Source organism: Ammospiza caudacuta, chromosome 34 (assembly GCF_027887145.1).
Source record: "Ammospiza caudacuta isolate bAmmCau1 chromosome 34, bAmmCau1.pri, whole genome shotgun sequence".
In the NCBI taxonomy this organism is placed as follows: Eukaryota; Metazoa; Chordata; class Aves; order Passeriformes; family Passerellidae; genus Ammospiza; species Ammospiza caudacuta.
Genome location: NC_080626.1, coordinates 868,955 through 1,011,734, shown reverse-complemented (window position 1 = coordinate 1,011,734; position 142,780 = coordinate 868,955). Strand labels below are relative to the sequence as shown.

At 50.9% G+C, this 142,780-nt stretch overlaps 3 protein-coding genes across 3 annotated transcripts; 2 read left to right on the top strand and 1 right to left on the bottom strand.

Moving 5' to 3' along the window:
* Positions 1-30,286: 30,286 nt before the first annotated feature.
* LOC131570437 (serine/threonine-protein kinase pim-1-like) lies at positions 30,287-32,521 on the top strand (the record flags this gene model as incomplete). The annotated part of the gene is made up of 5 exons (XM_058822799.1): positions 30,287-30,874; positions 30,985-31,035; positions 31,270-31,636; positions 31,996-32,172; positions 32,415-32,521. Coding segments are annotated over 5 exons (1,290 nt in total), but the record flags the coding sequence as incomplete, so codon positions are not given.
* Positions 32,522-57,349: 24,828 nt separating this feature from the next.
* Positions 57,350-119,992, top strand: LOC131570323 (zinc finger protein 665-like). The gene is given in 4 exon segments (XM_058822676.1): positions 57,350-57,379; positions 59,756-60,299; positions 119,345-119,499; positions 119,501-119,992. Coding segments are annotated over 4 exon segments (1,221 nt in total).
* A 14,367-nt stretch (positions 119,993-134,359) lies between these two features.
* On the bottom strand, positions 134,360-135,316 carry LOC131570440 (olfactory receptor 14J1-like). The gene has a single exon (XM_058822802.1). It carries the CDS (start codon positions 135,290-135,292, stop codon positions 134,360-134,362), a length of 933 nt encoding a protein of 310 aa, XP_058678785.1. The 5' UTR covers positions 135,293-135,316.
* Between the last annotated feature and the right edge of the window lie 7,464 nt (positions 135,317-142,780).

Genomic DNA, 142,780 nt, shown 5'->3' with positions numbered 1-142,780 from the left:
AGTGAACAAGAGAATCCAGCATATGGGCCCGTACAAATTTTGCTGCCCATGAACTCAATGATACCAAGAGGACAAACCTGTGCAGTGCTCGACATCAAAGACTGCCTCTTTTCTATTCCCCTGCACGAAGACAACAAGGAGCGGTCTGCCTTTTCCATCGTCTTTCCGAACAGCCAGCGGCCCAACCTACGCTTCCAGTGAAAAATGTTACCCCAAGGAATGATCAACTCCCCTACCATCTGCCAGATCACAGTGGACCGAGCGCTAGCACCAGTCCGGCAGAGCAATCCGACTGTGACCATCATGCAGTACATGGACGACATCCTGATCGCCGCACCATCAACAAGACAAGTAGACCAGATGGTATCAACCATCTCCGAGACCTTAAAGACAAATGGCTTCGAGATAGCAAGTGCGAAAATAAAAAAGGGACCATGCGTTACCTTCCTAGGAGTGGGAATCACAAGCTCCTACATAACTCCTCCCCAGATGAAAATCCGCCGGGACATCAAGACGCTCCACGACATGCAGCAGCTGGTAGGGTCCTCACAGTGGCTCTGCAACATCGTCCTGATTCCTCCCGAGGTCATGGACCCTCTAAATGACCTCTTGAAAGGAAAGTACCCATGGGAGCAGAAAACCCTGACACCGGAAGTGATAAGCTCACTCAACTTCATGGAATGCCAGATGTCAGTGAGCATGCTCACCAGATGGGATTCAAGTGCACCAGTTGATCTGTATGTCCACTTTACAAAAAAGGGGGGAGTGGGAGCCTTACCCCAAGGACCCCCCGCCAAAGCCCAACCGATACTATGGGTGGTCTTGGGGCAACCGTCACGTGCCTTTTCCCTGGGAGTCGAGTGCCTCAGCAGCCTCATCATGAAAGGCAGGAAACTCACCCTAAGACATCTGAGCATCGAACCTTCCAAGATATACTTGCCCTTCCGCAAACTGCTCTCGGCGCAGTCAACAACAATATCTGAATATCCAGCCATGGCCCTTGCAGGCTTTGGAGGAGAGATTCACTATGCGGCAAAATCCCCTTGGACTCGGCTGCTCACGGTCATCAACATCAACCTCCCACCAAAGATAATCGACCGACCGCAGGCAGGACCAACCATCTTCACAGAAGCATCATCGCTGACCTCCACCGCAGCAGCAGTATGGCAGTCAGGAGAACAGTGGCAATGTGTCAAGACAACCGACCCCACGCTTTCAGTCCAACAGCTTGAAGCAACAGCCGTAGTGCTAGCGTGCGGACTGTTCCCAGAAGAACACCTTAACATTGTGACTGACTCCTTATTTGTGGCCAAGCTCTGCCTAGCCATGTCCGGACCAGGTGTGTCAGTGTCCACAGTGGCAACGATGCTGGAGGAAGCACTCTATTCACGGAAAGGCACCATATCAGTCATCCACGTCAACAGCCCTGACCCGATCAAAGGATTCTACCAAATTGGCAACGACAAGACTGACACCGCCGCAAAAGGCATATGGACACTGAAAGAAGCTTGTCAGTTGCACTAATCCCTTCACATCGGAGCTAAAGCGCTTGGGAAAGAGTGCAGGATTTCTACCGCGGACGCAAAACACGTTGTCACCACATGCCCCCACTGCCAGAAGTCACTGCTGTTGTCAAGTGGCATCAACCCCAGAGGCCTCAAAGCCTCAGAAATATGGCAAACAGACTTTACACAACGCCAGCTGTTTAAACCCCGAGCGTGGCTTGGAGTTACCGTAGATACGTACAGCGGTATGATTGTGGCCACACAGGATCCCAAGACCGATTCCAAAGCGACCATCCAACATTGGCTAACAGCCATGGCATGACTTGGAGTTCCAAAACAAATCAAAACAGACAACGGCACAAACTTCATCTCAAAGATGGTCCAAGCATTCGTCCTGAAATAGAACATGCATGGCATCCCATACAACAGCACCGGACAAGCCATCGTCGAAAGAGCAAACCAGACTCTGAAAACTAAACTGGAAGTACTAGCAAAGACAGAAGGCTTCACCAATACCATTCCCCCGAGTGACCAGGCGTGAGTACTAGCAACTGCGCTGCTAGCATTAAATCAATTCCCTAGGGGGAATGAAACAAACAGTCCTGCCCAGAGACACTGGGCCACTCGAGCACTAGAGAAAGGCCCACGGGTTGTGATCAAAAATGAACTAGGGGAGTGGGAACAAGGTTGGAGACTAGTGCTCATGGGGCGTGGGTATGCGGCCGTTAAAAAAGATGGGGACAATAAATGGTGTCCACTCAAATCTATTAAACCAGACCTTCAGAGTGAAACTCATGAGAATTGTGAGACTTTGTTTGCAGGACTGGATCATCGGACGCCCCCGCAACCCATACGCCCCACTACCAGGAAAGAGAGAGAGACTACCGAGCAACCCAACATCACCTGAGAAGCTCGCACCATCAAAATGAAAGCAGCAACGGTATCTCTGTGTAATCTTGTTCCTACGGTTAGCAGGCGGAGGACCGGCAGACACAAACCATTACCCTCACCAGCCATTCAGGTGGGTTCTACACCATCTCTCAGGTGAGGGGTTCATCAACGAAACTGTTACAGCTGACACCCTATCTTTCGAGTTCAGGCTAAAAGACATTTTTCCCTCGCATACAGGGCACCCCAAATTTGAGGACACGATATTATTTCAGACCTACTGGTGCCCTGCTTCCAACCCAGGAAAAAGTTACTGTAATTACCCAGGGTATGGATATTGTGGATATTGGGGGTGTGAAACTATTGTGACAAGCAATAGATGGAAACCACAACTGCCTGATAAGTTCCTGCAAATTAAGTATACACCCGACGGCTCTCTCGAACCAAAATTTTATATGGATGGGTACGTGATTTTGCCCCAAAGCAGGAAACAGCACACCTGCACAGGCTATATAATGACAATCCTGCAGCTGACCCATGATGGCTGGGCCACGGGCAAAGTGTGGACAGCGTTTGTTTATCTCTCTCACCGCATCTGGGTGAACATACAAATTATCAGATTCCAACCTCCAATATCCCAATCAGTGGGACCCAATCTGATTCTTGCAATGAGTAGACCCAGGAAGGGGATCACAGCTAATGGTAGTTCTAGCCACAAAACACAGATGCTAAAACTTACCTCCTCCCCATCTGATCTCTTAGCCAAACCAACCCTCTCCAATCTATTCTTAAGCGTGTTAAATGCTACCTTCTTATTGTTAAAGCAATCCAACCCGAACCTCACAGAGTCATGCTGGTTATGCTATGATGCACAACCCCCTTTTTACAAAGGTGTTGCCCTCAATCTCCCATTCATTTTCTCAAAGTCAGACAATCCACGCCAATGCAGATGGGACACCGCCCAGAGAGGCATTACCCTAAGTCAGGTTAGGGGCCAAGGCAAATGCTTTGGCAATGCAACCTTGGCAAAACAGATGGGCAATGTCTGCCGGGAATTCATCAAATTTAAGGGAGGGAAGTTCCAGTGGGTGATACCAGCTGCATTGGGAATGTGGGTCTGTCAACAATCCGGGGTAAGCCCATGTGTACTCCTTGACAAATTCGATCATTCTACTGACTTTTTTGTCCAAGTTTTAATTGTCCCCAGAGTTCTGTATCGCCAGGAAGAAGAGGTGTACCACTTGTTCGAGGAACCCGACCGGCTCCACAATGAGAAGTGATAACAGGCATCACCTTCGCAATGCTCCTCGGTTTAGGAGCTACCAGCTCTGCCACAGACATCTCAGCCCTTGCAACACAACATCAAAGACTGGCACAACTGCAGATGACTGTCGACGAGGACTTGCAGAGGATCGAGAAATCCATTTCTTTCCTAGAAAAATCCCTTTCCTCGCTCTCAGAGGTTGTCCTCCAAAACAGGCGAGGACTGGACCTTTTTTTCATGCAGCAAGGAGGCCTGTGTGCCACCTTGAAAGAGGAATGCTGCTTTTATGTGGACCACACCGGAGTCGTTAGAGACTCCATGGCCAAACTGAGAAACCAACTAAACCTAAGAAAAATGGACAGAGAAGCTCAACAGGGCTGGTTCGAGTTGTGGTTCAACTGGTCCCCACGGCTCACCACCCTGATTTCTACCCTAATAGGCCCACTCACTATAATCTTACTAACCCTAATCTTCGGGCCTTGCATATTAAACAAACTGGCGCTATTCGTTAAAAAGCAATTAGAAACGGCTAACATTATGTTTGTGGAGCGCCGACAATTACTTTAAGGAGTGCCAGTTACTAACACACAATTTTATACTAATTTTACTAACCCATGAAATTTTGTAACCTCTACATTTTATAATTTTATATGATTTTTACTAATCATGAGGGACGGGGGGAATGTGGAGAATTAGGGATATGCGTGCGGAAGAAATTGGGCTGTACTGTCAGTCAGGACATTCCCCCCCCCCCGCAGTCAGACCTTTGCTCCGTACCTGGCCGCACCCAGCCAGACGTGAGCAGAAGGAAATGACACTGACTGCCCAAGCTATAAAAACCCTTGTGACCTTGTGACCCCTCAATAAAGGCCATTTGCTGTCCACCACATTGGTGTCAGGAGCATATGGACCGAGTGACCCTGGGGTTAGGGCCAATGTGCCGGACTAAGAACCAGGTCGCCACGCCTTGAGAAGGCAACACACTCATGTCAGGATCTTCAGCACTGCTGAATATACGCTTCAGGTGACCTGTAGTGGGAAGGGAAAATGAACCAGATGCTGTCAGGAAACTGCCTGGGCCTCTGAAATCCCACAGAACAAGTCAACCCAAACAGAGATGATTTCCCATTTCACAGCTTCCCTCCAGCAGACACATTTCATTCACACAGCCAGCAAGGGTTCACGGCGATATTCTTGGCTGTGCCTACACTTCGGCCTGTGTAGCCAGTAAATGAATACAACTATGATCAAGAAAATGCAAATTGTTCTTTAACACTCAATGCTCCTGTTCTACCAAAGACATAAAACAGCTTCTGAAATCCTCTCCTTCAGGTCCTTTTTATTTTTAATCAGTTACATGCACCAATTCTCATTAACTTGCAGGAAACAGTTGCTCAGACAAGCTTCCCAAAATTCCCCTGAGCTGTGGCAGACACTCACTGCTTTTAGAGTTTGCACTTCCTTTCAAAGGGAATCACTATTTTAGCACTCAGTAAAAGGTCAAGTTAGACAGTCAAATCCTTTCATGACAAAATTTAAAAAGAAATAAGCTTTCTCTGAATTCTGGGAACAACTGCAGAGTTTTTAGAAGGCCTTCCAAGAAGCTCTGCCAGTTCTACATTTTCAAAGGTGTCTTGCCTGTCCCAGAAACCTGGGGAAATGACAGACACTGCTGCCACAGACTCTCCCGCGGAGGGAACGGAAGCCCTGCAGGTTCCCCTGCAAATGCTGCCCCTGTGGCTACAGACACCCCCTTTTAGCTGAACCTCTCGACAGGAGCTTGACCAAACCAGTGGCATCCTAATGCTCTTTCTCTTTCAAAATCAGTAACTCAGCCACCAAGAAAGAGCAAGGAGACATACAAAAGCAAGGTTAGGATACACCCTAACCTAAGTAGAATGGAAAACATTACTTACAAACAAAGTGTGTCACGTAATAGGCAGAAAAACAAACACCATAAGCAGCAAAAGCTGCCGTGGCCAGATAGTGAAGCATGGTAGCAGTGTTGTGGGAGTTCACCACAACACTAGAAAACACAAGGCTCTTGTCAGTGGGCAGCTACCCACTGACAAATTCCCCAACCAGGAGAGTTCTCCTGATGTGAGCAAGCACTAAGGCTGCTCTGACACTCAGGCCTTCCGTACACCAAGGCCACCTTCTGATGTCACTACGACAATGTGGCAACCATGCCCTGACATCACAAAGCAAACGTTCCATGTCAGTCTGTGAATTTATGCCAAGCAATAACCAACCTTCCCTACAGCAAACACGAAAGAGCCTGGGAAGTTCTTCTCTGTCACAAAGCAGCACAAATTCCCTTCATGGGCCAAACCCTGTTGTTCAGGGATCCAAGAGGAACTCCAAGAGTTTCAAGGGGGACGGGAAAGATGACTATGGGAGGATATATTACATTACCATCACTACATATTTGAACATCCACATAGCATCTACTTCTTAATTGTCAGAGCCAACCATTGCATTATTCGTCTAGAACACACAGAACCAGGAGAGAAGCCACTGTTGGCATCACAGCTGAAATGCTTCCTAACAAATCTCCCCACATATTTGCACCTTTATTGGACATGCCCAGCACTCTGGTGCGGGTACATCTCTGCCTTTCTTCCCCTTTGGCAGCAGTCGAACTGGCAGCATCTGCCCGCCAGCAGCAGCTGCTCCAAGCTGGGAACGCCACTGGTGCTGCTGATTTCCAGAGGCTTCTGTGTGCCAGGGGAAGCCAAGGCAGGAGCGGGTTGAACGGTGCTGGCGCTGCTGCTGCTCTGTGCCAGAGAGCCCCGGCTGGGCAGGGCACGGTGCCCACTGCGCTGCGGGCTCCTTCTCCTGCCACAGCTGGGCACACCTGGCAACAAGGCATGACAACCTGTGGGCAAGCCAAGGCGTTTCTGGGGCTGCACTGCTCTGCACACACCCAGCACACCTGCAGCACACAATTTTAACCCTCAAACAGGTAAACCAAAGGGAAACAGCTGGAAAAGATTTCATTTCAACGATTCTTTATGCTTCAATAGAAATGACCAAAATGAAAGTTACCGAGCAGGGCTGATCCACACTGCCAGCTCAGTGTGAGAAAAGAGGCATTACTTTATTTCAGTGCTGGGTGCAAGGGAATCCCTGCCCTGAAACATGCACACCCACGTGTTAGTATCCATGGAACTAAGACATTATTTTCATTACTTTTATTCATTACTTTGCTCAAACTCACAGGCTAAACATTCTCACAAAGTATTTGACATGTTTAAATCACTTCCCCAAAATTACTGACATTTAGAGTAGGGGTCTCTTGAGGGTCTCTGCTGGCCATGTGGTGAACATCCCATTCCTCAAATTCTCCTTCCATGGTTAAGAGACTTCTTCTCCTTGAATACATTGCAGCTACCTCCTCAGTAGGCCCACTGTCTTTATTCTCAAGGTTAAGACATCCACTTGCACACATTAACCACTGCTGTGAGGGAAGGTACGACTAACCACTGCGAGGTAAAGCTTAATAATTTCACAATTTGTTTCAGGTCAACACTTCCCCAACTTCTCTCCTTCCTTCTCTGGGAATCAAACACAAGCATTTTGTGATCACTGAGCCCAAGGCCGCCTCCAACCCTCCTGTCACCCAGCAGCCCTTCTCTCCTCACAAACAGCAGGCCCAGCAGTGCCTTCCCTCACTGGCTCAGTCACCAGCTGTGTCAGGAGTTCTCTGTCACACACTCCAGGACCATCCTGGACTGTTTGCTCTCCGCTGCACTCTGTTGCCAGCAGACATCCCCACCCTGTTCCATGCCTCGTGCAGAACCCTGCACCTGCTGTCCATGGGCACCTGGAAGGGGAGGCGCTCACGGCAGAGATGCACCAGCTGCACTGGGCAGGAACCAAAACCCTCTGGGGCACAGCTGCTGGCCTGTGTCTGGCACAGCTCTGCACACCCCACTCCTCACGGGCTCTGGGCTGGAAATGCAATTGCACTTTCTGCCTCATGGAGAAACACCAGGGCTGCACAAACAACGGCCAGCAGGCCACATCCCAAAGGCACTGCAGCATGGAGCTGAGAAGGAAGAAGACCCTTCCCCAGTTCCTAACCATACCAAAAACACCATAATAGGGACTTTTAATCTTCTGAATGTAGAGTTGATTCACAGGGTGACAAGGGAATCTTCCAATGGAGTTGAAGTTTGGTAGAGTTTTTATTCTGAGTCCTACTCAGACTGTTGATTTGAAAATTTATTTTAAAGTAGTTTTTAAAAGGCTGTGCAGTCGTATGGTTTTGTTCTAATACCAAAATGGCTAGATGAAATGTACTGGCATTTTAATTGCATCCAAACTGATTCGTCTGTAAAAGCTTTCCTGCAGAATAGCCACTAAACAAGAAATTCAAATCTGTGGACTGTTGACTTTGCAAATTTCTACTAAACTTATCAGATAATGAGGCATTTTTAGGTAGATCATAGAGAAAATTAATTCCTATGGATAACTTGATTTGGATAAACCTGTTGATTTCAAATTAAAACTGCCAGCATGTACTAAGTGGAAATCTGAATACTCACTTCTATGAGCTCTGAATTATTAGATAGTCATTGTTCACCATATTAACAAAAATTAACATTCTGGCTATTTTTTTTACTTACACTCAGGTCTTCAACATTCTTTGTAACACCACAAAGAGTTTGTAGCAGTGTGAACCATGGGTTGGTGGAGCATTGCAGAAGGCTCCTATGCCAGCACTAAACGTTCACATTTACCGTGGCATCCCTTCTTGCCTTTAATTCCAAGCTACAGCTCAGTTCCTGCAGTACAGATTCACACTTGTAGTCTGTATTTACAGCTGGTTCTTACTTCCCTGTCCAGACAAAAATAATGCTTGGATCTCAAATCAAAATAAAATGAGGAGAGAGTCAGGTTCTGGATAGGTATAGCAAGAACTAAGAGATTTTTTTGCAAATATGTTGAAAAGCAGTTTGTAGATGCTGCAAAAACAGCAGATTAAAGACTTGCACTCTAACTTGCAAGCTGAGGTTTGCCTGTTCTTTCTGGACTGATTTCTTGAGGCCAGACACTGAACCTAATCAGTAAGAAAATCAAAACCACAGGAGTATTTTGGAGAATATTGTAAATTATTCTGTCATGATGCTTTTTGCCTAAAAGTTCTGGCCATCATCCAACTGGAGTAATTAGAGGAGATCGAAGCCATCACACTGTGCCTGTGCACACAATTCCTTCCCAGGAGTAATCCATGAAGCAACGCTGACAAATCCACACCAGCAGCTGCTGCCACACAGCCATGAAGCAGAGAATCTGTATTTCTGCTACACTTGGACAGCTGAAGATGCCTCTGCTGAGCTAATTTTAGTGACTGCTCACCACAGATGAGACCTTGTGGTCAGTCTCCAACAAGTCAGGGCAGTTAATATTCTGCCTAAATGAAGTGAGTCTAGCAATACATAGACCATGGAGCCTGAGGAAAGCCAGCAGCTGTGGGAGATTTAATTTGTCTCCATATCTTTCTTTTTACTAATTTTTTGCAGTCAGTTATTTAAAGAATGGAAACTTATGGCACACCATTGGCTGGAAGGTTGGTCAATCTTCCATTCATGACTCCTCTGAAAGCATCACCCAGTGTTTTTATCAGTAGCTCTTCCATCATCATGGCTCACACAGCATTTCCTGCAGCCCTTCCTGGAGTCAGGAAAAGGCACCAGGAGAAGGGGGAGAAAGCTGTGTGCAGAGACTGTGTCAGCTGAAGAGACATTTGTTTCCTCTGATTTGACTGAATGGCTGCAGGAACCTTGCTGGCACTGCTGGCGGGGTGGCCTTTTGCAGGGCTGGGCAGAGTTTGGGGCCCAGGATCCCTGCTCTCGGTGGGACACCAGGGTGAGCAGCCCCTGTCCCAGGCAGGAGCAGAGGTTCTGTGGCTCTGCCCTGGGCACAGGGACCTGCCACTGCCACGAGCTCCTGCCACGGCTCCTCTGGGGCAGCTCCTGCTCTGCAGTGATGATGGGCGCACTGGGGGGGGCTGCAATGGAGGGTGGCTTCCAGTGGGCTCTGCTGGTCTGCCACACTGGAGCCAGCAGAGCTTCTGGAAGGAGTCTCCTCTTGTGAGCTGCTGGAGCTGGCACTGGCCACAGAGCCGCTGTGCTCATCCCTGACAGGCCCAGAGCACAGCAGCCTCTGGGCCTCCTTGCTGCACGATGGCAGTGAGGAGGCCATGGAGCAGAGGTTCAGTATGCGTGACTCAGTTTCCTGATAAACTGTGCTAAGAAAACCCTGCATCCCTCCTGCCAGATCTAAGACACTCCAAGAAATCTGTTGGCACATTGGGAACTCAGAATTGTTTGCATTTTGAACAATTGTCTTATGAGTGCTTTTGATTGTTTTTGTCATTTTGTGTTGATTCAGCTGATCCTTCAGAGAAGCTTTCCTAATAGTATAAAACACGGGGAATTGTGGAGACCCTGGGGGGGGGCATTCCCTGGTCCATGGAGACACAAGAAGCTCCCCTCAAAAAGCTGTTAGACCCCATTGGCTCCTTCCCCTGTTCCTGTGTCTGTTCCTGCATTCCTGAGCCACACCTTCCCTATTCCCTGATTGGCCCCCTTATCTTTGTACTGCCCCGAGATCAGGGTCAGCCCCCAGGCCCCCGTGGAGACAGAGTGAGACCCTCTGTGTGTGGGTGCTGGGACCTGAACATCTCCCTGCACAGCTGAATAAAACATCTGTGGAGATTATGCAAAGATCCTTTTTGCTTCTTTACCCTGGACTATGCTAGCAGCAATTCAGACTGCTCCAGAGGAGAAGCTGCAGTACTGGCACCAAGATTTTGGCAACTTGACCCTAGGCACAGAGGGTGTGCAGGATGCTGCTCTATGGATTCCTTAACCAGCCATCTCTGGTGCTGGCATATTCCCTCCAGCTTCTGCTGCAGCCAGGGCCACCTTTGGTCCAGCAGATGACATTGTTATTTGAAAAATTCAGCCCACTCCTTGGGCAGGAGGCCATGCACAGGCTCTGGTCCTGCAGCCCCCTGCTCAGCTGGGGACAGTGCTCCCTGTGGGGAAGATGGAGCAGCCATCACAGGGTCTGGGGGGCTGCTTTCAGCAAGGTGGCCAGGCTCTCTCCCTGCTGGGCTCTAGCAATTGTTTGGGGGAGCTGATGGCACATTGTATGTAGTCCTGTTCATCCTACTCAGAAAACCTGACAGCTTCTATCATTCTTCTGCAGAGTGGGCACGCTGGATTTCTCTTTGCCCACTGCAGGATGCAACCCAGGCAGAACTGGTGGTGACAGGGCAGAGAAAAATTCACATCCTTCTTAGTGACCTGGCAGATGGGGCAGCTTCATTCTGTCCCCATGGCCATGTCTGTCTGTCCCAGCAGCAGGGAAGAGATGAGGACCATGAGCTGCTCTCATTGGCAATCTTGCATGGCCAGAGCCCAAGCTCGAGCCAGAGTGGTCCAGGCTCTGTCAGTGCCCAAACATAAGCAGGAAGGGATGTTGTATCACAATCCATTCCTTGGTGAAGGAGGTCCATAGCAGCTCCAAGAGGCACCTCAGACACTCAACAGTCAAGGCAGTAACATATGGACAGGACACAGATGGCAGTTCATGGCTGGGAGAGCATTCATAGACATATCCAAGGACAAATTTCCCAGGAACTCTCCACAGCTCTGGGATCTGCCCATCAGCTCTGTCGGAAGCTTCAGCAGAACAACCAAAGTCCTAAAAAGCAGATCCCAGACACTTTTCCTACCATCCTGCCTGAGTAGCCGGATTGCTTGCTGCAAAACACTCTTCTTCTCCTCTTCCCCAATGCCCTGTGGACACTTGCAGCCAAAATAAAAAGCTCCTGGCCCTCTGTGTGATGTGATAATACAGTTTTTATATTTCCATGCTGGGATGAAAGAAAGCTGTGCTGTGGGTCAGGAGAGGCCAGGACCCACTTGGCCTTCCTGCAGGCCGAGGGGGTCCCAGCAGACATCCTGGTGCTTTTTTGGGGAATGTGTGAGGGGAAGGGAGGGGGTGACAGAAAGGCCGAGATCATAGAGTGGAAACTCAGCTCCAGAGAGCCAGTGCAGACTCTCCCTGCTGAATGCTTGCTGGGGCTGACAAAGAAGGAAAATGCCCCAATAACAGCCCGGTGCCACTGTGTCTCAGGGACAGGTACAGGGAGGTGACAACAAACAGCAGCATGGCCCGGTCTCACAGCTTCTAGGAAGCAGTGACAGAGGGGCCTCATGTGCCAGAGATTTCAGAAAGGCTGTCTTCTCAAATGGCCGCTCTGAAACCCCTCTCTTTGCTTCTTGGGTTTGTGTGTGCTTTTGACAGCCACAGCATCCTGGGGAAACACGTTCCACAATTTCATTAAGCACTCCTTGAAAAGCACCTCCCATTGTTCAACTGAGCTGCCAGCCTGGTCATTTCAGAGGGTGCTGCCTTGGTGGAGAGAAAAATCAATCTTCTGCCTTCCAGGGAGCTGAAGGAGAAGGGACTCTTCACCATCAGACACCTGGCTGGGTCCCATTCAGAGGTCCTGCTTTGTAGAGTTCTTGATGTTTGCTTGGCAGTTACCAGCGAGGTGAGAACATTGTTCTGAATTGTCCCCCATACTTCATACACGGTGTGTAGAGTAGGTATGTGCTTGTTCATCTCCATGTGTGCTCAGGGTTTGCCTTCATTTCTGGTTTTAGACCTGAGATTTCCCATGTCTGTCAGCTATCTGTAGGATCTGTGGGTGCATGCAGCTGTATTTACTGGCAGGTCAGGTATCTGACACTCATCTTTGAGTGTGGTGCCTTTATAATGAATGTGCAAATGCAGAAACTGAGACACTGATGATGTTATTTGCCAGAGTCTCAGTTTCTGCCCAAGCTGTAATTGAACACTGCAAATTATTCTGTAGACCTGAGCCTGCGTTTTCTGTTTCCTGGCTGAGTGCTTCAACTGCTGGTGTTGGTTTTTTGAACAGGAGCACCTGACTCTTTTATCTTGATGACTTGTGCCTTTATGATTTGAAAGCAGCTCTTTATTTAATCTTCTAGTAAAAGGTCCTAAAATCAAAGCTGTGGACATTTTAGAAGGGTTAAGTAGAACACTGAATGAAATGTTTATTTTAGGCCTACAAATGAGCAGGTCTCAGGCCAGAAATCGGTGCCAGAGTAAGTGCCTTTCTGTGCTTGTGCTCTCCTGCTCTTCTTGTACTTGTATGTTCCTCTGGACACAATGGGATGTGTTGTCATTTCCTGGGACTTCTGTTGAAGGCAACTGGTTTTCTTTTCAAGGTGATTCTTATGTTTCCCCTCATGGCTTCCCCAGGTGACCAACCTCCGTTCCAAGGTGTCCTGCTCTGCCATTGTCACTCTGGAAGAGCTCTCTGTGACCCTGAAGAAGGACATGGACTCTGAGGTGGATGAGGTTGCTCGGGTCCTTCTCCACATGGTGTCCAGCTCTCCAGAATTTGTTCAGAAAGCAGGCAGTCAGACCCTGGGGATCATGGTGCAGAATGTGACTCCTGCACGAGCAATGACTGCTCTCATGGACATGGGAGTCAAGTAGGTTCTTCTTCTTTTAGTAATATTCTTCACCTTCATGTGTGTGGGAGGGAGAAGGGATGAGAAAGAGAATGGGAATGGTGGGAGGGAAGGGTCCTGTATCCTGCATCTTCTGTGGACTCAGTGACTTGATTCTCCAACCAACCTCACTTCTTTCCTCTTGTCACCTATTTCTGCCCTCCTGCAGCCCATTAGTTCTCAGAATCACAGAACTGCAGAATATGGGGAGTTGGATGGGCCCATCAGGACCATGGAGTCCAGCTCCTGGCCTTGCCCAGAACAGCCCAAGGGTCACACCAAGTGCCTGAGATTGTTGTGCAAATGCTCCTTCAGCCCTGTCAGGCTTGGTGCTGTGACCACTGCCCTGGGGAGCCTGTTCCAGTGCCCAACCACCTTCTGGGTGAAAAACCCTTTCTCCTGATATCCAAACTAAAGCTCCTCTGACTCAGCTTCCTGCTGCTTCCTGGAGTTCTCCCAGTCTGTCAGATTTTCCTAGATGTGGTGACTGATGGGGAAGGAAAAGTGCCTGCAAAGGCCAAGGATAGAGCCTTGTGCTTTTGTGGGCAGAGGGACAATTGCAATGGCAGCTGTGAGCAGTGTTTGGTATTTCACAGTGCTAACCACAGAGGCCCTGGGAAAACCATGTCTCCTCATGATGCCATTAACTTGGGAAATGAGGAGGGTCCTTGCTGGGGCGTGGAGCACATGGGGGACAATCTGCTGGGTGTGGCACAGCCTGCACAGCAGGTGCAGCTCCTGCCAAAGGACTCTTGTATGACTGTCCTGGCCTTAGAGCTCTACTTTCTATTCAGACTGATGTTGCATGTTAGCCTTGAGATGATGAATCACTTTACAGGCACCTTCACAGGCTGACTGCCATGGGACAGTTGGAGCAAATGCTGCCTTAAATGTTGGTGCTGGGCCTGATAGTTCCCAAGAGACACTCTCTAGAACAGGACAGCCTGGCTAAACTGCCTGCCACCCTTTCCTCAGCTTCGCAATAGGGTAAAACATTCAGATGGATCCATTGCCAAGCCCCACAGAAGAAACAGGCTGCATTGCTGGATATTCTGCAACTTCACAGCCCACAACGTGTTTTCCCTGCATTTGTTGTTTTCCAAAGTTCTGCAGATTTGGGGATACATGGGTGAAAAGAGCCTCAATCCTGCTGCAGGTCTCTGTGGTGTGCATCTGCCCCTGTTCTCGCCATTGCCCTTCCTAGTCATGGCATGGGGGGCCTGAAGCAACTCCAGATGGAGGACAAGATGAAGGGCAGTCATGGCTCAGCCTGACACAGAGGTGAGGGGGGAGCTGGGCCAATCTCTGCTGGCAGGAAGGGTCTTGTGGCAGCCCAGAGAGGCTGTGCACATTGCCAGGGAACAGCTGTGCCCTGCACGTGCCCCTGCAATGAGCTGTGCTGCTGCCAGTGCCCCTGGAGCTGCAGGGCTGCTGAGCTGTGGGGCAGGCAGAGGAGCAGGAGGGTGCATGTGCAGCTGAGCCGTTCCTGGAGAGCACAGGGCTCTGGGCTCCCTGCTGTCCCAGGGCAGCCCAGAGGCCAGGCTGTGCCTGTGCCAGCTCTGGGCAAGTGGCTCAGGGTTTGCCCTGGCCTGCCTCAGTGTCTGCCAGCAGGAGCATGTTTCCCTGTGCAGCTGTTTGGACATTTCCAGGAAATGTGTCCCAGGAAATATGGAGCTTCAGCTGCTTTAGTTTTGCATTGTGGCCTCTGTTAAACTTTGGGTCTCCATTTGGCAGATCTGACTGGTTACAGTCTTACTGAGAAGTTTTCTCTGAACACTTCTGATGTTCCCTCACCCACAAAGTCCTCGCCTCCCGTCCAGAAGAGCTCTCAGTCCTCCAAGCTCAGGAAGAAGCTGCCGCCTGTATGAAGAGTGTTTGCAGTTTAGGATTGATGTATTAGGCTTCATAGTTACAGCTGTACATATGTTCTGATCTTTAGATGTAGTTTTGAATTAATGTGTTTTGATTCTGTCTTTAAGTTTTGATGACATATTTTTAATTGTATATATTTTATTTGGATGATGAAAAAAGTAAGTAAATAAATAAAATTTAAATAAACCAAGAGGAGAATGTGAGACCAGGACCTGCTAGCCTAGAGATTATGGGAGTGCAGCTCATTCAGTGTGCCAGTGTCTCACCACATCCTTTCCTCATTGGGCCTCTCCTCTTCCTCTTTGGCCATGTTTCCTTTGTGTCATTTGTGCTGCTGTTTTCAACTTGTCATTGTAACAGGGCCATACATTGACCTGTTTGGGGGACAATGGATCCAAAAGATCCTGTATAGTCAAAGGTTTTCTACCTAGGTGTGTTCTGTGCTCACCAAAGGCCTGAGCAAAGAAACCAAGAGAAGTGTGCCCAAATCCCAAAGCTTTGCTCCTTTGCAATCTCCCACAGATCTGGCTCACAGGTGTCTTCAATCACAATTCCATAGGTAAGACGAGGTCATGTATTTCACTGGGAAATGATGCACTGCTTTGGCAAAGTCACCTGTATGTATATTTACCCGGGACAGCACTCCAGCTGTGTTGTTCGCACCTTGTTTGCAGAAGGATGAGTGCCCTGGGAGGCCAATAACAAGTGACAAGGGTTCCTCCAATCTGCACTGCAGCCTGGGCGCCATTCAGCCCAGAGCTAGGGGATCATTTGTTCCCATGGACCAGTGATTGCCAGTGGAATGAATTCCTGCACAGCTGGAAGAAGCAATTCTGGATTCAGCTCCAGCTGTTGGTGGGCTGCATGATCATTGACAATGCTGCCCTTCCAGAAATTATTCTGCAGTTTCCTTTCATAGTCATTTGAAGCTTTTAAACTTCACATTTCAGTTTGCTTTGCCTTAGGGAAAAACACTTCTGGGCCCAGTGCAAACTGTAACCTTTGGGCAGCAAAGTCCTCATGGTTGCCAGCTTCTGATGTTACACAATGTCACCTGGCTGCCTGTGTTTGCTTAGCTCTGGGTCTAGTTCCGGCCAAGTAAAGCCCAGGCAGGGCGGCACATTGCAGGGAAAATTGGTCCATGAGCTTCTGGGGTTGCCATCAGCAGCAGAGTGAATGTGCCCTTTGGGGATTCCTCTGGAGACAAAATTACGGGCCCACTCCATGCCACAATATTCTCTTAGATCTTTCTAAAATATCCTAGAAAAGGCTGTGAAACTTCACATCTCCTTGCACACCCACTGTTGGAAGAGGGGTATTTTTGTTCCTCCTCAACGTCATTGCCCATGCACATCAGAAACAGGAACATCCACCAACAGTAATGATGCATGGTCCTGCTGCTGCTGCTGCTGCAGAGGACTGGGCAGTGCAGACCTGGGTGTTACCAATATGAACACTTAATTAGCATTTCATGCTCCTTCAAGCTCTCCAGATCTCAGGGCCTTTTGTTTCAAAGCAGCCACTGCACCATCTCTAGGGAAGAACAGGAAATGGGAAACAGCGACTGTCAGCCTTGCAGGGGTGTGGGGGACAACCTGAAGTGTCTGCATCAAAAGATGAATGGGAAGAGCGTAATTGCCAAAGCAAATGCTCTGTTAGGACGGCAGGAGCAGTTCTTTACTGCATGCTTGCATGGAGATAATGTGGGATCTCCTTTTTGTATCTCATGCAGAAAAGGAGCTCTTAATAATACCACACTACTTAAACCAGATTGGGATGCAGCTCTGTAGTGGTTCACAATGAAGCAGACTGCCTGCTGTGTCACTGCCAGCCCTGCTGAGCCTGCGAGGGACTGTAGTGTATCCATGCCTGTTTTGCTTCCAAGCAGAGCTCGGTTTTCCTTATTAGTGTGGAGTAAATATAAGAGTAATAAAATGGACAATTAGACTGGCCACTTTGGAGGATATGCTCATGCTTTCGCATGTCAGTCCTGTACCTCATGCTCCCAAGGCTTGTTACACATCAAGAAATATTTTAACAAAAAACCTCAGCTCTCATGTTACATCTGAATAAAATTGCACAAGATCATCAAGAATTCTGCTTTCAGGCACAAGACAAGAGCCTTCCAACACTCACTTGAAGCTGTCCCGGATTGCTGCAGCCCTTTGTGTAAAGCTGCTGCAGACAGAGTGTTTGGAGTTGGTTTGGGCCTTTATGAAAGATCTGTGGAGCAGTGTGCAGGGCTCTCCTGGCAGGAAACTGTTTGTCCAAGCCCAGGGACACGGTGCCAGCAGGAGTGGAGCGGCCCCGCTCCCAGCCTGAGAGTCTGTGAGCTGAGCCACGCCGGGGAGACAAGGCAGCGAGGGGCTCCAGCCCAGCTGCTTCACTGCCCTGCCCGCTCCATGGAGCTCTGCCGTGGGAGAAAGCCGAGGCCGGATGAGCCACCGAGCTTCCATCAGCTGCTGGAACTGCTCCGTGACAGCTCCTGTTCTTCCGAGAGAGACCCCGGCGCCTTCTTGGAACGCGTGTCATGGGGGCATTCTGTTTGATAATAAACTGTTGGGGGTTTTCCACTTTCATCCATTAGTAATAATTTCCTATTGCTGTAGTGGATAGGGTCGGGTGGTCGGAAAATCTCGCGATGTTACGGAAAGCAGCAGAGCTCCTCTCCCCCTAACTCCTAGTGATAAAGGATCACCCAAGAATGTTGTCCCCCCTAACATTAGTAACTTTCTGCTCCTTACTAACCAATTACAGTAAAGTAAGACCCCCTGACGTAGGGAAAAAACTTTCCCAGTATAAAACCCAATGAGGCGGGACAATAAAGGTCTTGAACCGTCCACCACACTGGTGTCTGCGTGTGTTCTTGGCCCGAGTGACCCTGGGCAGTGGGTCGCCGTGCCGTTTCCTCAGAACCAGGTCACCTCGCCTTGCATCTGAAGGCGACAAGTGGTGCCGAAACCCGGGACCTCGAACCAGTGCCCGGGGAACGGGAATCCACCTGGCCAGAGGGCGGCGGCTGCACAGCTGGCCTTGTGCAGTGGAGGGGACGTCCTGGAATCATGGAAGCGATCGCAAAGGTAGTCAGTGAAATGCATGCGCAATGGGGTATCGAGTGTAAGCTTAAAGATATGACTCTCGCATTGCCGAGATTGATTAAGCTGGGGGCTATAGAGAGCCCCGTGGAAATTTTACACCCGGAGGTGTGGGATAATTGTACGAAAACCCTGGCCGAAGACACTGTGTGTTCAGGCTCGGGGAAAGCCCTAAAATCGTGGGGCAGAGTCATCCGGGCTCTACAAAAAGCCCGAGAAGAGCAAGAAACCTGGAAAGCTGCCAGAAGCTGCTTAATAGCTACTCCGCAGCTAGGGGTGGGAGCTACCACACAGACCACCCGGGAAAGTGATCAGATTTCAGACGGGGGTGTGCGGGGGCTAGGCGCGTCCCACCTCCCCTCGAGCCCGAGCCCAAAACCCCCGGGAGACCCCCCAACCCCCCCGCGGAGCCCGCCAGACCCCAGTCCCCCCTCGGAGCCCCTCGACAAAACCGCGGCTCCTCTACCTATCCCCCCCCTGCCGATCGCGGACCCAGCGCAAGTGGCAGAGCAACGGGCGCAGTGTTTCTGGGGGGGGCTGGCGGATGAGGCGCGGGAAGCGGCGGGACGGTCAGAAACCGCGCGGATCGATAAGATCTCCCCACCGCCATACGGGCTCGAAGATGGCGGCCGACCGCATGGTCAGGGCGGAAGAGAAGAGGGAACAAAGGGCGGAAATGGAGTCAGCCCGCTTAACATCGCATGCGCGGGAGAGCGGGGCGGGGGGGCGTTCCCCGCGGTGAAGGGTGAGACCAACCAGAGCGCTCTATTCAAATTAAGCCCGTATAAGGCAAGGACCTCCCCCAGCAGGAGGCGGGGGGACCCCAGGGGGAGGGAAAGGTCCGCCCCCCACAGGAGGGGGCGGGGTCGGAGCCCGAGAAAAAGGCACAGCAGCCCGGAAGTGCTTGACCATTCCACATCCGACTCCGACTCAGACTCGAGCCGGGACGAGTCTGAGAGGGAGTCATGGAGCTCCGATTCGGATTCTAGCCTTAACAGAGGGAGAGCAACGGCATATAAGGTCTCCAGTCACAGCGCTCCCGCACGGGTAAAGGGATCATCAGAGAAAAACCAGACCCCGCTCACAGATTGGTGAAAATTAAAGATAGCCTGTGCCGAATACAACCCTTCAGCTAAGCTAGTGTTCCCTGTCCGTGTGGGGGGGGCAGGCGGAAACCAAAGGACCTATTCACCGGTCAATCCGAAAGATGTGCAGGCAATTGTTAAAGCGATTGCGGATAAGGGAATCAATTCTGCCATGGTTTGCACACTCATTGACGGCCTTTTTGGTGGGGACGATCTACTTCCTTTTGACATTAAACAGACATGTAGAATGATACTTAATGGTGCAGGGATGATCGATTTTAAACAAGAATGGGAGGATAATTGCCTCAAACAGCTAGCCTTGGTAACGGGGGCAGACCACCCACTGCACAGCTCCAGCATACAGAGGCTAATGGGCACAGACCCCACTATGATCACCCCCCAGCAACAGGCTGAGGGCTTGCGGGCCCATGAGGTCATGACAACAACCCATGCTGCCCGAGAAGCCATCCGTGATGCCTCTAAAGTGGTAGCTAAACCATCCCCGTGGTCTCTCATAAAACAGGGTGAGAGTGAGAGTTTCACTCAGTTTGTGGACAAACTTCAGGCCGCAATAGATTCCTCTACGCTACCCCCAGAGGCGAAGGGTCCCGTGCTGGCAGAGTGCCTACGCCAGCAATGCAACTCAGCCACCAAGGACATCTTAAGATCACTGCCACCTGGGGCTAACATAGCCGACATGATCAGACACGTAGCAAAGGAGGAACACCTTGTTCCCATTCAAGCAGCAGTTCACACCGCAATAACCAATGTGATGGTATGCCTTAAGTGTGGCCAGGCAGGCCACGTGGCAGTAAACTGCCCACAACCAGGGCGCCGATCAGCGGCTGCTCCCCCACACCAAGGAGAACCCAGGGGACCGTGCTGGGCATGTGGGAAGAAGGGGCATCTAGCTAAGGAATGCCGATCCAAGCTTCGGGGAAACGGCAGAGGGGGGGGGTGGTCGGGCCGCATTCAGCCCCCTCCCACCTGGAATGTGCAGCGGCCCAGCTACAGCACCCCTCAATGGGGCAGGGGACCCTCATACCCCATGCCCCCACAGGGAGCGGTCAATTCTACATCCCCACCTACAATGCAGTGCCAAAACTACACACCACCACCAGTAATGCTTTCGCACCCCCCACCGCCACAAGCCGCGCCGGTGCCACAGGACCAGCAGGGGGTGCCCCAGTGCGGGATCCCTGGGTGGCCTTGGCCATGAAAATAGGGAAGGAGCCCCTGATGGTGTGGGGAACATGCCGCCTCTATGACGGCCGGGATCCCCACGTCATAGGGCTTCAGTTCTGGGCGGACACGGGATCAGACTGCACGATTATTCCCCAAACACATTGGCCCGGACATTGGCAATTCAAAGAAGTCCCTCCAGTGAACGGAGTGGGAGGGCAGTCCCGGGTGTGGAAAAGCACCCAGCTGGTAGCTCTAACACTTCACACGAAAGAGGGACCAGAACAGACAGTAGCAATCTACCCCTACATTCTGCAAAATTCTCCGCCGCTGTTGGGGAGGGATGTTCTTTCCCTACTAGGATTCCGGATTACAAATTTATCATGAGGGCCACTGCCGTGCACCCCCCGCTGCCAATCAAATTAACTTGGAAATCACCAGACCCCGTATGGGTTGAGCAGTGGCCCCTGACAGAGCCTCGAATGGCAGCATTACTGAAACTGGTCGACCGCGAACTGCAAAAAGGTCACATAGAACCCTCCACCAGCCTATGGAACACCCCCGTATTTGTGATCCCCAAAAGATCTGGAGAAGACTATCGCCTCATCCATGACCTGAGAGAGGTGAACAAGACGATCCAACCCATGGGCCCAGTCCAGACACTGCTTCCCGCGAACTCAGCCATCCCCGAAGGGCAACCATGTGCAGTGCTGGACATCAAAGACTGCTTCTTTTCAATACCCCTGCACCCTGAGGACAGAGAACGGTTCGCCTTTTCCGTGGCGTTTCGAAACGGCGAGCGGCCCAACCTCCGCTTCCAATGGAGAGTGCTTCCAAAAGGTCTTGTTGACAGCCCTGTCATATGCCAAATCACCGTAGACAAAGCACTGATGCCGGTCCGACACTCCTATCCTGATGCAACCATCATCCAGTACATGGATGACATCTTAATCGCCGCACCATCAGCAAGCCAAGTGGATCACCTGGTGTCCGCAATCACGGAAACCCTTCAGACCAACGGCTTTGAGATCGCGAGCGCAAAGATCAAGAAAGGACCCTGCGTGACCTTCCTGGGAGTGGGGATCACAAGCTCTTACGTGACACCCCCCAAGGCGAAGATCTGTCGAGACATCGGAACACTCCACGACGTGCAACGCCTGGTGGGATCGCTGCAGTGGCTTCGCAACATCATCCTAGTTCCCCCCGAAGTCATGGACCCTCTATATGACCTCTTAAAAGGAAAGAACCCCTGGGATCCCAAGAAGCTGACACCGCAGGCAGCGAGCTCCCTCGACTTCATCGAAAACCAGATGGCTGTCGGCACACTTGCCAGGTGGAACCCAGCCATGCCCCTGGACCTGTACGTCCACTTTACACCGAAGGGGGGAGTGGGAGCACTGGCCCAAGGACCTTCTGAAAAGGCCCGACCCATTCAATGGGTGGTGCTTGGAAGACCTGCTCGTGCGTTCTCCCCAGGAATCGAATGCATCGCTAACCTCATCATGAAGGGCAGGAAACTCGCCTTGAGACACCTGGGAACAGAGCCGACAAGCATCCACCTCCCTTTCCGCAAGCAACCAACCACAGAGTCAGCCACAATATCAGAGTACCTAGCCCTTGCTCTCTCCGGCTTCGGAGGAGAAATCTCCTACTCCTCCAAGCCACCCTGGACTAAGCTGCTGACCGTAGTCGACATGGACACGCCACCAAAGGTCATGGGTCGACCGCAGCCAGGACCAACAGTCTTCACAGACGCTTCCTCCACAACTTCAACCGCAGCAGCAGTGTGGCAGACAGGAGAGCAGTGGCACTGCGTCAAAGCATGTGACCCCACACTGTCAGTGCAACAGCTGGAGGCAACAGCAGTGGTCTTGGCGTGTGGACTCTTCCGAGATGAACACCTCAACATTGTAACAGACTCTATATTCGTGGCAAAGCTCTGCCTAGCCATGGCAGGACCAGGAGTGTCGACATCAGCAGCAGCCCTAATGCTGGAAGAAGCGCTTTCCTCGCGACAGGGCACCGTGTCAGTCATCCACATCAACAGCCACGACCCAATCAAAGGTTACTTCCAAATTGGCAACGACAAAGCGGACGCCGCAGCAAAAGGCGTCTGGACATTGCAGGAAGCCCGTCAACTGCACGAGTCGCTCCACATCGGAGCCAAAGCACTGGCGAAGAGATGCGAGATCTCGACAGCGGACGCAAAACATGTGGTAGCCACATGCCCTCACTGCCAGAAGTCGCCCCTATGGACCTACGGGGTCAACCCGAGAGGTCTCAAGCCCTCAGAGATCTGGCAGTCGGACTTCACTTGGTGTGAACTGCTGAAGCCCCGAGCATGGCTTGCAGTGACAGTGGATACTTGCAGCGGAATGATCGTAGCCACACAGCACCCCAAAACAAACTCCAAGGCCACAATTCAACACTGGCTGGCAGCCATGGCCTGGCTTGGTATCCCCAAACAGATCAAAACTGACAACGGTTCCAATTTCATCTCTAAACCAGTACAAGAGTTCGCTTCGAAATGGGGCATCACATTAGTGCAAGGTATCCCATATAACAGTACTGGGCAGGCCATAGTCGAGAGAGCAAATCAGACCCTGAAAACCAAGATAGAAGTGTTGGCGAAAGCAGAGGGCTTTGCCAATGCCATTCCCCCAGGAGATCAGGCGTGTATGCTGGCAACCGCCCTGCTGACATTGAACCAATTCCCTAGGGGAGATGAAACAAACAGTCCCGTCCAAAAACACTGGGCCGCTCGAACGCTAGAAGAGGGCCCGCAGGTCGTGATCAGAAACGAGCTGGGAGAGTGGGAACGGGGCTGGAGGTTGATGCTCACGGGGCGAGGGTACGCGGCTGTCAAAAAGGACGGCAAAATCAGGTGGTGTCCACTTAAGTCAATTAAGCCGGACCTCCATAGCGAGCAGAATGAGACTGATGAGAGTTGTGAGTTTCTGTTTACAGGACATGCTCGTGGGGCGTCCTCGTGATGCGTACATCCCCCTTCCAGAGATAAACGACAGACCATCAAGCCGTCAGGCAGCACCCGAGAGACCCGCACGGGTGGAACCCAAGTGTCAACGTTGTTTCTGTGTGATTTTGCTGTTGGGGCTTGTTGCCAGAGGGCAAGCCAGCCCAGATCACTACCCCCATCAGCCATTCAGGTGGGTCATGCAACACCTTAGTAGCGACAAGGTGCTCAAAGAAATCACCACACCAAATGCCCCATCCTTCGTGCTCCGCATCACCGACCTGTTTCCGGGACAGCCAAGGGTAAACCCCTATTCCCCACACGCCACACACATGTACCTATCCTACTGGTGCCCAGCTTCAAACCCTGGGAAAAACTACTGCAATCACCCAGGGTGGGGGCATTGTGGGCACTGGGGCTGCGAAACCATTGTTACAGATGCCAGACCGTCGGGGCCTGGATGGGATCCACAAGAGCCCGACAAATTCTTACAGTTCACCTGGGCACCCACCGGTTGCAAAACACCCCTCTTCCTCCCCGGGAACTTTTACCGAAACCGCCATAAAATCCCCGAATTTCAGAAATGCACACACTACAACATGACAGTTTTGCAGCCACATCACCCCAGCTGGACAACAGGCAGAACATGGACAGTAGTCCTTCAAGGGTCAAAAGAAAAGGTGAACGTGCGAATCATTAGGCTCCAACCGTCAACACCCCGAGCGGTCGGACCCAACAAAGTGATTAAAAGTGTGCCGAAAGGGAGAAACGCGACCCGCCCCAAAGCCTTGCCCACAAGGGTCGCTGTTATCCCGACTGGCCGTGTAGAAACCTTTCAGATAGATCGTTTAGCCGGGTCGGATATAGATCCGATCCTTCGTATGTTAGAAGCTACCTTTGTATCCCTGAACAAAACTAACCCTAACCTAACCGAATCCTGCTGGCTTTGTTACGATGTCGAACCCCCCTTTTACGAAGGAGTCGCTCTAAACACTCCCTTCAGTTACTCCACAGCCGATGCACCCAGTCAATGTAGATGGGACACCCCTCGCAAAGGGATCACCCTGAGTCAAGTCACAGGCCAGGGCAGGTGCCTCGGCAATGCAACCCTAGCTAAGCGAAAAGGCAATGTCTGCACCGATGTTGTCAAACCCAACAGGAAAAACAATAAGTGGGCAGTCCCATCCTCATCCGGGATGTGGGTTTGCCAGCAATCCGGAGTGAGTCCCTGTGTGTTCCTTGCCAAATTCGATGACTCTAACGACTTTTGTGTCCAAGTTCTGATTGTTCCTAGGGTCCTGTACCACGCAGATGAAGAAGTGTATCACCTTTTTGAAGAACCCAACCAGCTCCACAAAAGAGAAATAGTAACAGGTATAACTATCGCAATGCTGCTGGGCCTAGGAACAGCAGGAACGGCCACGGGAGTCTCAGCCTTGGTGACCCAGCACCAAGGACTGTCCCAGCTGCAGGCAACGATTGACGAGGACCTGCAGAGGATCGAGAAATCCATCTCCTATCTAGAGAAGTCGGTCTCCTCACTCTCAGAAGTGGTCCTACAAAACAGGCGAGGTCTGGACCTCCTGTTCATGCAGCAAGGGGGCCTGTGTGCCGCCTTGAAAGAGGAGTGTTGTTTCTATGCAGACCACATGGGAGTCGTGAGAGACTCCATGGCAGAACTCCGAAGCAGACTGGCTCAGAGACAGAGAGACAGGGAAGCCCAACAGGGTTGGTTCGAGTCCTGGTTCAATCGATCGCCATGGCTGACCACCCTAATTTCTACCCTAATTGGTCCATTGGCAATGCTACTTTTAGCTATCACCTTCGGACCATGCCTGCTGAACAAACTAGTCTCATTCGTTCAGACCCGCCTAGAACGGGCCAACATCCTGTTCATAGGCCGACAGCAAATGCTGTGACCAGAGACAACCTCATGCCTCATCTCAGTACCTATGTGTATGACTACTTCGTTCATTTGTAAAAAAGGGGGGGGAGATGTAGTGGATAGGGTCGGGCGGTCGGAAAATCTCACGATGTTACGGAAAGCAGCAGAGCTCCTCTCCCCCTAACTCCTAGTGATAAAGGATCACCCAAGAATGTTGTCCCCCCTAACATTAGTAACTTTCTGCTCCTTACTAACCAATTACAGTAAAGTAAGACCCCCTGACGTAGGGAAAAAACTTTCCCAGTATAAAACCCAATGAGGCGGGACAATAAAGGTCTTGAACCGTCCACCACACTGGTGTCTGCGTGTGTTCTTGGCCCGAGTGACCCTGGGCAGTGGGTCACCGTGCCGTTTCCTCAGAACCAGGTCACCTCGCCTTGCATCTGAAGGCGACATATTGCTGGAAAGGGGTTGTTGGAACACTTTAGAGGAGACAACTTATTGCACAATATCCTGTTTGAAGTTGTCTCAAACTGTGTGAGACAGATGGCTTCACACAGGAGCATCCCCAAGGCTGCTGAGGGGAAGACAAACCCAGTATTTCTGAGGGAAACTCCTTGACACAAACCCAACCTGAGTTGTCAAACAGCAGACCTGATGTTTCGAGACATGGGCCAAAGGGGAAACCTTTCGGTGTCTTTGGTCCAGGCTGGGCTATGCTCGAGGCAAAAGTGTGACTGTGTTGGATAATAGACTTTTCTTGACCTAGAGATGGGGCAACTGAGAGGTGTTTTAAAAACTTTTATTCCATTTTCAGTCTCATGAGAAGGGTGAGACAATACAGATGTTATCATTCACGCCATCACCATCAGAAGCCAACTACTTCCTAAATATTTTACATTATAAGTGTTTCTTGGTCTTTCAGCCTTTTGTCATGCCATGTTGTAGATGCGTTAAAGCCAATTATTTAAAAATACCCCTTGTGGGTCCCACTACAATGCATCTTTCATAGCTCTGTTTTTCCAAAGTCTTATTTGCAAGGCCATCTTTAGAAACATTTTTCTAGCTCCATTACTCTATCAACAATATCTGTCCTATTCCACGGAAAATTTTAAGTTAGCATTCCTTGTCTCAAGATTTATATATAGATTCATACTTTGTGGGCCTTCTATTAGGCTCTAAAAACTTTCTACAAATCCATTTCCCACATCAGTGCACTTGGCTCCATCTCTCCTCATTGTGCTGGGCAAGCACAGGAGCCCAGAGCTCCTGCAGAACCCATCACAGCACTCAGTGGGAGCAAACTTGTGTCCAGTCCTCACCCGGAGCTGCGGTGCCCAGCATTCCACCACTCTGGAATGAGGAACTGTTCCTGCTCTTTCAGAAGGAGCTAAGGAGCTTTGGCCTTCAGATCAATTGTCTGCAGGCTGCTGCAGGCTCCCCGTGCTGCTCCCTTGCCAGCGGCACCCCAGGCCAGGGGGGCACATCTGGGCTGCTGTGTCTGGCTCTGGGGCTCCCTGTTCTGGGCAGTGAGGAGGAGCTGCAGAGGCTCTGCAGGACTGACAGGATGGGCTTTGGGGCTGGCAGGAAAAGCTGAGGGACCTGGGCTGCTGGAGCTCCTGAAGAGGAGGCCCAGGGCTCCTCCTGCAACTGCTCCAAGGGTGCTTTCAGAGAATCCCAGAATGAGCAAGGGTGGAACAGGCCATGGAGATCATCAAGTCCAACCTGTGCCCTGACACCGCCTTGTCTCCCCTGGGCCTCCTCTCCTCCAGGATAAACAACCCCAGCTCCCTCAACCTCTCCTCAAAGCTCTTGTGTTCCAGATCCCCCCCCACCCCCCCGCCTTGTTGCCCTTCTCTGGACACGCTCCAGCCCCTCCATGTCCTTCCTAAATTGGGGGGTCCAGAACTGCAAACAGCACTCGAGGTGCTGCCCAACCAGTGCTGAGCACAGGGGAAGAATCCCTGCCCTGCTCCTGCTGGCCACACCATTCCTGATCCAGGCCAGGAGCCACTGGCCTGCTTGGCCACCTGGGCACACTGCTGGCTCGTGTCCAGCCTGCTGTCCATCAGTCCCTGCAGGTCCCTTTCTGACTGGCTGCTCTCCAGCCCTTCTGGCGCCTTGTTGAGGGAGGGAGGCAGGCAGGGAACGGATCCAGATCCAATCCTTCCTGAAATGTGTTGTTTGCTGGCACTGCCAGTTCCCAGATTTTGATATTTCCCTATTCTGACAGAGCCCAAGTCCAGCAATTTGCTGGCAAAGAAAGCCAAAACCAAGCAAAGACCTGGTACCTACAGCAACCCGATATCGGGTTTGCTGACACCCCCAGTACCCAGATCGGGAATGTTCCAGAGGCCTGCACAGCCTAATTCCAGCAGTTTGCTGGCACAGAAAATTAGCATCTGGGAATTTCTCAGTGCCAGCAAAACCTAAATGCAGCAATTTTCTGGCAAAGAAAGCCAGAACCCAGCAGCTTCCCAGTGCTGCCACCAGCACCACCCAGGTCTGGTGTTTGCTGTGCAAGTGCCCAGATCTGGAAATTTCCCAGTCCTGGCACAGCCCAAGTCCAGCAATTTGCTGGCACAGAAAGCCAAAATCCGGCAATCTCCTGATGCCAATACAGGAACCCAGACCTGGTGTTTGCTGCCACTGCCAGTGCTCAGATCTGGATAGTTCCCTGTTCTGGCAGAGCCAAGTCAAGCAATTTTCTGTTAAAGAAAGCCACAATCTGGCAATTCCCTTCTACCGTCATTGGCAATGCCAAGATCCGCTGTTTGCTGGCACCACCAGTGCCCAGATGCGGGAATTTCCCGGTGCCAGCACAGCCCAAGTCTTGTAATTTTCTGGCAAAGAAAGCCAAAACCAAGCAAAGACCTTGTACCTACAGCAACTCAATCTTGTGTTTGCTCACACCACAAGTGCCCAGATCCAGAAGTTTTCAGGTTCCTGCACAGCATAATTCCAGCAATATGCTGGCACTGAAAGTTCACATTTGACAATTTCCTGGTGCTGGCACATTCCCCACCCAGATCTGGTGTGCGCTGGCACTGCCAGTGCCCACATCTGGCAATTTCCCTCTTCTGGCACCGCCCAGCTCCAGCAATTTGCTGGCAAAGAAAGCTAAAACCTGGCAATTTCCCCTTGCCAGCACCGCCCAATCTGGAGTTTGCTGGCAGCAGGATCCCAAGAAAGAAGGAAGGAAAGAAGGAAAGAAAAGAGGAAGGCATCCAGATCCAGTCCTTCCTGGAGCCTGGAGCCTGAAATGGGCTGTTTGCTGGCACTGCCAGTGCCCAGATCTAGAAATTTCCCAATTCTGGCACAGCCCAAGTCCAGCAATTTGCTGGCACAGAACTCCAAAACCTGTGGCAGCTTCCTGCTACTGGGTCTGGCACCGCCCCCACATCTTGTGTGTCATGTAACAACAACCAAGATTTGGAAATTTCTCAGGGCCAGCAGAGCCCAAATCTGGCAGATTTCTGTCACTGGCAATGACACCATCCAGATCTGGTGTTTGCTGGCAGCGCCAGCGCCCAGATATGAAAACTTCCTGGTGCTGGCACAGCCCAAGTCCATGGATTAGCTGGCACAGAAGGCCAAAATTTGTAAATCTGCAGGTTCTGCCTCCAGCACCATCAAGCTCTGGTGTTTGCTGGGACCGCCAGTGCCCAGATTTGGAAATTTCCCGATGCCTTCAAAGCCCAGATCTAGCAATTTGGTTTTAGCCACCTTAGGAAAGAAGTTCCTCGGACTGTGACTTTGCTTTTTCTTGGAACTGTTTACACCTGCTCTGGACTGAAAACCCAGATAAACACCGGCAGCTCACACCTGTGGCCCACCGAGTTCTGGGACGCTGCATTCCAGCTCCAGAGGGACTTAGAAGAGACCTAGTGAGCCAACTACAACCCACAAAAAGGACTTTCTGAATTTGCCATCTCTTCACTACTGTGAGAAGTTTGATTTAATATTATTAATTTTTCATGCTTGTGAATACTTCACTTGTTAAATAAACTTGGGTTTTTTCACTTTTCTCAAGGGAAGTCTTTTCCTGAACTATTAGGAGTAGGGGCTGCTTGAACTTGCTTTCTAGACGGACTCATTTTGGAGGTTTCCTCCCAAAATTTGCCCCAAACCAGCACAAACAGTCAAAATGAAAATTTCACCAGTGGCATAATTTCCTGGTGGCAAATCTTGTGACAGAAGCTTGACCTTGTTCTCCATGAGAGATTTTTGGGAAGAGCAGACAGGAGAAGATTCCTGGAAAACTGAAACAGCTTTCCAGATGTGAAATGAAAATGAAAGAAACAATCCAAGGTGTTTTCCTCTATTTATTTCTATGCTCCCCTTTTCCATGTTGCACTGCTCCATCCCAGTAATTCCAGATGCATCTCACCTCTAAGATTGGTGACTTAGTGATTTTTAGACACTCTAAAATACCATGAGCCACACACAGTTTTCCTTCCCCTGTTTTTACTGGAAAGCAACATTGGAGGTGTAAGTGCAGTGCTGGGCTCAGGTAGGAATCCTACCCCAAGGGAAGGTGGCCTGGCAGCGTTTGACCCTCAGCAAGGACAATGCACATCAGCAAGCGAGGGGATCGCTGTGCCAGGGCGCAGGAGTCAGGGCTCTGTATCTGGGCTCAAGGCTGCAAAGTTCCCGTGTTTGGGCAGACGGAGGGGCTGTCCCTAGGGCTCGTGGGGCTCGAACGTGGGGCTCGTGGGGCGAGCGGGGAATGGACACGGGGACGAATGGCCCCGGTGCTTCAGTTGCAGCGGCAGCAGCAGCAGCAGCAGCAGCAGCGGCAGCAGTAGCGGCGGCAGCACCAAAACAGATACTTCTGAACAGTCTTTCTCCTTTGCTTTCTCTTTCTCTCTTTCTTTCTGTTTCTCTCCCTTTCCCACTGTCGGGCACCCTTCTCTCGGTGTCCGTTTCCCAGCGTCCCTCTCCTCTCCCTGCCTCCCTCTCCCTTGCCGGGCCGGGCCATGCCCCTGGCCCGCCCCCGGCCCCGGGCGGGGCTGCCCCGTGCCCGGCCTCGGCCGTCCCGCCGCGGTCTCGCCTCCGCCCGGCTCTGGCCCTACTGGCGGTGGCGCTGCTGGGCGGGCATCAGTGCCTGGTGCGGGGGCGGCATCGCCGCCCTTTGCCTCCACCTGGCCCGAGCCCGGCCCCGGACCCGACGCAGGGTCCAGTCCCGACCCCGGCCCCGGCCCCGGCCCCGGCCCCGGTCCCGGCCCCGGCTCCTCCCGGGGCCCGCGGAGGACACAGGCGGCGCGGCCGATCCCGCCGCCTCCGCTGCGGCTTCCCCGGCCCGAGCTCCGCTGCTCGGCAGCGCGGCCGCCGGCCCCAAGCCACCGGGGCCTGGGGCGGGTGGGGATGCCGGGCCCGGGGCAGGTGAGGGGCGCTCGGGCGCCGTGGCTGGCCCCGGGCTGAGCGCTGACAGGCGCGTCCCGCCCGCAGGGACAGCGCAGGAGGCCCTACAGAAGCGGTACCGGCTGGGATCGCTGCTGGGGCGCGGCGGCTTCGGCAGCGTCTTTGCGGCCACGCGGCTCTCGGACGGCGCCCCGGTGAGCGGCGGGGCCGGCGGTTGGCGCAGGCAGAGGGGATGGAGGAGGAGGAGGATGGGTCTGGGCATGGCGGGCGGCGAGCTCACCCCGCTGCTCTCCCTCGCTCGCAGGTGGCCATCAAACGCGTGCCGCGGGATCGCATCCGGCACTGGGGCGAGCTGGTGAGTGAGCGGGACCAGCGGCAGCAGCCGGGCCGTGCCGGGCGGCGAGGAGCCGGGGCCCGGCAGGGTGGGAGCCGCCAGGAGCCCTGCAGGGAGAGTGGGCATGGGGCCAGCACAGGGCGCAGAGCATCCCGGCCTGGCTGAGGGCTTCCCCAGGCCTGGCACGGCCTCGGCCCGACTGACGGCATTGCGCTCCTCCCGCAGCCCGACGGCGCCAGCGCGCCCCTCCCGCAGCCCGACGGCGCCAGCGCGCCCCTGGAGATCGTGCTGCTGGCCAAGGTGTCCCATGGCTGTGGCGGTGTCATTCAGCTCCTGGAGTGGCTTGAGCTCCCCGACAGCTTCCTGCTGGTGCTGGAGCGTCCGGAGCGGTGCCAGGAGCTCTCAGGTTTCCTTGCAGAGCGGGGATTCCTGCCGGAGGAGGAGGCGCGGGGGCTGTTCCGCCAGGTGCTGGAGGCCGTGCAGCACTGCACCAGCTGCGGGATCCTACACCGGGACATCAAGCCAGAGAATGTCCTGCTCGACCTGGCCAGCGGGCAGCTGAAACTCATCGACTTTGGCTGTGGCGCCTTCCTCCAAGACACAGCCTACACGCAGTTTGCAGGTGAGCCCTCGCAGGGGGTGCTCCTGGGCATCTCGTGGCCCAGCCTGGGTGCAGCACTGGGATGGGATTGATGCTAGAGCCGAGTTGTTCTGGGTGGGAGGGAGAGTGGGTTTTCTCCACTACTGGGTGGGTTTTTCCCTTGTGTGTCATGGTTGGGCCTTCCTTGGGTTTCTTCTGCCCTATTCCAAGACCAGTGGCTTCTTTTCCATCCCCAAGTTTGTGCACAAGTCCCAGGTGCTGGCGAGAGGGCAGTGCTCACCCCGTGTGCCTCTGGGGCAGCCCCCACATGCCCAGGGATGCTGGGGCCGGGCTCTGGGAGCAGCAGCATCCCCCTGCTGAGCTGTGTCTGTGTTCCACAGGAACCCTGTCCTACAGCCCACCAGAGTGGATCCAGCACCAACGCTACCACGGCGAGGCAGCCACGATCTGGTCCCTGGGCCTCCTGCTGTGCCACCTGGTCATGGGGAAGCACCCATTCAGGAGGGGCCAGGAGATCATCTGGGGGCGGATCTTATTCCCACGATGGCTCTCTCAAGGTGGATCCTCATCTCTGGGCACGGGGGGAATACCAGTGCTGGGAGACAGCAGCGGGCTCATGGGCATCCCGCTCTGGCAGCTGCTGAGGAGGTTGCACATGACCTGCTCTCCTGCTGTCCTCCAAACAGAGCATCCATGGGGAAGTTTAGGCCCAGCTCTGGGCACAACCAGCATGACCTGGGCATGGGAACAGGAGGGCAACTTCTCCAACTGACTGGTGGTTTCTGGTTTCTCTCCCCAGCGTGCCAAGATGTCATTAAGAGATGTTTGTCCATGCAGCCTTCGGACAGGCCATCCTTAGAAGATCTTTTCTGTCATCCTTGGGTGAAGGGTGTTCCTCTGCCCTAGAAGACTGAAGAGATCCACGTGCACAGTTGGATCCAGGGGCCTGGCAGGTACCAGCTCCATGCATCTCTTGGCAATCAGTGGCAAAGCAAACCAGGCTGGTTTTGTCCTGCCTGTAGCTCTGAGCAGGGGTCAGCAGAAGGGAACACGCAGCTCTTGGGCTGGAGCTGAGCTGGAGACCTGGTGTGGCAAGCACTGGTGGCCACCATCCCCCTGGTTTTGTTTGTCCTGTTCATGGATGGCTGGGGCCCTGGGCAGAGCCCTGACAGCCTGGTCAGGCCCCAGGGAAGGAGAAGGAGCCCCTGGAGAAGCTGTTTCAGGTGGGGCTGCTGCTGGAGACACCAAGGACAACCTCAAAGATGACAATCTCTTCCCAGTCTGGCCAGCTGAAGATGATGGACTTGGATTCTGACACCTTCTTCAAAGCCAGGCTCCAGGCCCAATTTGCAGGTGAGTCCACAGGCAGGGGGATGCTCCCAGATCTGGGCATGGCACGGCCGGGCACCAAAGGTTCCCCCTTTCCTGGGGCAGATGCAATGAATTCTTCAGTCGGCTGCCCAGCTGCTTTTTGACTCTAGGCAGCTGCTGAGGGCTGGATGTGCCATGGCTGGCTGCAGGCTGGGCACATGTCCTGCCCTCCTGCTCTGCTCCCAAAGGCAGCAGCGATGGGCAGCTCTGGGCACAGCTCTGGGCACAGCCAGCATGGCCTGGGCACCGTAGGCCTTGGCACAAGGGCACAGGAGCCCTCAGCTGACGGGCAGTTTCTGCTTTCTCTCCTTGCAGCCGGGCTCTGCGGGTGCTGAGGCTGCTCTGGGCTCTGCCAAGGCTCTGCTGGGCTCAGCCCTGGGCCCAGCTGGGCTGGCTCTGCCCTCACATTGCTCTGACAGCTCTGCATCAGACGAGCCCCTTGTGAGCACAGCGCCTGAGCTTTCTGCTTTGGCAGGTGAGTGAGACCCTGCTGCAGGCCCAGAGATTGCAGCTGGGGACACACATCCAACTGGCAAGGACCAAAACTCTCCACAGTCCCAGCTGAATGCCTGGATCTGTAGAGGGTGTTTTTGTCTGTCCCATTCTTCCTTCTTTATTGGCTGGAATTGTAGAATTGCACTTTCTTCCTCCTCCAGAAGTGCCATGAGTGGGCCAAAGAGCTGGTGAGTGGGCCGTGCTCCAGAGGCAGTGCAGTGTGGAGCTGATGGATGGAGAATTGCCCTTCTGCACTTCCAAACCAGAGCAAAAAGCTGTCAGTGGGACTTTGTGTCTTTTAAAAAATCCCTGACAGTTTCAAAGGGAATGTGCAGCTCATTCCCAGGCTGAGAAGGAAGGTCATCTTCTAAAGGATTTGGGGTTTGACAGAGTTTCCATTCCCAGTCCTGCTTGGAGCTGGAAGGGCACAAAGCAATTTCCTCTTGCTTCGAGCATAATTTCAAATACCACTGTTGGAAACAAAGCCCAAAATCTTTTAAGAGACTGCTGAGGTCAGTAAGATGGATCCATGCCATCAGCACATTTACAATGGAAATGTCTGAGTTCTCTTTTTAGAAAGATCATTTACCTCTTAATGCAAAGAATGTAACTTGGCATTTATGTTTTGATTTTTTCAGTAACTGTATGTTATGTTTTTTCTCTAACACTTGGATTTTACTCTTATCTTTTACAATTTACCTATTTTTCTTTTTTCCTTTTTTTTTCCTTTCAATAGAAAACATGTCCTATAAAAGGAATGTCCTTTGTTCCTGATTCCCATGTGGAGCAGCTCCCTTCCTGCTGGCTGAGCTGCTCAGGCAGAGCCCGGCAGCTCCTGGCCCTGCAGGGCTGAGGCTTTTCCCCATTGCTGGGCACAGACTGATGGAGCAGCACTGCCGAACACGGGCACACAGAGGGACCAGCAGCAGCTGCCTTTGGCCACCTGAGGCTCCAAGGCCCAAACTCTGAGCAGCCAGGGCTGGAAGAGACTGGCAGGATCTGATCCCTGACTCTGGGCCAGGGCTGCACAAATGACCCAAAAGCAGCAGCAGCAGCAGCAGCAGCAGCAGCAGATGGAGCTGACTTTGAGCACAGCCCCTGCCCCTCTTCCCTCCCATGTGCAGCGGTGTCACAGCAGCCTGAGGCACCTGGGAGCCCCCAGTGCCAGCAGGGACTGGAGATGGCAGCCCTGGGCTCCTGGAGGCTGTGCAAGGAACGGAGCTGGGCACTCCCTGTGCATGGGGACCTTCCAGATGGAAAAGGCTGCTGTGCCCAGGCAGCTCCAAGGGCACAGAAAGGAGGCTCTGGAGCACTGGATCTGTGCCAGTGCCACAGTCCTGGGCAGCAGCCAGTGAGCCCTGGGGGAACAGAGGGCACAGCAAGAGGGACAGAAGCAGGCAAGGGCAGAGACTGGAGAGAGCCAGGCCCGGGAGCAGGAACAGCTGCTCCATTGCACTCTTGGAGAAAGCTCTTGGCTGGTTCAAAGCGCTGAAAGGCGTGAAGGGCAGAGAGGAGGCCACAGCAAACAATGCTCCTGTTTGCACAGCCTCCCCTCTCCGTGTCCCAGAAGGAATTGCATGGACTGTGTTCTTCTCTCTGAGCCATCTCGTTCAGCATGAGCAGCTCAGCACTAGGAGCTGAAGGAGCTGAAGCCTCAGGCCACAGGAGCTGGGCAAGAGGGAACTTTTGGAGCAAAGTAATGCTGCTAAAATAGCCCCAGCTGAATGCAGTGGATAGAATCATGGAATCACAGAATCCTTTCTGTTGGAAAAGCCCTCTGAGCTCACCCAGTGCAGCCGCTCACCCAGCAGTGCCAAGCCCAGCACTAAACCACGTCTGTGAAGTGCCAAGGCCTGGACACCAGCCCTGAGTGAGGCCTGGACAGCAGGCCCTGAGCCAAAGGTGGCCTCTGGATGAACCTTCCAACCAAAGGTTATCTTTGTATCTGCTCCCTGATGAAATATGCATGGTCATTAGCCCTGTAATAGATGTAGCCACTTATTAGTGAGACATGTATTGACCTTTGTGTATTTAGAAGCCAGACAAGGCCATGAAATCTGACATCTGGCCTTGTTTGTGGCTGTATGGTCAAAGTCACTTCCCTTGGTTCCTCCTTGAGCCCTGGCCAGGCTTTGGGAGGGACCCGAGAGGAGGATGAAAGCAGATGTTGCCACACCAGCAGTGCTGTCAGTTTGTTCATTCAGCACTGTCAGAGCTGGGCCCTCTCCCAGCGGGGTTGGAGCCTCACCTGGGGCTGGAGGCACCTGCAGGAATTCCCAGTGCCCAGGAGTGGCTCTGCACCCTTGGCTGTGACAGCTTCCCCAGCTGCTGTGTGGATCTGGGGTATGGTAAAGGCTGAGGGTAAATGCTGCTGGATCTTTCTTAATCACTGCAGGCAATCTTTTGTGGGGATGGTTGGGTGCATTGCTGAGCTGCTCCTTTTGTGATTCTTTGCTGCTTTGAGCTGCAGGAAATGACACTGATTCCTTCAGTTGGAGTCTGTGTCTTTGGTGCTGACCCTGCCCACCGGTAAAACAAAACTGGCACAGTCTGGCCAGATGCCAACAAAATGTCACTTGTTCAGTGTAAATGTGAGGAATCAGTCCCATCAGAAATTCCCAGCTGGGAAGCCCTTCCCTGGAGTTCCCTGGCTCTGGAGTGGGCTGAGGTCGGAGCCCCATGGGAGCAGTGGGGCAGTCAGGTAAAAGAAGCTGCACCCCTGGATGGCTTCAAATGCATCCAAAAATTGCACATGGAAAAGGAAAAGACCTTGTGGGTTTGGGCAGACAAAGATGAATTTGTTGAGAGTACATAGGAAACAGCACTTTCAGAAGGAACAATTATTGTTGGAATGCTCCCACATGGAGCAACAGAAGAAGGTTTTAATCTTAAGCTCAGATGCACTTGTGCAAGTGAAATACCAATATAATAAATAACTATATACATATTTATAGGATAATAAGACTTTCATGTTTATATTTATAGATTTTTATATATATATGTCTACATCTACATATCTACATATCTATATCTATATTTCTATATAAATATGTACATATAAAATGAGAACAATGTGAAATAGTGCTGACAATACTAATTTGGTATCTTTGGCTGCTCAGGGATGTAACACTAAATACCCTGCAGGACAGGATCGGCCAGGACCCTCATGTCAGTGGTCAACTTTGGGAGATTAAATACAATGAAAAGGGAAGGAAGGGAGGGAATTGGCTATTTTTACAGGGTGTGCTGATACTGTGATGCAGATTACTTTGTTCCTGTGAAAAATACAGTGAGTTTGCCTGCAGGGTTTTTAACGTACCAGACTATCCACAAGCTGCAGGATTGGTTGAATGGGTGAAGGGGTTGTTAAAAGAGCAGTTGGAAAAATGAGGAGATGGGAACCTTTGCCCATGGAGAACCTATCTCCCAGATGTGCTCCATGCCCTTCACAATGGCCCACTGGGGAAATGGAAACGCCCTGGCTGTGCACGGCTGCCCCCAGTTTGCAAATCCAGCCCTGGGCAGTGAGACTTGGGCTGCCTGGGAAATTGTTGTGGCTGTGATGGCCCCTGGCAGGGCCAGCCCAGAGGCTGCAGGGCTGGGCCTTCATGCATTGGAATTCATTAGGACAAATTCAAAGCCAATGAGAGCTGTCAATACTGAAACAGGAATTCAGATTCCTCCAGGACACTTTGCTTTGGTACCTGCTCCCTTTGGAGCTTGGCCTTGCAAAGTGTTCCTGTCATGGCAGGAGGAATTGTTGCAGAATATTAAGGAGAAATTACAGTAATTCTGTTAAACAATAGTGACCAGGATTGGATTATTCAACCCCATGACAGGGTAGCACAATTATTGATCTTGCAATTTTAAGAACAATTGTGAAAACAGGAGATCCACCTCCAGTCACCACCATTTGTGGAGATAAAGGGTTTGGATCCAACAGCCGTAATAATGGAGCCAGAGTGTGGGTCCAGAGGCCAAATGACCCTCCCGAGGCAGCTGAAGGAGCAGCTCCTGGGAAAGACAACTCTGAGTCCTGAAACCTGGGCAGGAACAATGGGAATGTGTCCCTGCAGCCAAGTATTGTGTGTGAGAACAAGTAGATCTGACAGGAGATTGTTTTACACATCCTGCCAGAGCAAATCTCCCTGTTTGCCCCAAGGGCCCCTGTGGAAAATGCTCTGATCCACGGGGCTCCATGTGAAGGCTGCTGTGACACTGAGGGACTTGCACAGGAATTCCATCCAGGAGCCTGGGTGCCCCTCAGGGACTGGGACCCGGCCCCTTCAAGCCAGAGGGGAAAGGGCCCCCCAAGCCTTGTTAGCCACAGACAGCATGGTAAAGCTGAACAGCAAAGGGCCTGGGGGCATTATTCTGGAATTAAAAAGGTGCCAGCTCCATGCACAACAGAGTTCTTGTTCCTAATTGGAATGAGATTGAGAAAAAAGAATGAAGAACGGTGTCACTAAAGTACTGCTGATGTCTGTAAGGTGTACCTTGAAAGTCAGCCAGAATCTTTGTCTGCCACAAACACCTCTAGTGTTTCACCAAGGGATTGGTCATCAAAATGTAATGATGGCTTATGATGGATTGCTGAGCTTCTTTTGTAATTCTTTGCTAATGATGATGTGCTTTGCTGAGCATATCCTTTTGTAAATCTCTGCAGCTGTGCATGATATAAATGACACAATTCCTTAAGCTGGTGTCTGTGTCCTTGGTAGTGACCCTGCCCACTGGTGAAACAGGGCCCCCTCTTGCCTAAGTGTTCCCTGGGAAGGCAAGAGCCCTCCCTCCAAAATTCCCCCCTTCCTCCTTGTTCCCCCTTTCATACCCTGAGCATGATGTGCTCTGGTCTGGGATACCCCGGGGTCAGGTGGGGTTCCCTGTCCTGGCTGTGTCCCTGCCCAGCTCCCCCGCAGCCCCAGCCCCTCCCCAGCGTGGCTGGACGAGGGGCAGGACAGGCCTTGGCTGTGCTGCAGCTCAGCAAGAACAAAACCATCTCTGCGTGCTCAGCGCTGTGCTCAGCACCCGGCCCAGCAGGGTCTCAGTGCCAGGGGCTGTGCCCTCAGTCCCTGCCAGGGGTTTCCATGGCAACTGCCAGGCCAGGTGACCAAGGTGTTCCCCCAGTGCCGGTTGCCATGGAAACAGTGCCCAGCCCTGCCCCTTTCTGTCTGGCTGACCTGGCCTTTGGCCCTGGCAGTGCCCCTGGCTGCTGGTTCCTGGTGCCAGAGCAGCCAGCGCGGCACAGGGCAGGTGGCCATGGCACAGCCCCCAGCAAGGGATCCCCTCTGGCTCTGGGCACTGACAGCAGCCCTGAGCACGGGCCCAGGGCAGCTTTCCATGGCCACCAACCATCACAACAGCTCCGGGCATTGGTTGCATGGCACCAAACCAAGGACCGGTCCCCGTGGCCGTTGCCATGGCACCTGGTGACACCAACGAGTGTCACTGCAATTGTACCTGGAACAGCCCTGGCAGCGCTTTGTCCTGAGGGTTGCCATGGCAGCTGAGGGCAGCAACAGCTGGTGCTCTGCAAGGGCCCTGGGGCAGACGGGAAGGAGCAGCAGAGCAGGGGCTGATCCATCCCCAGTGCGCTGCACAGCCCAGGGCAGCGTCCCAGAGCGTCCTCATGGAGCTGCCAACAACATCCCCCCTCTGCAGCCCTGGCCTCTCCCCCAGCTCACACAGGTGCCCCATCCTTGATGGCACAGACACAGCAGCACTGGCTCAGCAGCCCCTGTTTGCATTGCACAGAGCAGGGGGAGCACCCCCATGCTGTTGCTGTGGGGACATGAACCTGAGGGAGCACAAATGCCATCAGCCCTGGGGCCAGCAAGGGCTGGGGGACACCAGGGAAACCACTCAGCTTTGTCCTGGCCTCTGCAGTCAGCCAGAAAGTTTGTTCCCATCAGCTGGGAGTTTCCTGTCCCACTGCAGACGCTGTTGCTCAGAGCCAGGGCTGCCTGGCAGCCACCCCAAGACTGCCCTCAGCATTTCCTTTGCTTCGCCTTTGCTTTCTTTCCTCTTCCTAATACAAATGTCTTTCCATTGCCCACCCCTGTTCCCTCCCCTGCAAACAGCCCATCCCTGTTTGCCCTTTCCTCTCTGGCCTCACTCCCCATTGCAGTTCCTGACTTGGCACCATGGGAACGTCCCTTGGGCAGCAGGATCATCCTACAAGTGCTGCAGGAATTGTCTGCAGGCTCCTGCAGGCTCCCCGTGCTGCTCCCTTGCCAGAGGCACCCCAGGCCAGGGGGACACATCTGGGCTGCTGTCTCTGGCTCTGGGGCTCCCTGTTCTGGGCAGTGAGGAGGAGCTGCAGAGGCTCTGCAGGACTGACAGGATGGGCTTTGGGGCTGGCAGGAGAAGCTGAGGGACCTGGGCTGCTGGAGCTTCTGAAGAGGAGGCCCAGGGCTCATCCTGCAACTGCTCCAAGGGTGCTTTCAGAGAATCCCAGAATGAGCAAGGGTGGAACAGGCCATGGAGATCATCAAGTCCAACCTGTGCCCTGACACCGCCTTGTCTCCCCTGGGCCTCCTCTCCTCCAGGATAAACAACCCCAGCTCCCTCAACCTCTCCTCAAAGCTCTTGTGTTCCAGATCCCCCCCCACCCCCCCGCCTTGTTGCCCTTCTCTGGACACGCTCCAGCCCCTCCATGTCCTTCCTAAATTGGGGGGTCCAGAACTGCAAACAGCACTCGAGGTGCTGCCCAACCAGTGCTGAGCACAGGGGAAGAATCCCTGCCCTGCTCCTGCTGGCCACACCATTCCTGATCCAGGCCAGGAGCCATTGGCCTTCTTGGCCACCTGGGCACACTGCTGCCTGATTTCCAGCTTGCTGTCCATCAGTCCCTGCAGGTCCCTTTCTGCCTGGCTGCTGTCCAGCCCCTCTGTCTTCAGCCTGTAGAGCTGCAGGGGTTGTTGTGGCCACAGTCCAGGACCTGGCACTTGGACTTTTTAAACCTCACCTTGTTGGATCTGGGCCCTGGATCCAGCCTTTCCAGGGCCCTGTGCAGAGCCCTCCTACCATCCAGGAGGTCAACACTCCCAGCCAACTCGATGTCACCACGGTTCCTTGAGGCCTCACAGTGCCTTAATGTCTCTTTGGTTCCATGGGACCCCTTCATGTCACAAAGTCCTTGGATCCTTGGGCCCTGCAATGTCAGAATGGATCCTTTGTTCCCCCAAGGCCTTGCCTTGTCTCAATGGGCCCTTGGTTCCATGAGATCGGGCAGTGAAACAAATCTCTCCTTGGTTCCACAGCGTCACAATGGCCTCTTAGTCCCAAGGGCCTCCACGGTGTCAAAAATGTTTCCTTTATTCCAGGAGTCCCTGAGGAGCAGCACTGGCCCTTTGGTTCCATGGTTCCAGTGTCACAATGACCCCATCATGACACCAGGTCCTGCTCTGTCACAAAGCTCTGCATGGTTCCACAACGCCCTGCAGGGTCACAGTGGCCTCTGTGGTTCCAGGAGGCCTCAGAGTGCCACAATGGATTCCTTTGTGCTGCAGTGTCACAATGGAGCCCTGGTGACACAAGATCCTTCAGTGTCACCAGAGACCCTTGGTTCTATGGGGTACCACAGTGTCACAATTGTTCCCTCAGTTCCCAGAGTCCTTGCAATGGAGCAATGCCTTCTTAATTCCATTGTCCTCAGGCTCTTCCAAGGTCTCCTTGGTTCCGCAGTGTCACAATGGCCCCTTGGTTCCACAAGGCCCTGCAGTTTCACACTGGCCTTTGTGGTTCCACCAGGACCCAGACTGTCACCATGGACTGACTCCTTGCTTCCATTCAGCCCCACAGTGTCACAATGGCCCCTTGGCTCTGTGCTGCCATGTCATACACAGTGTCACCATGGTCCTCTTTGTGCCACCAGGCCCCACAGTGACACAATGACCCCTTGCTTTCCCAGGGCCCTGCACTGTCACAATCATCAGAGAATGAACCAGGCTGAAAAAGACCTTGGAGAGCATCAAGACCAACCTGGGACCCAACACCACCTCGTCACCCAGGCCATGGCATTGAGTGTAACATCCACTCTTTCCTTAAACACTTCCAGGGTTGGTGACTCACCCACCTCCCTGAGCAGCCCATTCCAATGCCCAGTTGTATGGAGAATATTTCCTAATGTCCAGCCTAAATGTCTCCTGCTGCAGCTGAAGGCTGTGTCCTCTTGTCCTGTCACTGTTCCCTGGGAAAAGAGCCTGACCGCCACCTGGCTGCACCCTCCTGTCAGGGAGTTGTAGAGAGGGATGAGGTCTCCCCTGAGCCTCCTCTCCTCCAGGATAAACAACCCCAGCTCCCTCAGCCATTCCTCACAGAACTTGTGCTCCCAACCCCTCCCCAACCTTGTTGCCCTTCCCTGGACATGCTCCAGCCCCTCCATGTCCTTCCTAAATTGGTGGGCCCAGAACTGGACACAGCACTCGAGGTGCTGCCCAAGCAGTGCTGAGCACAGGAGAAGAATCCCTGCCCTGCTCCTGCTGGCCACACCATTCCTGATCCATAGGAGTTTCAGGGGTTTTATGAGGGAAATTGTGGGGAGGGAGTGGGGACAGAGTGTTGTTGATTGTCAGCCATGAAGGGTCTTGATTTTTATGTGTATTCAGACTGCTTTAGAAGAGTCTGGGGGTCAATATGAATTGGACATGTCTGATATCAATCTATAAACAGGAAAAGAAAACCAAACCTGCATTGTTTTCAATATAGAAGATTCACTTTGAATACTCTTCTGAAATATGTCTAATTAACCACAGAAGAATTGAAAACATAGATTATTCCCAGTGGTTTTTCCTGTTTGGGTATTTGAACAAATGTTTATGAGCTTTGCTCACTGAGTTCCTGAACTGAGGAGCTCCAGAAAGAAGAGGCCTCTGGAGGAGTAAAATTCATCAGTACCCTCCAAGTGGCTGAGGATCCATTCCCATCAGGGCAGCAATGAACAGAAATGGGCACAGCTTTGTGGCTGGCCCCAGCTTTGGCGTGGGCCCTGGGCCTGGAGCTGGAGCAGCTTTGAGGGCCCCAAGGCCAGGGCTCTTGTGCTGCCCTGGGTAAATGGGATGGCAGCAGGGGCTGCAGAGCTCTCAGCAACTCAGGCAGAGGGGAGCAGGGCACCCAGGGAGCCTCCTTTGGCCTTGGCCAAGCACCTTCCCCCATGGCTGGGGCTGAGTCCTGTGGCAGCTGCAGCTGCTGCTGTGCCCTTGCCAGGGGCTGAGGCCGTGGGGCAGTGCCCAGAGCAGCCTGGCCTGAGCAGAGCTGTGGGGCCAGAGCCGGCTGGGCTGGGCTGGGGAGAGGCCCTTGGTGCTGCCCAGAGCTCAGGGCAGCTGGCAGAGCTTGCAGGGAGCTGGGCTGGGCTCAGAGAGCCTGGCCCAGAAACCATCAGTGTCCATCTCAGCCTGGCTGAGCATGCAGGGTCCAAGAAGAGAGCAGCCCAGAGCCCACAAGTTCTCTGTGTGGGAGCTGAGCTTGTGAGCCCTTGAGCCCTGCCAAGTGCTGGGGCTGCATCTCCATCTCCAGAGATGTGATAGATGGGAGCAGGGACAAATAATTCCTGCTGGATCGTTTCTTGTGTTTGCTTATACAGGTGACCTGGAGTCATATATAGATGAGCTGTTTTGTTTCAGATAACTCGGGTAAAGTGATAAGAATAATATTTTTAGCTGAAAATAATACTTCACACATAATACACAATAAGAAAGAAAAGACTCATAATCAGAAGAGCATTTGAGTTTTTAAGAGCATGAGACTCATTGATGTTCCAGCAGTCAAATCTGTTCAAATACTTTCCTCAGGGCTTCCTTGAGATGAGAGGTGACCACCAGAGGCCAAGACCAGCCAGAGCTCTCTGTCCTGGCAGCTTTTTTCTGGGAGAACCCTGGCATACAGGGAATTTTCGAGGGGAGTATCAGTTTTGTCTGTGGGCACCTGGAAGAACAAATGGTTCTTTCCCATAGGAAGGAAAGCATTGGGCTCAAGTTCTCCAGGGGCTGATGAGAGGCAGCCCTCAACATTCCAAGATCAGCTGGGCCTGTCAAGTGGGCCCTGGGTGGCCAAGCTAGCCAGACCTGTTCTACGTTCCCTTGGTTTCATTGTGCTCTGCTGTATCACAGTGTTCTCCTTGCTTCTGCAGTGTCACAATGTCCCCGTGCTTCCAAGAGGCCCTGCAGGGTCACAGAGGCCCTTTGGTACTGTGGTACCCCACAGTGTCACAATGGTCTCCATGATTCCATGGGGCCTTGCAATGCCACAATACTCTCCATGGATCCACGGTGCCTTGCAGGATGACAACGGCCCTTTGGCTCCACGAGGCCCTGAAATGCAGCAATGGCCTCTTGGTTCCACAAAGCCCCGCTGCTTCACACTGGCCTCTTGGGACCATGCAGCCCAACAGAGCCACAGTGATTGCCTTGGTTCCACGAGGCCCCACAGTGTCACAATGGTCCCTTGGATCCATGAGGCCCTGAAGTGTCATCATGGTTCCACAGGAAGGAAAGCATGGAGTCCCAGTCTTCCAGGAGCTGATAAACAACAGCCACTAGAGGCCAAGGCCAGCCAGATCTGTCTGTCCTGGCAGCTTTCATCTGGGAGCAACAGAATAAATATCTTGTATCTCAGATATAAATATTTTGTATCTCAGATATACGGGATTTTGGGGGAAGAATGCCAATTTCAGCCCAGGAGCACCTGGATGAGAAGGTCAGTTCTTTCCCTCAGGAAGGAAAGGAAAGAGCCCCAGTGTTTCCAGGGCAGATTAGAGGCGACCGCCAGAGGCCAAATTGAGCCATGCCTGTCTGTCCTTGCAGCTTTTGTCTGGGAGAAACCCTTGCATGTAGGGAATTTTGGAGAAGTACCAATTTTGTCCAGAGCTGTGAGCAGAGGCTGAGGGAGCTGGGCTGGTCCAGCCTGGAGCAGGGAAGGCTGAGGGTCTCCTCATCCCAGCCTGGCAGTGCCAGCGAGGAGGGGATGGAGAACACAGAACCGGGCTCTTCACAGGGAGCTGAGGGGAGACAAAAACCAATGGATGGAAGGGGAAAGAGGAGAGATCAGCCAGGACAGGAGGAGATGAAATGAGTCAGGTTGGTTTCAGCATTTCCTCACCACCAAGAGCAGCCTGACCTCCCTTCTTCATCCACCACTGACGGCTTTGCAAATCAGGAATTGTTCAAGCTGTTCTGTCCTCACTCCAGAATGAGAATCCTGATACAAGAACTTAATTGTGTTTATATCTATCACAGAACCACGTTTGTGTGAAATAAATTTTAGTATGGAAATCACTTGTGAATTGTGGACTCACCAGACACTGCTGGGACGTTGCACATAGCTCAGGGAAGGGCGTGACTGTTATTAAATTGTGTCCTGTTCAACTGTGGTCTGTTGGCCATGAAGAGAAACTTTCTGTGCCTCTGAGTCTCACCAGTTCCTGACCCCCAAAGGAGACAAACCTGATGAGTTGTGGTTCCCACCACAATTCATAGCACCTCTCTCCATACTCAGAGCAGAGCTCCCCTGTCCCAGAAAGTTCCTGGCAATGAAGGGATGAAGGAAAGAGGATAGGCTGTGGGGATCAGGGGCAGGGCAGAGCCATGGAGAGGAATGGCTTTTGCATTTGATGGAGCTGTGCCTTCCCTTGGCTTTGTTGGCTGACAAGAAATGAACGTCTCTCTGTGTCTCGGGCAGCTCTTTCTCCAAGGAAAGCAGGTGGGAGTTGGAGCCAAGGAGCTGAAAGCTGCAGGTGCAGCCTGGGCTGGAGGGAGGTCAGATTTGCACAAGGCTGCTCTGAGTACCAGGGTTTGGATGGAGGAAATGGTGGGGTGGGGGTAGGGACGGAGTCTGATTGATTGTCAGCCATGAAGGGTCTTGATTTTCATATCTATTCAAACTGCATGAGGAGGCACTGGGATTCAATGTCAATTGGAGATTGCACATATCAATAAATTAACGGGAAAGTAAAACTAAACAGGATCTAAAAAAATCTCTTCTCGCTGTCTTTTTAAATATCATGTATTCACTTTGAATACACTACTGAGATCTACCTAACCACAAAAGATTTGAACAATTAAATCAAATTATCCCCAGAGGCTTGGCTTCTCAAGTTGTTCTCAATGTTAATGAGCCCTGGGACACTGAATTCCTGCACTGAAGAGCTGAAGGCTGAACAAGCCTCTGGAGCAGGAAAATTCAGCAGCAGCCTCCAAGGTGCTGAGGATGTCAGCAGCCCCCACTGAGGCCCTCCCTGCCCAGAGACCATGGGGGAATGGGCAGACAAGGAGAGCGTCCCTGGGGCTGGGGCAGCACAACTCAGAGGCAGCAGCGGCTCCAGCTGGGAAATGGAGTGTGGAATGTGGCTGGGAAAGCCCTGCCTGGGCTGTGCCAAGCAGGACAGACAAGCCCTGACTGCCAAGCCCCAAAAAACTCTCTCAAGGAGACTTTTAGAAGGATTTATAGCTGTTTGTGTACTCTGAGTTGGATGCACTGGAGAAATACCAACAGGAGGTTCTCAGGAGCTTAATACAATAAAACAGCCTTTACTGGCAACTTTAGAAATTGAGAGAAACTTTGGCAAAAGTTCAATTGACATTCAATGAACAAAAAACACCTCCCAAAGCATTACCTTAGCCCATTAAACTTCACAATCTCTAAGCCTGTCCAATTTTAAGTTAATCAAAATTTGCAGGAAGAGGTAATTTGAAGAAGGAGAAGAAGACACAGAAAGAAAGAAAGAAAGAAATGAAAAAAGATACAGAGCAGCACACACACAGCTACCAACTCCTGGATTCCAGCATTGTTCAGATGGAAATTCCAAGAAGAGATAGGGTCAAGATGTGTGCTTGCTTTGTGGTCAGCCTTCAATACCCCTTGGTGTTGCTGGGCCCTTCCCCCAGGTGGGACTGTGGCTCATTTGGTCCCTCAGGAGCTGGGCTGGGGCTGCAGAGGTGGCTGTGGAGCATTGCCTGTGCTGTGCCAGGGACTGGCAGCCACTGCTGGGCTGGGATAGAGGCTCTGGGGGGATTGGGGTCACAGCGCAGGGCAGGGCTGGGGTTCCAGGGCAGGGCAAGGCTGGACCTGCCCCTTCCTCCCCTACACATGAACTATTTTGAGCCAACAATCTCCTCCAGTCTCTCACAGTAGGGAATTATTGGAGGTGAAATCCCAATTCTGGCCATGTGCACCTGGACTAGAAGAACAGTTCTTTTCCATAGGAAGGAAAGCACAGAGTCCCAGTGTTTGTAAGGCTGGTGAGAGCCTCACTAGGCCAAGGCCAGTCAGACTTACCAGTAATGGCAGATTTTGTCTGGGAGCAGTACTTGTACATAGGGAATTTTGGAGGTGGAAGCCCAATCTCAGCCATGGGCACCTGGAGAAGCAGGACAGTTCTTTCCCATTGAAAGGAAAGCATGGAGCTTTCACCGAAGTTTTGTGGATAGAAAAGAGGTGATCCTTGTGAAACCATTGCCAGCCAGACATGTCCTGGCAATATTCCTTTTGGAACAATCCCTGGATATAAGGAAGTTTGGAGGTGAAATCCCAATTCTGGCCATGGGTGCCTGGAGGAGAAGGAGAGTTCTTTTCCATAGAAGGGAAAGTACGGAGCCCCAGTGTTTCAATAGCAGAAGAGCCCCTCAACATGCCAAGGTCAGCTGGATCAGTCAGGTGGACCCTGGGAGGCCAAACCAGGCAGACCTGCTCCGTGTTCCCTTGGTATTGTGGGGCCTCACAGTGTCACAGTGGTGCCTTGGATCCATGATGTCCCACAATGCCATAAGGGTGACTTGTTTCTACGGGGTCCCACAGTGTCACAGTGGCCCCCAGGTTCCAGAAGGCCCTGCAGTGTCACAATGGTCCCAAAGGTTCCATGAGCCTTGCATGTCACAATGGTCTCCATGGTTCCCCAGTCCCCAGAGTGTCACATGACTCCTATATTCCATATGCCCTGCAATGTCACAATGGACTTTTAGACCCTGGGGGTTTGCAGTGTCACAATGGTCTCCTTTGGCTCCACAGTGTCACAATGGACCGTTGATGACAGGAGTCCCCTCTGTGTCACCCTGGATCTTTGGTTCCATGCAGCCCTGCAGTATCACAATGAATCCTTGGAACCATGAGGTTGTGAAGTGCCTTATTGGTCTCTCCATGGTTCCATGAGGCCTTGCAATGTCACAATGGACCTTTGGCTCCATGGGGTCTCACAGTGTCACAAAGGTCCTTTGGTTCCATGACACCCCAAAGCGTCACAATGGTTTCCATCATTCCATGAGGCCTCACGGTGTCAAAATGGACCCTTGGTTCGATGGGGCCTCTCAGTGTCACAATGATCCCTACATTCCATGGAGCCCCACAGCCTCAGTACTGTCCCCTTGGCTCAATGCGGCCCAGCAATGTCACAGTGGTCTCCATGATTCCAAGAGACCCCACAGAGTCACAATAGTCCCTTGGTGTCACAGGGCCCCACAGTGTCACAATGATCCCTTGGTCTCACAGGGCCCCACAGTGTCACAATGGTCCCTTGGTTCCATGGCCCTGTGCTGCTGCATTCCCCCCTGCCCTTCTCAGGCCACCCTGCCAGCTGAGAAATGCTCTTTGGGCCTCGGCCTTGGCCAACAGCCCCTGGGCTCAGCTCCTCTGCAGCTCATCACAAACACTGTCTGCCCAAGGCACTGCTGCTGCCCAACCAGCTCCTGGTTTCTGTAGGAGCAGCCCTGGGAACTGTTTGTGTTCCCTCAGTGGCACAACATCCCTGTTCTCACACTGCCAAAGAAAGCTGTTGATGCCAAGTGCAGCCGGGATGAGCCATTGCTGGGACTGAAGCCCCTCTCTTGGGGCCCTGCAAACAGCGCTCCAAAAGGAGCCCTTGGAGCTCTCCTGGGCCAGCGACTCCCTCTGAGTGGGGCCTCTCCCAGCTGGGAACTCTCCCGTTTGCTGCACTCGGGGATCCTGAACAATGATGGAGCCTGGGCCGATCCCCCCCCTCCTCCAGGCTCAACCCTTCACTCACTGGGGAGATGCCAAAGGATCCACAGTGAGCATTGCCTGCCCTCAGGGGAACTGCTCAAGGGTGCCTTGCACTGACTCTTTGTGTCTGTGTGCACACAGAAGTGCCTGTGCTGGGGAAATGTGGCAGAAATGCTGCTCTCTGAGGGGTTGGAGTGTCTTGGACTGAGCTGAGTCAGTCAGATATCCAGATATAAGTAATGTTAAGTCACGATGTCTAAGCTAAGTTAAATGCTGCTAGAGTATTTCTTTTGCTAAGTTGTATATTTAAGCTATTAGCTAAGTTAAATATTGTTAAGTGTTACTCTATTAAATTGCTAAGTCATGTGTTATAAGTTAGGTCAAATATTGTTAAGTGCCACTCTTTTGCTAAATTGTGAAGTTGAAGGCATCTGTTAGGGTTAAGGTATAAGTTAGGTACTGTTAAATTTGAGATCCTTTGAGCTTTAGGCCATATTCCTTTTATCCTTGCCCTCACTATCCTTGTGTCATACACACACACACAGGGACAGTTCTCAGTAAATTTCTGGTTTGATTGCCTAGATTTGGTTTGGTTTTGTCATTGCTTTGTTGCCTTGGTGTGCCTCAAGTATCCAGTCAGGAGCAGAGCGGCTCTTGCCAAGGAACGTTGTGGTGCTGTCTCTTAATACTAAATCTGATATTTGCTGATCCCTTGCTGGGGATTTTTTCAGTGCTCTCAAGGCCTCATTGGTAGCAGGGTGAAGGAGCCTTGGCCCTTGCTCTGGCCCTGGGGGACACGGGGACGCTGCCGGGGGATCCCTGTCCCCCTGTGCCACCCCCAGGGCTCCGGCCCCCCGTCCCCGTGTCAGGCTCTGGGGTCAATCTCATAGAACATCCTCTGGGGGAGGCTGTGGGGCCGGGGGCGGGGGGACCCGGGGGGACAGGGGACCCCACTGTGCACAAGCAGGGTTGGACTGCTCTGGGGGGAGCTGTGAGGGGGGCCGGGGCAGAGTGACCTCCCCAGGGACCTCACACAGCACCTGTGATGGCACACAGCCTCCTATGATGTCGCAGAGCCCCTGTGATGTCACACAGCCTCCTGTGATGTCTCAGTCCACTCTGAGATATCACAGCACACCCTTGTGATGTCCCAGAGCAAGCTCTGCAGTATCACTCAGTGATGTCATACAGCTGTGCTGTGATTTCACAGAAGACTCTGTGATGTCACAGACGATTCTGTGATGTCAAAAAGTCACCAAGTGATGTCATTGTCTGTTCTGTGGTGTCACAGCCAGCTCTGTGTTGTCACAAAATCCTGTCTGTAGTGTCCTACTGGCACTCTAATGTCACAGCACACGCTTTGACCTTACAGGTTTCTCTATGATGTCATGCAGCCACCCAGGGATGTCACAACCCACTCTCTGATGTCACAGAGACATCCTCTATGATGGCAGGATCTGCTCTGTGGCCTCACACCCTACTCTTTATTGTCACAGGCAGTTGTGTGATGTTACAACAGTCTCAGTGATGTCACAAAACCCTCTCTTCGATGTCATACTGCCATTCTGTAATGTCACAGCACACACTCTGACCTCACAGCCAGCTCTATGATATCATACAGCCATGCCATGATGTCACAACCTGCTCTGGATGTCACAGAATCCCCTCTGTGATGCTGTAGCTGCTCAGTGACCTCACACAACAAACTCTGTGATGTCATAGCCCAATCTGTGACCTCACACAGCCCACTCAATGCTGCCACACAGCCCCTTGCTGACATCCCAGCTGCTCTGTGCCTCTGTGACACAGCCACAGAGGTGCTGCTGTGACACAGCCCCCTCGGGGCCATCCCACAGCCCCTGCCAGTGCTGAGCCCCTGTGAGCTCTGTCTGTGCCCTGCTGGTGTCCCTGAGGGGCCCTGGCAGCGACCCAGCCCTGCTGGGCTGTGCACAGGAGCTGCTTCTGGCCAGAGCTGTCTCTCTGCAGCGCTGCCCTTGCCAGGAGCTGCCTCTGGGCCAGGAGCCCGGCCCAGCTCAGCAGCACAGACACAGCACAGGGACTTTAATGACCCTCTGGGGCTTTAGTGCTGTTTGCATCAGACTCAGTCCCTCCGAGTGTGCTCAAAAATTTCTGAAGAATTCAAAAAGTAATTGAAACACTGAAATTTCTCAAAATATAAATAGATTCATCTGAGGGACAGGACTGAGAAAGTGTCCCCAGGTTCCAGGAAGAGCAGAACACTCGTTGCAGTGATGGCAGCTGGGGACAAGCAAGGGAAAGGTGTCTCTGATGCTGAGCAAACCTGCACCTCTGTCCCTGCAGGCTGTCGGCATCCCCCGGCTGCCCCACCTGGCTGGCCCCTTCCTTTGCTGACAGCTCTGCCTCCTGCCTGCCTCTGCCTGCCCACACAAAGCCTTGGGCTGCTCCAGGCTCCTGCTGGGGACGTGCTGCACCACAGCCCTGCCCTGGCAGGGAAATTCCTTTCTCCTGGTGCCAGGCTGGGCCTGCCTAGCTGTCCTTGGTGCTATTATGTCTTATTCAGGCTCATTCCCACTATGAAGAAAAAGCTCCAGCCTCTCTGAAACCACCCTTCCATCCCTCCCAGGCTATTCCCGTTTAGTCCTCAGTCTCTACCCCACTGACCCCAAAGCTATCAGCCTCTCCCTGGTGCTTATCTGATGAGGCCTCCAAACCCCATCTTGGGAGATTTTTGGGTCCTCTCCAAGACCTGTGAAAATGGAAAAATAGTGATTAAAGGATTTTTCTCCTAAATCTTGCAGTGACAGAACAAGGGTCAATATCTTTAAAATGAATGAGGGTGGATTTACATTTGGTAGAAGGAGGAAATCTTTTATAGTTATGAGAAAGGCACAAAGCGGCAAGTGTATTTCCAGAGAAAGGGATGCTCCATCACAGGAACTGTCTAAGATCAGGATGTTTGTGCAGCCTGACCCAGTGAAACCCTCTCATCCTCAGGGACAGAATTCCTGTAGTGTGGGTTCTCTGATGTGCTGGGTGCCCTCACAAGGCTTCTGGCCAGAATGTCTGCTGAGGGCAGCCAGGCTGCTGCAGGGGCAGTGACCTCACAGCCATCACCATGGCAGCCCTGTCCCCTGGGCCTGGCTCTGCCCTTTCCTCTGCCCCTGCCTTGGCTCTGCTGCCATGAAGAGTTTTGTCATTAATATCTTGTCCCCAAGGTGCTGGGGCCAATGGCTTCCCAGTCAGGCTCCTGGGGCAGAAGTGGCTTTTCAGAGCCCAGCCAGGAATGAGCCCTGAGGCCGCAGCTCTGCAGTGGTGGCCACCAGGCCGGGCTGCCAAGGGAGGCTTCTGGCCATGGCCTGCAAGCAGCTGCTGCTGCCAAGGTGCCTTTGGTGCCTCAGGCTCGCCCTGGCACAGCTCCCAGCACGGCACTCTGCCCTTGTGCCCGAGCCCTTCCCTGTGCTGGGGCTGGCCTGGGGCTTTTCCTGCAGCGGGACCTGCCCTGCTCATGGCACAGGAAAGGCAGTTCCTGCTGGAGCAGGAGGCTCTGCCTGCAATGGGCTCCAACAACTCCAGCAAGGCCCTGTTGACTTCAAAATTGCTGCCTAGAGCACTATATTCTAATAATTGTTATAGCTCCTGAACTGTGGAGTAAATAACTGTGCTGGTGATCTTTCCATCTGATCATGATCAGAATAAGCCAGAGACATATTTATATAAATTAATCTGGTATTCTATCATTAATCCTGTGGGACAAATTGTGTTAAAGTTGAATTCCACCTGTTCAATGTTTTACACCTTTGACAAATTCTCGGGCTGGGATTGGATCCAGCCACTCCCAGTCTCCTCTCTTTGAAGGAATTTTAGAAGTCTAGGGGCCCTACAGGGGTTTGAGGAACCATGGTGGCTGTTGGGTGTCATTTCTCCACCTCATGATTTAGCAGGAGTTTTTCCCCAAATAAAGAAATAAAGCTTTTACCTGAAGCTCCCACTGTGCCCATGACAGGAACCCCTGTGAGTGTCTGGGACATCCTGGCTCTTTGGCAGCCTGGAGACTCCTGGGATGTCACCGTGGAGCCCCCTTGAGTGCCTGTGACAGATTGGTGCCTTTGCAGCCCACAGTCCCCCTGGGATGTCACCATGAAATTGCTGCGACTGCCTCTTACCACACGGCTCTTTACCATCCCCAGAAAGCCGTGGGAGGTCTCCATAGAGCCCCTGTCCCTGCCTGTGACATTCCAGCTCTGGAACAGCCTGGAAAGTCCCCATGGAACCCCTCTGAGGGCCTGTGACAAATCTGATCCTTAGCAGGCAACCATCCCCAGCCCCCTGTTGCTATGGTCAGTATCCATGGCAACCATTACCAGCCCCCTGTTGCTATGGTCAGTCCCTCAGCAGCTCCATGGAGACCCCATGCCAGGGGTGGTTGCCATGGACACCAGCTCAGGCCTGCAGCCAGAGCCCGTTGCCATGGCAACCATTGGCAGCCCCATCCCCAGGCTCATGGGATCCCAGAACCACAGAATTGGCTGAGCTGGGAGGGACCCATCAGGATCCTCCAGTCCAACTGCTGGCCCTGCACAGGACACCCCAACAATGCCAGCCTGGGCCTGGCAGCGCTGTCCAAACGCTGCTGCCGCTCAGAGATCCCTGGAGCTGGGACCCTTCCCTGGGGAGCCTGGGCAGGGCCCCAGCAGCCTCTGGGCAAAAACCTTTTCCTGACATCCAACCTGAGCCTGCCCCGACTCAGCTGCAGCCATTCCGTCCACTCCTCTCCCTGGGCACCAGAGGGAAGAGGTTCCCACAGCCCCAACCAGGGACCTGCTCCCAAGGCTGTTGCCATGGCCACCAGGGCTGGGACCAGCTGGGATGCTCGGTTTCCAGGGGCCAGGGTTCAGGAATGGGATTCCCGAATTTCCTGCTCCTGCTAAAACCACGCTGCCCTCCCTGCCCTCCCACCTGTTGTGGAAAGAACAAAAGGCAAAGATTCCAGGCTGGGATAAGACCAATTTATTGGGAACAGCAGCAAGATAAGGAACAAACAGGAACAAAAGAATATTGAAAACGGAAGGGATTAGAATAAGTATTTACAGTGAAAACTCCAACACAACTGCCTGGCTCTTTCCAGTACTGTATTTCCTCCTGCCTGGAAAGGACAGCTTTCTTCTCAGTGAGAGAGAGAGAGAGGGAGTGTCCCTTTTCTGCACCTGGAAATGTTCTGAGGTGGGAGTAAATGTAATGACACAGCCATTACCAGACCCTCATGTTTTTCAATGCCACATCATGTCACTCGCAGGGGCAGGAAAAGCAACGAGTGTCTTCCCAACATGGATCATGGGGAACATGTATCACCAGGGTTTTTCCCAATGTGGGTTCTCCCATGGGGGATGAAGCTGGAGTGGTGCATGAAGCTCCTCCTGCACTTGGGGCATTGGCTGGCCGTCCTTTACTGGTGGCTCCCTTGGTGTCTTGTAAAGTGAGAGCTGCTGGTGAAGCTCTTCCCACACTGGGGACACTCGAAGGGCCTCTCCCCAGTGTGGATGCGCCGGTGGATGATGAAGGTGGAGTTGTGCTTGAAGCCCTTTCCGCAGTCAGGGCAGCGGAAGGGCCTCTCATCCGCGTGAATCCGCTCGTGCAGGAGGAGATTGGAGCTGCTCTGAAACCTCTTCCCACAGGTTGGGCACTTGTGGCGCCTCTCGCCAGTGTGGACGTGCCGGTGGGTGACGAGGTGGGAGTTTTGCTTGTAGCACTTCCCACAGTCAGGGCAGTGGAAGGGCCTCTGCTCTGTGTGAATCTGCTGGTGGCGCAGGAGATGGGAGCTGGTCCGAAACCCCTTCCCACACTCGGGACGCTTGTAGGGCTTCTGCCCAGTGTGGATGCGCAGGTGGGTAATGAGGGCAGAGCTGCAGCTGAACCCTTTCCCACATTCCCCACACTTGTAGGGCCATTCCGCGGTGTGGATCATCTGAGGGCACATCAGGGTGCTGCTCTGCCTGAAGCTCTTCCCACGCTCCAAGCACTTGTGGGGCTTCTCCCCATCATGAAGCTGCTCATGGACCACCAGCTCTGAGCTCTGCCTAAAGCTCTGTCCACCTTCCTGGCACAGGTTGGGTTTTTCCTCCTCAGAGCACCCTGGGTTGTGTTTGAAGCCCGTCCTCCTTTGGAATCTCCATGGATTTTCCTCCCCAATGTAATTCTGCACTGTGGAGTCACTAAAAACTGCCTCTTCCAGGAGGTTCTTCCAAGGAGATTTGTCCTCTGTGATCTCCATCCTCAGCCTCTTGTCTGGGGGAGGAAGGACAAGGAGAGGATGGGATTTGCCTCTGTGCCAGAAGGAAGGGAAAGGAGATCCCCCCAGTGCATCTCCAGCAGGACAGCGTTGGCACCGGGTTTGTCCTGCATCCAGGGGTCTGTGCTGGGCTGGGAGATGGAGCAGGAGAGAGGGGGAATAGGGCACTGACTTCCTCCTCACCTGCCTGGGTGTCCCAGGGCTCCTTCCTCTTCCTTGCAGCCTCCTCCTCCATCCAATCAAGATTTGGGAATGGGAAATCCTGTTCTGGGAAGAAAACAAAGGGTGCACACATTGTCTTTTGTTCTGGTTTGAAGGCAAACCTGGGGGACAGTCTAAGTCAGAATTACAATTTAAGAAGAAAATTTAGATCAGGGCAATGATACAGAAACACTGCCTTAATCTGACAGAGTCAGGATATAACCTGACACCCTGTCGGTCTGGGTGGTGGCAGCAGTCCCATTAAATGGTGGCTGCAGTCCTGTAGGAGTGATCAACGTGATTCTGTCAAAGCAGTGATCCTGTAGAAGGGTCTGGTCTTCCCCTGAAGGTCCAGTGGTGGTTATGGAGCTCTTGTCCTCTGGCAATTCAGTAGGCAAGCTGCTCCTGGTTGTAGCAAGCCTCAGCTTATATCCAGGTAGGAATGCTTGGTCCCGCCCCCTGGGCGGAGCATCCCACAATGGGATGATAGAATTTTATCAGTCCTGCAGTGACACTCAATGGCCCATTCACAGGAGATATCTCCCCTGGAAGGCGTTATCAGGGGTGAGTCATGCAAGAGATAAAGAACACTGACCCACCTGTTTATAGCAGTTGATGAAGATGGGGATTGAAAACATGCATTTGGTTACATTTTACATTGCAACCTGAAACAGTGGGGTAATCCCTGCTCAGGGGGTGAACACCACCCCCCTTACCCAAACTGGCTCAGGTGTAAAACCCCCACCCTGGGAAGGCCACACACACAGGGGACAATGTCACACTTGCCCTGCTCCAGGGGAGGTCTCTGTCCCTTGCTCTCTCCTCTTTTCTCTTTCTTTCCCTCTTTCTCTCTACCTCACATTTACTGTTTAATAAAATGCATTTTGGATTTGATCTCATTAGCACCTTAATTGGGGCAGAGGAATCTCTATAACAATTTTCTTAACCAGATTACAATATTATTTGGGCACAGTGAGTTCAGGGCGCTGTTCTCTGACTCCAAGTGCCTTTGACCACAGCATAGTTCCCTTCTCTGAGGAGGTTGTGGTTCTTTCTGGAACAACTCTTGGAAATTTGGAAGAACTTGGAAACAGTCCCTCCTTCCTCCTGGGGAACTTATGGGAGAAATGATGATGAAAATGGCTGTTGTGAGTGACCAGTGAAAAAGAAAATATTTTGTTGTCCTTCCTTGAAAAGTTTGTTAAAATCACTGGAGCAACTGGAGCAAATGTTACCAGCGAGACTGACAAGGTTCATTCACCCCACAGTGAGAAACACAAGGCTGCTAAAAGTCCCAGAAGCAGCCCGGCTCAAGTAGCTAAATTCCCAAATAACTCCAGAATTCACAGGCTTGGGGGCTTTGTAAAATGTGAGGTTCATTATTCTCTTCATTCCTATCACCTTTTTGACAGCTACACAGAGCTTCCCCTTCCTTTTAATATACTGTATTGGGCCAAATTTGCACTTTGCTTTTATTGGAACCTTCCAGCAGCTGAGCTGGAGCTGTGCAGAAACCGATGAAACTTGGAATTGCCACATCACTGATACTATTGTCAGTTTATTCATTTTTGGGATTTTTTTGTGTTTTCGTCACATGTGAATTGTGGGAAAATCAAATATTCTTCAAAAAAGGTATTTTATGCAGAGTTGAGGTTGATTTCTGCTAAGTTTATTTTGTCCAGTGCCCAGCAGATGCTCAAGGGATCTCTGAGGCTCTTGCCCTGGGGGATGCTTGGGAGGGGTTTGGGGGGGTTGTCCCGGTCCCTGTCACTCCACACCATTCCCCAGAGGTGTCCCTGTCCCTGTCACCCCAGGGCATTTCCCAGGGGTGTCCCTGTCCCTGTCACCCCAGGCCATTCCCCAGGGGATCTCCATCATTCTTACCCCGGGAATGCCTTGGGGTTCTCCCTCCCTCTCATACCCTGTGCCAGGGGATGTCTGGGGCAGTCTCTGTCCCTCTCAGCCCAGGGGGTACTCAGGGCAGTCTCTGTCCCCTCACCCTACGGGATGCTCGGGGGGTCTCCATCCCTCTGGCCTCAGGCAATGCCTGTGCAGGGCTGGGGACCAGGGTCTCTGTGTCCCTCTCACCGCTGAGGGTGCTCGGGCCTGGGGGGGCTCTCCGACCTTCTCACACCTGGGGAGGCTGGAGGGGTCTCTGTCCCTCTCAGCCCTGCTGTGACCCCACCCAAACATCATCGGGCTCAGAGGGACAGAGACACCCCCAAACCCCCAGAAGGGCTGAACCTGGGATTTGGTTTGGGGCTGAGGGTTTAGGAAGGGGCTGGAATTGGGGCTGGGTTTGGAGTTGGGGCTGAGATTTGGATTAGAGCTGGGTTTAGGGTTAAGGCTGGACATGGAATTGTCTTGAGGGCTGGGGTTGGGATTGGGTCTGGGGCTAGACAAGTCTGGCACTGGGATGAGATTAAATACAGAACTGTGAGTGTGTCTAAATGTGGAGTGAGATTGAGACCAGGATCAGGGTCAGGTTTTGGACTGAGCTCACCCAGAGCAGGACAGAGGGATGTCTCTGCAGGATGTCCCTGGCATCATCCCAGCCCTCCTCAGGCACCTCCAAACATGGGGAGCAGCTGGGTGCTCCAAGATCCAGGTGCTCCCACCCTGTTCCTCAATACCAGGCGAGCATTCCCTGAGGGCAGCCCTGACTGTGACCCTTGGGGCTCTGGGATCAGCCCTCACATCCCTGTGGGAGCAGCTGCAGACAGGATGGGAGATTTCCCCTGGGCACTGGACAAAATAAACTTGGCAGAAATCAAACCTGACTCTGCAGAAATTGCTTTGATGAATACTTGTTTTTCCCACAAGTCACATGTGATGAAAACACAAATAAATCACCAACATGAATAAACCAAAAATAGAAGCAATTTTGTGGCAATTCCAAGTTTGATCAGTTCCTGAACAGCTCCAGTTCAGCTGCTGGTAGGTTCCAATAAGAGCAAAGTAGAAATTCAGCCCAATAGAGATTATGAAAAGGAAGGGAAAGCTCTGTGTAGCTGTCACAAAGCTGACGGGGATGAAGAGAAAAATGGTTCTCACATTTGGCAAAGAACCCAAGCCTGTGAATTCTGGACTTATTTGAGAATTTAGCTACTTGAGCCGGGCTTCTTCTGGGACTTTTAGCAGCCTTGTGTTTCTCACTGTGGGGTGAATGAACCTTGTCAGTCTCGCTGGTAGCATTTGCTCCCTTTCCTCCAGTGATTTTAACAAACTTTTCAAGGAAGGACAACAAAATATTTATTTTACACTGGCCACCCACAACACCTATTTTCTTCATCAGTTCTCCCATAAGTCACTCAGAGGAAGCTGCATTCAAGTTTCAAAGAGTTCCTCCAGAGAGAACCAAAACCTCCTAAGTGGAGGGAACCATGCTGTTGTCAAAGGCACTTGAGGTCAGACAACAGTGCCTAAACTCACTGTGCCAAAATAATATCACAATCTGGTTAAGAAAATTATTAGAGAGATGCCTCTGCCCCCCATGAAGCTGCTAACAAGACCAAATCCAAAATGGATTTTATTGAACAGTAAATGTGAGGTAGAGAGAGAGATGGAAAGAAAGAGAAAAGGGGGGACAGCAAGGGAGTGACAGGGACAGAGACCTCCCCTGGAGCAGGGCAAGTGTGACATTGTCCCCTGTGTGTGTGGCCTTCCCAGGGTGGGGGTTTTACACCTGAGCCAGTTTGGGTAAGGGGGGTGGTGTTCACCCCCTGAGCAGGGATTACCCCACTGTTTCAGGTTGCAATGTAAAATGTAACCAAATGCATGTTTTCAATCCCCATCTTCATCAACTGCTATAAACAGGTGGGTCAGTGTTCTTTATCTCTTGCATGACTCACCCCTGATAACGCCTTCCAGGGGAGATATCTCCTGTGAATGGGCCATTGAGTGTCACTGCAGGACTGATAAAATTCTATCATCCCATTGTGGGATGCTCCGCCCAGGGGGCGGGACCAAGCATTCCTACCTGGATATAAGCTGAGGCTTGCTACAACCAGGAGCAGCTTGCCTACTGAATTGCCAGAGGACAAGAGCTCCATAACCACCACTGGACCTTCAGGGGAAGACCAGACCCTTCTACAGGATCACTGCTTTGACAGAATCACGTTGATCACTCCTACAGGACTGCAGCCACCATTTAATGGGACTGCTGCCACCACCCAGACCGACAGGGTGTCAGGTTATATCCTGACTCTGTCAGATTAAGGCAGTGTTTCTGTATCATTGCCCTGATCTAAATTTTCTTCTTAAATTGTAATTCTGACTTAGACTGTCCCCCAGGTTTGCCTTCAAACCAGAACAAAAGACAATGTGTGCACCCTTTGTTTTCTTCCCAGAACAGGATTTCCCATTCCCAAATCTTGATTGGATGGAGGAGGAGGCTGCAAGGAAGAGGAAGGAGCCCTGGGACACCCAGGCAGGTGAGGAGGAAGTCAGTGCCCTATTCCCCCTCTCTCCTGCTCCATCTCCCAGCCCAGCACAGACCCCTGGATGCAGGACAAACCCGGTGCCAACGCTGTCCTGCTGGAGATGCACTGGGGGGATCTCCTTTCCCTTCCTTCTGGCACAGAGGCAAATCCCATCCTCTCCTTGTCCTTCCTCCCCCAGACAAGAGGCTGAGGATGGAGATCACAGAGGACAAATCTCCTTGGAAGAACCTCCTGGAAGAGGCAGTTTTTAGTGACTCCACAGTGCAGAATTACATTGGGGAGGAAAATCCATGGAGATTCCAAAGGAGGACGGGCTTCAAACACAACCCAGGGTGCTCTGAGGAGGAAAAACCCAACCTGTGCCAGGAAGGTGGACAGAGCTTTAGGCAGAGCTCAGAGCTGGTGGTCCATGAGCAGCTTCATGATGGGGAGAAGCCCCACAAGTGCTTGGAGCGTGGGAAGAGCTTCAGGCAGAGCAGCACCCTGATGTGCCCTCAGATGATCCACACCGCGGAATGGCCCTACAAGTGTGGGGAATGTGGGAAAGGGTTCAGCTGCAGCTCTGCCCTCATTACCCACCTGCGCATCCACACTGGGCAGAAGCCCTACAAGCGTCCCGAGTGTGGGAAGGGGTTTCGGACCAGCTCCCATCTCCTGCGCCACCAGCAGATTCACACAGAGCAGAGGCCCTTCCACTGCCCTGACTGTGGGAAGTGCTACAAGCAAAACTCCCACCTCGTCACCCACCGGCACGTCCACACTGGCGAGAGGCGCCACAAGTGCCCAACCTGTGGGAAGAGGTTTCAGAGCAGCTCCAATCTCCTCCTGCACGAGCGGATTCACGCGGATGAGAGGCCCTTCCGCTGCCCTGACTGCGGAAAGGGCTTCAAGCACAACTCCACCTTCATCATCCACCGGCGCATCCACACTGGGGAGAGGCCCTTCGAGTGTCCCCAGTGTGGGAAGAGCTTCACCAGCAGCTCTCACTTTACAAGACACCAAGGGAGCCACCAGTAAAGGACGGCCAGCCAATGCCCCAAGTGCAGGAGGAGCTTCATGCACCACTCCAGCTTCATCCCCCATGGGAGAACCCACATTGGGAAAAACCCTGGTGATACATGTTCCCCATGATCCATGTTGGGAAGACACTCGTTGCTTTTCCTGCCCCTGCGAGTGACATGATGTGGCATTGAAAAACATGAGGGTCTGGTAATGGCTGTGTCATTACATTTACTCCCACCTCAGAACATTTCCAGGTGCAGAAAAGGGACACTCCCTCTCTCTCTCTCTCACTGAGAAGAAAGCTGTCCTTTCCAGGCAGGAGGAAATACAGTACTGGAAAGAGCCAGGCAGTTGTGTTGGAGTTTTCACTGTAAATACTTATTCTAATCCCTTCCGTTTTCAATATTCTTTTGTTCCTGTTTGTTCCTTATCTTGCTGCTGTTCCCAATAAATTGGTCTTATCCCAGCCTGGAATCTTTGCCTTTTGTTCTTTCCACAACAGGTGGGAGGGCAGGGAGGGCAGCGTGGTTTTAGCAGGAGCAGGAAATTCGGGAATCCCATTCCTGAACCCTGGCCCCTGGAAACCGAGCATCCCAGCTGGTCCCAGCCCTGGTGGCCATGGCAACAGCCTTGGGAGCAGGTCCCTGGTTGGGGCTGTGGGAACCTCTTCCCTCTGGTGCCCAGGGAGAGGAGTGGACGGAATGGCTGCAGCTGAGTCGGGGCAGGCTCAGGTTGGATGTCAGGAAAAGGTTTTTGCCCAGAGGCTGCTGGGGCCCTGCCCAGGCTCCCCAGGGAAGGGTCCCAGCTCCAGGGATCTCTGAGCGGCAGCAGCGTTTGGACAGCGCTGCCAGGCCCAGGCTGGCATTGTTGGGGTGTCCTGTGCAGGGCCAGCAGTTGGACTGGAGGATCCTGATGGGTCCCTCCCAGCTCAGCCAATTCTGTGGTTCTGGGATCCCATGAGCCTGGGGATGGGGCTGCCAATGGTTGCCATGGCAACGGGCTCTGGCTGCAGGCCTGAGCTGGTGTCCATGGCAACCACCCCTGGCATGGGGTCTCCATGGAGCTGCTGAGGGACTGACCATAGCAACAGGGGGCTGGTAATGGTTGCCATGGATACTGACCATAGCAACAGGGGGCTGGGGATGGTTGCCTGCTAAGGATCAGATTTGTCACAGGCCCTCAGAGGGGTTCCATGGGGACTTTCCAGGCTGTTCCAGAGCTGGAATGTCACAGGCAGGGACAGGGGCTCTATGGAGACCTCCCACGGCTTTCTGGGGATGGTAAAGAGCCGTGTGGTAAGAGGCAGTCGCAGCAATTTCATGGTGACATCCCAGGGGGACTGTGGGCTGCAAAGGCACCAATCTGTCACAGGCACTCAAGGGGGCTCCACGGTGACATCCCAGGAGTCTCCAGGCTGCCAAAGAGCCAGGATGTCCCAGACACTCACAGGGGTTCCTGTCATGGGCACAGTGGGAGCTTCAGGTAAAAGCTTTATTTCTTTATTTGGGGAAAAACTCCTGCTAAATCATGAGGTGGAGAAATGACACCCAACAGCCACCATGGTTCCTCAAACCCCTGTAGGGCCCCTAGACTTCTAAAATTCCTTCAAAGAGAGGAGACTGGGAGTGGCTGGATCCAATCCCAGCCCGAGAATTTGTCAAAGGTGTAAAACATTGAACAGGTGGAATTCAACTTTAACACAATTTGTCCCACAGGATTAATGATAGAATACCAGATTAATTTATATAAATATGTCTCTGGCTTATTCTGATCATGATCAGATGGAAAGATCACCAGCACAGTTATTTACTCCACAGTTCAGGAGCTATAACAATTATTAGAATATAGTGCTCTAGGCAGCAATTTTGAAGTCAACAGGGCCTTGCTGGAGTTGTTGGAGCCCATTGCAGGCAGAGCCTCCTGCTCCAGCAGGAACTGCCTTTCCTGTGCCATGAGCAGGGCAGGTCCCGCTGCAGGAAAAGCCCCAGGCCAGCCCCAGCACAGGGAAGGGCTCGGGCACAAGGGCAGAGTGCCGTGCTGGGAGCTGTGCCAGGGCGAGCCTGAGGCACCAAAGGCACCTTGGCAGCAGCAGCTGCTTGCAGGCCATGGCCAGAAGCCTCCCTTGGCAGCCCGGCCTGGTGGCCACCACTGCAGAGCTGCGGCCTCAGGGCTCATTCCTGGCTGGGCTCTGAAAAGCCACTTCTGCCCCAGGAGCCTGACTGGGAAGCCATTGGCCCCAGCACCTTGGGGACAAGATATTAATGACAAAACTCTTCATGGCAGCAGAGCCAAGGCAGGGGCAGAGGAAAGGGCAGAGCCAGGCCCAGGGGACAGGGCTGCCATGGTGATGGCTGTGAGGTCACTGCCCCTGCAGCAGCCTGGCTGCCCTCAGCAGACATTCTGGCCAGAAGCCTTGTGAGGGCACCCAGCACATCAGAGAACCCACACTACAGGAATTCTGTCCCTGAGGATGAGAGGGTTTCACTGGGTCAGGCTGCACAAACATCCTGATCTTAGACAGTTCCTGTGATGGAGCATCCCTTTCTCTGGAAATACACTTGCCGCTTTGTGCCTTTCTCATAACTATAAAAGATTTCCTCCTTCTACCAAATGTAAATCCACCCTCATTCATTTTAAAGATATTGACCCTTGTTCTGTCACTGCAAGATTTAGGAGAAAAATCCTTTAATCACTATTTTTCCATTTTCACAGGTCTTGGAGAGGACCCAAAAATCTCCCAAGATGGGGTTTGGAGGCCTCATCAGATAAGCACCAGGGAGAGGCTGATAGCTTTGGGGTCAGTGGGGTAGAGACTGAGGACTAAACGGGAATAGCCTGGGAGGGATGGAAGGGTGGTTTCAGAGAGGCTGGAGCTTTTTCTTCATAGTGGGAATGAGCCTGAATAAGACATAATAGCACCAAGGACAGCTAGGCAGGCCCAGCCTGGCACCAGGAGAAAGGAATTTCCCTGCCAGGGCAGGGCTGTGGTGCAGCACGTCCCCAGCAGGAGCCTGGAGCAGCCCAAGGCTTTGTGTGGGCAGGCAGAGGCAGGCAGGAGGCAGAGCTGTCAGCAAAGGAAGGGGCCAGCCAGGTGGGGCAGCCGGGGGATGCCGACAGCCTGCAGGGACAGAGGTGCAGGTTTGCTCAGCATCAGAGACACCTTTCCCTTGCTTGTCCCCAGCTGCCATCACTGCAACGAGTGTTCTGCTCTTCCTGGAACCTGGGGACACTTTCTCAGTCCTGTCCCTCAGATGAATCTATTTATATTTTGAGAAATTTCAGTGTTTCAATTACTTTTTGAATTCTTCAGAAATTTTTGAGCACACTCGGAGGGACTGAGTCTGATGCAAACAGCACTAAAGCCCCAGAGGGTCATTAAAGTCCCTGTGCTGTGTCTGTGCTGCTGAGCTGGGCCGGGCTCCTGGCCCAGAGGCAGCTCCTGGCAAGGGCAGCGCTGCAGAGAGACAGCTCTGGCCAGAAGCAGCTCCTGTGCACAGCCCAGCAGGGCTGGGTCGCTGCCAGGGCCCCTCAGGGACACCAGCAGGGCACAGACAGAGCTCACAGGGGCTCAGCACTGGCAGGGGCTGTGGGATGGCCCCGAGGGGGCTGTGTCACAGCAGCACCTCTGTGGCTGTGTCACAGAGGCACAGAGCAGCTGGGATGTCAGCAAGGGGCTGTGTGGCAGCATTGAGTGGGCTGTGTGAGGTCACAGATTGGGCTATGACATCACAGAGTTTGTTGTGTGAGGTCACTGAGCAGCTACAGCATCACAGAGGGGATTCTGTGACATCCAGAGCAGGTTGTGACATCATGGCATGGCTGTATGATATCATAGAGCTGGCTGTGAGGTCAGAGTGTGTGCTGTGACATTACAGAATGGCAGTATGACATCGAAGAGAGGGTTTTGTGACATCACTGAGACTGTTGTAACATCACACAACTGCCTGTGACAATAAAGAGTAGGGTGTGAGGCCACAGAGCAGATCCTGCCATCATAGAGGATGTCTCTGTGACATCAGAGAGTGGGTTGTGACATCACTGGGTGGCTGTGTAACATCACAGAGCAGGCTGTGACAACACAGAACAGACAGTGACATCACAGGGTGCCTTTTTGACATCACAGTGTCTTCTGTGACATCACAGTGCAGCTGCATGACATTCTAGGGTGACATCCCAGATTTGGTTCTGTGGCATCACAAGTGGGATGTGTGACATCCCAGAATGGGCTGTGACATCATTGGTGTCTATGTGACATTGCAAAAGAACTGTGTGGCATCATAAGGGGCTGTGTGACATCACAGGGGCTGTGTGAGGTCCCTGGGGAGGTCACTCTGCCCCGGCCCCCCTCACAGCTCCCCCCAGAGCAGTCCAACCCTGCTTGTGCACAGCGGGATCCCCTGTCCCCCCGGGTCCCCCCGCCCCTGGCCCCGCAGCCTCCCCCAGGGGATGTTCCACGAGATCGACCCCAGAGCGTGACACGGGGACGGGGGGCCGGGGCCCTGGGGGTGGCACAGGGGGACAGGGACCCCCCGGCAGCATCCCCGTGTCCCCCAGGGCCAGAGCCTGGGCCAGGGCTCCTTCACACTGCTACCAACGAGGCCGTGATAGCACTGAAAAATCCCCAGCAAGGGAGCAGCAAAAACCAAATTTAATATTAAGGGACAGCAGCGCAAAGTTCCTTGGCAAGAGTCACTCTGCTCCTGAGTGGACACTTCAGGCACACCAGGGAAACAAAGTAGCAACAAAACCAAAGTAAATCCAGGCAATCAAACCAGAAATGAACTGAGAACTGTCCCTGTGTGTGTGTATGACACAAGGGCAGCGAGGGCAAGGATAAAAGGACTACAGCCTAAAAGCTTAATAGAGCTCAAACCTAACAGAATTTAACTTGCACCTTAACCGTTAAGTGATACCTTCAACCTCATAATTTGGCAGAAGAACACTACTTAACAGTATTTAACCTAACTTATAACTTATGACTTAACAATTTAAAACAGGAATACCACTTAAAAAAATTAGGTAATAACTTAAAATAAATTTTATATCTTAGCAAAAGAACAGCTCTTAGCAGCATTTAACTTAGCTTAGAGCTTGTGACAAAACCTTACTTACTGATATCTGGATATCTGACTGACTCAGCTATCCAAGGGACACCAACCCCTCAGAGAGCAGCATTTCTGCCACATTTCCCCAGCACAGGCACTTCTGTGTGCACACAGACACAAAGAGTCAGTGCAAGGCACCCTTGAGCAGTTCCCCTGAGGGCAGGCAATGCTCACTGTGGATCCTTTGGCATCTCCCCAGCAAAGGGCAAAGGGTTGAGCCTGAAGGAGTGGCGGGATCGGCCCAGGCTCCGAGAGTTCCCGGCTGGGAGAGGCCCCACTCAGAGGGAGTCGCTGGCCCAGGAGAGCTCCAAGGGCTCCTTTTGGAGCGCTGTTTGCAGGGCCCCAAGAGAGGGGCTTCAGGCCCAGCAATGGTTCATCCTGGCCACACTTGGCACCAACAGCTTTCTTTGGCAGTGTGAAAACAGGGATGTTGTGCCACTGAGGGAACAAAAACAGGTCCCAGGCTGCTCCTACAGAAACCAGGAGCTGGTTGAGCAGCAGCAGTGCCTTGGGCAGACAGTGTTTGTGATGAGCTGCAGAGGAGCTGAGCCCAGGGGCCGTTGGCCAAGGCTGAGGCCCAAGGAGCATTTCTCAGCTGGCAGGGTGGCCTGAGAAGGGCAGGGGGGAATGCAGCAGCACAGGGCCCATTGAACCAAGGGACCATTGTGACACTGTGGGGCCCTGTCAGACCAAAGAGCCAGTGTGACACTGTGGGGCCCTGTGACATCAAGGGACCATTGTGACACTGTGGGGCACCATGGAATCATGGAGAGCACTGTGACATTGCTGGGATTCATGGAAACATGGAGACCATTGTGACACTATGAGGCTTGGTGGAATAAGAAAACCATTGGGAGACTGTGAGGCCTCATGGAACCAGTAAGACCATGAGGAAGTCCATTGTGATACTATGGACCTCCTCATGGTGGCCCTGGGAGGACTATTGTGATACTGTGGGGCCTCATGAAACCAAGAGGCCTTTGTGACACTGCAGGGCTGCATGGAACCAAAGCTCCAGGGCAATAGAGTGGCCTCCTGTCATCAGTGGTCCATTGTGACACTGTGAAGCCAGAGGAGACCATTGTGACACAGCAAAGCTCCAGGGTACAAAGGTCCATTGTGACATTGCAGACCTCATGGAACAGAGGAGTCCCATGACATTGTGGGGCCTGGGAAACCATGGAGACCATTGTGACACTGCAAGGGCTCAGGGAGTTCTTGGGACCATTGTGACACTGTGGGGCCTTATGACACCTAGGGGCCACTGTGACATTGTGGGACCCCATGGAACCTAGGGGCCATTGTGGCACTGCAGGTCTTCTTGTAATCAAGGGGCCATTGTGACACTGCTGGAACCCATGGAATCAAGTCACCATTATGACACTGCGGGGCCCCATGGATCCAAGGCACCATTGTGACACTATGGAGCCCCATAAAACCAAGGGAACACAGAACAGCTCTGGCTGGTTTGGCCTCCCATGGACTGCCTGACTGGTCCAGCTGACCTATGCATGTTGAGGGTCACTTCTCATCTGCTGCTGAAACACTGGGGCTCTGTGCTTTCCTTCCCAATGGAAAAGAACTCTCCTTCTCCTCCAGGCACCCATGGCCAGAATTGGGATTTCACCTCCAAATTTCCTTATATCTCGAGATTGTTCCCATAGGAATATTGTCAGGACAAATCTGGCTGGCAGTGGTTTCACAATAGTCACTTCTCATCTGTCCCCAAAACACTGAGTGAGGCTCCATGCTCTCCTTCCCATGGGAAAGAACTGTCCTGCCTCTCCAGGTGCCCATGGCCGAGATTGGGTTTCCACCTCCAAAATTCCCTAAATTCAAAGACTGCTCCCAAAAAAAATGTGCCATTCCTGACACGTCTGGCTGGTCTTGGCCTACTGAGGTTCTCATCTGCCTTTCAAACCTTGGAGCTCTGTGCTTTCCTTCCTATGGAAAAGAACTGTCCTTCTGAAACAGGTGGCCATGGCCACAAATGGGATTTCACTTCCAGCATTCCCTGTAGTGACAGACTGGAGGAGATTGTTGGCTCTAAGCATTTTGTGTGTGGGGGAGGAAGGGGCAGGTCCAGCCCTGCCCTGCCCTGTAAGCCCAGCCCTGCCCTGCCCTGTGACCCCAATCCTCCCAGAGCCTCTATCCCAGCCCAGCAGTGTCTGCCAGTCCCTGGCACAGCACAGGCAATGCTCCACAGCCACCTCTGCAGCCCCAGCCCAGCTCCTGAGGGACCAAATGAGCCACAGTCCCACCTGGGGGAAGGGCCCAGGAAGACCAAAGGGTATTGAAGGCTGACCACAAGGCAAGCACACATCTTGACCCTCTCTCCTCCTGGAATTTCTATCTGAACACTGCTGGAATCCAGGAGTTGGTAGCTGTGTGTGTGCTTCTCTGTATCTTTTTTGTCTTTCTCTCTTTTTAATTCACGCTTCTTGTAAAATTTGAGTAACTTAAAATTGATCAAGCTAAGAGTTTGTGAAGGTGAATGGGCCAAGTCAGTGCTTTGAGAATTGGTTTTTGTTGATTGAATGTCATACTAAACCTTTTGCCAAAGTTTCTCTGATTTTTCTAAAGTTCCCAGTAAAGGCTGTTTTGTTCTTTTGAGCTCCCAGCCACATTCCACACTCCATTTCCCAGCTGGAGCCGCTGCTGCCTCTGAGTTGTGCTGCCCCAGCCCCAGGGACGCTCTCCTTGTCTGCCCATTCCCCCACGGTCTCTGGGCAGGGATGGCCTCAGTGGGGGTTGCTGACATCCTCAGCACCTTGGAGGCTGCTGCTGAATTTTCCTGCTCCAGAGGCTTGTTCAGCCTTCAGCTCTTCAGTGCAGGAATTCAGTGTCCCAGGGCTCAGTAACATTCAGAACACCTTAACAAGCCAAGCCTCTGGGGATAATTTGATTTCAGTTTTCAAATCTTGTGTGGTTAATTAGGCAGATTTCAGAAGTGCATTCAAACTGAATATATTCTATATTAAAAAACAGTGAGAAAAGATTTCTTAGGTCCCGTTTAGGTTTTTTTCCCTGTTAATAAATTGATATGTGCAATCTTCAATTGACACTGAATCCAAGCACCTCGTCATGCAGTTTGAATAGATATGAAAATCAAGACCCTTCATGGCTGACAATCAATCTGACTCTGTCCCTACCCTCACTCCACCATTTCCCCCATCCAAGCCCTGGCACTCAGAGCAGCCTTGTGCCAATCTGAGCTCCCTCCAACCCAGGCTGCACCTGCAGCTTTCAGCTCCTTGGCTCCAACTCCCACCTGCTTTCCTTGGAGAAGGAGCTGCCCGAGACACAGAGGGATGTTTATTTATTGCCAGCCAACAAAGCCAAGGGAAGGCACAGCTCCATGAAATGCAAAAGTCATTTCTCTGTGGGATATTAAATCCACTTTCCACAGCAGACAGCTTCAGAGCAATGGAAAACACCTTCTGTGCCCAGCACAGATCCCAAGGTCTCCCCAAACCCTCCCTACCCCGATTCTGCCCAGATTTGCTCTTTGCACACACGAGTCGCACACTGAAGTCAGGAGCTCCCTCCGTGCCCAGAGGGAGGAAAAGAGAGAAAGGGGATGAAGAACGCTCCTGTGCAGAGCCAAGGTCCAAGTGCACTGGGATGTCCCAGCACCATCTGACATGTCCACCATCCCCCAGAGATTTCCGTACAGCAACAGTTTCAGACAAAGACAAAAGAAAAGGTAATTCTGTGAGATATAAACACAATTAAGATGTTGACTAATATGATATTTATTTGAGCTTCAGAAATATTAGGCAATTCCCCAAAGCTCAAAGCATGAAACCAGTCAGCTGAAGGGCACTTGAATGACCAGAAAGCATTGGGAGGAGTGTTGAGGGTTTTTTGCAGGACAATGGACATATGCAACATATGCACAATCCAGCTTTCATAGAAACTGAGTAAGGTCTCTAGGCCCTTGAAGGACACAAAAGGAGAAGAACATGCTCAGCAGCAGATGGTTCAGGATGCAAAGGCACACAAGAAAACCTGCAGCAAGATGCATGAAGAAGAAAGATTAACTAAAATTAACTGAAATGTCAAAATGCGTGCGTAAAAAGGACTTAACCAATCACGTATTAGCTTGAGGTGTGAACAATAGAGAACAGTATAAATATGGCTTGCTTTTTGTAATAAATTGGCTTCACTTGATCATATTGATCATGGTGTGATGTCCCGTTAATGATCCTCTGCACCTGGGGACCAGAAATGCATGCAAGCCTCCACCCCAAGAGACATTATGAATTCAGAAAACATGGCCATTAACTGCTTGATACCAACACAGAGTAATGGCAACCAAAATGCAGTCAGACCAGGGTTTTTTCCACTCTCTCTCAAGCCCCATGCATTGGTCACCAAATTTTGTCCTGATTTAGGGCAAATTTCGGAGAAAACTTCCAAAGTGGCCCCTCCAGTAAGGAAACCCACACAGCCCCTCTCCCCAACTGGGTCAGGAAGGATTCCTTGGAGAGAAGTGGAAAGAACCTGTCTATTTAACAGACAAAGCACCCCCAGCACACAAAATGAACAATACCAGGTGACAACAGTCTTTCACCACTCTGAAAAAGATGACAAATTCAGAAAGTGTCTCTTGGGCATGGTCACTCTGTTATCAGTCCCTCCGGTGCTGGGGCAGCTGCTACAGCCACAAAGTGCAAACTCTCGGTGTTTCCCAGGTCCCAGTCTGGAGCAGGTTTGAGTGGTTCCAAAAAAGGGAAAGGAAAACAGTCCAGGCAAAAATTCAGACTGCTTAGCTAAACTAACTAATGAGCAGAAACAAAAGCAAGAGCAAAGCAAAAAGCCAAGCAAAAAGCAAAAAGCAGCACCATGTACTGCCCTGTCTCTGTGCCCTGCCAGCAATGGGGGAGTGGCTGATAACAAAACCAAAACAAAACTTCGCTCTTCAGAGCCAGCCTTGAAGGCACAGAACATAATATCCAGCATAAAGAGAACACATGAATGGGGATACAAGCATCATAATGTCACCCTAGGACAGCAAAGTTATTCCAAACTGCCGCCCAGCAGCCCCTCCTCACCGATGCCATCTGCTGGGGCTGTGCCAGCTTCAGGAGATGCCTCCAGGGCCTGCATTACCTGTGTGAAAAATGCATATTGTATGACTGGCTTTTCACAAATATTAAAATGAATATTATATGTGTTGTGTTAGAAAGTTATGTTGTACTAATTTTCTTAAGTAGTGTGTTAAATCTAGTTTTAGGTTATAACATAATGTTAAAATAGAAACTATGCTACGTAAGATACTTTTATAATTAGAGTATTAATAATTTGGACAATTTGAATTAGGACAATATGAGATAATAGAAACAAAGAGTTACAGACGTCTGGGTAACTTCTTCTGGGCAGCATAAGCCTGAAAAAGGACACACATTAACAGAGGGTTAACCCTTAAAAACAATAGCCTGTTGCATATTCATACCCCTCATACATGATGCATAAATTCCATTCAAACACAGGATTCTGTCTGATCAGTGTCAGCTTCTTCCTCTGAATCCTGACGGCGTCTTCATAGCTGAGCAGGCAGGAAGAAGTTAGTTTCTTCTGATAAGAGAGCAATAAATTCTCTTTCTCTGAAAGATTTAGGTGTCCTGTGGCCGCTATCTCGTTGCGAGTCCTTTCTTTAAAAAAAGTATCTCACATAGCATAGTTTTTATTTTAATATTATGTTATACCCTAAAACTAGATTTAACACACTACTTATGAAAATTAATACAGCATAACTTTCTGACACAACACATATAATATTAATTTTAATATTTGCGAAAAGGCAATCATAAAACACGCATTTTTCCGACGGGAGGACTGGGCTCCCCCAGTTATTCCCTGTGCAGGCGGGACCCCCCTTCCCCTCAGAGCTCTCCCGCGCTGAGGGGCCGCTGCCGCTTCCCGCCCTTCGCGCCCGCCCTCAGCGGCCGCTGGGAGCTGGGGCCGCCCCGCCCGCCCTTTTATCGGAGCCATGGAGAAGGAAAACCGCTTTAAATTGTTCATGCCGCCGCGCCTGAGTGCTGGGCAGGTGTCTGCGGGCAGATCCCAGGTGAGCGCTCGGCCGTGGGGCCGCTGAGGGCGGTCCATACCACACATCCTCCCCCGCTGGCCGCCCCCTCGGGCTGTGCTGCTGGTGGCCGCGGCTGAGGAGGGGACGGGGGGAAAGCGCAGGGCCCTTCCCCGGGGACACGGGGACAGTGCTGGGCCCGGGAAGTGCCCCGGCAGAGCCCCGAGCTGGAGCACACACACACCTGCCCCTTGCCCCGGGCTGGAGCACACACACACCTGCCCCTTGCCCTCAAAGAGCCCCGGGCTGGAGCACACACACACCTGCCCCTTGCCCCGGGCTGGAGCACACACACACCTGCCCCTTGCCCCGGGCTGGAGCACACACACACCTGCCCCTTACCCTCAAAGAGCCCCGGGCTGGAGCACACACACACCTGCCCCTTGCCCCGGGCTGGAGCACACACACACCTGCCCCTTGCCCTCAAAGAGCCCCGGGCTGGAGCACACACACACACGCCCCTGCATAGGCCGGGACGGCTCCTGCACTGGACTCATTTCTGTGCGTATGCCTGGAGTGGCACATGCACAGACATCTTCGGTTTGAATTTCAAAGACTTTTGTTGTTGTGTTCTCTCAAAACTGAAGGGAATCATCTTCTGGAGCATCTGCTCTGTGCTGTAAGTCCACGTTTGCTGTGGGTAATTCAGCCCAGAGAGCAAGCAGGGCTCTATCACTGGCTGGGGTCTGTGTACAAATCACCAACAGGACGGGGCTGCTGAGGAATTGCCTTGAGCTGTTTTATTTTCCAGCATCAGTCTCATTACGTGGTTATGACAATGGGAAGATGCCAGCAGCTCACATCCCAGGCGGCAGACAAAGAACATAGTGTGACAACTTACTTTAAAAGTTTTTTGACCAATCACACAAAGCAAAAGCATATTGACAGCAGTTCTATCCAACCACTTTAAGCACAGGTACCTTTGGTTAAAACAATGCTTGCCTTTTTTGAATACAATACCTGCTTGTGAGCCTTGAAACACAATGCACAGAGCTCCATTATTAAGCTTAGAACTTCCTAATACCTTGCTAGATAAACTTTTGTGTAGCTTAGGTAGTTATTCTAGCCAAGCATTAATACACAGACCATTGTTCTATTTGTCCTTACTTTTCTACTTTTTGCATAATTTTTCTGCTGACCTATCTCATGGCTGCTGCTTGGCTCTAATCACAGTTCTGCTCTCTCTGAGGCCTGCCTTTTGCAGCTTTCCCAAACCCCTCTGATTTTATGGATTCCCACAGGCCCCACTCAGATGCTCGCACTGGCATTGGTGTCTTGGTCTCACCAGATCAGGTGTGCAGTGAAAATGTTCTGTCCCCACACTGAGTTATTGGAATTCAACAAGTTATTTTTTCATGTCGAAGCTCCTTATGAAATATGTTGAGATTCAAACAGGATATTCTGACATCAGATGAGTTAGCTGTTTACAGGATGAACTTCTGTGACTTCAAAAACTTGTAAAAGGGTATTTTCATATTGAAACATAATCAGATATGGCTTAGAAGTGCCCTTGGAAGTAAAGCAAAAAAGAAATATCAACTACTGAAGTCTTCAGAACAGTAATTTTTCTCCTTGAGTCCTTTGCCATGCACCAGTGCCCAGACAGGCAGGACAGGCAGGAGCTGCTGAGTTCCCTGCATTGAAAGCTCCCCTTTGGCCACAGTCTGTAAATCAAACTGCAAGACACCAACACTTTGATCAACCACTGGGAAGTAAGAAGTGAGTTCCAAAGCCATTACCAATACCTTGGGCTTTGAAAATTGTAGGCAGCTGTTTAATTAATGACACATTCTATTTTCACATCATCTGTAGGGATTTTTTCTGGCTTTTATAATTCTTCTTTGCAAATCTACTATTAAGGAACTAATTTTTAAATTTGTGCAGAGTATTAACAGACGCTCAGTTGATGAATTTAAGCTGCCATTTGATGTGTCGAGCCGTGGCAAAATCACTGATTCAGGTACGATTGGAATATTTGCCATGCACCTTCTTTAGATTTTTATATATTGTCAAGTTTTAATTTTCATGAGTAGTCTCACAGTTTCATATCTGTAACTGTTAAATACAGTTTCACTGTTACTTTTTTTAGAAATACATTGATCAAAATCTCTTCATGTTTCAGATACAATTTCACAGCAAGTGAAACTTTGCTCTGAAGTAGATGAAGAGGTCAGCTAAGTATCAACTCTGCACATCTAATTCCTTGGGGTCTTTTGAATTTGTTCCCAAACAGTGCCTAAAGCATTATTCAGTAGATATTTCAGGGCTAAAGGAAGTAATCAGAAGGGAATAATGTTTTCTGTCTCCTGTTTAAAGCTGAATCACTTTAGAGGAGATATTTGTGATTTAGTGAACATGCCTGGAAATTAATCTTTAAAAATTAAGGTGATTGCAATATTGTTGTTGTTTTTTTCTTTGTTTGAAGTGTCTGCAAAGTCTATGAGCTTTAATTAGAGTAAGATTTAAACACTTGACTATCCTTGTGGAACTGCCTCTGAATACTCTGTTGAGGGGCAGAAGGGTTGAAGTCAGAGTATTATTTGGAAAACCGAAATGGATTATCCCAATTGCCTGGTCTGGATTTATTTTATCTGTAAAACAATGAATTCAGTGGTTTCCTCAAGCACTGGATTCCTTTCACAGTGTATTTACCAGCACATCTCTGCTTTAGCACAACTCAGTACAGCTCATTTTTTTTTGCAATAGCTTCTGTACTTTGCAGGTACAAAACACTGTTTGCTACCACAAAATAAAACACATTTCTTGTGCTCTCCCTGCTGGTTTTCATATCCCTGACAACTTTTTAGACTTATTTAATCCTAAGCTATTAAAGTACCATCAGGACTGTAACAAAACTGTGATGCAGCCAAAACAAGGATGTTGTTTGGGGCTGTTGTAAGTGAACCAAAGGGCCCTTGGGGCTCTTGTGTTGCTCTCCCTGCCTCAACCACTGGCCCAGCACTGCTTGTAGGGCACTTTCAAGGTGTTCTAAGGGCACAAGGGTGGTGCTTTTCCTTCCTGCTCCGTGTGTGAGCAGAGAACTGCTGGGACACTTGGATATGTTGTGGAGCTGTACTGTTGAGCTGCGCTTTGCTCCCTTCCCCGCATTCTGCATCCCTCGAAGAGTCTCTGTTACTACCTTAGCAGCTCTGCAGTGCCGACTTGCTGCTGGAGAACTCCTGGAACTCTGAAACCCCGGATTTCTAAATCCTTGAATTCCAAATCTCTGCATTCTTAAATCCCTGGACTCCTGTAACCTCGGATTTTGGAATCCTTGGATTCCTAAACTCTCGGATTTCCTGAATCCCCGGATTCCTGAACCTCCGGATTTTGAATCCCCTGCCGTCTGGTTGTTTCTGAGGTGTTTGTTAACAATGGTTTCTACAAGATCAAAAGCTGTGGCTGGTATAAGTGATCAAGTTGGGCCCTCCAAAAAGGATGTGAGCGTACAGACCCACCCCTGCCCAGAATGTTTGAGTTTATTGGTGGCATCAGGGAGTGCTGTGGAGGAGAACTGCTTACGTTGCGAACAAGTGAATGACCTCCTTCTAATGGTGGCTGAGCTTAGGGAAGAAGTTGAAAGATTAAGGAGTATTAGGGAAAGTGAAAGGGAGATAGATTGGTGGAGTTCAGCACTATCATCTTTAAGGGAGGTTACTAATCAAGAGACTGAGGACTTATATGCCTCCCATTCTCAGATGACAGAAGGGCATTTGGTGGACGAAGAGGAGTGGAAATGGGTCCCTGTGCGGGGTGGTAAAAATGAAAAGACTTGCCTCCCTCCATCATCCAGCCAAGTACCACTACAAAACAGGTATGAGATATTGGATCCAGAGATACAACTAGATGGTTTAGGAGAGAATTGTCTGCCTAGCGAACCTCCTAATTACGTTTCACCTGCAACACGAATTATTACCTCTAGTACCAAGAAGAAAAGAAGGGTAATCGTCGTAGGTGATTCCCTCCTGAAAGGAACTAAAGGCCCTATATGTCGACCAGACCCATCCCACAGGGAAGTTTGTTGCCTCCCTGGGGCCCGGGTACAAAATATTACTGAGAGACTTCCTACATTGATTCAGCCCTCTGATTATTATCCACTGCTGATACTTCAGGCTGGCAGTGATGAGATCGAGAAGAGGAGCATTAAGGCAATCAGGAAGGACTTTAAGGTACTGGGTCAGGTAATTGACAAGGCAGGAGCACAGGTAGTGATGTGCTCAGTCCCTCTGGTGGCGGAGGATAATGATGAAAGAAATAGAAGAATCCGTATCATTAACAAGTGGCTTAAGGGTTGGTGTCATCGACATAAGTTTGGATTTTATGATCATGGCGAAACTTTTACAGCATCTTCTTTGCTGGAATCAGATGGGGTACACCTCTCCGTTAAGGGCAAAAGGATTTTAGCTCATGAACTGGCAGACCTCATTGAGCGAGCTTTAAACTAAGCTTGAAGGGGGAAGGGGAACCAGCTGAGCTAACTGGAAACAGGCCCAAGAATTGTAAGCGTAAGATAGGGGTGAACTCAGTTGCCCAGATGAGGTGCATGTATACCAATGCACGCAGTTTGGGCAATAAACAAGAAGAGCTGGAGGCCATGGTACAACTGCAAAGCTATGATGTAGTTGCCATCACGGAAACGTGGTGGGATGACTCATATAACTGGAGTACTACATTGGTTGGATACAGACTCTTCAGGAGAGATAGAAAAGGAAGAAGAGGAGGTGGCGTAGCTCTTTATGTTAAGCAAACCTTCGATGCCATTGAAATTGAAACAAAGGAAGAAGGTGTTGAATGTTTATGGATAAGAATCAAGGGGAAGGCCAACAACGCAGACATCATATTGGGAGTCTGTTATCGTCCACCCGATCAAGAAGAAGAAGTAGACAATTTATTCTATAAGCAGTTGTGCAATGTTTCTAGATCATCAACCCTTGTTCTTGTTGGTGATTTTAATCTACCAGATATCTGCTGGGAATTTAATACAGCAGTAAAGAGGCAATCCAGAAAATTCTTAGAATCTATGGAAGATAACTTTTTGTTACAGCTGGTAGATGAACCCACCAGGGAAGGGACTGCATTAGATCTGTTATTTACAAATAGGGATGGGCTGGTGGGAGATGTGAGGGTTGGAGGTCGTTTGGGGCAGAGTGACCATGAATTAATAGAGTTTTCAATACTTGGCGATATTAGGAAGAGCACCAGTACAACTCGTACATTGGATTTCCGGAGGGCGGACTTTGGCCTGTTTAAGAGATTAATTCAGAGCGTCCCTTGGGAAGCTGCCCTTAAAAATAAAGGAGTTCAGGAAGGGTGGGCTTACTTCAAGGCAGAGATCTTGAGGGCGCAGGAACAAACCATTCCTGTATCCCGAAAGATCAGTCAACGGGGCAAACGTCCAGCCTGGCTGGGAAAGGAGATCTTGGAGGAGCTTAGGAATAAAAAGAGGACATATCAGAGTTGGAAAAAGGGTCAGGTCTCCAAGGAAGTATTCAAGAGGGCTGCTAGAGTATGCAGGAAAAAAATTAGGGAGGCCAAAGCTCAGTTTGAACTCAGGATAGCGACTGTTGTTAAGGATAATAAAAAATGTTTTTATAAATATATTAATAGTAGGAAGAAAGGTAGGACCAGCCTTTGTTCCTTACTGGACAAAGGTGGGAAGTTAGTATTTGCAGACGAGGAGAAGGCAGAAGTGTTCAATGCCTATTTTGCCTCGGTTTTTAATGGGAAGATGACTTGCCCTCAAGACTCCCGTCCGTCTAGGCTGGTCGTTGGTTTTAGGGAACAGAATGGCCCCCACATTATCCAAGAGGAGGCTGTTATAGAACTATTGAAATCCTTGGATATTCATAAATCTATGGGACCAGATGGGATCCACCCTAGGGTAATGAGAGAGCTGGCAAATGAGATTGCAAAGCCACTCTCTATCATTTACCAACAGTCATGGATCACTGGTGAGGTTCCGGATGACTGGAAGCTGGCCAATGTGATACCCATTCACAAAAAGGGTGCAAAGGAAGATCCTGGCAATTATAGACCAGTCAGCCTGACCTCTATACCTGGCAAAATAATGGAACAGTTTATATTATGTGCCATCATGCAAAATTTGCAGGACGGCCAGGGTATCAGACCCAGCCAGCACGGATTTAGGAGGGGTAGATCATGTCTGACTAACCTGATCACCTTTTATGATCAGGTAACCCGGCTATTGGATGCAGGGAAGGCTGTAGATGTTGTTTTTCTGGATTTCAGCAAGGCCTTCGACACTGTTTCCCATAGCATACTCCTGGACAAACTCGCTGGCCGTGGTCTGGATAGGAATACCCTTTGCTGGGTTCAGAACTGGCTGGATGGCCGGGCCCAGAGAGTGGTGGTGAATGGTGTCACATCCAGCTGGCGACCAGTCACCAGTGGTGTCCCTCAGGGGTCTGTGTTGGGGCCAGTTTTGTTCAACATTTTTATTGATGATATGGATGAGGGCTTAGAGTCTTTTATTAGTAAATTCGCTGATGACACTAAATTGGGAAAGAGTGTAGATCTGCTTGAGTGATGTAGGGCTCTCCAGAGAGATTTGGAAAGGTTAGATGCATGGGCAGAATCAAACGGGATGAACTTCAATAAGTCCAAGTGCCGAGTATTGCACTTCGGCCACAATAACCCCCTGTACCGATATAAGCTGGGGACGGAATGGCTGGATAGTGCCCAGGTGGAAAGGGACCTGGGGGTGCTGGTTGACAGTCGATTAAATATGAGCCAGCAGTGTGCCCAGGTAGCCAAGAGGGCCAATGCCATCCTGGCCAGTATCAGAAATGGAGTGGCCAGCAGGAGCAGAGAGGTCATTCTTCCCCTGTACTCGGCACTGGTGAGGCCTCACTTGGAGTATTGTATCCAGTTCTGGGCCCCTCACTTTAGGAGGGACATTGAGTTACTTGAGTGTGTCCAGAGGAGGGCAACGAGACTAATAAGGGGCTTGGAGCACAAGCCATACGAAGAGCGACTGAGGGAGCTGGGGTTGTTCAGCCTGGAGAAAAGGAGACTCAGGGGTGACCTCATCGCTCTCTACAACTTCCTGAAGGGTGGCTGTGGTGAGCTGGGGGTCGGTCTCTTTCTCCGGGCGATAACAGATAGAACAAGAGGACACAGTCTCAAGTTGCGTCAAGCGAGATGTAAGTTAGAATTAAGAAGCAAATATTTCACAGTAAGAGTGGTCAGATACTGGAATCATTTACCCAGTGAGGTGGTGGAGTCATCATCCCTTGAAGAATTCAAAAAAAGACTGGATGGGGCACTTGCTGCCATGATCTAGTGAACAGTTAGAACATTGACTGGACTTGATGATCTTATAGGTCTCTTCCAGTCTTGAACTTCTGTGATTCTGTGATTCTGTGAGATTATCCTTTTTCCATTCCTTGGCTATTGCTGACACAGCAAGCTCCTCTGAGGAATCAATTATCAGCTGCATTTGTAGCATTTTGGACAGCGCTGACACAGGCAGACACTGTTTGCACACCCTGAAAGGCTCAGTCCAAGGCCACTCTGGCAGCACAGGCAGGGAGCCTCAGCACTCTGCTTCTGTCCCTGTGCCCCAGAGGCTGCCTTGCACTAAACCCGTGCCTCTGGTACCTCTGTTGAGTTCTGGCCTAAGCTGTGACCCCCAGGCTCTGCACAGTTCAGCCTCAGAACTTTCCAAGAGAAAAACAAGAATTCTGTGAGTACAAAACAAACTGATGCCCTGAAACAGCATTGGCCACCATTTCCCCTCAAAGATCACAGATGTCCCTGAGCTCCCCAGAGAGGAGCCAGCTGGGGCATTTTTAGCCCTCCCTTTGCTGGAGGTGGTTCTGAGATGCCCCAGTGAGAGCTCAGCCCCAGGCCGAGCGCCGCCCCCATCTCAGGTGCTGCCCAGCTCTGCAGCAGCCAGGGAAAACCTGCCAAACCCACCTGCCTTGGCTATGGGGCAGCAGGGACAAGCTCAGCACCTCCTGGTTTGGAGGAGCTGCTCTGCTGTCTGCTCACAGGCATTCCCTGTAAATGCTCCCCGGGAAGAGCTCTTGGCTCAGAAGGGGAGGCCAAACCTGTGATACGCTCGGTGACATCCAGCAGGGCTTGGCCACTCAGGTGATTCCATTGGTAGCTGAACTCTTTCAGCAGGGACACTTTATCTACAAGGGAAACACATGTTTCTGCTCACTTTTCTCAGGTCATAGGAGAAAGGACAGGGCCAACCCCATTTTATAAAATCAAGCACATTTCTGCAGATGTTTGAATCCTATTCTTCTTTCCTTCCAGCATACTTGGCAGGGTTTTAAATTCCAGAAGAAAAGCTATCCTTTCACATTTGTAAATCCAAAGTTGTCTGCTGTAGCAGGAGCTGTGTTAAAACATTTCACATCAGGGACCTCAAGAGTTCAGTCACATGGAAGCAGTGGAAAGGTTTTGCATCCCAGAGCAAAAAGGAAGAGCCCCATACTTAGGACACAGAAAGGCACTGAGTCAGACAGTTCCTGAGATCACAGAGCAGCTGGGGAGGAGAAAGTGGAACCTCCTCTTGAAGACCTGCCTCTTCAACACTCCTTTGTTCCGGCATGTTCCCTCAATACGGAATTTTTAGAGCAGACATAAATCTGTGTGGCAAAGGAATTTAGAGCAGCCCTTGCCTATGTAGTTAATTGCTGTGGCCATCTTGCCCCATGCAAAACAACAGGTGGAACAAGGCATCATTGACAGCTGGGTTTATACCTCTTTGTTCTAAAGAAATGAACTTGGTGAATCACAAGTTCCCCTTTGAACATAGAAGACAAAGAAGAAAAGTGGAAAATAGGCAGCTAATGCCTCTAATGTAGAGCCTCCCAGGTGGCTGCTCTGCAGAAGCTCTGATGGGTGAGTGTCCCTTCATGCCAACAGCAAAGCTGTTCACTTGGGAAGTCAGACGGGGCCCAAGCAAACTCCAAACCCCCTTTGCCTCTGAACTGTAGCAGAGCTGCAGTCCAGGACTTGCTCTTCAGACAAGCAGCACAGAGCCAAGGGCTCCTGGGACTGTTGGGAAATGCTGATCCCATTCCAGCCTGTTGGGGATGGTGCATAAGGACTGCACCTGCACAGCCTCTGGTGGGTGTCAGCTGCAGTGTTCCACAGACAAGAGCAGCTGCCAAGGCACTCAGCACTCTCTTGTGCAGGAGAGACAGAGACGAAGCTGAGGAGAGTCCCTGCCAGGGCTCAGCCTTACCCAAATGAGCAATGGATTCTCCCAGTGCTTTCACAGCTGCCCCACGAACCCTGGGATCCTTTGAGTTCAGGTTCTTTGTTATTCCCTCCACCAAACCAATGATCACCGGGTTCAAGGCATCTTTCAGTGCTCCTGTGATTTCAGCCAGCACATCCAGTGCCCTCTGCTTCACTTTCTTGTGGCTGTCAGATATTCTCAGGACAAAATATTCAAAAATCTGTGAAGAGAACAAGCAACGTGAAGGCTGGATTCAAATGTCCTTGTTTGAAGAGTGGATGTAGAAGTCAGCAATGTCAAAGATGAAAGTGATTCTTTCTGTCAGGTCAGCACTCGCTTGCACAATTTCACTGTTTCCTGGGGGCAACTCACTGGAATGGTGGCACAACCTCATGCTGGTTGAACTATTTTCTTCTGTTTTTAAGAGGTTTGGCTGGGGACAGAATAGTTCCTATGGTATTTCTCTCCATCTATAAATCATTAAATTAATTCCATTTATTAATGCTAAAGAGTACATTGGCTTTGAATGGAAGCAGATGTTTACAATGCCGGTTTTCTATACAGTTGCCTCAAGTACTGAGGGCAATTATGATTTTGCCAAAACTATGGCTGGAGGAGATCTAAGTTTTCTTTTGTTTGTCTCAGAGCCAGTGTCTGGGGAAGTGCAGGGCTCTGATCAACTCTTCCAGGATCCAGACCATTTCTCTAAGTAACAGGTAGACTTCTGAAATGTCACGTGCTGTACAGCTCTCATTAGAGCAGGTTCAGTCCCTTGACAGCCTCATTATCAGGCCCCTTTTGCTGGAAAAAGGGAAAAAGCAGCTACTGGGAGGAGAAGGCAGAGATGAGTCCTTAGCTGTTTTCCTCCTTTTCCAAAGAGAAAAACAGACCCCCAAGAAGGGAGAGCACTGTCTTTACCAAGAGGAATAGGAACAAGGATGGAAATGAGTAGCCAGAGCTGTGCCTGTGTAAGACAAGATGGAGTATATAGAAGTGTTCTTATAAAAAGCAATTGGGTTTAAACCAACCCAGCCTGATACTTCTCTTCACTATGCAAACCCATTTTTGGTCTAGAGAACAATTGCCCTGCTTTTAGGGGCTGGATTCCCTTCACTTCACCCAGCTGGGAGTAGGAGAGAGCAGCAGTTACACCAGCAGAAAATTCTGCCATCATCTGATGAACAGCATCAATAGGCACCTGCCAGACAAATACAGCTGGACTGAAATAACTTGTCCTGAAGCCTGGACCTGAATTACATTTGTCTGGGTAAGAGGGACCAGAGTGTCCCAAACAGCCAGGACAGAGTGCCAAGACACACTGAATTAACTTTGCTGCTACAGGCTTAGGAAAGGAGCTAAAGGAAAGGAGCAGTGAAGATACCCTACATACTTGGGCAGTGTTAGTGGAGATGAGCTGGGGGCTGTTTTGCACAGGTCTAGGAGGAGTTCCACTCCTTCCATCCTTGTCTGAAACCCCTTGGCTTCCAGGAGATGGTAAAGCTTCTGGAGCAGCTCTGTTTCTTCCACAGCTGGAGGTGACGTGACCTGGGCTTTTGCACAGTGTAGGAGGTGTCCATCAGAGGGAGATTTCACCCTGGAAAATAAAACCAAATGAGGACCTGTTGGTTATAATTATCGTAGCATGGCATCCCCGTCGAGGAAATAATTAGCATTGACTCCATGATTCCAGAAGGCTGATCAATTGCTATGCTATGCTATGATAGAGACAGACCAGACTGGTCAATTGAATCCAAAACACCATCACCAGTGGCCAATTAAGAAATTACCCTTTGGTAAACAAATCTCCATAGCACATTCCACATGTTCACAACAACGGGTGCAGCAAGTGAAGATAAGAATTGTTTCTCACTCTTTTCTCTGATCTTCTAATATCCTTCCCCAGGACAATGCCTGGCAAAGTTGTGCCTGCTGCTCTCTATGGAGAGAGCTGCAGCCACAGACAATACCTTCAGTTAATTGTGAGCAAAACATCTTGAGCAGCTTTCCTAATCATGTGATTTCAAGCTGGAAAATAATGAGGCTCTGAAGAACAACCTGGACCTCAAGATAATCATTACGGCAGACAATCTGCAAGTGACATTCGCACCAGTGCTCACTCAGGAAAACCAAGGATGAGATGCATCTGATCTATCTTCAGATGGCTGCCAGGGCACACAGGTCACATTGCTTTGTGGAGAAAGAGAGACACTACTGCCAAGTTTAAATGCCTCCTCATATGGGACGTGTGTGTCTTAGAATAAGGGAACTCATCACTCTGGAGAAGTGTCTCTACAACCAGGCATGACAATCTGGAAAAGTAGCTCAGATGCATCTGAACAGATAAACAGGGCCATATTTGAAGGATTCAGAAAATCAGTAAGAGAGATGAAAACAAAAGCCAGACATCCCAGAACTACGCTCACATTTCATTTGCTTCCCTGGAGACCAGATGCACAGCTTCACAACCCCACTGGGAACAATTCTCCTGATCAACCTGTCTCTTCCAAGAGCACAGGAAGATGGTAGCTATGCTACTGAGGCATGTGGTCACTTTCCTGCCACTGCTGAGCAGGACAGAGCTAAATAAACCCCCTCTGCTATCAGAGGAGAACAGGTACAAGTAGCTCTGCAACTGCCATGAAGAGACAGCAAGGAGCAAATTCTTGTCTTAAATGCTGATTGCAGCACAGGGGGCAATAAACAAAACATGTTGTCCACCAAGCAAATTACATGAAGGACAAGAATATCAAGGCATAAAGTCCACATTCAGACACCCGTTGACTGAAGTTGTTCAGGAATTGCCTTGCTACTTACTACTCAAACTTGGTACTGTTTAAAGGAAAGAACCATGATTCAGCCAGGCCAAACCTCACAGATGAGAACTGCATCTTTGTGGAACGGCATCTTGCTTCCAGACTGAGATTTCTCATCAAAACACCCATCTGAAAATGACTCCACTCAGATGAAAAAAAAGCCCTGTTTTATAGGGGCCTGAGTAAATATATGTATGGCAGTAAAAGATCTCTGTATTGTATAAGTGACCCTGCCCTGATTCTAGTTATTGTAAATGGGCTGCAGCTGTGATGTCCTTAATTGGGCAGCAGCTTTGGCCCGTGGAGGTAGCTGGGATAAAAGGGGGTGAGGCATTCAGGGAGGGCTGCAGAGGAGCCCTGGCTGGGAAGCAACAACAGCACTGCTGTGAAGAGCTGCTGTGAGAAAACCACCCAGAAGGTATGAGACTCTGGAAATATGATACACAACAATATGATTACAACACTGTTTGAATTTACTTATCCCAAGTCAGGCAGCAGAAACTTGGCCCTCTCCCAGCCTCCACAACACTGCCCTTGCCACTGCACTGGATCGTCTGAGCTGAAGCCAATGGGTGTCTTTTTGTCTCTCCATTTCTGTGGACACCCCTCCAGAGAAGTTGTGTTCAGCACAATGCAGAAGTAGACATTTTTTATCCTAGAGCATTTGTAGGGAAAGGAAACAATCTGTGGCATTGGTCATCTCTGCCAGAAAGTTTTTCCTGAGGAAGAGACATGTAAAGCCTGTCATGTGCTTTGTCACATCTAAGAAAAGTGCTCAGTACTGTTTGCTAGCAGACAATGTGGCCTGGGGCTCCTTTGAGCCATCATTCCTCTCCTTCATCGGCTTCTTGACAGATGGGCCTTCAGCCTTCTGGTTTTCCATCCCCTACAATGACATAGAGAAACCTCCTCAATCTTTAGAATATAAAACAGGAAATTCCCTGTTGAAAACACAAGTTAGAACCAGGATCACTGCTACCAAGGCTTAGGGAAACATTTCCTAACTTACAGATGGAAACAGACCAGAGATTCAGTGATGCCAGCTCTTTGTTTTCAATAGCCCAAGGCAGGTTATGGGTGCTACCAGACTGAGCAGCAGTCTAAAATCCCAAATTCCTTAGTCTTGACCATAAATGGGAGTAATGCAAACTGGTAGGCAACAAGTGTTTGTAAAGCAATCAACAGAATAAATTGGACTCTTTTGGGGGGGTTGGCCCATTGTGTTGGAAGTCAGTTTGGTTCAACACTCACTCTCCTTGCTCCTGCATAAAGGCAGGCTCCCTTCTGTAATGTCGATACCAAAATATAAAATTCTCCCCCAAACAACCAAAGGATTTTTCACTCGATGCTGCTGAATTCACCAAGCTTCTTCCAGCTCCACAGGGCTGGACAGCAGGGCAGTATTCCCAAAAGACAGACAGTCATTGTAGTAACTAGGATTGACTTGGATATCTTTTGTAAATTTGGGAATTTTCTTGGCACTACTACTTCCAGTGTCCTTTGCAAAGACTCTGTTATCTTCAGAAGCACAATTCTCACTTAATTGCTTTACAGGGGGCAGAGTAGGGAGAGCATGGTGGGGGCTTACACTTAAATGTAAACCCATTTTCTCCTCTTTCCCTTTCCTCTTTGTGACCGATATTGAAAATATGCAAAACCCCACTTTCTCCCTAAGAATATCAGTTCCTTTGTGGTCTGCAGATGAACAGGCTGAGGATTAACAGCTCATTCCCAGGAGCAAAATGATTCAGCAGAAGAGGAACGAGCTAAAGACAGATTGGGTATCTTTGATTTCATATTAGCAGAGGCAATACTTGCACAAAGGAGACATTTCTCCTGCCAAGCACTTACTTTCTTCTTATTTCTTGTCAGAATATCTTCCAGGTCACGGGGGGAAAGAGATTGTTCCAAAAGCATTTTAAATTGTTGATGATTGAGCAACATCTTCACAATCTCCTGTCCATAATGCCTAAGGAAGGAAGGCAGGAAGGAAGGAAACAAAAGAAAAGTGAACAAACACAGGAAGAGTGTTAACAGAAGGGGCTGATCCCTTAAACTCATCAGGTGCAATCCCTGCACGAGAAGGCATTACCTACTCAACAAAGAGGGAGATTTACCTCATTGGACACTGCACAGTGCTGTCAGCTGAACACAAGAGGCAAAAGGAGAATATGGGGCAACAGAAAAATACCATTTCACTCTGAAACTGGGGATGTGCTTCTGTGGCATTAAAGGATCCCAGGGAACAAGCAAAAAACATCTGCTTTTTTGTCAAAGCTTATTAGCAGTGTCTTGCTGCCATTGCACAGTAATTTGCCTTTCTTTAACTGGCAGGGAAGCCAGGACAAAACACCTCATGCATCCTATTGATTATTCTATATTATGTGTATGCACAGGGACAGCTAGTTGCTCTGCTAGTTGCTCTTGGCAGCTATTAATTGGAATTTCATCACCAAAGGAAGGGGATTTTGGTGGTTTGGGTTGATTTTGCTACTAGGAAACCAGAGTTTTCTTCAAGAAGAAATGTGGAGCTCACTGAGCCACAGATAACACCATTCTAGAAATCTGCAGAACAGGTTTAGAAAGACTGAATATGTTGGCTAAAGACCCCTGATATATTTCTAGGCAAGTCAGAAGTTAATGAGAAATGGATGTTTGGGATCCTTCAGTGATGAACATCAGCCAACACTTTGTCTTTTTCTTGTGCACCTAAGTGCAAACAAAAGTGTTGGACTGGCTGATCTGAGATCTTTTGATCTCAGTAAAGAATCCTTCAAGCCACAGGAAAAAGGTGGCAATGCTCCTTTTTGCTGGCCAACCTCGGGTTTCCCAGCACAGCCATTTGCCCAGGCAGCCCAGAGCAGTGGTCACAGTGCCAAGGCTGACAGAGCTCAAGAAGAGTTTGGACAATGCTCTCAAGCACATGGAGTGACCCTTGGGGTCACTGCACATGGCCAGGGGATGGACTTGATGATCCTGATGGGCCCCTTCCAACTCAGCATATTCCATGATTCTATGGCCCTTATTCACACCATGAGGTAACTTCATATTCCCTTTAGTTTCCACTCTTGTGTGTTTTCACCTTTATAGCCAGACACAAAGCGGTTTTCCTGTTTTGGGAGGTGAAATGAAGATCATTACCTTGTGTCCTTGTGACAGTCCTGAGCAAGCTTCCCTGCCACGTGTGGCAGCCTCTCAGCCCTGGGGGTGCCTGCGAGCTGGGTGACTCCAATTCTCTCCACCAGGGACAGGAGGAGTTGGGCCGCACACTCGCGCACCGGGGCGGGGCGGCTGCTGGGGAGGAGAGAGCAAACCCTGGGCACAGGGACAAGGAGCAGCGGCAGCGCCGGCCTTGGCCAGAGCTGCTCCCTGCCCTTGCTGGGGGAAGGAGCCTGGGCTCTCCCTGCGCCTTCAGACACCTGCACAAGGTTCTGTCCTCAGCTAAACACAAAGGTAGCATTGCACACAAGGCCTGCCTGCACGGAAGAGGGGGAATTCAGTCTCCCTGCACTGTCTGATACTCAATTTCTTTCACAGTATTTACTCTGAGAAAGATTAAAGAAATAGATGACATATTAATAATTTAGAAATTCGGAACAATTGATGCTGACCCATCAGAGGGCACCCACTACACAGAGCTGCAGCAGGATTGAGGCTCTTTCCAGCCATTTATCCCCAAATCTGCAGAACTCTGGAAAACAACAAATGCAGGGAAAACACGTTGTGGGCCGTGAAGTTGCAGAATATCCAGCATTGCAGCCTGTTTCTTCTGTGGGGCTTGGCAATGGATCCATCTGAATGTTTTACCCCATTCCAATGCTGAGGAAAGGGTGGCAGGCAGTTTAGCCAGGCTGTCCTGTTCTAGAGAGTGTCTCTTGGGAACTATCAGGCCCAGCACCAACATTTAAGGCAGCATTTGCTCCAACTGTCCCATGGCAGTCAGCCTGTGGAGGTGCCTGTAAATTGATTCATCATCTCAAGGCTAACATGAAACATCAGTCTGAATAGAAAGTAGAGCTCTAAGGCCAGGACAGTCATACAAGAGTCCTTTGGCAGGAGCTGCACCTGCTGTGCAGGCTGTGCCACACCCAGCAGATTGTCCCCCATGTGCTCCACACCCCAGCAAGGACCCTCCTCATTTCTCAAGTTAATGGCATCATGAGGAGACGTGGTTTTCCCAGGGCCTCTGTGGTTAGCACTGTGAAATACCAAACACTGCTCACAGCTGCCATTGCAATTGTCCCTCTGCCCACAAAAGCACAAGGCTCTATCCTTGGCCTTTGCAGGCACTTTCCCTTCCCCACTGATCACCACATCTAGGAAAATCTGACAGACTGGGAGAACTCCAGGAAGCAGCAGGAAGATGAGTCAGAGGAGCTTTAGTTTGGATATCAGGAAAAAGGGTTTTTCACCCAGAGGGTGGCTGGGCACTGGAACAGGCTCCCCAGGGCAGTGATCACAGCACCAAGCCTGACAGGGCTGAAGGAGCATTTGGACAACAATCTCAGGCACTTGGTGTGACCCTTGGGCTGTTCTGGGCAAGGCCAGGAGCTGGACTCCATGGTCCTGATGGGCCCATCCAACTCCCCATATTCTACAGTTCTGTGATTCTGAGAACTAATGGGCTGCAGGAGGGCAGAAATAGGTGACAAGAAGTGAGGTTGGTTGGAGAATCAAGTCACTGAGTTCACAGAAGATGCAGGATACAGGACCCTTCCCTCCAACCATTCCCATTCTCTGTCTCATCCCTTCTCTCACCCACACACACGAAGGTGAAGAATATCACTAAAAGAAGAAGAACCTGCTTGACTCCCATGTCCATGAGAGCAGTCATTACTCATGCAGGAGTCACATTCTGCACCAGGATCCCCAGGGTCTGACTGCCTGCTTTCTGAACAAAATCTGGGGAGTTGGACACCATGTGGAGAAGGACCCGATCAACCTCATCCACCTCAGAGTCCATGTCCTTCTTCAGGGTCACAGAGAGCTCTCCCAGAGTGACAATGGCAGAGCAGGACACCTTGGAACGGAGGTTGGTCACCTGGGGAAGTCAAGAGGGGAAACATAAGAATCACCTTGAAAAGAAAACCAGTTGCCTTCAACAGAAGTCCCAGGAAATGACAACACATCCCATTGTGTCCAGAGGAACATAAAATTACAAGAAGAGCAGGAGAGCACAAGCACAGAAAGGCACTTACTCTGGCACCAATTTCTGGTCTTAGACCTGCTCACTTCCGGCCTAAAATAAAAATTTCATTAAGTGTTCTACTTAACCCTTCTAAAATGGCCACAGCTTTGATTTTAGGCCCTTTTACTAGAAAATTAAAGCAAGGGCTGCTTTCAAATCATAAATGCACAAGTGATAAAGATAAAAGAGTCAGGTGCTCCTGTTCAAAAAACCAACACCAGTAGTTGAAGCACTCAGCCAAGAAACAGAAAACACAGTCTCAGGTCTAAGAATAATTTGCAGTGTTGAACCACAGCTTGGGCAGAGATTGGGACTCTGGCAAATAACATCATTAGTGTCTCAGTTTCTGTATTTGCACATTGCATTATAAAGGCTCCACACTCAAAGATGAGTGTCAGATACCCGACCTGCCAGTAAATACAGCTGCATGTGCCCACAGATTCTACAGACAGCTGACAGACACTAGAAATCTCAGGCAGAAATGAAGGCAGACCCTGAGCACACATGGAGAAGAACAAGCACATACCTACTCTACACACTGTGTATGAAGTATGGGGGACAATTCAGAACAATGTTCTCACCTCGCTGGTAACTGCCAAGCAAACTTCAACAAGTCTACAAAGCAGGACCTCTGAATGGGACCCAGCCAGGTGTCTGATGGTGAAGAGTCCCTTCTCCTTCAGCTCCCTGAAAGGCAGAAGATAGATTTTTCTCTCCACCAAGGCAGCACCTTCTGAAATGACCAGGCGGCAGCTCAGTTGAACAATGGGAGGTGCTTTTCAAGGAGCGCTTAATGAAATCGTGGAACGCGTTGCCCCAGGATGCTGTGGTTGTCAAAAGCACACACAAACCCAAGAGGCAAAGAGAGGGCTTTCAGAGTGGCCATTTGAGAAGGCAGCCTTTCTGAAATCTCTGGCACATGAGGCCCCTCTGTCACTGCTTCCTAGGGGCTGTGAGACCGGGCCATGCTGCTGTTTGTTGTCACCTCCCTGTACCTGTCCCTGAGACACAGTGCCACCAGGCTGTTATTGGGGCATTTTCCTTCTTTGCCAGCCCCAGCAGGCATTCAGCAGGGAGAGTCTGCACTGGCTCTCTGGAGCTGAGTTTCCAATCTATGATCTCGGCCTCTCTGTCACCCCCTCCACTCACCCTCACACATTCCCCAAAAAAGCACCAGGATGTCTGCTGGGACTCCCTCGGCCTGCAGGAAGGACAAGTGGGTCCTGGCCTCTCCTGACCCACAGTACAGCTTTCTTTCATCCCAGCATGGAAATATAAAAACTGTATTATCACATCACACAGAGGGCCAGGAGCTTTTTATTTTGGCAGCAAATGTCCACAGGGCATTGGGGAAGGGGAGAAGAAGAGTGTTTTGCAGCAAGCAACCCGGCTACTCAGGCAGGGTGGTAGGAAAAGTGTCTGGAAGCTGCTTTTTAGGACTTTGGTTGTTCTGCTGAAGCTTCTGACAGAGCTGATGGGCAGATCCCAGAGCTGTGGAGAGTTCCTGGGAAATTTGTCCTTGGATATGTCTACGAATGCTCTCCCAGCCATGAACTGCCATCTGTGTCCTGTCCATATGTTACTGCCTTGACTGTTGAGTGTCTGAGGTGCCTCTTGGGGCTGCTATGGACCTCCTTCACCAAGGAATGCATTGTGATACAACATCCCTTCCTGCTCATGTTTGGGCACTGACAGAGCCTGGACCACTCTGGCTCGAGCTTGGGCTCTGGCCATGCAAGATTGCCAATGAGAGCAGCTCATGGTCCTCAGCTCTTCCCTGCTGCTGGGACAGACAGACATGGCCATGGGGACAGAATGGAGCTGCCCCATCTGCCAGGTCACTAAGAAGGATGTGAATTTTTCTCTACCCCGTCACCACCAGTTCTGCCTGGGTTGCATCCTGCAGTGGGCAAAGAGAAATCCAGCGTGCCCACTCTGCAGAAGAATGATAGAAGCTGTCAGGTTTTCTGAGTAGGATGAACAGGACTACATACAATGTGCCATCAGCTCCCCCAAACAATTGCTAGAGCCCAGCAGGGAGAGAGCCTGGCCACCTTGCTGAAAGCAGCCCCCCAGACCCTGTGATGGCTGCTCCATCTTCCCCACAGGGAACACTGTCCCCAGCTGAGCAGGGGCTGCAGGACCAGAGCCTGTGCATGGCCTCCTGCCCAAGGAGTGGGCTGAATTTTTCAAATAACAATGTAATCTGATGGACCAAAGGTGGCCCTGGCTGCAGCAGAAGCTGGAGGGAATATGCCAGCACCAGGGATGGCAGGTTACGGAATTCATAGAGCAGCATCCTGCACACCCTCTGTGCCTATGGTCAAGTTGCCAAAATCTTGGTGCCAGTACTGCAGCTTCTCCTCTGGAGCAGTCTGAATTGCTGCTAGCACAGTCCAGGGTAAAGAAGCAAAAAGGATCTTTGCATAATCTCCACAGATGTTTTATTCAGCTGTGCAGGGAGATGTTCAGGTCCCAGCACCCACACACAGAGGGTCTCACTCTGTCTCCACAGGGGCCTGGGGGCTGACCCTGATCTCGGGGCAGTACAAAGATAAGGGGGCCAATCAGGGAATAGGGAAGGTGTGGCTCAGGAACACAGGAACAGACACAGGAACAGGGGAAGGAGCCAATGGGGTCTAACAGCTTTTTGAGGGGAGCTTCTTGTGTCTCCCTAGACAAGGGAATGCCCCCCCAGAGTCTCCACAATTCCCTGTGTTTTATATTATTAGGAAAGTTTCTCTGAAGGATCAACTGAATCAACACAAAATGACAAAAACAATCAAAAGCACTCATAAGACAATTTTTCAAAATGCAAACAGTTCTTAGTTCCCAATGTGCCAACAGATTTCTTGGAGTGTCTTAGATCTGGCAGGAGGGATGCAGGGTTTTCTTAGCACAGTTTATCAGGAAACTGAGTCACGCATACTGAACCTCTGCTCCATGGCCTCCTCACTGCCATCGTGCAGCAAGGAGGCCCAGAGGCTGCTGTGCTCTGGGCCTGTCAGGGATGAGCACAGCGGCTCTGTGGCCAGTGCCAGCTCCAGCAGCTCACAAGAGGAGACTCCTTCCAGAAGCTCTGCTGGCTCCAGTGTGGCAGACCAGCAGAGCCCACTGGAAGCCACCCTCCATTGCAGCCACCCCCAGCTGCGCCCATCATCACTGCAGAGCAGGAGCTGCCCCAGAGGAGCCGCGGCAGGAGCTCGTGGCAGTGGCAGGTCCCTGTGCCCAGGGCAGAGCCACAGAACCTCTGCTCCTGCCTGGGACAGGGGCTGCTCACCCTGGTGTCCCACCGAGAGCAGGGATCCTGGGCCCCAAACTCTGCCCAGCCCTGCAAAAGGCCACCCCGCCAGCAGTGCCAGCAAGGTTCCTGCAGCCATTCAGTCAAATCAGAGGAAACAAATGTCTCTTCAGCTGACACAGTCTCTGCACACAGCTTTCTCCCCCTTCTCCTGGTGCCTTTTCCTGACTCCAGGAAGGGCTGCAGGAAATGCTGTGTGAGCCATGATGATGGAAGAGCTACTGATAAAAACACTGGGTGATGCTTTCAGAGGAGTCATGAATGGAAGATTGACCAACCTTCCAGCCAATGATGTGCCATAAGTTTCCATTCTTTAAATAACTGACTGCAAAAAATTAGTAAAAAGAAAGATATGGAGACAAATTAAATCTCCCACAGCTGCTGGCTTTCCTCAGGCTCCATGGTCTATGTATTGCTAGACTCACTTCATTTAGGCAGAATATTAACTGCCCTGACTTGCTGGAGACTCACCACAAGGTCTCATCTGTGGTGGGGAGTCACTAAAATTAGCTCAGCAGAGGCATCTTCAGCTGTCCAAGTATAGCAGAAATACAGATTCTCTGCTTCATGGCTGTGTGGCAGCAGCTGCTGGCATGGGTTTGTCAGCGTTGCTTCATGGATTACTCCTGGGAAGGAATTGTGTGCACAGGCACAGTATGATGGTATCGATCTTATTACAGCGACCTGTTGAAGGTCTCCATGGTGAGAGAAGGACGGTGAATCTTGTTTCTTGATCAGAAGGCTGGATTTATTGATATATGATATATAATACATTATGACTATACTAAATAGAATAAAGAGAGAAGTTGCAGAGGCTTCCTAAGCTAAGAATAGAAAGAAAGAATCTATAACAAAGTTGTGTCCAGGGACTCGGTCCCCAGCTTGTTTCTGTGATTGGCCTTTAATCACAAACATGTGCTTGTTTATAACATGAGACCAATCAGGTGCATCCTATTGCATTCCACAGCAGCTGATAACAATTGTTTACATTCTCTTCTGAGGCCTCTGCCTTCCAGAAGACACAGAAGTCTGAAAGAAAGGATTTCTGTGAAAAAATGTCTGCGACAGATCTCCTCTAAATACTCCAATCGGATGATGGCCAGAACTTTTAGGCAAAAAGCATTGTGACAGAATAATTTACAATATTCTCCAAACTACTCCTGTGGTTTTGATTTTCTTACTGATTAGGTTCAGTGTCTGGCCTCAAGCAATCAGTCCAGAAAGAACAGGCAAAGCTCAGCTTGCAAGTTAGAGTGCAAGTCTTTAATCTGCCGTTTTTGCAGCATGTACAAACTGCTTTTCAACATATTTGCAAAAAAAATCTCTTAGTTCTTGCTATATCTATCCAGAACCTGACTCTCTCCTCGTTTTATTTTGATTTGAGATCTCAGCATGATTTTTGTCTGGACAGGGAAGTAAGAACCAGCTGCAAATACAGACTACAAGTGTGAATCTGTACTGCAGGAACTGAGCTGTAGCTTGGAATGAAAGGCAAGAAGGGATGCCACGGTAAATGTGAACGTTTAGTGCTGGCATAGGAGCCTTCTGCAATGCTCCACCAAACCATGGTTCACATTGCTAAAAACTCTCTTTCTGGTGTTACAAAGAGTGTTGAAGAGCTGACTGTAAGTAAACAAAATAGCCAGAATGTTAATTTTTGTTAATATGGCAAACAATGACTATCTAATAATTCAGAGCTCATAGAAGTGAGTATTCAGATTTCCACTTAGTATGTGCTGGCAGTTTTAATTTGAAATCAACAGGTTTATCCAAATCAAGTTATCCATAGGAATTAATTTTCTCTATGATCTACCTAAAAATGCCTCATTATCTGATAAGTTTAGTAGAAATTTGCAAAGTCAACAGTCCACAGATTTGAATTTCTTGTTTAGTGGCTATTCTGCAGGAAAGCTTTTACAGACTAATCAGTTTGGATGCAATTAAAATGCCAGTACATTTCATCTAGCCATTTTGGTATTAGAACAAAACCATACGACTGCACAGCCTTTTAAAAAGTATTTTAAAATAAATTTTCAAGTCAACAGTCTGAGTAGGACTCAGAATATAAACTCTACCAAGCTTCAACTCCATTGGAAGATTCCCTTGTCACCCTGTGAATCAACTCTACATTCAGAAGATTAAAAGTCCCCATTATGGTGGTTTTGGTATGGTTAGGAACTGGGGAAGGGTCTTCTTCCTTCTCAGCTCCATGCTGCAGTGCCTTTGGGATGTGGCCTGCTGGCCGTTGTTTGTGCAGCCCTGGTGTTTCTCCATGAGGCAGAAAGTGCAATTGCATTTCCAGCCCAAAGCCCATGAGGAGTGGGGCGTGCAGAGCTGTGCCAGACCCAGCCCAGCCGCTGAACTGCCAGAGGGTTTTGGTTCCTGCCCAGGGCAGCTGGTGCATCTCTGCCGTGAGTGCCTCCCCTTCCAGGTGCCCATGGACAGCAGGTGCAGGGTTCTGCACGGGGCATGGAACAGGGTGGGGATGTCTGCTGGCAACAGAGTGCAGCGGAGAACAATCAGTCCAGGATGGTCCTGTAGTGTGTGACAGAGAACTCCTGACACAGCTGGTGACTGAGCCAGTGAGGGAAGGCACTGCTGGGCCTGCTGTTTGTGAGGAGAGAAGGGCTGCTGGGTGACAGGAGGGTTGGAGGCGGCCTTGGGCTCAGTGATCACAAAATGCTTGTGTTTGATTCCCAGAGAAGGAACGAGACGTGTTGGGGAAGTGTTGACCTGAAACAAATTGTGAATTTGTTAAGCTTTACCAGGCAGTGCTTAGTCGTACCTTCCCTCACAGCAGTGGTTAATGTGTGCAAGTGGATGTCTTAGCCTTGAGAATAAAGACAGTGGGCCTCCTGAGGAGGTAGCTGCAATGTATTCAAGGAGAAGAAGGCTCCTAACCGTGGGAGGAGAATTTGAGGAATGGGATGTTCACCACATGGCCAGCAGAGACCCTCAAGAGACCCCTACTCTAAATGTCAGTAATTTTAGGGAAGTGATTTAAACATGTCAAATACTTTGTGAGAATGTTTAGCCTGTGAGTTTGAGCAAAGTAATGAATAACAGTAATGAAAGTAATGTCTTAGTTCCATGGATACTAACACGTGGGTGTGCATGTTTCAGGGCAGGGATTCCCTTGCACCCAGCACTGAAATAAAGTAATGCCTCTTTTCTCACACTGAGCTGGCAGTGTGGATCGGCCCTGCTCGGTAACTTTCATTTTGGTCATTTCTATTGAAGCATAAAGAATCATTGAAATGAAATCTTTTCCAGCTGTTTCCCTTTGGTTTACCTGTTTGAGGGTTAAAATTGTGTGCTGCAGGTGTGCTGGGTGTGTGCGGAGCAGTGCAGCCCCAGAAACCCCTTGGCTTGCCCACAGGTTGTCATGCCTTGTTGCCAGGTGTGCCCAGCTGTGGCAGGAGAAGGAGCCCGCAGCGCAGTGGGCACCGTGCCCTGCCCAGCCGGGGCTCTCTGGCACAGAGCAGCAGCAGCGCCAGCACCATTCAACCCGCTCCTGCCTTGGCTTCCCCTGGCACACAGAAGCCTCTGGAAATCAGCAGCACCAGTGGCGTTCCCAGCTTGGAGCAGCTGCTGCTGGCGGGCAGATGCTGCCAGTTCAACTGCTGCCAAAGGGGAAGAAAGAGCAGAGGAAGAGATGTACATACACAGCAGCCATGGAAACATCCTGTAAACATGCAGATATATGGGGTGATTTGTTAGGAATTACTTCAGCTGCTATGCCAATAGTGCTTTCTCTCCTGGTTCTGTACAATGCTTTGGGCCATTTTCTTGGTCTGGTTTCCTTTTCTTGTGTCCCATCTGAGTGCTCAGCTGGGGTACAGGCTGTAGGTGCTTGGGGCACTCTTGGAGTTCCTCTTGGATCCCTGAACAACAGGGTTTGGCCCATGGGGGGAGTTTGTGCTGCTTTGTGTCAGAGGAGAACTTCCGAGGCCATTTTGTGTTTGCTGTAGGAAAGGCTGGTTATTGCTTTGCATAAATTCACAGACTAATATGCTTTGTGATGCTTTGCTTTGTCATACTTTGCTTTGTGATATCAGGGCATGGTTGCCACATAGTCGTGGTGACATCAGAAGGTTGCCTTGGTGCACGGAAGGCCTCAGTGCCAGAGCAGTCCTAGGGGTTGCTCAGATCAGGAGCATCCTCCTGATTGTGGCATTTGTCAGCGTGTAGCTGCACACTGACAGGAGTCTTGATTGGAGTAAACTTGAAGCACAGTGCTACAATGATTGAGCAACTCGCTGCTGCAGTTTGCACCATGTATGGCACTGTTTATTCCGCCTATTTCATTACCAGCCTGGCAAGTACGTAGAGGTTTCAACTCTATTTAGGCTAGGGTGTAAGCTAACCCAGGTTTTGCATGTCTTCTTGCTCTTTCTTAGTGACTGAGTTGATTTTGAAAGAGAAAGAGCATTAGGATGCCTCTGGTTTGGTAAAGCTCCTGTCAAGAGGTTCAGCTAAAAGGGGGTGTCTGTAGCCACAGGGGCAGCATTTGCAGGGGAACCTGCAGGGCTCCGTTCCCTCCATGGGAGAGTCTGTGGCAGCAGAGTCTGTCATTTCCTCAGGTTGCTGGGACAAGCAGGACAACTTCCAAAATGCAGACTGGGAGGCCTTCTCAGAAGGCCTTCTAAAGACTTTGTAGTTCTCCCCAGAACTCAGGGAAAGCTTCTTTTATTCTAAATTTTGTAATGAAAGGATTTGACTGTCCGTTTTGACCCTTGACTGAGTGCTCAAAGAGTGATTCCCTTTGCAGTGAAGTGCAACCGCCAAAGCAGTGAGTGTCTGCTCCTGAGCCTGGAGCTGCTGCTGTGCTGTTTCACAATAGAACTGCCACAGCTCAGGGGCATTTGGGGCAAGCTTCTCTGGGTGACTGTTGTCAGCAACTTAATGGGAATTAGTGCATGCAACTTCTTTTTTGAAAAAAGTACCTGAAAGACAAAAGAACAAAAGCTGCTTTATCTGTTAGACAGAACAGAAGCATTGAGTGTTGAAGAACAATTTGCATTTGCTTGATCATGTTTGTATTCATTTACTGACTAGACAGGCCAAAGTGTAGGCACAACCAAGATTATTGTCCTGATTTCTTGCTGGCTGTGTGAAAGAACTATGTCATGTGGAGGGATGTTGATAAAGAAAAATACTCTCTGTTTGGGTTGACCTCTTCTGTGGGATTCAGCAGCCCAGGCAGTTTTCTCACAGCACTTGTTCATTTTCCCTTGCCCACTCCAGGTCACCTGAAGCGTGTATTCAGAGGTGCTGATCCTGAGGTGAGTGAGAAAGGAACATTTCATGTTCCTGGTGCTTAGGAATTGTAGAGCAAGCTGTGAGCTTGGTCTGCAGCAGTAGAGTGTGGAGGGCCAGCTGGGTAGGCTGAAAGAAAATCCATTTCCATGTCTGCAGCAGCAATAACAAAGGCATCCCTGGCTATTTCCTAATTTTCCATTTCAGAACTTTCAAGGAATGAAAAGCTCATGTTGCAGAGAGAATGTTGCTTCTTGATAGCAGCCAGGGCGGAATGTCTAATTCAGAACTATTAGCAATTCTGTTGAATTAGCCCATTTAAATTTAGTTGCAGTGACTCAGAATCCCATTGTTATCAAAGTTTCTGATTTGTCCTTAGCAGAGCTGGTTGTAGAAATAGAGCTGAATAGATTAAAGTGCTGAATAGAAATAAGGTTATCAATTATAGGTAACTTTGTGTCCCTCACACTGCTGTCTGTCCACAGATCACAGAACCAACAGCAGTCTCTCCCCTGGCTCCCTCCGCTCACGGAGAGGAGGCCGAAGAGGAGGCAAATGAGGTGGATGAGCGCCAGCCTCCAGCTGTGCTCACACCACAGCCTGAACATTCTGAGCCAGTAAGTGCCAGCTGTGTGTGCTGCTGTCTTTAGTGCAGGCCAGAGCTGCAAGTTTCTGACCAGCCAGCACTTGCTGTTGCTGGCTGAGGATGCTGAGTGCTGGAGTCATGCCAGGGCCTGGTGATTGCCCCCAGCCTGTGACAGCTGGACAATGGGCTTTGGTCTGTCACGTTTAGGCACAAGCTTCCTGGCATTTTGATAGGGGCCAGCCTGAAGCACGAAGGCTCCCTGTTCCCAGAGCAGGGAGTGTGTCAAAGACACAGTGCTCAGCCTTGTTGGATACACAGGGGACACTGTGGCGTGGAGAGACCTGTCCCCCTGCACAGACTGGCCAAGTTGCTGCAGTCACAAAAAAATGTCGATCTGACCACAAAAGCTCTTGGTGGTGCTTTGTCCCCACAAACTTCTTGGGTGTGCTTACTTGGGAGTATTTCAGAGACACACTGGGGATGTAGAGTTGCTGCTTGAAGTCAGGGATTTTGGTGTCTTTGTTGCCAGGTTGCTCTTTTGCCCCTTCAGGCAGAGCAGCCGGTAGCAGAGCAGATAGGTGCTCTGAGTCTGCCTGTTTCTTGGTCTTTTATAAGCTGCAAGGAGATGACTGTGTTGTCCATGAAGCTGTGGGGGACCATTCTTGTCTAGTGTGGCAAAAGAAACAAAGTGAGTAGTTCTGAGCCCTTCTTCTGAGGCAAAAACCAGACACTCCATGTGTCTGTTGATACCTTCTATTGTGTAGTTTGCTTTGAAAACTGCATTGGAGCCTAGAGTGGGAGCAAAGCTGCAAGTCCTTGACTGCTGTCTTGTAATGCTAAAACCAGGGTGTACACCTTGCAATGGTGCCTGCAGTATCTGAAGTGCAATGGGCACCTTTGTGGCTGGGGAGCTGCGTGGGCCCAAAGGACGCAGGGCTGGCGGCCGTGAGCAGCTGAAGATGAGGCAGCGTGGGGCCAGGGGGCCAAGAAGGCCAAGGGCACGGTGGCTGTGCCAGCAGCAGTGGGGCAGCAGGAGCAGGGCAGGGAGCGTGGCCCTGTGCTGGGCAGCGCTGCGGCCACAGCTGGAGTGCTGTGTGCAGCTGTGGGCCCTGGGAAGCAGAAAGTCATGGAGGGGCTGCAGCGTGGGCACAGAGGGACAGGGGAGCTGGGCAAGGGGTGCAGCACAAGGCCAGGGAGGAGGGGCTGAGGGAGCTTTAGCCTGGACAATGGGGGCTCATGAGGGACCTTCAGGCAGACTTCCATAGATCCCTGCCTTAGATCCATAGAGCCAATGCTCAGCACAAGGGCTGTTTCCCTGCCAAACATCCCTTCACTGCATCCAAGTGCTTTAGACACTGGAGTGGGTAACACTTTCATATTTTGTTGGTTAATTGTTTGTTTGTTTGCTAGAAGGAGAAGCCTTGTGTAATTTTTCCTTCTCCAGTGAGCAAGGGAGCTTTTTCTCAATCTTTCCTGCCCTTTTCCAGCACTGGCAGAAACACATCACTTTCAGGTGAACGGCTGCCATGTCTTTTGGCAGCCCAGGGAATCAGTGTGGGTTGTGTTTGGGAATTGAGCAGGAAATCAATGCCCTTGCATTCCAGCTGGTGCTCAGAGATTAGAGGAGCTGGAGGGGCTGAGCTGCATTTCTGACTCCAGCCACTTTAGCCCCATCAGTGTGGTCAAGTCCAAGCGAAGAACTTGCCCGAGCACAGATGCACAAAGAGTGCTGTTCCCAGTGCAATGCTCTGGGTCTGGTTGCATTCAATAGGGACCCACACGCTCCAGATTCCCCAAGAGTGTGGCTTACTGAAGCAACAGGAGAGCAAGTTCAGGATGGCTGCTGATCAGGGCACTGCTACCGAGTGCTGATGTGTGTAGCAACAGAAGGGACAGTACTGATTCATGGTGACCCCCCCGTGGGGAATAATGTGCTTTGATTCTATGATTTAGAAGGCTAAAGAAATGCTTTCTTAAGCTATGTTATATTACACTAGTACTATATTAAAACTATACTATAGAGATACTATACTAAAAAGCTACTAAAGAAAAACTCATGACTGTCTCCAGACAGTCACAACACAGCTTTTATCTAATTAGCTAATCAAGCTAAACAACTATCACTAAAATCCAATTAACAAATCACTTTCAGTAAACAATCACTATAACACATTCTACATGTACTAAACAACAAGACCAGCAAGTAGAGATAACAATTGTTTTCTCTTCTTCTCTAAGTTTCTCATTACCTTCCCTTAAAAAACACCTAGGAGAGAGAATTATATCTCTCTCTGTTCAAAGAATGTAAATACCACAGCACAGTAAAGAGAGATTATAAAAGTGAGATCTGTCTATCTGTCTATTTGAATCTTCCTGGCTCTGCTCCAAAGCAGTGGGAGATGCAAAGCTCACCTAAAGGCGTCCCTTCCGGAGAGGAGTAGAGACAAGTTCCATTGACTGATCCTGAGCAGGCAGAGATGTTTCCCCCTCCAGAGATGGTTGTTTTTCCCCTAATGTTTTCCTGCTCCAGCCTTTTCTGACCTGAAGCCTTCATTTGTCCTTTAAATTTTTGCATGTCCTAAGGGAGTGGAACTATCCCATGCTGTAGCTGGGATCTGGTGACTTTGCTCATACATGCATTACATGACACATGGTTTCCTTCACTGGCATCCCCAGGGCTGTGTGAGTGCATTCATTAATGGGGCCTTATGAGAAACTCTGTTACTGCTGGTCAGAATTCTCAGTTGACAAAAGAGGGAGAAGAAACACCTTGGTCCTCCTCCATATACTGAGGTGGCCATAGAGGTTCTCTGACTTCCATCAGAGATCTTTGCATGCATCCTCATCTCCTGAATGACCCGGTTTTCTAACAAGAGTGTGGATGTCAGGAAGGAGGAATGCTGGTGCGGGCCTGAAGAGAATGTGAACTCCAGAAGTGTCTCTCACAAGGAGTGAGCTCACCCAGGAAGCCCCTGCAGAGCCAGGATGGAGCTGTGGGACAGGGCGTGGTGTCAGTCACTACTGAAAGACAAACAGGACACGGCAGAAGCAGAGGGAGGCCCTCACCAGACCCTTGAGAAATGCCACCCCTTCCCTGTCAGCTGCCTGAGAGGCTGCTGGAGCTTCAGTCCCAGATGGCCCCTGATTGTAGGGCCAGGGTCACTTTGGAATCTATGCCTCCCCTCGGGCAGAGAACGACCCAGGAGAGCAGCAGCACAGTGCTTTGGGAACGTGTGAGCCCAGCAGTCTGTGAGTCTTGGCCCACAAAGGGCGTATGAGAAGTTGAAACCCATCTTCTCTTGCTTTCTGTGCAGGTGCTTCTAGAGAAAGAGCAGGAGCACACTGCCTCATCTGAGCTGCCATGCCAGACTCAGGGAGAGCTGTTCCCTGCCCGAGGGCAGGAAGAGCAGCTCAGGCAGCAGGTGGAAGAGCCACAGGAGAATGGCCAGGTGAGCCTGACTGGCCAGGGGACAGAGGGAAGGGCAGGAAGAGGGGCATAAACCAGAGCTCCTGGGACTGAGGAGGCCAGGAGTCCCACAGGCAATGGAAGCACAGAGACTTGGAATCTGCAGAGATCAGCCCTGGGACAGGATGGTTACAGTGGAAACAGAGCTGGGTAGGGAAGCAGAAAGAAGGGGCTGAATAAATGTGATTTTGAGGCTAAAAGAGGGAAAAGCTGAGCCTGATGGCAGCTCTCAGTCACTTGCTCTGCTTTTGTGTGTACAGAACATCAAGGCAGAGCCACAAGCAGAGCTGCCTGAAGCTCAGAGTGCCATCATGGCAGCGAAGAGGAGGAATGAAGAACTCCAAGAGGAGAAGAATCTCCCTATGCAGAGGGGCAATCCACAAAAAGAGCTGAATGAAGGAATGGCAGCCACTCCACTCATGAAAGAGAGTCCTTTCCGTTGTTGTTTACAGAAAACTGACGAACAGCTGGAGGCACAGCTGCAGGAAACTGAGGCTAGGATCAAGGTAAGGAAGAAGAGGCTAGACGAAAAAATTAAAATTATCAAAGAGAGAATGAATTACCTCCTTCAGGAGCAAAAGGCTCTAGAAAAGCAAGCGAGTGAAATAGCAATAGGCACTGCAGTCACCCAAGGGGTGGTTTCTGCCCTCCTTGCCTTTCCAGTGCAGAGCAGCAGGGGTGGGTGATGCCTCTGAGTGCCATCCTGATGAGGCCTCTGTCAGAGCTGCTCTCAAGGACACTGCCTGCTCTGCTGGATGTCAGCTGATGCTCTAGACAGTGGCATTACTCCTCTGGCCATTTAGCCAGCAGTCATCTGAATGAACTCCTGCTGGTTTCTTCCAGGTGGCCTTGTTTCTTGAGGTGTTTTTGCAGGTGAACATGGTCACTCACATAGATTTGGAATACGAGCTACAATCTGTCTGTATCCCTTGTGAATGCTCCTGTCCTTTTCTTTACTTTCTTCCCAGTCAATGACTCCTGGCTGACAGGGACAAGCTGTAGTCTCTGACTGCTTTGTTCTGTTTGACTTGAGGTGGAAGTGTCGCCATCCTACCTGGCAGCCTGCAGAGAGTTCCAGCAAATGACGGGCAACCAAGAGCCCCGAGGCTGGCATGAGGCCCAGGCACTGAACCATCCAGAGATGCTGCGGGATAAGCTAGTCCCGAGGAAGGTGCAGAAAAAGAGAATTTCATGGCAGGAGGTAGAACATTAGAATGAGGAGCTGCAAATGTATCTGCAGACCTAGGAGGGGGAAAGGAGTCTTTGGGAGGAAGTGGAGTGGTCGTTGCTGCAGTCATCCTTTAGAACAAGAAATTGGCTATGAACTCGAGTCAAACCAGCCTTTGGTTTTGACCATTTGGTTTCACAAGTGGACATCCAAAGCAATTCAGTGGAAGAGCTCTGCATGTGGCTGACAGCAGCTTCCTAAGGGCTTGCATTTCAAATGGCAATCTCTCTTGCATTTCAGGGCAATCTCTGCCACACCTTCCTGACATCAACTCATTTCTTGTCTCAGATCTACACCGACTCTGACACTGAAGCTGCTGCAGAAGCAGCAGTGCTGTCCCAAGGAGCCTTTGCTCCCCAGCTGAAGAAGTGGAGCCTGAGCCCTTGGTTCACCTGCCGTGCTGACCCAGCTGCTGCTCAGCAACAGGAGATGGTGGGTGACTCCCTGGAGCAGCAGAGTACGTCTGGTATCTTTCTTATCTGAGGGACAGTGTGTTGTGTGCACGTGTCAGCATAGCTGTACCAAAGGGTTCTGCTCAGTTTAGTGTCACAGAAGTGCTGGCAGCGCTCCGAGGCAGCAAGAGAGAGCTCTGGGTGTTCCTGCTGCCTCTGAGGGCAGCTTAGACTGGCTGGAGTTTGCCTGGGCTTCCCTCTCTGCCGAAGGCAGAAGCAGGGATTGTTCCTAGATCAGCAGAAGACTGTGACTGCTTGAGTCCTAGCCACTGGCAGAAGCCCTGCTGAGATCAGTCTCTAGGAAAACACATCAAGCCCTTTGTGATTCTGCAGCACAACTCAATGAATCTGCTTCTTGCCCTGAACAGCTGCCAGTGCTGTGCTCTCAGATAAGATCTGGTAGGGTTGAGAAGAGAGCCCAGTGGATTCTGTGTCTACCTGTGGGATCTCAGCACCTCAGGATGGAGGTGCAGAGAGGCCGAGACCACCCTTGGGGGGCTCGGGAATCCTGGAATGTTGCCAGAAGTGTCTGGTGTCAGGATTTTGATCCTACACAGGAGATGAGACCTGTATGAGGACTGGGAGGATTCCACTGGGTGAATGGTGAAGGGATAAGTTAGTTAAAGTGTAAAACACAGGGTTTAGGATTTTGGTACAGGGGGGTCTAAAGAAGTAAGATGGAGGAATTGGGGCGTGTCCTGTCCTTCTTCTTCTTCTTGGCCTCCATCTTCTGTGGTGGTGGTGGCACTTTGGGATTGGTTATTACTAGAAGTGCACCGGTTAATAAGGGTAGAAGGTATTGGAGTAAAATGATAAATATTGTACACGTAACTTAGGGTATAAAGATAAGTGACCGCCCAGGGGCTTCGGGAGTGTGCCCATGGCTGACTTGCTGTGCAGACCTCTGTCGGGCTGAAAGAAAACCTTTTAGATAAACAATTAATAAACACCAAGACCGAGACAAGATCAGAAGTCTCTCCTCGTCCTTTGAAGCGTCGGCTCTCCAAGGCCATCCCTGGGCCTTTCCAGGCCACCAGAACAGCAACACAGAAAACGGTACAAGTGGCGTCCCTGAGAATTCCCTGAGAATTCCAGAGCACCTAAAACAGCAGCAGAAAACCTAACAAGCCTAAACAGCCGAGAAACAGAGCAAATGGCATTCTCTGAGCTATCATCTCCGGTAATAAATCAGCCAGACATAAATCAGCAGCAAAAAGAAGAACGCCGGAAATTTACAAGTGGCGTTCGCTGCGTGGGCACCCCCCACCAACCCTTTCGGGGGGGGATCAGCACTGAAGAGCTGAAGAGCTGAAGAGCCGAGAGGGCAGCTCCTGAGGAGAGAAGCCTGAGGAAAAAAAAAAAAAAAAAAAAAAAGGAAAAGAAGAAAGAAGAAAAGAAAAGAAAAAAAAAAAAACGGCCAGAAGAGTCTGCAAAAAAACAGCAGTCACTGAGAATTCCATCTCTCAGCTTCTGCCGAAGGGAGTTCGTAGCAGAGCAGCCCGGATCGGAACCAGAAGGCACCTCTGGATTCCTTCTCCTGTGACCTGCTGGACAGAGACGGGAGCCTTTGGACAGCTCTGACGACAGATTCGGTGAGAAGGTCAAAAAATAAGAACATAATTGCACACTCTCCCAAAAAACAACGGGAAATTTTGTCCGCCTTACAAGGCGTGGCTCAAGCATATACAGAAGGGATCCCAAGAAAAGAATTAAAACAGCTGTTGTTGTGGGCAAGGCTTAATTACCCACTGGCCGAAACATGCCTGCTATTCGAAGTGGGGTTTTGGCAGGAAATTAATAGACACTTATATTTCTTAACAAAAAAAAAAAAAAAAAAAAAAGACGAGACAGCGTTAAAGCTGCTCTCGCCGGCAAGATTGATGCCAGAAAGGCATCATCTCGGCACAGTCGAAAAGACTGGGAGAGCAACGAAAAGTTGCCGGCACCCTCAGAAGGAGGGTGGGGAGCAAAGCTCCAGGAAAGAATTACCTCTGACCTCAAGAAGCCAGGGGAAAGGGCTCTCGAGAAAAGAGAGCAGGAAATAATATTAAAGCCCCCGGTCCCAAAACCCAGAAACCCCAGGAAGCTCCTAAAGCGTCCTGAAACTCCGGAGAGTACAAGGGAGTCAGGATCGGAAGGGGGGGTGCAGGGGGAGAGAAGGGATCGGGGGGGGAGGCGTTTCCCGCGGGGGGCATGGCGCGGCAGCGACGGAGCCGGCGGGGAGCGCGGGTGAAGAGATAAAGGGAGACATGAGTGCAGACGCGGCTTTTGTCAGCGCGGCGCCGGGGGGTGGCGGCCGCTCCAGCCGGCCGGCCGGCCGGCAGAGTAACCCGGGAACAAAGTCGGCTCGAATTGCGGGGCGGGCCCGGGTGCCGGCGGGGGGCGGGCTGTACACACCGGCAGGAGGAGCCAGGGACACAACGTCAGAGGGAGAGGAGACAGAGTCGGGGCAGACCGAGGGAGGAGATTCGGAGGTGGAGTAAGGGGGAGAGAGTGACGTCTCGGGCGAGGAGGGGCCGTGCTCGGGATCCTATGTCCCAGCGGCTCCACACCCTCTTCGGAATTGGCACCTTCGGTTGTAACCCTCGGAGTCCCAGTCCCTTCCCTTCAAGGGAGACGTTCTGGTGTTCAAGCTCCATTTTCAGCTGAATTAAAAGCCAAGCAGACACGATCTCAAATGAGACCACGAACACGGCAGTTGACAGGACGAGGGGCAGTCGAGCTCATGCTGTCATCCGAGCTGGGGAGGCCGGTGACAGCGCCACCTAGTGGGGGGCAAGGCTTTCGCTTGTATCTCCACAGATCGAGACGTGGGTGTCAGCACGACACGTGAAACCATTTCGAGTGCGAGAACATGAAAACGCGGATCCCAGAAACAAAGATCCAAGAAAAAAAAAAGAGACGAGTACTCAGACAGGAGTCGAGACTCAGATTGCCAAGACAACTCAAAAGAAAAATAAGAAGAAACTAAGGACTTTGGGGGAATTCTCTGTTAAGGTCCTGAATGAAAAGCAAAACAATGATGTCACACAGAAGTGAAGCCATGAGTTTTATGATGCTTATGTGCATCGTTCTTTCATTCATTGCAATAAGCAATGGGGATAATTTACCTATTAGCCAGCCAAAGCAAAATGTATGGTAGAGTTCTTTGACATCTCTCCCATTTGGAGAGGAATTTTAAGAGTAGGGTTCTATGTTTTAATAATTCTCCTATTCCTCATACTTGTCGTCCCATGCATATTTGCATGTTTAAAACACGCTATGAATCGGATAGTAAAAGAGGTCTTCCTGGTGCAAACAGAAGGGGGAGATGTGGGATCTCAGCACCTCAGGATGGAGGTGCAGAGAGGCCGAGACCACCCTTGGGGGGCTCGGGAATCCTGGAATGTTGCCAGAAGTGTCTGGTGGCAGGATTTTGATCCTACACAGGAGATGAGACCTGTATGAGGACTGGGAGGATTCCACTGGGTGAATGGTGAAGGGATAAGTTAGTTAAAGTGTAAAACACAGGGTTTAGGATTTTGGTACAGGGGGGTCTAAAGAAGTAAGATGGAGGAATTGGGGCGTGTCCTGTCCTTCTTCTTCTTCTTGGCCTCCATCTTCTGTGGTGGTGGTGGCACTTTGGGATTGGTAATTACTAGAAGTGCACCGGTTAATAAGGGTAGAAGGTATTGGAGTAAAATGATAAATATTGTACACGTAACTTAGGGTATAAAGATAAGTGACCGCCCGGGGGCTTCGGGAGTGTGCCCATGGCTGACTTGCTGTGCAGACCTCTGTCGGGCTGAAAGAAAATCTTTTAGATAAACAATTAATAAACACCAAGACCGAGACAAGATCAGAAGTCTCTCCTCGTCCTTTGAAGCGTCGGCTCTCCAAGGCCATCCCTGGGCCTTTCCAGGCCACCAGAACAGCAACACAGAAAACCTTACATCTACCATCACCTGTTGGGACAAAAAGGGCACTGATCTGTGCCTGGGTGTGGCTGATCTCAAAGCCCATCCTGTTGTGTACTGAATGGGGGCAGCAGCTTGTCCGGGGCTCAGGCTCACTCTGGCTTCTTCCCATCAGTGCCTGTCAGTGCTCATGCTTGGGCTTTGCCAGCCTTGTTGTGGTCGCTGCCCTGCCCCTGAGGGCTGGTGGGAATGCAGAGGCTGGAGCCTTCCTTAGCTGGGAGGGTGCTGCTGCTGCCCGGCTGCTGCAGCACGGAGCTGCCTGAGGCAGCAGCCCCTTCTCTGGGCCGGCTTCTGCCTCGCACGGCCTGGGCTCACAGGAGGGTCAGCATCTCCTCTGGGCAGCTCTCTGTGTCACAGGGACACCTGAGGAGCACTGCTGTCCTCTGTGCCCGTGCCTGCCATGCCGAGTTGGGAAGATGGGGATGTGTGCAGTGCCGAGAGGGCGAGTGCAATGGGAGCGACTGAGCCGCGCTGTCAGGGTGAAGAGAAGCGGCGCGGTTCTTCACGCGGGGCACGGGCAAGGGCGTCTTTGGGCTCAGCCTGCTCATAAAGGGTGCGGGTCCTGATGCTGAAAGCCCCGTGGGGATTGGTTCTAGCATGAGCTGCTCTGGTTTGCAAACGCAGAGGCATTCTTCTGGCAAACTGCTGCAAGGTGGAAAAGATGGGAACACTTGGCAATATTCTGAACTTGGCATCTGTTCAGAGGAATTGATTCTAGATGTCCAGGTGCATTTAATCTTAGCAAATAGAAAACCTTTTCTAAATCTCACAGTGTTTATTCCCAAGAAAAGAAAGGCACTGTTAGTTCCAGCTCTCCTTAATGTTTCTAGATGACAAACTTACTTGCCTTGGTAGGTATTCTCTTCTGGTCCCAGTCTCCTCTGAATGTATCTCCCTGTGCTTCCCTGCATGCCTGCTGTCAAGAGGTCTCTCAATTCAAAGGATGCTGGAAATCAGTCTCTGTGCCAGCCACTTGTGCTGGGGGCCTGCTGTTCTTTTCTTGTTTTTCCAGTTGCTGTTCCTTTTGTTGTTAGCCAGCTGTCCACCAAGGGAGGGCTCAGAGCCCCAGACAGTGGGGCTGCCTTTTGTATCTCCTAGAAAGTGGGATCTCTGCTTTAAAGTGAACATCTTGCATTTTGTTTCCCTCAGGGAGAATGGTGATGGAAAATCCTATTCTAAAATACATTGAACTGGAAAATATTGGCAGTGGGTGAGTCCAAGCAATGTTAATTGTACAAAACTATGCATCAGGTGTTTTGCTGGTGGAATATTACCACACCTGAGTGGGTGCAGCTGGTGAGAGAGAGACGGTGAATCTTGTTTCTTGAATCAGAAGGCTTGATTTATTAATATATGATATAATACATTATTACTATACTAATAGAATATAGAGAGAAGTTTTGCAGAGCTGCTAGCTAAGCTAAGAATAGATAGAAAAGAATCCACAACAAAGCTGTGGCCAAGGACTCAGTCCCCTGGCTTGCACTGGTGATTGGCCCTTAATTATAAACATAGAAAATGAGCCAATCAAGGTGTTCCTGTTGCATTCCCCAGCAGCTGATAATAATTGTTTACCTTCTCTTCAGGGGCCTCTGGCCTCCCGAAGACGCAGAAATCTGAAAGAAAGGATTTCTGTGGAGAAATGTCTGCGACAGTGGAATAGGTATCAAGTGTAAAGTCAGACAAGCTGCAAGTGTGTTCAGGCACTGGGCTCAGATTGTCAATTCTGATCAGAATTTCTAAGTGTGCTCAGAAGACATTGTCAAAGACATCTCCATGCTTCCAGTATCCTGCAGGTCTTAGGCAAGTCCAGCACAGATCTCCTGTGTGGGCTGGCTTTCACTGCAAGATCTAAATGGCTTCTCCTTTCTCTGCTTCTGTTTTGGTTCTAGGACTTTTGGAGATGTTTGTAAAGCACTCGACACTGCCACAGGAGGAGAGGTAAATGTCAACAGCCCCTGCAGACTCTGCTGCACTCGAGGGCTTTCCCCTCTGGTGTGAGCTGTGGCTGGAGCTTTGGGCAGAGCTGTGCTGAAAAGGCACAAGCAGCACAGACTGGTGCCAGCCCACAAAACACATTTGGGACTTTGTCCTCCTCAGCTGCCGGAAGGAAGGCACGGTGGGCAGCGGTTCCTTTCAGAGAAGGACGCGCTCACTCACTCTCCACTGCTAAAACAAAGGTGGTGCCTGCGAGCACCTCACTGCTCTTTGGGGCTACAGCTTCAGAGTCCTGAGTTCTCATTTCTGCCTGCCAGCAAATCCATCTCAAAGTTAATGGAAGTTCCTTAGCCGCCTGCAGTTCTGCACTTGGGAACTGCACATAGGGAGAGATCTGCAAGGCATCCCTGAAAGCCCTAAGCCCTGCCCATAGCCCAGGATGTATCCACAGAGTATTAAGGCAAGGATTACTTCTTCTGAATCCCAAACAAAGCAGCAGAGAGTGTGGTCAGAGGTTTGTGGGTGATAACTGAGACAGTGTGAAACAAGTTCGCGCGGCTATCCAGTTTTCTTGCTCTTGTCGAGATTTTTGCAGAGCCTGGACAACTCTGCCCCACGATTTTAAGGCTATCCCTGAGCCCGAGGACATAGTATCCTCCGCCAGAGCTTTTGTACAATTATCCCACACGTCCGAATGTAGGACGTCCACAGGGCTTTCAATAGCCCCAAGCTTAATCAGTCTCAGCAATGCGAGAGTTAAATCTCTAAGTTTACATTCTATACCCCATTGTGCATGCATTTCTGTTACGACCTTCGCTATGGCTTCCATGGTCCACGCTGGTCTGGAGGCGTCCCTCCCGCTGTGGTCAGGCCTGCTGCCACAGCTGCTGTCCTCTTTCCAGGAGAAATTCCCGTTCCCCGGGCGCAGATCGGTTCCCGAGTTTTGGCACCAAATGTTGCCTTCTGGATCAAGGCAGGCGACCTGGTTTTGAGGATCAGCACGGCGACCCACTCTCCAGGGTCGCTCGGGCCAATGACACACGCAGACACCAATATGGTGGACGGTCTAAAGGCGTTTATTACTTCTTCTCGTGGGGTTTTATAGTCTAAGGGGTTCTCTACGTCAAAAGGGGGTTTTTCCTTCTTATCTATGGTTAGTAAGGAATGGAAAAGTACTGGGTAAGGAATGGAAAGTTACTAGCACTACTGTTAGTGGGGCCACACCCCTAGGGTAATCTCTTATCTTAGAGGAACAGGGGGTCCTGCCTTTCCGTGACATCGCGAGATCTTCCGGAGCGCCTTTCCCTATCTACCACAGTGTGCTGGTGCTCTCGTGGTTCCTACCCATTGCCCCATTGCCACAAGACACTCTCGGGGAAAGTTTTGTCCAGACCACCTAAGACTACAGCAATAACTCATTTTTTTCATTTACTCTGTGGTGTAAATAAACCATTCTGTCTAATCATGATCAGAAAAAAATCAGAACTGTATTTATATAAATTTATCTGCTATTCTATGCTTAATCCTGTGGGACAAATAGCGTTAAAGTCCAATTCCAATGTCCAATCTTTTACACCTTTGAGAAAGACTGGGGCTGGGATTGGATGCAGCCACTCCCAGTCTTCTCACTTAGAAGGAATTTTAGAAGTCTAGGGGCCCTGCACAAGTTTGAGAAACCATGGTGGCTGTTGAGTGTCATTTTTCCACCTCACGTCGTGGCAGGGGTTTCTCCAAAAAAGAAATAAAGCTTTTGCCTGAAGCTCCCACTGTGCCCATGACAGGAACCCCTGTGAGTGTCTGGGACATCCAGGCCCTTTGGCAGCCTGGGGACTCCTGGGATGTCACCATGGAGCCCCCGTGAGTGCCTGTGACAGATCGGTGCCTTTGCAGCACAAGGTCCCCTGGGATGTCACCATGGAATGGCTGTGACTGCCTCTGAGCACAGGGCTCTTTACCATCCCCAGAAAGCCCTGGGAGGTCTCCATGGGGCTCCTGTCTGTGCCTGTGATATTCCAGCTCTGGAACAGCCTGGTGACTCCTGGAAAGTCCCCATGGAACCCCTCCGAGGGCCTGTGACAAATCTGATCCTTAGCAGGCAACCATCAGAAGCCCCCTATTGCTATGGGCAGTTTCCGTGGCAACCATCACCAGCCCCCTGTTGCTATGGTCAGTCCCTTGGCAGCTCCATGGAGACCCCATGCTGGGGTGGTTTCCATGGACACCAGCTCAGGCCTGCAGCCAGAGCCCGTTGCCATGGCAACCATTGGCAGCCCCATCCCCAGGGTCATGGGATCCCAGAACCACAGAATTGGCTGAGCTGGGCGGGACCCATCAGGATCCTCCAGTCCAACTGCTGGCCCTGCACAGGACACCCCAACAATGCCAGCCTGGGCCTGGCAGCGCTGTCCAAACGCTGCTGCAGCTCAGAGAGCCCTGGAGCTGGGACCCTTCCCTGGGGAGCCTGGGCAGGGCCCCAGCAGCCTCTGGGCAAAAACCTTTTCCTGACATCCAGCCGAAGCCTGCCCCGACTCAGCTGCAGCCGTTCCCTCTACTCCTGTCCCTGGGCACCAGAGGGAAGAGGTTCCCACAGCCCCAACCAGGGACCCGCTCCCAAGGCTGTTGCCATGGCCACCAGGGCTGGGACCAGCTGGGATGCTCGGTTTCCTTGGGCCGGGGTGCAGGTATGGGATTCCCCAATTTCCTGCCCCCGCTAAAACCGCGCTGCCCTCGCTGCCCTCCCGTCTCCCATGGAAAGCACAAAAGGCAAAGATCCCAGCATGGGATAAGAACAATTTATTGGGAACAACAATGAGATAAGGAACGAATGGAACAGAAACAATATTGATAATAGAGTGTATAAATAAAACTGTTTACAGGGAAAACTAAAACACAACTTACTGGGTCTGCCTGGCCGCGTATTTCCTCCAGCCTGGAAAGCACACCCTTCTCCTCAGGGACAGAGAGAGACAGAGAGAGAGTCCCTTTCCTGTCCCTGGCAATGTCCTGAGGTGGGAGGGAATGTAATGACACAGTCATTGCCAGACCCTCATGCTCTTCCATCCCACATCATGTCATTGGCAGAGGCAGGAAAAGGGACAGGTGTCTTCCTAGCATGGATCAGAAGGAAAAATGGATCACCAGGGCTCTTCCCAACATGGATCCTCCAACTATGGATGAAGTTGGGGCAGTGCACAAAAGTCCTCCTGCATTGGGGCATTGGCAGAGCTTCCCTTACAGGTGCCTCCATTGGTGTCTGGTTAAGACAGAGATCTGGGTGAAGCTTTTCCCACTCTGGGGACACTCGTAGGGCCTCTCCCCAGTGGGGATGCGCCAGTGCCTGATGAGGTTGGAGTTGTGCTTGAAGCCCTTCCCGCACTCAGGGCAGCGCAAGGGCCTCTCATCCGTGTGAATCCGCTTATGCCGGAGGAGACTGGAGCTGCTCTGAAACCTCTTCTGACACTGGGGACACTCGTAGGGCCTCTCCCCAGTGGGGATGCGTTGGTGTATGACAAGGGCAGAGCTGGAGCTGAAGCCCTTCCCACATTCCCCACACTCATAGGGCCATTCCCCAGCGTGGATCCTCTGGCTGATCAGGGTGCTGCTCTGCCTGAAGCTCTTCCCACACTCCAAGTACTTGTGGGGCTTCTGCCCATCATGAAGCTGCCCATGGACTACCAGCTCCGAGTTCTGGCTGAAGCTCTGTCCACCTTCCTGGCTCAGGGTGGGTCTTTCCTCCTCAAAGCACCCTGGGTTGGGTTTGGAGCCCCTCCTCCTCATGGGGGATCTCCAGGGCTTTTCCTCCCCATTGGATTCTTTTCCCATGGAGCCACTCAAATCGGCCTCTTCCATGTGGTTCTGCTGTGGGGATTCATCGTCCCTGATCTTGATCCTCAGCTCCTTCTCTGGTAGAGGAAGGACAAGCACAGGATGGGATTTCCCTCCGTGCCAGAGGGAAGGGGAAGGAGATCCCCACAGTGCATCCCCGGCAGGATGGCATTGGCAGCAGGGATGTCCTGCAGCGAGGGGATTTTCTGGGCTGGGAGATGGAGCAGGAGAGAGGGGGAAAGGGGCACTGACTTCCCCCTCACCTGCCTGGGTGTCCTGGGGCATCCTCATCTTCCTTGAGGTGTCTTCCGCCATCTGGCCAAGTTTTAGGAATGGGCTATTCCTAAAACAAGGGAGGAAAACAAGGGTTGAGCACAATGAGCTTTGTACTGGTTTAAAGGCAAACCTGGGGAAGAGTCTAAGCCAGAATTCCAATTCAGTAACAAAATAAGGATCAAGGCAATGATACAGAAACACTGCCTTAAACTGACAGAGTCAGGATATAACCTGACACCCTGTTGTTCAGGGTGGTGGCAGCAGTCCCAGTAAATGGTGGTGCAGTCCTGTTGGAGTGATGAAGGTGATTCTGTCGAAGCAGTGATCCTGTAGAAGGGTCTGGTCTTCCTCTGGAGGTCCAGTGGTGGCTAGGGAGTTCTTGTCCTCTGGCAATCCAGTAGGTAAGCTGCTCCTGGTGTAGCAATGTGTGAGCTTATATCCAGGTAGGAATGCTTGGATCCTCCCCCTGGGCAGAGCATCCCACAATGGGAGGATGGAATTTTATCAGTCCTGCAGTGACACTCAATGGCCCATTCACAGGAGATATCTCCCCTGGAGGGCGTTATCAGGGGTGAGTCATGGAAGAGATAAAGAACACTGCCCCACCTGTTTATAGCAGTTGCTGAAGGTGGGGATTGAAAACATGCATTTGGTTACATCTTGCATGGCAACCTGAAACAGTGGGGTAATCCCTGCTCAGGGGGTGAACACCACCCCCCTTACCCAAACTGGCTCAGGTGTAAAACCCCCACCCTGGGAATGCTACACACACAGGGGACAATGTCACACTTACCCTGCTCCAGGGGAGGTCTGTTTCACAGGCTGGGGGACTTTGCCAAATGTTAGAATAATTTTTCTCTTTGTCCCTGTCACCTTTGTGACAGCTAAACATAGCTTCCCCTTCCTTTTCATAATCCGTATTGGGCCTATTTTCCACTTTTCTTTTTTTAGAATGTGCCAGCAGCTGAACTGGAGCTCTGCAGGACCAAAGGAATTTGGATTTGCCACAGAATAGCTTCTATTGTAATTTTATAAAATTTTGGGATTTATTTGCCTTTCCATCACAAGTGACTTGTGGGAAGAGTAAATTCAAGGAATTTTATCTAGGGTCAATTTTGATTTCTGACAAGAAACAACATTACTTTGTCTTGTGCCCAGGGGATGCTTGTGAAGGCTCTGTTCCTCTTGCCCTGGGAGATGCTTGGGGGGGTTTTTCCCTGTCCCTGTCACCCCAGGCCATTCCCCAGGGGGTCTCCATCATTCTCACCCTGAGGGATGCCTGAGGGCTTCTCCCTCCCTCTCATACCCTGTGCCAGGGGGTGCTCAGGGCAGTCTCTGTCCCTCTCAGCCCAGGGGATGCTCGGGGGTCTCTGTCCCCTCACCCTGGGGGATGCTCGGGGGGTCTCCATCCCTCTGGCCCGAGCCCCAAATTCCGCTCCGGGGCCTCCGCCCTCCCCGCGGCTCGGGGCTGGGGGCGATGGTCCCGGGGCAGGGGATGCTGCAGGCTCGGCGTGCGGGCGCTACGAGCGCCGCGATTCTCCCGCTCCTGCTCCTCCTCCTCCTCTCCCTCCTCTTCCTCCGCATTTCCTCCGCTCCCAGCCCGGACCCCCCTTTCCCACCGCTCTGCCCCGCGGCCCCGCAGCACCGGCTGCTGGGTGGGGGAGCCCCCGATCGGCCCCAGGGCTGGGCAGGGGCTCGGGGACTCCCCCGGGGCGGATCCGTCCCCCCGGCCCGAGCCCCAAATTCCGCTCCGGGGCCGCCGGGCTCTGCGGGCCCGCCTGGCAACCGGTGAGCCATCGGCGAGAAAAGCTCTGGTTGGCTGGAAATTGTTTACCGCGTCCTCTGATTGGCTGGAATTGTAAAAGGCGATACGCCCTCTGGGTGTTCCTGGGAGCTGCGGAGGCCGGGCGGGAGCCTTTTCCTGTTTCTTTCTGTTCTCTGAGACCTCTTTCCTATTTCTTTCTCTCTTTGAGACCTCTTCCCGCTTTCTTTCTCTCCCTTTCTCCTCCGCATTTCTTGTTCCGTTCAGTCCACGCTCAATAATCGTCGGTTGCTTTCCCACGCTCTCATTCGCTCCTTCACTGGGGCAGAGGCGTCTCTCCCTCGCGGGGTCGTAATCCGTGGACAGGGTCCCTTCCCACCCCAGTCCCTGGAAAATGTCCATCAAAGCCACCTTTGCTGTGTGCTCTGGGAGCCCACAGAGCGTCTGGATCTTCTCCCCTTGGGAGGCACGACAGGAGCAGCACCCTGGGAGCCTCGGGAATGCCCCTCTGGGATCCACGGCACACACTGCCAGGGTCTGGAATTCCAGTTCTCAGCTATGAAAAGATGTTCCTGCCCTTGAGGGCAAAGCTGTCAAGAAGGAGCCAAAAGCCAAGTGGAGCAAGATCTTACAGTGGCATTTCACTGCGAGCCTTCATAACTTCCCCCATGGTTGTTGTAGCTCCTGAATTGGGAATTAAATCCGGGCACGGTCTTTGGTGTGAGCATCCCTGGGTCAAGGGAGACACTGAGAGAGAAACAGAGCAGACAAAGAGAGGCAGGAGAGAAAAGAGGGCACAAACACAGTCAGCTGAGAAGGTGGCACTCTGAAAACAGACCAGAACTGACTGAAAAGTAATATAGCAGAAAGGAATAATTTTGCACCTTTTATTTGCTATCAAAATACAATTTCTTCCCCTTCTCACAAACCTCTTGCCAGTGTCAAGCAGGGCTGTCAGAAAGTCCTTCATTCTGGGTGGATGTTCCAGGCTGCAGCCACAAGGAAAGAGGGAATGGGGATTTTCCTGCTCCTGGGGAGTTTGACATCCTCAGCTGAGGAGAGGAGGAGGCATCAGAAGAAAAGGGCAGCTGGGCTTCACCCTTCCACAGGAAAAACTGGGCGGGGGAATCGCTCATCCTGTCTGCTGCTGCTCCACAGGGATGTGAGGGCTGATCCCAGAGCCCCAGTGGTCACAGTCAGGGCTGCCCTCAGGGAATGCTTGCCTGGTACTGAGGGGCAGCGTGGGAGCACCTGGATCTTGGGGCACCCAGCTGCTCCCCATGTTTGGAGGTGCCTGAGGAGGGCTGGGACAACGCCAGGGACATCCTGCAGTGACATCCCCCCTGTCCTGCCCTGGGTGAGCTCAGTCCCAAACCTGACCCTGATCCTGGTCTCAATCTCACTCCATGTTTACACACACTCAATGTTCTGTATTTAATCTCATCCCAGTGCCAGACTTATCTAGCCCTAGACCCAATCCCAACCCCAGCCCTAAAGCTAATCCCATGTCCAGCCTTAACCCCAATCCCGGCTCTAATCCAAATCTCAGCCCCACCTCCAATCCCAGCCCCAATTCCAGCCCCTTCCTAAACCCTCAGCCCCAAACCAAATCCCAGGTTCAGCCCTTCTGGGGGTTTGGGGGTGTCTCTGTCCCTCTGAGCCCGATGATGTTTGGGTGGGGTCACAGCAGGGCTGAGAGGGACAGAGACCCCCCCCGGCCTCCCCAGGTGTGAGAAGGTGGGAGAGCCCCCCCAGGCCCGAGCACCCTCAGCGGTGAGAGGGACACAGAGCCCCTGGTCCCCAGCCCTGCAGAGGCATTGCCTGAGGCCAGAGGGATGGAGACCCCCCGAGCATCCCCCAGGGTGAGGGGACAGAGACCCCCGAGCACGCCTGGGCTGAGAGGGACAGAGACTGCCCTGAGTACCCCCTGGCACAGGGTATGAGAGGGAGGGAGACCCTCCAGGCATTCTCTGGGGTGAGAATGGTGGAGACCCCCTGGGGAATGGCCTGGGGTGACAGGGACAGGAAAACACCCCCCAAACCCCTGCCAAGCATCCCCCAGGGCGAGAGGCACAGAGACCCCTCGAGCATCCCCTGGGCACTGGACAAAATAATTTGGCAGAAATCAAAATTTGACTCTGCATAAATCACTTTGATGAATATTTGATTTTCCCACAAGTCAGATGTGATGAAAATGCAAACAAATCCCAAACATTAATAAACTGACACTACAAGCAATTTTGTGGCAATTCCAAGTTCCACTGGTTCCTGCACAGCTCCAGCTCAGCTGCTAGCACGTTCTGATAAAAGTGTAAATTCAGCCCAAGACAGATATGATTAAAAGGAAAGTAAACTCTTTGTAGCTGTCACAAAGGCGACAGGGATGAAGAGAAAAATGATTCTCACATTTCGCAAAGCACTCAAGCCTGGGAATTCAGGAGTTATTTGGGAATTTAGCTACTTGAGCTGAGCTTCTTGGGGGACTTTTAGCAGCCTTGTGTTCCTCACCATGGGGTGAATGAACCTTGTTAGTCTCGCTGGTATCATTTGCTCCCTTTCCTCCTGTGATTTTAAAAAACATTTCAAGGAAGGATGTTGCAGACATTTTTTCATAAAATCCTCTCTTTTAGGATTTGTCCTTTCTGGGAAGCTGGGGCCCCAGAAGAAAAATGCAAACAATAATTATCTGCTGATGTGGAATGTAACAGGAGCATATGTGATTGGTCTTCTGGGAGTGTTTGGATTTGCTGACCACTCACGGGAGAGTTGGTCCTTGCTTTCTGCTGGACACAGAACTTTGTTATTCATTCTCTTCTTTCTACTCTTAGCTTAGCAAGCCTCTGCAACTTTTCTCTTTATTCCTTTTAGTATAGTTATAATGTATTATATATCATATATCAATAAATCCAGCCTTCTGATCATGAACCAAGATTCTCGTCCACTTCTCTCACCCTGAAGACCTTCATCAGGTCGCTGTAATAGAAGGACAACAAAATATTTTCTTTACACTCCGGGCCCACAAAGGTGATTTACCTCATCGGTTCTCCCATAAGTCACTCAGAGGAAGCTGCAGCCCAGTTTCAAAGAGTTCCTCCAGAGAGAACCACAACTTCCTCAGAGGAGGGCACCATGCTGTTGTCAAAGGCACTTGGGGTCAGAGAACAGTGCCTAAACTCACTGTGCCAAAATAATTTCACAGTCTGGTGAGTCTGGTTAAGAAAAGTGTTAGAGAGATTCCTCTGCCCCAATTAAGGTGATAATGAGACCAAACCCAAAATGAATTTTATTGAAAAGTAAATGGGATAGAAAAGGGGGGACAGGAAGGGAATGACAGGAAAAAGAGCCCTCCCCTGGAGCAGGGCAAGTGTGACATTGTCCTCTGTATGCGTGGCATTCCCAGGGTGGGGGTTTTACAGCTGAGCCAGTTTGGGTAAGGGGGGTGGTGTTCACCCCCTGAGCAGGGATTACCCCACTGTTTCAGGTTGCCATGCAAGATGTAACCAAATGCATGTTTTCAATCCCCACCTTCAGCAACTCTTATAAACAGGTGGGGCAGTGTTCTTTATCTCTTCCATGACTCACCCCTGATAACGCCCTCCAGGGGAGATATCTCCTGTGAATGGGCCATTGAGTGTCACTGCAGGACTGATAAAATTCCATCCTCCCATTGTGGGATGCTCTGCCCAGGGGGAGGATCCAAGCATTCCTACCTGGATATAAGCTGACACTTTGCTACACCAGGCGCAGCTTGCCTACTGGATTGCCAGAGGACAAGAACTCCCTAACCAACACTGGACATCTAGAGGAAGACCAGACCCTTCTACAGGATCACTGCTTCGACAGAATCACCTTCATCTCTCCAACAGGACTGCACCACCATTTACTGGGACTGCTGCCACCACCCTGAACAACAGGGTGTCAGGTTATATCCTGACTCTGTCAGTTTAAGGCAGTGTTTCTGTATCATTGCCTTGATCTTCATTTTCTTTTAAATTGTAATTCTAGTTTAGAGCCTCCCCAGGTTTGCCTTCAAACCAGTACAAAAGACAATGTGCGCACCCTTTGTTTTCTTCCCAGAACAGGATTTCCCATTCCCAAACCTTGATTGGATGGAGAAGGAGGCTGTGAGGAAGAGGAAGGATCCCCAGGACACCCAGATAGGTGAGGAGGAAGTCAGTTCCTATTTCCCCCTCTCTCCTGCTCTATCTCCCAGCCCAGCACAGCCCCTGGCTGCAGGACAACCCTGCTGCCAACACCATCCTGCTGGGGATGCACTGGGGGAATCTCCTTCCCCTTCCCTCTGGCATGGAGGCAAATCCCATCCTGTCCTTGTCCTTTTTTCCCCAGGGAAGGAACTGAGGATGGAGACCAGGGAGGAAAAATCTGCATGGCAGAACCTCGTGAAAGAGGCCGCTTTGATTCTAACGCACAGGAATCCAACAGGGAAGAAAAACCTCAGATATCTCCCATGAGGAGGGGCTCCAAACCCAGCCCAGGGTGCTTTGAAGAAGAAAGAGCCACCCTGAGCCAGGTAGGTGGGCAGAGCTTCAGCCAGAGTTCAGAGCTGGTGGTCCATGAGAAGCTTCATGGTGGAGAGAAGCCCCACAAGTGCTTGCAGTGTGGGAAGAGCTTTAGGCGGAGCTCCCACCTGATCAGCCACCAGATGATCCACACTGGGGAATGGCCCTACAAAGTGTGGGGAGTGTGGGAAGGGCTTCAGCTACAGATCCAACCTTGAGACCCACCAACGCATCCACACTGGGGAGAAGCCCTACGAGTGTCCCCAGTGTCAGAAGAGGTTTCAGACCAGCTCCAGTCTCCTCCAGCACCAGCGGATTCACACTGAGGAGAGGCCCTTCCTCTGCCCTGCGTGCGGGAAGGGCTTCAAGCACAACTCCAACCTCATCAAGCACCGGCGCATCCACACTGGGGAGAGGCCCTACCAGTGCGCCACATGTGGGAAGAGGTTTCAGACCAGCTCCACTCTCCTCCAGCACCAGCGGATTCACACTGAGGAGAGGCCCTTCCACTGCCCTGAGTGCGGGAAGGGCTTCAAGCACAACTTCACCCTCATCATCCACCGGCGCATCCACACAGGAGAGAGGCCCTATGAGTGTCCCCAGTGTGGGAAGAGCTTCACCACCAGCTCTCACTTGACCAGACACCAACGGAGCCACCAGTAAGGGATCCCTGAAAATGCCACAAATGCAGGAACAGCTTCATCCACCACTCCAGCTTCATCCCCCATGGGAGAACCCAAATTGGGAAGAGCCCTGGTGATCCATGTTCCCCATGATCCATGCTGGGAAGACACCAGTCCCTTTCCCTGCTCCTATCAGTGTAATGATGTGGCATTGAAAAACATGAGGGTCTTACCACGGCTGTGTCATTACATTCACTCCCACCTAAGAGAATTTCCAGGTGCAGAAAAGGGACACTCTGTCTCTCTCTCTCCCTGAGAAGAAGGGTGTCCTTTCCAAACAGGGGAAATTGTGGCCAGTAATACCCAGTGAGTTGTGTTTTAGTTTTCCCAGTAAATTGTTTCATTTATCCCTTCTGTTATCAATATTGTTTCAGTTCTGTTTGTCGCTTATCTTGTTCCTGTTCCTAATAAATTGTTCTTATCCCAGCCCGGGATCTTTGCCTTTGTGCTTTTCATGGGAGGCAGGAGGGCAGTGAGGGCAGCGCGGTTTTAGCAGGAGCAGAAAATTGGGGAATCCCATACCTGCACCCCGGCCCAAGGAAACCGAGCATCCCAGCTGGTCCCAGCCCTGGTGGCCATGGCAACAGCCTTGGGAGCGGGTCCCTGGTTGGGGCTGTGGGAACCTCTTCCCTCTGGTGCCCAGGGACAGGAGTAGAGGGAACGGCTGCAGCTGAGTCGGGGCAGGCTTCGGCTGGATGTCAGGAAAAGGTTTTTGCCCAGAGGCTGCTGGGGCCCTGCCCAGGCTCCCCAGGGAAGGGTCCCAGCTCCAGGGCTCTCTGAGCTGCAGCAGCGTTTGGACAGCGCTGCCAGGCCCAGGCTGGCATTGTTGGGGTGTCCTGTGCAGGGCCAGCAGTTGGACTGGAGGATCCTGATGGGTCCCGCCCAGCTCAGCCAATTCTGTGGTTCTGGGATCCCATGAGCCTGGGGATGGGGCTGCCAATGGTTGCCATGGCAACGGGCTCTGGCTGCAGGCCTGAGCTGGTGTCCATGGAAACCACCCCAGCATGGGGTCTCCATGGAGCTGCCAAGGGACTGACCATAGCAACAGGGGGCTGGTGATGGTTGCCACGGAAACTGCCCATAGCAATAGGGGGCTTCTGATGGTTGCCTGCTAAGGATCAGATTTGTCACAGGCCCTCGGAGGGGTTCCATGGGGACTTTCCAGGAGTCACCAGGCTGTTCCAGAGCTGGAATATCACAGGCACAGACAGGAGCCCCATGGAGACCTCCCAGGGCTTTCTGGGGATGGTAAAGAGCCCTGTGCTCAGAGGCAGTCACAGCCATTCCATGGTGACATCCCAGGGCACCTTGTGCTGCAAAGGCACCGATCTGTCACAGGCACTCACGGGGGCTCCATGATGACATCCCTGGTGTTCCCAGGCTGCCAAAGGGCCTGGATGTCCCAGACACTCACAGGGTTCCTGTCATGGGCAGATATATTTATATAAATATGTATTCTCTGTTATGGTAATGATTAGACAAAATTGCCTTAATCAGAAATATTTATGCCAGGATGTTAGAGACGTAAAATATATTATACAGAGCACTAGGAAATTATTTCAAACCAACTGTATTAAGCAAAACCCGTAATTAAGCAGAGATTGATGTCACTCCCCTAGACCAATGACCATGGGCAATTCCCTTTGGCTCAGCCTGGAGCAGTGACCTTGAGGGTTTCCCCACCACTGGCAGGAATCCCCACACCCCTCAAGAAGGGAAATGTCAGGAGATGCTGCCATTAAAATTTGTGACAGGGCTTTTCTCGTCTGAGGTGCTGCCCTGTCAGTCAGATGTGCCCAGGCTGGGCCAGATCAGCAGCGCTGCAGAAGCTCTCAGTGGTGTCACTTGGTTGTTCCTTTCTCTGGGGATATTTCCAGCTCTGCCACAGCTTCCGCTCCCTCTGAGGATGTTGAACTTTGAGATGGAGGAGTCAGGCTGGTTTCAGCATTATTCACCCCCAAAGCAGTGTGACACCCCTCCTTCATTTCCCACTTGGGGCTTTGCAAACAGGACCTTGTTGGAGTTGTTGGAGCCCATGGCAGGCAGAGCCTCCTGCTCCAGCAGGAACTGCCTTTCCTGTGCTATCAGCAGGGCAGGTCCTGCTGCAGGAAAAGCCCCAGGCCAGCCCCAGCACAGGGAAGGGCTCGGGCACAAGGGCAGAGTGCCATGCTGGGAGCTGTGCCAGGGAGAGCCTGAGGCACCAAAGGCACCTTGGCAGCAGCAGCTGCTTGCAGCCCATGGCCAGAAGCCTCCCTTGGCAGCCCGGCCTGGTGGCCACCACTGCAGAGCTGCTGCCTCAGGGCTCATTCCTGGCTGGGCTCTGAAAAGCCACTTCTGCCCCAGGAGCCTGACTGGGAAGCCATTGGCCCCAGCACCTTGGCGACAAGATATTAATGACAAAACTCTTCATGCCAGCAGAGCCAAGGCAGGGGCAGAGGAAAGGGCAGAGCCAGGCCCAGGGGACAGGGCTGCCATGGTGATGGCTGTAAGGTCACTGCCCCAGCAGCCTGGCTGCCCTCAGCAGACATTCTGGCCAGAAGCCTTGTGAGGGCACCCAGCATATCAGAGAACCCACAATGCAGGAATTCTGTCACTGGAGATGAGAGGGTTTCAATGGGCAACGCTGCACAAAGCTCCTGCTCTTGGACAATTCCTGGGATGGGGAATCCACTTCTCTGGAAAAACGGTTGCCATTTTGTGCCACTCTCATAATTGTAAAATCTTTCCTCCTTCTAACAAATGTTAATTTGTCCCCATTCAATTTAAAGATACTGACTCGTTTTCTGTCACTGTAGGATTTAGGAGAAAATAACTTAGAATGCTATTTTTCCCTTTTCACAGACCTTGGAGAGGACTCAAAAATCTCCCAAGATGGGATTTGGAGGCCTCATCACAAAACCAGCAGGGAGAGTCTGCGGCCTCTGTGGTCAGTGGTGTAGAGACTGAGGACTGAAAGGGAATAGCCTGGGAGGGATGGATGGGTGGTTTCAGAGAGGCTGGAGCTTTTCTTCATAGTAGGAATAAGCCTGAAGAAGACCTAATAGCACCAAGTGCAGCTTGGAAGGTCCAGACTGAACACCAGCAGAAAGGAATTTCCCTGTCAGAGCAGGGCTGTGGTACAGCACGTCCCCAGCAGGAGCCTGGAGCAGCCCAAGGCTCTGTGTGGGCAGGCAGAGGCAGGCAGGAGGCAGAGCTGTCAGCAAAGGAAGGGCCCAGCCATGTGGGGCAGCCGAGGGGTGCTGAGAGCCTGCAGGGACAGAGGTGCAGGTTTTCTCAGCAGCAGAAACACCTTTCCCTCGCTTGTCCCCACCTGTCATCACTGCCACCAGTGTTCTGCTCTACCTGGAACCTGGGGACATTTTCTCAGTCCTGTCCCTCAGAAGGATCTATTTAAAGTATGAGAAACTTCAGTGTTTCACCCTCTTTTTGAGTCCCTGAGAAGGTTTTTTGAGCACACTTTGAGGGACTGAGTCTGATGCAAAGAGCAGCAAAGCCCCAGAGGCTCATTAAAGTCCCTGTGCTGTGTCTGTGCTGCTGAGCTGGGCCGGGCTCCTGGCCCAGAGGCAGCTCCTGGCAAGGGCAGCGCTGCAGAGACACAGCTCTGGCCAAGAGCAGCTCCTGTGCACAGCCCAGCAGGGCTGGGGCACTGCCAGGGCCCCTCAGGGACACCAGCAGGGCACAGAAAGAGCTCACAGGGGCTCAGCACTGGCAGGGGCTGTGGGATGGCCCTTAGGGGGCTATGTCACAGCAGCATCTCTGTGGCTGTGTCACAGAGGCACAGAGCAGCTGGGATGTCACCAAGGGGCTGTGTGACAGCACAGAGTGGGCTGTGTGAGGTCACAGATTGGGCTGTGACATCAAAGAGTTTGTTGTGTAAGGTCACTGAGCAGCTACAGCGTCATAGAGGGGACTTTGTGACATCACAGAACAGGCTGTGAGATCATGGCATGGCTGCATGACATCATAGAGCTGGCAGTGAGGTCAAAGTATGTGCTGTGACCTTACAGAGTGTCAGTATGACATCACAGAGAAGGTTTTGTGACATCACTGAGGGGGTTGTTACATCACAGAGATGGCTGTGACATCATAGATTAGGGTTTGAGGCCATAGAGCAGATCCTGCCATCATAGAAGGTGGCTCTGTGACATCAGGGAGTGGGCTGTGACAACACTGGGTGGCTGTGTAACATCATAGAACAGGCTGTGACATCACAGTAGAGATTGTGAAATCATAGAGTGACTTTCTGACATCACAGAGACTTCTGTGACATCACAGAGCAGCTGTATCACATCATAGCGTGGCGTCTCAGAGTTGGCTCTGGGACATCACAGGGGCAGTGTGACATCACAGGGGCAGTGTGACATCATGGGGGTACTGTGACATCACAGGGGCAGTGTGACATCACAGGGGCTGTGTGACATCACAGGGGCTGTGTGAGGTCCCTGGGGTGGTCACTCTGCCCCAGCCCCCCTCACAGCTCCCCCCAGAGCAGTCCAACCCTGCTCGTGCACAGCAGGGTCCCCTGTCCCCCCGGGTCCCCCTGCCCCAAGCCCCACAGCCTCCCCCAGAGGATGTTCCACGAGATCAACCCCAGAGCCTGACACGGGGACGGGGGGCTGGGGCCCTGGGGGTGGCACAGGGGGACAGGGACCCCCCGGCAGCGTCCCTATGTCCTCCAGGGCCAGAGCCTGGGCCAGGGCTCCTTCACCCTGCTACCAACGAGGCCTTGAGACCGCTGAAGAAATCCCCAGCAAGGGAGCAGCAAAAACCAGACTGAATATTAAGGGACAGCAGCACAAAGTTCCTTGGCAAGAGTCACTCTGCTGGTGACTGGACACTTCAGGCACAACAAGGAAACAAAGCAACAGCAAAACCAAACAGAATCCAAACAATCAAACCAGAAATTTACTGAAAACTGGGGCTTTCATTCCTAAGGAAAAGAACTGTCCTTCTTATCTCGGTGCCCATGGCCAGAATTGGGATTTCACCTCCAGTATTCCCTATTGTGACAGAGTGGAGGAATTTCTTGGCTCAAGACATTTCATGTGTGGGGAGTGTTGCAGTGTGTTGCAATTTCCTGTTTTAAACTTCCCAGCCCCTTCCCAGGAGTGGCAATATCTCTCTTCCCCTTCCCCTTCCCCCTCGCCCCCTGCGGGGCTGTCAAGCAGTCTTAATATTCCAGCAAGGCCATCGTGTGGTTGGTCAGGTTCAAAAGATGCCCCTGTGCCCAGAGGTCATTGGTCTGTCTGGGTGTCATCATTGCCTGAGACCCTGCCCCTCCCACCTGGTTGGTGGCTCACCTGTCCCTTCCCTCCCCCTCCCCCTGGAGCTTAAAAAGTCACTCAGGCCATGCGGTCGGGATTCTTTTGGAGCTGTTACCTAAGCTTCAGACGTGTGTGACCATGGAATAAACTCTTGATATTAACCCTCCAGCAGAATCTCTCTCCTTTTCCTCCTCACCTTAGCCTGAAGCCTTCCCACCTGAGGCAAACTGAGTTTCCACAAGCCTGGACTTGTTTTGGCGCTCAGCTGCACCATCCAGCCAGCCAAAAGTGTCTCTGAGGTGAAACACCACAGTTGCCGCCTTTGGCCCAGGAGCAGGGGTCAGACGAGCCCAGGCACAATCTACCTGGTAATATTGGGATCTTATTCCAATAGAGGAGAAAGGGGCAGGTCCAGCCCTCCCCTGCCCTGGAAGCCCAGCCCTGCCCTGCCCTGTGACCCCAATCCCCCCAGAGCCTCTATCCCAGCCCAGCAGTGTCTGCCAGTCCCTGGCACAGCACAGGCAATGCTCCACAGCCACCTCTGCAGCCCCAGCCCAGCTCCTGAGGGACCAAATGAGCCACAGTCCCACCTGGGGGAAGGGCCCAGGAAGACCAAGGGGTATTGAAGGCTGACCAAAGGCAAGCACATATCTTGACCCTACCTCCTCTTGGAATTTCCATCTGAATGCTACTGGAATCCAGGAGCTGGTACCTCTGTGTATGCTCCTCTGTATCCTTTTTGCCTCTCTCTCTTTCTGTCCTTTTCTTCTATTTCGGTCCTTTTGCAAATTTGAGTAATGTAAAATTCAAATAGCTTAGAGTTTGTGAAGTTGAATGGGCCAAGTCAGTGCTTTAAGAAGTGTTCTATGTTGATTGAATGTCATATTAAATCTTTTGCCAAAAATTCTCTGATTTTCTAAAGTTACCAGTAAGGACTGTTTTGTTGTTTTGAGTTCCTGAGGATCTCTTGTTGGTATTTCTCCAGGAAGTCCAATTCAGAATACAGAAACAATTGTAATTCCTTTTAAATATCTCCTTGACAGAGTTTTCTACTGGATGGAAGTCAGGGCTTGTGTGCCCTGCTTGGCACAGCCCAGGCAGGGCTTTCCCAGCCCCATTCCACACTCCATTTCCCAGCTGGAGCCGCTGGTGCCTCTGAGTTGTGCTACCCCAGCCCCAGGGACGCTCTCCTTACCTGTCTATTCCCCCATGGTCTCTGGGCAGGGATGGCCTCAGTGGGGGCTGCTGACATCCTCAGCACCTTGGAGGCTGCTGCTGAATTTTCCTGCTCCAGAGGCTTGTTCAGCCTTCAGCTCTTCAGTGCAGGAATTCAGTGTCCCAGGGCTCATTAACATTCAAAACACCCTAACAAGCCAAATCTCTGGGGATAATTTGATTTCAGTTTCCAAATCTTGTGTGGTTAATAAGAGAGATTTCAGAAGTGCATTCAACTGAATATGTTCTATTTAAAAAGACAGTGAGGAAACAGTTTTTAGGTCCTGTTCAGTTCTTTTCCCTGTTCATAAATTGATATGTGCAATTTCCAGTTGACACTGAATCCAAGTACCTCCTCATGCAGTTTGACTGGGTATGAAAATCAGGACCTTTCATGGCTGACAATCAATCAGACTCTGTCCCTACCCCCACCCCACTGTTTTCCCCATCCAAGGCTGGCACTCAGAGCAGCCTTGTGCAAATCTGAGCTCCCTCCAGCCCACACTGGACCTAGCCAACAGACCACAGTTGAACAGGATATAACTTAATAAAAATTACACCATTAAAATAACAATCACACAATTCCAAACTCTGAGCTATGTGCAATGTCCCAGCATGTCTGATGAGTCCACTGTTCACAACTGATTTGCATACTAAAATTAATTTTTGACTAGTGTGGTTCTGTGATAGATATAAACACAATTGAGTTCTTGTATCAGGACTCTTGGCCTGGACTGAGGACAGAACAGCACAAACAATTCCTGATTTGCAAATCTATCAGTGGTGGATGGAGAAGGGAGGTCAGGCTGCTCTTGGTGTTGAGGAAATGCTGAAAGCAGCCTGACTCATTTCATTTCCTCATGCCCTGGCTGATCTCCCCTCTTTCCCCTTCCACCCATTGGCTTTTGTCTCCCCCCAGCCCCCTGTGAAGAGCCTGGCTCTGTGTTCTCCATCCCCTCCTGGCTGGCACTGCCAGGCTGGCATGAGGAGCCCCTCAGCCTTCCCTGCTCCAGGCTGGACCAGCCCAGCTCCCTCAGCCTCTGCTCACAGCCCAAGGGCTCCAGCCCCACCTTGGAGGCCCTTCCCAGACCCTGCTCCAGCTGCCAGACATCTTTCCTGCCCTGGGGAACCCAGATCAGGCCACAGTGACCTGGATAATCCCAGTCCTTGATGTCCTGATCACACAGCCCTGGCCCCTTGTCCCCTGTCAGGCTCTGGGGTGGATCCTGTGGAACATCCTTTGGTGGAGGCTGTGGCTCCAGGTGGGCCAGGGGGATCCTGGGGGACAGGTACCCTGCTGGGCATGGACAGCATTGGAGTTGGTTGGAGAAACTGTGAGGGGGAGCTGGGGCAAAGTGACCAAGCCAGTGACCTGACACAGCCCTGCTGGGATGTCACACAGCCCCTCTGGGATGTCACAGCCTGCTCTGGGATGTCACAGCCCATTCTCCAATGTCACACAGCTGGTCTCTGATGTCACACCAGAGTCTGTGATGCCGTAGTCTGCACTGTGATGTCAGACCTCTGCCCTGTGATGTCACAGCTGGCTCTGTTATGTCACAGAGGCAGTGTATGATGTCATAGCTCTCAATGACCTCACATAATCCACTCTGTGATGTCACAACCCACTCTGTGACCTCTTGTTACCAGATGATAAATTGTTTCCACCAGCTGAGCTGACACCTGGAGCTTGTTCTCAAAAACCCAGGCCTATGGAAACTACACAACGCTCATTGTGTTAGAAGGGGAACTGGAAGTTCAGCAGCCTCAGTGTCCTTCCAGCTCAGCCAGGCCCATGGGAACATTGGGGTCCACGACCACCAGGGACCACCAGAGAGCCCCCAGGACATGGGTGAAGGGGAGGGGAAATATGTTAATGATATTCAGGAAACGATTGTCACATGTGTGTTTAGTCCAGGACAATCAATGAATATGTATGCAAAATACAGAAAATAAAGAGAAACCCTCCTTTACTCTATTACTGCGCCTGAGTGGGCGCAGCTGGTGAGAGAGAGACAGTGAATCTTGTTTCTTGAATCAAAAGGCTGAATTTATTAATATAAGATATAATACATTATAGTTATACTAGAAAGAATACGGAGAGAGGTTTTGCAGAGCTGCTAGGCTAGATAGACATAGATAGAAAAGAATCCACAACAAAGCTGTGGCCAAGGACTCAGTCCCCTGGCTTGCACTGGTGATTGGCCCTTAATTATAAACATAAAGCATGAACCAATAACCAATCAAAATAGGTGCCCCTGTTGCATTCCCCAGCAGCTGATAATAGTTGTTTACCTTGTCTTCGGAGGCCTCTGGCCTCCCGAAGACACAGAAATCCGAAAGAAAGGATTTCTGTCGAGAAATGTCTGCGACATCTCACCTTTCTAAATTGTATAAAAATAAAAGAAAAATGCTGATGTGGAATGAACAGGAAATTCCTTCACCTATAAAATATAGAATACTCAAAAATCACTAAAACAATCCTACAATATAAGAAAAATGCAAAATACAATGTAAAGAGAATTTGAGTCCATGCAGCTGAGTTTCAGGAACAGTTCATCAGCTGAAGTTGTTTCTTTTGGACATCTGAGAGTCCTTTTTGTCCTGAAATCAGCATAACACAATTTTAAACAATTTAAAACAATTTAAAACAATTTGAACAATTTAGGAATGTCCTTTCTGGCCCTTCAATGCTTCAGGGCTTCAGAGCTGCTGCCCGCTGTTTTCAATCTTTTTTTTTTTTTTTTTTTTTTTTTTTTTTTTTTTTTTTTTTTTTGATTGAAAGTAAAAGAGCAGCACCGAGCAGAGCAGTGCCAGAGAAGGAAAGGCCCTGGGGCCCTGGCCCATGCTGGACCAGGAACCCAAAAAGTGGCTCACAAAGGGGGACCAGGTCCAGTAGGAGAAACCAGAGTCCCCAAAAACACAAGGAGGCCACGCAGTGGGGCCAGCCCAGGAATTTTTTGTGCCCAACGGCCCAGGCCAAACACATAAGGCAGGCTGTGCATTTCCATAAGCCTGAACTCTGCTGCCAGCACAATGGCAGCATGGGTAGTGAGACACTTCCTTTCCCCTAAACCACTGAGGCATGCCAGCAGCAGGGAAATAGAAGCTGCCCCGAGAATCTTCATCTCGGGTCTGGGAATGTTTGTTTCCCACAGCAACACGGCACCACCCCCACCGGGCTGGGGACCAAAGGCAGAACTTTTGGGAGCCCCCTCCCCCTCGCCCCTAGGACACAAGAGGGGCGGAAGAGATGGCAGCCTCCATGGGACAGCAACCGAAACACCAGCCCCCAAACCGCCGAGCTTGAAAGCCGGCAGCTGGACTGCCGCAAGAGTCAGCTGGCGGGCAGGCCCCGCTCCACTGAAGGAGAGACCAGCCTCTGGGGCCGCTTCCTGGGGCGGGCCCAGGGCTGGCGGGCTGGCCATGGGGGGCGCCGGGCCGGGGTGGGGGCCCGCGGGTTCAACGCCGTTTTCTGCCGCTGACTCTGGGGCTGTCTCGGCTTGAGGCGGCGGGGACGCGCGGGATCACGGCTCCGCCGCGTCCCCCAGCCCTGAAAGCGGCGGTAGGCACGGCGCGGGACGGGCGCCGTCCCCCGCCGCTGACTCCGGGGTCCGCTGCGGAGGCGCAGTCACAGTCTCCGTCACAGCGCAAACAGGAAGCAGCGGAGCCGGGACAAGCGGTGGAGCATCGCTGTTGCTTAGCAACAGGTCAATCGCCGGAAGTGCTGTCTCTTCTGCCTTCTCCGACACAGGCTCTGGCAGGGGCGGGGAGGCCAGTGAAACCGAGGGTGGGACCGCCTGGAGTGACGGCTCTGGCAGGGCCGTGGAGGAAACCTCAGAGACCGGTGTCACCCCCATGTGTGAAGGAGGCGGAGTCTGAGGGGCCGGCGCTGGCTTGAGCGGCCACTCCCATCCCCCCGGAGAGAGAGAAGGGGGGGAGGAGAAGGCTCCATCTAAACATGCTCCGGAGCAAGAGTAAAAAAAATCTTCTTCGCGCCGCGAAGTTTCAGCCCTAACCTCTGGCCTCCCGAAGACACAGAAATCCGAAAGAAAGGATTTCTATGGAGAAATGTCTGCGACAGTACTCAGCATGCACGGCTTTGGGAGGAGCTATCCCCTGTTCATCCAGCTGAATAAAGAATGCAGCTTCTTAATGCTACACTGGGGTTAAGGAGTTTTCTGTTTTACTAAATTTTTCGTAACACTCTCACTGCCAAGAAAAGCTCTGTCTGGTGCTGTTCACAAACAGAGAAGGGCTGGTGGCAGATGTGGGGCTCAGAGGCAGCCTGGGGCAGAGTGACCATGAAATAATCAAGTTTTCAATATTCTGTGAAAGAATGAGGGGCAGTAACAAAACTTCTACACTGGAATTAGGAAAGGCAGACTTTGGCCTGTTTAGGAGGCAGATTTGGGGAATACTGTGGTATCTCAGCACCTCAGGACTGATGTGCAGAGTGACCGAGACCACCCTTGGGGGGTTCGGGAGTCCTGGAATGTCGTCAGAAGTGTCTGGTGGCTGGACTTTGATCCTACGCGGGAGACGACACCTGTATGAGGATGGGAGGATTTCACTGGGGTGAATGGTGAAGGGATAAGTTAATTAGAGTGTGAAACACAGGGTTTAAGATTTCTGTACAGGGGGTCTAAAGAAGTAAGATGGAGGAATTGGGGCGTGTCCTGTCCTTCTTCTTCTTCTTCTTGGCCTCCATCTTCTGTGGTGATGTTGGCAATTTAGGATTGGTTATTACTAAAGGTGTACTGGTCAATAAGAGTAAAAGGTATTGGGGGAAATAGGTAAATATTGTATACGTAGTTTTGAGTATAAAGATAGGTGACCTCCCCGGGGGCTCTCAGTGTGCTCATGGCTGGCTTGCTGTGCAGACCTCTGTCGGGCCAAGAGAAAATCTTTTAGATAAATAACTAATAAACACTGAAGACCGAGAAAAAACCTGAAGCCTCTTCTCGTCCTTTGAAGCCCGGGCTGCCCAAGACCACCCCGGGCCTTTCCAGGTCATTAAAACAGCTGAGAAACCGACAGAATACCAAATCAGGTACTGATTGTTTTAAGGGAAACAGCCCTTAAAAACAAATGGGGCCCAGGAAGGATGGACACATTTCAAGAAAGTAATGTTAAGCGGGAAGCATCAACATTGGATAGAAGCTCAGGCAACTTAGGAAGTGTTTAAGGATGTTGTTAGGTCATGCAGAATGAAAAGCTGAGATGTGAAAGCTCAATTAGAACTTAACCTGGCCACTTCTGTGAAAAATAATAGGAAATGTTTCTATAAATAAACTAATAGCAAAACATGGGATAAGGCGAACCTCTACTCTCTGTTGAATACAGTGGAGAATATAGTAACCAAAGATAAGGAAAAGGCTACACTACTTAACACCTTGTTTGTCTCAATTTTCAATATTAAGACAGGTTGCCCTCAGGACAAGTGTTCTCCTGAGCTGGTAGATGGGCACAGGCAGCAGAACAGCCCCTGGAATCCAGGAGGAAGCAGTGGGTGACCAGCTGAGCCACTCAGATGCTCACAAGTGTATGGGATCAGACAGGATCCATCCTAGGGCAATGAGGGAGCTGTGGATGAGCTCCCCAGGCTGCGCTCCATCATTGACCATCAGTGCTGCCTCAGCAGGGAGCTCCCAGAGGACTGGAGGTGCCAGTGTGAGCCCATCCCCAAGAAGGGCTGGAAGGAGGATCTGGGGACCTCCAGGCCTGTCAGCCTGACCTGGGTGTCCAGTGAGGTTATGGAACAGATCACCCTGAGTGCCATCCCAGGGCACCCACAGGATGGCCAAGGGGTCAGAGCCAGCTAGTGTGGATTTAGGAGTGGCAGGTCCTGCCTGAGTGATCTGATCTCCTTTTATGACCAGGTGACCCACCTGTGGATGCAGGAAAGGCTGTGGATGTTGTGTGCCTGGAATTCAGCAAAGCCTTTGACACTGTCTCTGACAGCATTCCCTGGAAAAGTTGCAGCCCATGGCTTGGGCAGGTTCTCTCCTTGCTGGGAGATTTAAGAACTGGCTGGAGGCTGGGCTCAGAGAGTGGTGGGGATGGTGCTGCACCCAGCTGGTGTCCAGGCAATGGTGGTGTCCCCCAGGGATCTGTGTTGGGCCCAGTCCTGTTTAATATCTTCACTGGTGATCTGGGTGAGGGGATCGAGTCCACCATTCACAACTTGCAGATGGCACCAAACTGGGTGTGAGTGTGGATCTGCTGGAGGGCAGGACAAGAAGACACAGCCTTAAGCAGCACCAGGGGAGGTTCAGGCTGGAAAATAGGAAGGAGTTCTTCACAGAAAGGGTGAGTGAGAATTGGAATGGCTGGCCAGGGGGAGGTGGCAGAGTCCCTGTCCCTCTTCAGTGGCACTTAGCGCCATGGTCTGTGTGACAAGGCAGTATTCGGGCATTGGTTGGACTTCATGATCCCAAAGGTCTTTTCCAGCCTATTTGATTCTGTCATTCTGTCATAATTGGGACACTCTGGGGCCATTGTGACACTACAAGGCCTCATGGAACTAAGAGGACCATGGTGACACCATGCAGCCCCACAGAACCAGGGGTCCACTGGGGCCAAATGGAACCAGGCAGTGCACCGTGACACTCTGGGTCCTTGTGGAACCACAGAGGCCATTGTGACACTGCAGGGCCTTGTGTAACCAAGGGGTTTCACCATTTTGACACTAGAACACCAAGGAGACCATTGGGAGACTCCAGGGCCCAGTGGAACCAAGGGGCCATTCTGACACTGCAGGGCCTCATGGAACTAAGGGGACATTGTGACAGTGCAGGATCATGTTTCACCAAGGGGCCACTGTGACACGAGGGGGCCTCAGGGGATCTGGAAGAACGTTGTGACACTGTGTGGCCTCGTGGAAACAAGGAGTCCATTGTGACACTGAGGGGACTTGTGGAACTACAGAGACCATGGTGACAGTGTGGGACCTCATGTACCCATGGGGCCATTATGACACTCTGGGGCCTCATGGAACCAAGGGGCCACTGTGAAACTGCAGCACAAGCAAGAACATGTGAAGCCCCATGGAACCAAGGAGTCCATTGTCACATTTTGGGGCCCCACGGAACCAAGGAGACCATTGTTGCTCTGCATGGTCTCATGGACCCAAGGAGAACAGTGTGACAGTGCAGGGCCTTGTGTAACCAAGAGGCCATTGTGTCACTGAGGGGCCCCCTGGAACCTAGGACATCTTTGCAGATGACACCAAGCTGGATGTGAGTGCTGATCTGTGGGAGCATAGAAGGGCTTTGCAGAGAGACCTGGACAGGCTGGATTGAGGGGCTGAATCCAGCAATTTCAGGTTTAAAAAATCCAAGTACCAGGCCCTGCAATTTGGCCCCAGTGCTATAGGCTGGGGATGGAGTGGCTGAACAGCAGCCAGGCAGAAAGGGACCTGCAGGGACTGATGAACAGCAGGCTGGACATGAGCCATCAGTGTGACCAGGTGGCCAAGAAGGCCAATGGCTCCTGGCCTGGCTCAGGAATGGTGTGGCCAGTAGGAGCAAGGCTGATGTGCCAGCACTGATCTGCCTCCAGCTCTGCACACAGACATTGCTGCTGCAGCTCCAGAGAAGGCAACAAAAGGGCATCTCTGCAGAAAACTCTGCTGGGACATCCTTTACTTCCTTTAAATACACCAAGAGTGCAGTCCCCCATTGACACAGTCTGTGGCCACAAGGAACGTGGAGAGAAACAAAATGAGAAATGGCACAAGCAATGATGTTTCTTTGTGGACAGAATGGAAAAACTAAAAAAAAGGAAAGAAATCTCCAAAATGAAACCAACAAGAAGTATCAAAAACTAGTTTTATTACAAGTGATTTGCAGAAATTGACCAGCAGTTTAATGTTCCTGAAAGCACCCAGTCATCAGTCTCCTCACAGCAGCCTTGAGCTCCTGGTTCCTCAGGCTGTAGATGAGGGGGTTCAGGGCTGGAGGCACCACTGAGTACAGAACTGACAAAGCCAGATCCAGGGATGGGGAGGAGAGGGAGGGAGGCTTCAGGTGAGCAAACATGACAGTGCTGATGAACAGGGAGACCACAGCCAGGTGAGGGAGGCAGGTGGAAAAGGCTTTGTGCCGTCCCTGCTCAGAGGGGATCCTCAGCACGACCCTGAAGATCTGCACATAGGAGAAAACAATGAAAACAAAACAACCAAATAGCAAGCAGGCACTAACTGCAATTAGCCCCAGTTCCCTGAATGAGGAATTTGAGCAGGAGAGCTTGAGGATCTGTGGGATTTCACAGAAGAACTGGCCCAGGACATTGCCATGGCACAGGGACAGGGAAAATGTATTGGCTGTGTGCAGCAGCGAATAGAGAAAGGCACTGGCCCAGGCAGCTGCTGCCATGTGGGCACAAGCTCTGCTGCCCAGGAGGGTCCCGTAGTGCAGGGGTTTGCAGATGGACACGTAGCGGTCGTAGCACATGATGGTCAGGAGATAAAACTCTGCCCCAATAAAGAAGAGAAAGAAAAAGAGCTGTGTAGCACATCCTTTGTAGGAGATGTCCCTGGTGTCCCAGAGGGAATTGTGCATGGCTTTGGGGACAGTGGTGCAGATGGAGCCCAGGTCAGTGAGGGCCAGGTTGAGCAGGAAGAAGAACATGGGTGTGTGCAGCTGGTGGCCGCAGGCTACGGCGCTGATGATGAGGCCGTTGCCCAGGAGGGCAGCCAGGGAAATGCCCAGCAAGAGGCAGAAGTGCAGGAGCTGCAGCTGCCGCGTGTTTGCCAATGCTAGCAGGAGGAAGTGGCTTATGGAGCTGCTGTTGGACATTTGAGCTGTCTTGGCATGGGAATCTGTAAGAAAAGTAATCATGGAATAATTGGGTTTGGAGAGGACTTTGAATATCCCAGCACATCTTGGGGGCACTTTCCCCCCACTGCCTGCCCAGGGCTCTGCTGCCTGGAGCTGTCCCTGCCAGCAGCTGCTTCCCTGTGCCCAGGGCTAGGCCCTGCCAGTGCTGCCAGAGCCCAGCCCAGCCCTGGGGACTCAGCTCTGCCCTGAAGACCCCTCCCAGCTCTGGCACTGCCCAGGGGATGCTCTGGCTCTGCAGGCTCTGATAGGAATGTCAGAGCAACCATGAGGAGGCTGGAAAAGCGACACTGATGCTACCTCAAAGGGGCCCTGTGCAGATATCTGTCACTGCCTGCTTTATTCAGATCTGAGACAAAATGTTTTTATTATTCCATTCTGAACTGAGAGATGAAAATCTATAGGGTCCATCCAGGTCACCCAGAGCAGTATATTAAAAAAGCAGGATTTTCGCTTTTATGCAGCCCCTGCCTTGCTATGCTCCCTGTATAATGTACTTGGAAATGTGCTGCAGTTAAATGTCATGCTAAGAGCAGCCCTGAACAATGCAGCATCCTCACCACACAAGCAGAACACTTCCAAGCCTTACCAGCTGTCTCCTCCCACCCAGATCTTGTCCCCCAGTGCTGGCAGCAGCTGCCAGGGCTGGCTGAGAGCATTCCCTGGCAGCAGCAGAGTCCCTGCCCCAGCACAGCGCCCTGGGCTGCAGGACCCTGCTCTGCACAACAGCCCTGGGCACCCCTGGCTGCTCTGCCCAAGAGACAATCAGAGAATGTACTCACGGGGTCTGTAGTCATTGGGATGTTCCAGCTTGAGGAGATGGCTCCAGGAGCTGCAGCTGCATTGTCCTGCAGCCAGAGGTTCCTGTGCCAAGGGCTGGCAGTGATTCTGCCCCAGGCACTTCTCAGCACCTTCCCAGCCCTGACTGATTGAAGCTCTCTGTGCCTCTGTGCTGTGCTTGGGGTGGCTGCAGGCAGTGCCCCAGTCCTGCTGGGCTGGCAGAAGAGCTGCTCATTAAGAGAAATGTGCTTTTGAAGCTCTTCTTGGTTACCAGGAGCTGCCTCTGGGCCAGGAGCCCAGCCCAGCTCAGCAGCACAGACACAGCACCAGGACTTTAATGAGCCTCTGGGGCTTTGTGCTGAGGCCCTGAACATCAGTCCCTTAGAGGGAGCTGAAGAAACCTCTCCAGAACTCTAAGTCAGAATCCATCTCTAAAGTTTCTTAGACTTTTACTTGGTCCCAGTGAGGGACATGACTGAGAAAGTGTCCCCAGGCCCCAGGCAGAGCAGAGAACTGGAGGCAGTGATGACAGGTGGAGACAAAGAGAAGCCAAGTTTTGGTGCTCTGGGGCACAGCAGGGTCCGTGCCACCAAGGGCTGGGAGGAGGCATCTTGTCCTGAAGCACTGGGGCCTCCTGGCACAGCCCCAGCCAGGCTGGGCACGGTCAGCCCCTTGTCCTGCCCTCAGCATCCCCCCTAGCCCACATCCCAGTGGCCTCAAGGATCTGCTGGCAAGAGTCCCTGGGGAGCCTTGGCCAGGAATGGCCCTGGGGGCTCCTTAATGCTCCCTGCAGGTACTGCAGGTTTTTCAAAGGACTTTGGGTTTGGCTTTTGCCTTGGAGTCTCTGAGATGTTTGTGCACTCATGGCCTCCAATTATCTACTAAAGTCCCTGGAGAGGCTTTGTCAGTAACAACACTCATTGGGGGTCATTAATGCTTCAAGGTATTTCAGTTATTTTCAGGTACTTGGTGTTGCCCTTTGGATACAGACTCTGTGAAAGGTTTGTTCAATCATGGCCCCAATTATCTATTTTAATGAGTCCCTTGAGAGCTTTGTACTGACATTCAGTGGGGTTCATTAATGCTTTGAGGTACTCAAGGTTTTAAGGTACTTTGGATTTTTCTTTCTCCACTCTCCATCTCTGAGAGGTTTTTGTGCCATCCTGGCCTCCAATTCTCTCCTGCAAGGAGTCCATGAGGAGCCTGTGTTGGAGAGGGACCTCAGTGGGACCCATTCATGCTTTGAGACACTTTGGGTCTTTCCTCTGACTGACTCCTGGAAAGGTTTGTGCAATCTCCTCTCAGGCCCTGAGGTTCAAGGGCTCAGCTTCAAATGCACCTCAGAGCTCATTAGGATCAGGCAAGTCCTGCCAAACCATGGCTCTGCCTTGATTTCCCTCTGGTCTGGAGCAGTTCATCAGGAAGATTTCCTTTTACAGTTACAGAGAAATGTTTCAATGAGCTTCTAAGAAATATGTAATCCTATTTTAAAGACTGTATTTTATTACTTTTCTCTTTTGAGAAGAGGTGATTGCAGCATTCCATTCCTGATATTGATGTAGTGCTGCTCCTAAGGAGGTCTGGCCATGTCAGAAGAGTTATACATTGGAACTGGAGTCCATTGTGGACAGCCACACCTCAGATTCCCCAACCCCATGTGAGACATGATTTTCACTTTCAATATTTTCAATGGTTTATTAAATCCTTATCAAAATACAACAGAAGGTTCTTGATTTCATATCTTTTCAAATACAACAGAAGACTGAATAAAGAAAACAATACAGTGCCGGAAGCAAAGAATTCAGTCACCATGTGCTCATCTACAAAATGGATGCTCTGTCTTTTACACCTCTAGCCCCTCCCAAAGTCTTGTCAATCGACTCCTTTTTCTCTGTCTAGTGGCAGAGATCACTGTCATACACCTTGACTGGAGGTCAGGTGCTGCCATAGTAACAAGCCGACCCTCCCAATTGCCCCAACTACTGAGGCCATCCTGTGATAACAATGCAAGGGGGAGGGGAAAGATAACTATACATCTACTAAACTTCTCTTAACATATATTTAATATTCACCCCTTAACTGTGAGAGTCAACCATAGAATTACTCATCTATAACAAACCTCCTTTTCTTTTTGTAGAAGTCATTTTGCACGAACAATTTAAGTAAAAAAATTTCTGTCTCTCTTGAATGAATCACACCAGCATCTGTTGATGTGGCCAAGGACAGTGGGAACAGGAGAAAAAAATCTCAGGTTTTCCTTAGACACATTTATTTGGAATGCACAAAATGGCATCCCAGAGGTCCAGTATGGCTTTGACTCCCATCTACCGTGCCTATGTAGCTGCTATCCATAGTCAGTGTATTTTAGGGGTCAGTACAGTGGCCAACTCAGTCCTGCCCTCCAGTCCCTGTTGAATTAAAAGACAACTGAGGAATTATAGAGGTCTGGTATGGCCTTTTGTCCCTACCTTACCATGCCTACGGGGTTGTTACCCACAGCAGGGGTATGGAGCCTTCTTGGTAGCAAACAAAGGGGCCAACCCAGTCTTGCTTCCCTTCTTTTGTCTTATTTTCTTAAAGAAGCTGTCCCATTACCTTTCACAGTTCCTTGTGTACTTCTCCTCAACAAATGCTGGTATTTCTCATCCATTAAAACAGGAAGAGTTCTCAAGCTGGTTGGTGGAAGCTTGACTCCACTTTTTGGGTGTCTTGGTGTTTTTCTGGTTGTCTTTCAGTCTCTGCTTGAGAGTCAATCTTGTTTCACCTGGCCTGGATGTTACAGTCCACTCTTTGGGCTCTTCTACTGGGCCTTTGACTATGCTGCCATGAATCCATCCCTGCTCTGCAGTTCACACGGCCGATTTGGTGGTGAGCAGTTCCTGAAAGGGACCTTCCCACTGGGGAGTTAGAGGCTGATCTCCCTGTGGCTTGATCATCACCCAATCCCCAGGATTAATATTATGGATTCCGCAATCCAGGCTGGTAGATTAAGTAATTGCCCCTTTATGTCTTAGCCCTTCTAAGGTTTGTGCTATGGACATAACAAATTTCTTGGCATTGGTTTCCCCTTCCTCATAGGTGGCAACCTTCTGGGGTGAGGTCTGGAAGGGAAACCCAAACATCATTTCATAGGGTGACACCCCCAGATCTGACTGGGGTTGGGTTCTAATTCTTAATAATTCTTAATAATTCTTAATAAGGCCAAAGGGAGACATTTCATCCATGACACTTGGGTTTCAATCATTAGCTTAAATAGAGCTCTTTTAAGAGTTTGATTCATTCTCTCAACCTGACCAGAACTCTGTGGATGCCATGGAGTGTGTAATTCCCATTTTACTCCCAGGGCCTGAACAATTTTCTGCAATATCTTTAATGTGAAATGAGTTCCCCAGTCTGAATCAATCCTGTTTGCCATCCCATATCAGGGAATGATTGATTCTAGAAGTGTTTTACTCACAACATTGGCATTGGCTTTCACAGTGGGTACCACCTCTACCCAATAAGTCACGTGATCTACTATCAGTGGCAAAAATTTCCACCATTGTTCCTGGGGAAGCTCAGTAAAGTCTACTTGGATGTTTTGAAAGGGCTCTAAGGCTAGTTGTCACCCTCTTCTGGGTGTTTTCCTCATGATTTTCTTATTCACTTGTTGGCATATCACACACCCTCCAGTTACTTGCTTAGCTATTCTGAAAATTCCTTTGCATCCCAAATCCCTTAGAAATTGATCACTTAGCACTTGTGTACCTGAATGTGTTGTTCCATGTATGCCTTCTAGCATTTTCCTGGCCAGGAGTTTATTCAACATTTGCCTTCCATCTGGTAATCTCCACTTCTCTTTTTTATCTTTCTTGGCTCCTCTTTTAAGGAGTTCTTCCTCTTCTGTCCCACTGAATACAGGGACTTTTTGCATTTCTCTCATGGGTGTTAATACTATTATTAGTGTTTTTGTCTCTGATTCAATTGCATTTTTAGCCTCTAGATCAGCCTAATTGTTGCCTCGCTCCTCCTGAGTTGCCCCTTTTTTATGTCCTTTAACATACACCACTGCTACTTACTCTGGTAATTGTAAGGTTTCTAACTCTTCTAAAAGAAATTTTTTGTGAATCAATCCCTTTCCCTTTGAATTTAATAGCCCCCTCTCTTCCCAATTTTTTCCAAATATATGCACTATTCCAAAAGTGTATTTCCAGTCTGTATATATTGTTCCCCTTTTCTGTGCTAATATATCCAGAGCTTGTTTTAGGGCATACAACTCAATGCCTGGGCTGACCAGTTGGAAAGTAACTTTATCTTTTCTATGGCTACCAACCCTTCATGCACTATAGCGTACCCCAATACCCTGTGCCCCTTTATTACCTGTGAAGATTCATCGATGTACAATTGTTTTTCACTTTGGAGTGGTTGATCTGTTACATCCTCTCTTACTCTAGTTTGACAGTTTATAACCTCTAGGCAATTATGTATTAGTGCCTCATCTGGTTCTCCATATAAAAACGGGGCAGGGTTGAGTTGGTTACTGACGATTAGCTCTAAAACATTATCTGTTAAGATGGCTTCATACTTTAGCATTTGGGAATCAGTGAGCCATTTCTCAGGATACTCGTTATTGAGTCTGGGACATATATCTTCAATTTTCAATTAAATGGTTAATTTTTTGCTTTCTGCTATGAGTAGGGAAGTCACTGCCGCACCTGAATGCAGGCTGGCCAGCCCTGGCTGACAGGCTCTAGTAATTTTGATAAATAGGCCACTGGTTTCCTGGATCCTCCTCAGTCCTAGGCTAACACTTCATGTGTTACCTCTTTTTCTATATCCACAGACAGATAGAAGGGTTTGTCTAAGGCAGGAAGACTCAGGGCTGGTGCACTGACTAATTTTTGCTTCACAGCTTCAAACGTTTGTTCATTGTCTTTTTCCCACCTAATCTCTCCAATTAACTTTTCACACAAGAACCGGATGGCCTGCGTGTATCCTCCAATCCATAGCCTACAATATCCCAACAGGCCTAAAAACCTTTTGACTTCTTTCTTAGTTTTTGGCCGTGGGAGTGAGATTATTCCTGTAATTCTCTCAGGGTTCAGTCCCCAGCTCCCTTGACAAATTATATGTCCTGGATATTTCACTTCCCTTTCTACAAATTCGAGTTTCCCTTTTGATACCTGAAGTCCTTGGCGCCCCAGAAAATTTAACAACACTATGGTGGATTCCCAAATTTCTTTTTCTTCCCATCCTCAGAGAAGCAAATAATTTACATATTGGATGAGCTTTATCTCAGGTTTAATGGAGAAGAGTTGTGTTACTTCTCCTAGAGCTTGACCAAAGAGGTTTGGTATAGTAGGAGGCCTAGTAAAATATCTGTATTGTATTTGAATATCTGTATATAGGCCTTGCCCCGATAAGCCCCGGTTGTTCTTGATGGGCTGCAGCTGCGATGTCCTTAACTGGGCTGCAGCTGTAGCTAGTGAAGAAAACTGGGATAAAAGGGGCTGGGCTTGGCCAGTCAGGAGCCCTGACTAAGAAGCAGCAACAAGAAGGAGGTGAAGTCTGTGATGTGAAGAACTGCCCCCAAGAAATATCACCGAGAAGGTACGAGACTTTAGAAATATGTTTGTGACAATATGGGACTTTAGAAATATGAAATTCAACAAGATAACAACAGTTTGGGGATTGAGAAAACCCTTGGAGTAACCCAGTCCACTGAATCTGTTGCTTTCTCCCAGAATTGGGGTCCTCCCATTCAAAAGCAAATATAACCCACTTTCCTCTGCCAGTGGGTATGCCCAAAAAGCATCTTTTAGGTCTATCACACTAAACCACTGGGATGTTACTTAGGAGTGTATAGGGATTAGGCACTACTGGGTACCGATTCACTATTCTTTTGTTCACTTCTCTCCAATCTTAGACAAGCCTGTAAGTCCATCTGACTTCTTTACTGGTAATATGGGTGTATTATGGGGGGATATACATGGTTCTAAGATCCTGTCCTCAAGTAGGTCCTGGATCAGTGGCTGCAGTCCCCATCTCCCCTCCAGGGAGAGTGGATATTGTCATAGCTGAACTGGATGGTTCACATTAACTATTTTTATTACTATAGGTTTCATGTTCAATTTACCTCAGTTTTTTGGTTTTGCCCAAATCATCTCTTGAATTTTCTCCTCAATTTCTTCCCTTAATTGGAGAAGCTCAACTACTATTTTCCCTTTCTCTGGGAGCACTCCAGAGAATGTCAAAATGCACCTGTAAATCCTGTCCTAATAAATTTCATCCTGCTTCTGGAACTAATAGAACATCCCCAATTCCCATTTTATTTGTTCCTCCAAACTTTGTTTGCTGTACAACTGAGGCTTTGAAACTTTCCCCTTGTTAATGTTTGAAAAGACAGGTGTCAGCTAATGAAGGCAGGAGCCTCCCCTGAAATGGAAAATGTAAGCCCTCTTCCCTCCACATTGTTATAATTTTGAAATAAAGGGGGCTCTCAGGCACAGATATGGGAGCAGGAAATAACAGTTCTTTGTTAGGGAAGAAAATTAAACAAATAAACAATGCAGTACATTAGAAAAACATTGACAGTCACAACTCAACCTGACACCCTGTGGGTCAGGGTGTTGGCGGCAGTCCAATTGGAAATGTGGCTGCAGCCCTCCTGCAGTGTCACGTGTGGTTCTG

Coding starts and splice junctions, on each gene's coding strand:
- LOC131570440 (XM_058822802.1), bottom strand. CDS start 135,292: ATGTCCAACAGCAGCTCCATAAGCCACTTCCTCCTGCTAGCATTGGCA.